General features: G+C 44.4%; 1 protein-coding gene across 1 annotated transcript; it reads right to left on the bottom strand.

The window, feature by feature from the left end:
* Positions 1 to 24,661: 24,661 nt before the first annotated feature.
* CSPG4 (chondroitin sulfate proteoglycan 4) lies at positions 24,662 to 121,727 on the bottom strand. Its single transcript, XM_031956561.1, has 10 exons — positions 121,468 to 121,727; positions 54,699 to 54,862; positions 50,057 to 53,596; positions 47,935 to 48,417; positions 46,108 to 46,284; positions 39,108 to 39,306; positions 37,879 to 38,013; positions 36,977 to 37,143; positions 28,344 to 28,527; positions 24,662 to 27,870 (listed from the first exon to the last, which is right to left on the bottom strand). Exons 1-10 carry the CDS (start codon positions 121,574 to 121,576, stop codon positions 25,946 to 25,948), a joined length of 7,083 nt encoding a protein of 2,360 aa, XP_031812421.1. The 5' UTR covers positions 121,577 to 121,727; the 3' UTR covers positions 24,662 to 25,945.
* Between the last annotated feature and the right edge of the window lie 22,452 nt (positions 121,728 to 144,179).

The raw sequence follows: 144,179 nt of genomic DNA, 5'->3' as shown, positions 1-144,179 counted from the left end.
TCCCTGGTCTGTCCACTTCCTTTTTTGATTACATCTTCTATTAACTTCTAAACTTCCCTAACATTCATGCTTAAAAGCATTAGTCGATCAATGAGCAAGCATTCATTTGTTTTTAATTTTTTTTAACTATAGCTTTTTATTTACAAAACATGTGCATGGGTAATTTTTCAACACTGACCATTGCAAAACCTTCTATTCCAACTTTTCTCCTCCTTCCTCCCCACCCCCTCCCCCAGATGGCACATAGTCCAATACATGTTAAATATGTTAAATACAATATATGTATGCATATTTATACAGTTATCTGAGCAAGCATTCACTAAGCATCTACTATGTGCTATAGCTTCTTTTCATCTTGGTCCTATGATCTATTTGTTCCTGGGGTACAGAGAACCAGGGTAAGCTCATCTCTGGGGAGGTAGACTAAGGAAAAGGCAGGATTCTTTTTATCTGAGTTCCTGTAGACTTTTCTGCCTTCTGCTGGCTCTGTAACCATGACTGGATGAATGTCCATGTCTGAACCTGTACTCTTTTCTTTCTCATTGCTCTGTTCACAGCTCACTCCAAACCACAAGAGGGTATTTTATTATTTTTTTTTTAGGATTACAAAGCCAATTTTATTGAAATAGTTGTCAAAATATTAAAAATCACAGTTCAAAACCCCCTGGGTTAGATAAATGCACTTTGAGGCTCCTTCTGGCTCTAAATCTGTGATACTATATATATTTTTTTTAATAAAAGCTTTTTATTTTCAAAACATATGCATGGATAATTTTTCAACATTGACCCCTGCAAAACCCCGAAAGAAAGTACTTTAAAAGATGTATTTACAAAGGAAAAGAAAATATAAAAACCCAGAAATAATATTTCAGGATAAGGGGAAAAGAAAGGCTAGAACAAGACTGGGTAGTCATTAAAACTTTGTAAGCTATTCTAGGGAAGGCTACCCCTGTGGCATAGACAGCTGTAACTAGGGTGGGGCTACTGGGGTTTTGTCCCAGGGACTACTAAAGCCAAGGGAGGGAGGGAGAGTTCTTTCCTAAGGAGGTTCCAAGACTCACAGGGTACCAACATCTCTCTCTCAAGGGAGATGGAGGAAGGAGAGTCTTAAGAAAGAACAAGTGAGCAGAGGCCATGGCCTCTCCCTTTCCTTGGTTGCAAATGCCTCCCCCTCTTTTTATCCCAAGTGGGGAATTCCTAATTATGACTCTGGATTTGAATTGTGGAAAAAGTTCAAGATTCAAAGTCAGGATATGTTTGCTACCTGTGTGACCATGGACCTGTCAATGGGACTCAGTTTCCTAATCTGTAAAATGAAAACGATATATCACACTCATCGTCCTGCTTGTCACGAGGATCTTCAGCTGAAGAATCATCTTTATTTTCTCAGAGGGGAAAGGAATAATTATTTAAAAAAAAAAAAAAAAAAAGCACATTAAAGCTTTCCCCCATTACTTCAAACTAGAATACGAGGCTCATTTGGACAATTAAGCCGAGAAGGAGAATCTCAGTTTCTTTCACCCAAGAATATTCGACGGATTTCCCCCTTCCTTCCTGATGGGGGCACTGAATGCTTTTGACCTCTGGACTCTACAACCTGAAACTTAATAGGAAACGGGAAATTTGAGGAAAGGAAAGAAGTAAACACTATTGTTTTGGATGGTTCCACCCCCATCAGGCTGTGAGCCAGACCCGGACTTGGTGAATGGGGTGGGGGGGGCCCCAGCAGTCAGGATCGCCAGTGCCATTACCCTGGCCTCCCTGCTGAGGCTGGCCGACCTGCCTAGAAATCAAAGGGAGCCGAGGTGCAGCCGGGGCTGCTCCCTCTCCTTGTCCTCCCCTTCTCTCCATCCAGAGCCTCCAGGGCTTTGGGAGGTGGAGGGGAGACACCTGAAGCCATCAGGTCACCATCTGTGCAGCTTAATTGGAGCATCACAGAATTTAGTGCTTGAAGTGACCTTGGAGATTATCTAGATAAACCTTGTCATTGACCTAGAGAGAAAACTGGGAGTAGCTAATGAGTAACTCTGACTCCAAATCCAGAAGTCTTTCTGACAAGTCTCTGAGGTAAGTATGCATAGAAAGTATTCGATCCATTTTATAGATGGAGTAACTGAGGTCCAAAGAAACTGAGCTCAGTAACATGCCGGAAGACCCACGAACAGAGTGCCTTATGAAGAACCCTTGCCTTCTGATTTCAGATCACGCACTCTCTCTCACAGCCCCCCTGCCATTTCCCCTCATTGTAGTCTGGGGGTCAATGTGGAGGGATGTGACAATTCTGGCTCCCTTGCTGCTTCTTTTTTTAAAGTTTGTTGCCATCTCTGCCCCAATTTAGCTGCCCACCAATATTGCCTACTTCCTTCCTTCCCTTGGGTATTCAGTTTAGCATTTATCAAGCACTTACTGTATACCAGGCACTGAGTATACAGTGTATCCCTGAGGAAACCAAAAAAGGCAAAAGTGGTCCCCCCACAACAGGGAAAAGAAATTTAGACAAGCTGAATTGGGGGGAATAGACCCTAGCAAAAGACCTAGCAAAAGGATATTGACCAGATTATCTTGTCCCTAATTGGGCCTTTGTGAATTTCTTATACTGACAGAATTATCTTGAATTGACTGCATACAATCAGGAGGCCATACAGATGTCAACTCCTGACATTATTTGGTCTTAATATTTCAGCATAATTTTCTTTGAGTTCTTTTCTGTAAAAGGTCCATTTCCCCCTTTCTAAATTGCAAATTATTCTAGGAAAACTTAGCCTGCCATTAGGTGTCATAATCAAACTTTGGCCTCTTGACTCAAAGATGGCCCGAGGCCCTGAATTTTTTCCAGACAACTCCCCATTTTAATGACTTTTTTTTATTAGTTTTTTATTTTCAAATCATATGCATGGATAATTTTTCAACACTGACTCTTGCAAAACCTTGTGTTCCAAAATTCCCCTCTTTCCCCCCTCCCCTAGATGCCAAGTAGTCCAATATATGTTAAACATGGTAGAAATATAGGTTAAATCCAATATATGGATACATATTTATACAATTATGTTGCCACACAAGGAAAATCAAATCAAACCACACAAAAAAGAAGCAAAATAAAATGCAGGCAAACAACAAAAAGTGAGAACGTTGTGTTGTGGTTCACACTCAGTTCCCACAGGGCGCAGATGGCTCTCTCCCTCACAAGACCATTGCAACTGGCCTGAATCACCTCATTGTTGTAGCGCATCAGTCCTAGAGGGAAGGAGCTAAGATGAAGGAGAACTAACTGATCAAGAACCACCTTCTTGTAGAAGGTGGGGACTTGAGTTGGGTCTTGAAGGAAGCCAGGAGAGGACAACAGGAGAGAGCCAGGGACCGGGACTCGTGGGAGGGAGGGACAACTAGGAGACCCCAGCCCTTGGCTCACTGTGTACATGAGGGAAGCAAGATGTTAGAAAGTTGGAAAAAGGAATTGGGAGGCCGGCTTAAAAAGGGCTTCGAATGCCGGGCCAGAAAACGGTCCCTTTCCTATGCCAGATGCTTGAAAAATCCCAGTTAAACGAGGGGTCCTCCGCCTAAATGATGACTACCTCGGTGGTCCGCCGGTCGAGCTTCCCTCCATGCCCCCAAAGGGCTGTCACTCTGGGGGTGGAATATGACGTATTTCCATCGAAGGCCCCTCGGGGAGCTTTTATTCCTGCGCTCTGCCCCAGAAGCCACACCTAAGAGATTATCCGGACAGCTCTGGCCGGTCCCCCACCCTCCCTTTTTTTTGCCCTTCGGGTGAGGGTGGGGGCCTGGATTTAGTATTGACTCAGAAGGAAGGAAGTCCTGGGACCTGAGTCCCATCGCGCCCCGCCCCCCTTCTAGAATCACCTGATTATTGCTCTTAGGAATTTTCTCCGCCTCCTCTTCCTCCCCGCTCACGCTGCCGATCTTTCTCCGTCCCTTCGGCCCCTGCTCCCTTATCTCTCTCCCCTTCTTCCTCTTTCCCCTTCTCTCCTCCCCCTCTTCTTGCTTTCTCCCTTCCCTCTTTATTTCCCCCTCCTCTCCTCTTTTCCTCCTTCCCGGCTGTTTCTGGGTTCCACCTTCCTATCTTTTCCCTCTCCCTCCCTCCCTCCCTGGTCTCTCCTCATCGTTGGCTCCACCTTCCTGACAAGACCCAACAGCCCTCCTCTCCGGTCCGGGGGCCGATCTCGGCTCGCTGACTCCCATGGAACCTCTGGCTCTAACCTGGCCCGGAGTTTCCAAGAGCCCCAGCCCGGCTTGGGGCTTTCCCAAGGATCCGTCCCCTGCCTCGCACCCTGAGAGCCGATTTATAGTCTACCGTCCCCCTCCCTGAGGAGCTGGGGCGCTTCCCTTCCCAGAGATGCCGGCTCTGTCACTGACTTCTGAGTCTGAGTCTCTCTGTGGAGATGAAAACATCCCTCGCAGAGCGAGCGAACACCTTTGGCCTCGAGTTACACGATTGTGCTCATTTACTAGTAGCAGTAATAATGGCTAGTTTTAGGATTTTTATAAAGTACTTTGCATGTTTTCTCATTTGATCCTTAAATCTTCCTTCCTTCCTCCCTCCCTTCTTTCCTCCCTCCTTTCTTTCTTTCTTTGTTTCTTTCTTTCTTTCTATTTCTTTTCTTTCCTTCCCTCCTTTCTTTTCTTCCTCTTTCCCTTCTTTCCTCCCTCCCTTTTTTCTTCCTTTATTCCTCCCTCCCTTCTTTCTCTTTTTTCTTCCTCCTCTCCTTTTTTCTTTTTCTTTTCTTTCTTCCTTCCTTCAATCCTCCTTTTTTTTCTCCTTTTCTTCTCTTCTCCTTCCTTCTTTTCTTTTTCTTCCTTTCTTTTCTTTCCTTTTTTCCTTCCATTTGTAATGCTGGAGAAACTGAGGTGAGATAGAGATTAGAGAGTTATAACTATTTAATTTATTGGAGACTAAGTCAGTTGACTGGATCCAGTATCGAATGTGTGGTATAGAGATTCTTTATAGGGAGTCAGAAACAATGAAATAATGCGGAGTGGGTAAGGAATGGGGAGGCAAGAGAGATTATCTGATATTCTGATGGGGATCTGATATTCTAATAGATTGGGATGGGGAGCAGCATCTGATATATATATATCTGATATATATATATATCAGATCTCTTTATATAAATATGACATCTTTTATCCTTATCAATTATTCTGATGATCAAGAGGGAAGGGTGGTATGTATGATAGCCTGAGGTTGGGGCAGAATGACTAAGATAGGGCAGTTCTAGGAGACTGTGGCATTACACATAGTTTTCTTCTTTTCCTGTCTCCCTCCCTCTTCCCTCTCTCCCCTTCCTTCCTTTCTCCTTCCTTCCTTCCTCTTTCCCTCCCTCCTTCCTTCCTTTCTCCCTACTTCCTTTTTTTCTTCCTTTCTTTCCCTTTCCTTTTTTCCTTCGTTTTTTTTCCTCTCTCCCTTCCTTTTCCCTCTTTCCCCTTATTCCTTTCTTCTGTTCTTTCATTCATTCTTTCTTTTCCTTCCTTTTTACAGATGAAAATATTTAGGCTAAGAGAGGTGAAATGGTTTTCCCAGGTTCATATATATTATTGTCTTAGGTGGAATTTGAACTCAGGGTTTTTGTGGAATCACCCTGATACTTAGCTGTCTCTACTACCATTATCAATTGACACTGGGTAACTCAAGGGAAGAATTGTTTCTAACAGGCTTCAATAAACCAAGAAGAAACAGTATATGTAATGCCTGAGAAACTGAGCAAGACAGAGATTAGAGACCAATTTAATAGTTTATTAAATGGAGAGATATACTGGGACCAAATGGATCCATGTGGTTCCAGGGCTGGACGAGACTATCATCTCAAAAAATCCAGCCCTGAGGTAACCTTATGGTGGGAGGCACTTAGGATGACACAATGGAGGGAGGTACTGGAGAGGTTACTGATATTCTAATAATGTCTAATATAAAACCTTTATCTCATCAAACATTAAGAAGGAAAGATCATAACCTGAGGCAGAATAACTAAATGCGACAATGGAGAAACTGGGTCAGGACATTAAAAGGGAACTATGGCATAGCATATAGGCCTCTAGTGTGATGAAAAAATTAGTGGGCAAAGACTGAGAGAATGAGTGACTCAGAGAACACTGATATTGGCTCAGAGAACACTGAACACTGATATTCTGGCTGTTAGCCAGAATTTATATAGTCCATTAAATAAAGGATGTCAGCCATATTTTCTCACTTGAATTTCTCCACAATCCTGAAAGGTAGATGCCATTATTAGCCCTGTTTTACAGGTAAGAAAACAGTCTGAGGCAAAGTGACTTGTTCAGGGTCACTTAGGAAGTTTGTGTCTCAATATTTGAAAGCTGGACCTGAGGATGATAAATGAATCAAGCATGAGAATCCAGACTTTCTGGGAACTAGGAATAATAATAATAATAGCTAGCATTTATATAAGGTTTTAAGGTCTACAAAACATTTTACAAATATCTCATTTCATCCTCTTAACCCTATGAGGGAGATGCTATTAAATTACCCATTTTTACAGATGAGGAAACTGATGTTGAGCAAGCTTCAGTGACTTACTCAGAATAAGTCACCTCACATCCCCATCTCCTCTTCTCTCCAGACACTGATCTCCTTGCTGTAATTCCTACAAGACATTCCTGTCTCTTGGGTGGGCAGGTCCTTAGTCAATAGTCATTTTGCTATCCTGAAAAGAACTGCCATAGACACTTTGTGTCTATATTGGTCCTTTTGTGTTTTAGCAAGACCAAGGGGCTCAGGGAGGGCTGGAAAAAGAAACAGGATCTCAGACATGGAAACATCAGCTCCTTCAGCCATGGAACCTCCAGGATCATTGGAAAACTTTGCTTCAGAGCAAACAAAGATCTAACTACCTCCCTCTCTTCCCTATCCCATTTTTTTCTGAGCTGGGAAGAGTCACTCCGGTGAGTCCCCTTAGCTCTGACTATGGAGCCATCCCATAGGGCCTCTTCCTCCTTTAGCTGCTCTAAGTTTGCTGAGAGTGGGGGGAGACAATGACGCACAGTGGTGTGACCTTGGCCTGCCACATCCCCCCTTCCCTTTTCTGGGCCCACTGCAGATGGGGAGGGGCCAGGAATAGACAAAGCAGGATCCCAAGTGTCTGAGGCTGCTTGGGGGCAGATCAGCTTTCCCAGGGGCCCCATTCCGGAGACTGGGTGGGGTGTGTCTGGTGAGATTTCCTGCTTGCTTTGGGGTAGGCAAGTCTCATTTTGACCTTTTTCCTCCTCCCTCTCTTCCAGGCCTCTAGTCTGAGGTCACTGCTGCTAGAATTCCTCGATTCAAGACCTTTCCCCTCATTTTTTTTCTCCTCTTGCATTTCTGCCTACTTCCCATTGTCTCTCGCTGAGCTAATGACTTTCTAGGCCCTCTTTTCGCCCAGGACCTCTAAGAAGTTCCTAAAGTCTTAGAAAAAAATTATTCGGGGTAGCCTTAGCATCATCCTTCATCCCAAACATATCACTTAGCGGTCTACATCTGACTGCACACTGCAGAGCTCCTGCAGAGGACCTGAGATTTAGGACCAAAAGGCTTCTTATAAGTTATTGAGTCTGATCCCTTCACTTTACAGATGAGAAAACAGATTAAGTGATTGACCCAAGATCTTGCAGGTAGTAGTGATGAGGTCTAGATATGGGCTACCTAAGTGAAGTTAGGTTTAATTGAGGTCTAGTGGTAGATTCGGGGTACAGGGAATCAAATACAGTTCCCTTGCAACTCCTTTGGATTTGGTGCAAGGATATGACTGTAAATAAATCTAATAGCGGCACGAGGGTTCCCAATAAAGGAAGTTATTAGCCCGAAAAGCTAGATTGAAAAAAGAGGTTTATTATGGGGTTTGGAAGTAAGGTTAAAGTATAGTAAAGGAACTAGGTGAAGGTAGAGATAAGAAGGGCATGGGAAATACGGTTCCAGAGGACAGAGGGTCCTGGCGTGCCAGGTGCAAGGCTGGCATGTTTGGGACCTCTGCAAAGAGGGGGTCCCAGTTTGGCTCTTTTATAATGGGAGATTTAGCTAGAGGGGCCTGTGGGTGGAGTCCCAACTTGGCTCAGGTCCGGATGGAGCTGGGACAGGCCCAGATCTTCTATTGGAATTCAAAGGGACCAGCATTTGTGAATCAAAAGGTCCTTGATTGATAATTATATTAACTAGGAGGGGTTGGGAATCAGAAAGAAAGGAATAAGTTCTTAAAGGGACCACACCCGCATCATTAGTCAGCAGAGACTGGATTTGAATCCATGTTTTACTGAGCACTATTCTGCTCTTTCTCTCCTCAATTCGAATTGCTCAGACCAGTCATATCTGCATTCACCCCAGGACACTTATCTTTTAACTGTGGGGTTCCCATTCCTTTGTGATTATTGCTGCTATTCAGTCACATCCAACTCTTTCTGTTCCCATGTGATGGTAATAGGACCCTGCCCCTTGATCTTTGGGCAAGGGGAGGGGGGTGGCGGGGGGGGGGGGGGGGGGGGAGGGGGGGAACTGGCCTGGGAAAATCCCTAAAAATGATCCCCATCTGAATCTCAGCCCTTCCCCACCCTCCTACCTGGTTTCCCACGGGAAACTCCCACTTCCAATTGATCTGGGAATCCCTTTGGTTTGGGAAACAGCCCCTTGGAAATTAGCCCCTAATTGTTCCCTAGCCCCAAACCATAGAAGGCTAAATAAAAATCAAGACTCTGTATCCCAAGTTTACCTATTTTCCTAATCAGGAAGTGGCTCACTGAGAGAGCTGCTCAGTGAAAATAAACCTATTTTCCCCAAACCTTGGCAAAACCTGTGACACCGGCCTGGGGACCCCTATTCCTGTTAGGCTATCTCACCCCTCGACATGTGGACACAGCCTATCCACCTCATCCTCTGCTGTGCCTTTCTCTTTTTGCCTTCAATCTTTCTAGACATCAGGGACATTCCCAGTGAATCCTGTCTTCTCATTATGTGGCCAAAGTATTTAGTATTCAGCTTCAGTATCCAACATTCCAGTGAACAATCTGAATTAAATTTTCTTTTTCTTTTCTTTTCTTTTTTTTTTTTTTGCTGAGGCAATTGGGGTGTAGTGATTTGCCCAAAGTCACAAAGCTAGGATGTGTTAAGTGTCGTAGGTCAAATTTGAACTCAGGTCCTTCTGACTTCAGGACTGGTGCTCTGTTATGGGCCAGAATTATGAAACAAGGTTTCTTACAAGGTGTTAAGTCAGTAGAATTGATGAGACTATGGTTATCTAGTTTAGCAGGGTACTTAATAGTTCAGTATGATTGATTTAATCTTACAACAAATAATGGTTTCCTAGTGATATAATGATTGGTTTATACTCAGTGTAGAGCATATAAACTGAGACAAACTCGGCCAAAGGAGGCAGAGACAGATTCATTCCATCATCTACCTGGAGATGGCTAGAGGCTGAAGCACAAGCCCTTGGACTCCGACTCAGTTCATCTCACACCACCATGGTGGCTGTCCTGTTCTCCTGCATTTTCTGCATTGAAACCAAGTCCCCTCTGAAGGCCACAGGAAAGCTAGCTGAGCACCAGGGGAAGGAGACAATAAGGACTTTTGGACTTTAACACCTGGCTATTTTTGTGATTACTGAACTGAAAAAAAAGCTGCTCCCAAAGACCTCAAGAAAACTAACAAAGTATATTACATTTTGTCACCTGAACGTAGGACTAAGAACCTATATCTGTGACCCAGATATTAGGGTAAGTACAAAAATAGACAAGAAGGAAATTTTGTAAAGGACTAAACTAGTGCTTCAGCTGAAATGGGACAAATGCCTGGAAAGGAGCCTTCTTTTCCACCTCAAGGAGAATGTGTGAAAAGCTTGGCTAGACTGATAAAAAAAAAACAAGGTTTGATTGTAACTTGGGTGCAGATCATTGTACTCTTTGAAAATTACAATACAAATCTCCTTGGTTCTCTAAGGAAAAAGAATCGGATCCAGACAAGTGGAAATTAGTAGGAGAGCAACTATGTGAATATTACAATGATAATGAACTGATTCAATTCCCAAAGAAACACTTTATGCATATAATTTAATACAACTGGCTTTAAGAAATTATATAAGTATTAGAATAAAGAAAAAGAACGTGCTGGAGGGGGAGGATACTGACAAATTAGGTGAAAAGAATGAAGAATTAGACAAGAATGGAGTTGAAGTACCATTTCTGATGAAATTAAGGAATGTGGTGCTTCACAGCAGAAGCCATTAGAGCATTCCCCAACCCCTGACCTACTCCCCTCAATTAACCCTTCATGGATGGAGGGAGAAGGGGGAGGGAGGGGCAGTGACACAATCAGCACCACCTATGAAGCAGCCTATGACAAGATTACAAAAAGGCACTAGTTAAAGCTAAAAAAGGACAGGATATATCTGATTTGATAAATACATACCCTGTGATTGAAGAATTTGATTCTTCAGGTCAAGCCAGGAGAAGATACACTCCTTTTGATCTGGAAATCATCAAAGATTTAAAAAAGGGTTGCACTCTTTATGGAAGCACAAAACTTGTTGTGGCTTTCAGAGTATAGTGAACTATGTAGGATACAAGCCCAATGAAACAGGCAAACTGGAGTCAATATACAAATCACCTTTGACCAACTAGCAGGTAAAGGTCAGTACACAGATACTTCAGTACAGATTAATTATCCTTTGATAGCATATGAGCAAATTGCTGCTGCTATCAAAGCATGGGGCTCCCTCCCAGGAAAGCAAGATTGAGGGGAAGCCTTCACGAAAACAGAGCAAGGTTCAAATGAACCCTTTGCTGATTTTGTGGGATGTCTGTAGACAGCTATCACAAGAACCATTGGCGAAAATTCAGCTACAGGAATAATGATCAAACAACTTGCTAGACAAAAAGCTAATGAGATTTGCCAGAAGAATTATTCTGGCACTATAGAAAGATGCTCCTTTAGAGGAGATCATATGATGCTGTGCCACAGTGGACACAAGTGCTTATTATACCCAGACTATGATGCAGAACATGGGAAGACAGGGTCCCTCTTGGCAAGGGACTTCTAGAGAGACTTGTTGATGCTTTCAGTGTGGTAAAGTAGGGCATCTGAAAGCTCAATGTAGGCACAGAGATAGAGTGAGAGGACAGGGTGGGAGAACAAGTGCTTAGGAGAGAGGGTTTATTTGTATTTCTACAGATGGAAAAGGAATCAGATGGGTGCCAATGAGCTGTATTTGCCTTGTCCATTGGTGAGAGACAGAAAAAGAGAAAAACCTCAAAACAAAGGAGAAGACCTAAAAAACATTTGACTGAACTAAAAAGAAGGCTGCCCAAAAAAACCCCCAGGGAAATGAGAGGCAGGGCCCAGCTCCAAAACCTCAAACAAAAAACAGGTGGAGCATGATGGCAGCTGAGTTTACACCCAGAGAGCCTTTAGAAGTTCAGGACTCTTGATATGATCAATCAGCAGAAAAGTAATCACATGGAAAAAGGGATTACATGGTCAATCGGCAGAGAAGCAATCAGATGGTAGAAAGGGATTACAATTGGGGAGAATACAGGCTTTTTAACCCAACAGAAGGGCAGTGACCAGTGTGAGCAGCTCCAATGTAATCTCCAGATGATAAGGAAAGATCTAGAAAATGGTGAATGGAAGGGACCAGATAGGTTAACTGCTTGGGAGAGAGGGTTTGTTTGATTTTCTACAGATGGAAAAGGAATCAGATGGGTGCCAATGACCCGTATTTGCCTTGTCCATCGGTGAGAGACAGAAAAAGAGAAAAACCTCAAAACAAAGGAGAAGACCTAAAAAACATCTGACACTGAAAGAGCATGACTGATAATGAGACTGTTACAGAACTTCAAAACCAGCAGGAATCATTGGATTCCCTGAGACATGATAAGACTGTTATAGAACTTCAAAACCAGCAGGAATCACTGGATTCTCTGAGATGAAAAATTGATGATAAACTGTTGTAGAATTTCAAAACCAGCAGGAATCACTGGGTTCCCTGAGACATGATAAGACTGATACAGAACTTCAAAACCCGCAGGAATCACTGGATTCCCTGAGATGAAAAATTTATGATAAAACTGTTGTAGAATTTCAAAACCAGCAGGAATCACTGGGTTCCCCGAGATATGATAAGACTGATATAGAAGTTCAAAACTAGCAGGAAACATTGCATTCCCTAACACAGGATGAAACTATTGCAGGACTTCAAAACTTGCAGGAGTCATTGGATTCTCTGACATAAACTAAAGGACAATAGATTGGTTTTGGACTATTTCTAGCACTTATGGATATGCATAATTCCTTATGTTGATTCATGTTATTTGTTAAATCACTACTAGCCTGTGCTATATTGCTATATGCTTATGTAATAACTCCCGGTTTCAGGGTGGTTTCAAGTGAGACCTGTTTTCAGGTGAGACCCTTCAGAAACCAGTTAATCTGGTTTGATTCCCCATTTTCCTTTGATTTTCATCTCCCTTCCTGAGACATCAGGGAGGGTGTGATCACCTCCTTTTTGGGGTTCTCACGTACTTGAGAAGTCAGGGAGGATGTGACCACCTTATGTTCTAAAACAAAAGAAAGCGGGAGATGTTATGGGCCTGAACTCTGAAACAATGATTCTTACAAGATGTTAAGTCAGTGGATTTGATAAATACAATGGTTATCTAGTTTAGCATAGTGGGTAATAGTTCTCTAAGTTCAATATGATTGATTTACTCTTACAATAAATGATGGTTTCCTGGTGATATAATGATTGGTTTATACTCAGTGTAGAGGACATAAGCTGAGACAAATTTAGCCAAGGGAGGCAGAGACAGATTCATTCCATTGTCCACCTTTGTGGTGGCTGGAGGCTGAAGCACAAGCCCTTGGACTCAGACTCAGTTTATCTCACACCATTGTGGTGGCTGGCCTATCCTCCTGCATTTTCTGCACTGAAACCAAGTCCCCTCTGAAGGCCATGAAAAAGCTAGCTGAGCACCAGGTGAAGGAGACAATAAAGACTTTTGGACTTTAACCCCTGGCTATACTTGTGGTGATTACTGAACTAAAAAGAAAGCTGCCCAAAGACATTCAGAAAACCAAACAAGAACATTACAGTGCTCTATTTAATTTCTTTAAGTATTGGCTGATGTGATCTCCTTGCTATCTAACAGCCTTTCTACAAACATTTTTGCACATGTGGTCCTTTTCCCTCCTTTAGGATTTCCTTGGGATACAGACCCAGTAATGGCACTGCTGGGTCAAAAGGTATGCACAATTTTGTGAAGAGATGAGACACCTAACAGTGTTTGAGATCCCCAGGCTGGTGTTGTAGGCGAAAGAATTCAGTACCAGTCTCCAAGTTGTCAAAAAAGGGTTTATTGTGACACTGAGAATTCTCAGAGGGCTAGGATCCTGATTAGGAAAATAGCAGGGAATTGAGAGACAGAATACAGCTTTATCCCATCTCCCATCCTTTAAGGCCAGGGAGTACATGCCAACCCTAGGACCTGCAGCCAAGGAGCAACCTTTGGATGAATCAAGGGCTGTGGGCTAGAGAGTAATCTTCAGATGTGTTATGGGCCAGAACTTGAAACAAGGTGTTAAGTCACTGGAATGGATAGAGACAATGTTTATGTACTTAGGTCACACCTTTAGAGTTCATACCTTTGAGAGAGTTCATACATTACAGCTCACACTTTAGAGTTCACACCTTTAGAGAGCTTATATAAGCTAGAAGTCTCCAGGAAGAGGAGAAGACTTCAGGACATTCACAAGTCAGGATTCAGTGGAGGAGATTCACAAGTCATAGCTCCCACAATCCCACTCTCAGAGGAGGAGTCAACCTTTGAGTTCACACCTCCAAAAGAGCATATAAAAGGACAAGCTCACTAGAAGCTCTTAGAGCCTCAGCCAGGAATCACTTTGAGGATTGAGAAGTCAGGATTCAGTTGGGCAGAATGAAGGATTCAGAGAGCTGAAGCTGGCAAAGGCAAAAGGTCTAGCAACAGGAGCTCTTGGAACCAAGGAGAGAGATAGGCCTCTAAGAAAACTAACCGGGCTATTTGGAAGAGACTACAAAGGATCTGAACTTTTAACTCCTGGCTGCATTTGAGGTGATTATTACTCAGAACTGAAATGAAGGTTGCTTCCAGAAGCCCCCCAAGAAACCTACTCCCAGAGAACGATTATATTTGAGAAAAGAGAACATTACACAGATGAATGAAGGATGGAGTATGATGAGCTAAAGAGTAATCTCCAGGTGAATTAAGGGTGGGGGGATGGTGAGCCAAAACCAGAAGATTCAATATTTATCTCCAATAATTTATCTCCACATCTCCAATATTTATATGATCGTTTCCTGTCATTTTAGCCCTTTGATAGTTGTAAGATCTAAGAGAGTTTAAAAAGCCTTCTCTACCACTGGAATTCCAAAGCTTCCATTCTGCCATGCTCAACTTTCTGAACTCTCAGTCATACATTGCTACCAAAAAGTCATAGCTTTGTCTGTATGGACTTTTGTCAGCAGGATAATGTTGCTTTTTAGTATGCTGTCCAGATTTGCCTCCATTTTCCTTCCAAGAAACAAGTGTCTTTTAAACTTTGCAGTGACCTTTAAGCCCAAGAATAGAGAATATGACACTACTTCCATTTCTACTCCTTCTATTTGCCAGAAAGTGATGGCACAAGTTGTTTGTTTGTTTTTAAATATTAAGCTTCAAGCTAGTTTTTACATTCTTTTCTTTTATCCTCATAATTCCTCTTCACTTCTCCCATCAGAATGGTATCATCTGCGTATTTGAGATTATAGATATTTCCCCTGGCAACTTTAATTGCAATTTTTGATTCACCCAGGCTGACATTTTGCATGATGTACTCTGGATATAAGTTAAATAAATAAAGCCACATTATATAGTTTTGTCATGTTCCTTTCCTAATCTTAAAGTAGTCAGTTGTTCCATGTTGGGTTCTAACTGTTGCTTCATGACCCACATACAAGTTTCTCAGAGGACAAACGAGATGATCTTTGAGGAGTTAATCACATTTTGATGTGATCCACACAGTCAAAGGTTTTAGTGTAGTAGATGAAGTAGAAGTAGATGTTTTTTCTGGAACTTCCTTACTTTCCCCATAGTCCAGCAAAAGTTGGTAATTTGGTCTTTAGTTCTTCTGCTTCTTTGAAACCAGCTTGCTCCTCTGGTAATTATTAGCTCACAAATTGCTGAAGCTTAGTTTACAGAATCATAAGTGTAACCTTGCTGGCATGTCAAATAAGTGCAATTGTTTGATAATTTGAATATTCTTTGGTGTTGCTCCTCTTTTAGGATTTGGACATAAACCTATCTTTTCCAATTCAATGGCCATTGTTGAGTTTTCCAAATTTGTGGGCATATTGAGTGCAGCACTTTAACAACATTATCTTCACCTTAACTTTCCTGAGCCTTAATTTCCCAACCTATAAAATTAGACATCTAGGCAATGGAGTGGCTAGCAATCACTGTCTGAAGGCAGGAAGACCTGAATTCAAATCCAGTTTCAGATAGTTATTATCTTTGTGACCTTGGGTAATTTAACTTCTATTTGCCTCAGTTTCCTTTATCTATAAAATCGGGATAGTAATAACACTTATTGTTATGCCCTGAATAAAATTATTATAGCCCCACTCCTTTTTTCCTTGCCATTGAAGATGGAGGGAATTGAGTCAGGAAAAACCTGGAAGCTCCAGCCACTTTATATTCCATTGTATCATAAATTCCAGGTGTATTATCTCAATCCTTGCTAGGATGAGTATTGTCCCTCCCCTAGATGTCTCCTGCCCTCAACCTTCTTATCTTGATCCTTATCCTGTCAGGATTAAGTTATGATCCTTTCCTGGAATTATGGCTTGTCAGCTCATCCAGTGTTTTCATCCCCCTCCCCCCCCATCTGCCTTTGTTTCCCCTATGGCTAAAACCCTATAAAAGTTCCCTGCTTCAGTTGCTCAGTGCTGAATGCTTTGGACAAGAGTCCCATTACAGCCAGATGATCCCAGACTTGGCTAGTCTAAACTCTCCACATTAAAAAGATTAAAAACCAATCTCTGTCTTGCCTCAGGTTCTCTGGCATTACATTATCTCTCAGGGTTGCTGTGAGGATCAAATGAGATAATTGTAAAGCATTTAGCTCAGTGAATATAAGTTTTTATCACTTTCTAAAGTTGTTATGAGACTCAAATGAGATAATATATGCTAAATGCTTTACTATAACCCAGCATATGAGACCCAAGGTGCTTACAAGGGATGCCAATTGAGCTCAGTCATTGCAAATATGTAGGAGTATTCTCCTTCTCCAGTATTTAAGTTTTTTATTTGTTTTCTTCTGGTTCTAAGGAGGTGACTCATGGAGACAAATACTCAGCAGGGTAATTTCTGAGCATCCTGGCAGAGGGGGCTGACCCTTCCATTCTCCTCCTCCTGCATATTAGAGATCTTCTCACATTTCCCCCCTGCCTTTTTTTTTGAAGGGACAGAACATTAGAAACCACATGACTGTAGATGGCACCCCTGTTTTTCTGTCCAAGAGCAAGATCAGAGCAGAAGTGTTTCTTAGTAAGAGAGGTGCAGTCAATTCTAATGGTATCTCACAACTTTTACACCATCAATCTCTATCTTCGAGTTATTTTCTGGATCTTGGGATCTCTAGGGAGATGAAAAATTTAAAACTGATGCAATGGCACCCCAGACAAGTCCCTCCAAATAGGACTCTTATTCCGGAGACTGTGTTGACAGATAACAAAATTCCCCATTCAGGTACCAAATTCTGGTGATAAATCCCACAACACTTAATTTGGCTGATGCCCAGATGACAGGCACATTGTCCATTGTTGGTGCCATTCTCCCAAATCTCTCTCGGTAGGCCTCCCTTCCACTGTTTGGGCATACCCTCTGGGTACTCTGGGTCAATACATACCACGATGAGGTGTTGAACTCTACTGGACAATACAGAAGATGATGAATGAGGCAGTTATTTGAGGAACCCTTGTTGAATTGAGTATTAATTGTGTGTGTGTGTGTGTGTGTGTGTGTGTCTGTGTGTCTGTGTACACACTGATGCTCTAATTATCTGTGATTTCCTAGGGTGAGCCCTCCCTTCCTCATGCAGCTGGATATCCCCTTGCAGATGAGCACATAAATGGTCTTTTTGAGAAGGGCCTGTCCTGAGCTGGCAAAAGCCTCTTAGTTGGTAAAACTTTTTCTAGGCACAAGTCATGAAGTCCACCCCAGGTCTGCTCTTGTGGCCTTTCCAGCTTGAACTGGCCAAAGCTTGTGGTCCACTGGGATAACCTTGAAAAACCCAGATTATTTCCCTGTCTCAATGAAACCTCAGAAGAGGATGTTAATGGAAGGCACCTTCTTAAATTTTTGGACTTAACTTGTGATATAATTTGTGTAGGGAATTTCCACAAAAGAAACTTCTGTCAATGCAGACCTGTTTCTCTAAAGCTACTTTCTCCACATCAGTTTGTGCATCTGTAAAATGGGGATAATTAGAACCCCTTCCTCCCAGATTTGTTATTTGGATCAAATGAGATAATATTTGCAAGGTACTTTGTAAACTTGACAGCATTAGCTATAGGTCAGCCACTACTACTCTTATAGTTGTTGGAATCTTGGAGTGTTGTCTGGGGCCCCGAGATGTCAAGTCCTATAATAATGAGTATATGGCAGAGGTGAGCCTTGAATGTAAATCTTCCTCTCAGAACAGTTCCTCCACACTTGGATGCTACCCTTATTTTACAGGGGAAGAAACTGCGTTTCAGAAAGGTTAAGTGACTTAGAATCACACATTAAGTAAGTATCTGAGGCAAGATTCGAATTCCCAAAGTCAGGTCCTATACTTCATATATGCATTTATCCATGCATGTCTATTAGCATGTGCACGTGTACGTATCTCTGGGTTTTATAGATTAGTTAATATATGACATATAATTAATTATTAATATACAATGTTATAATATGATATGCAGATATGATACTGATTATCATATTACACAATTAACATATTAATATAATATTTTTGGAATGTCAGTTCCAAGTTAGAAATCATTTCATGTTATCCTTGTGTTTGACAGAGTAGATAAATGAACTGCAGAGTGCCCTAAGAGTTTTGGGACATCCCCTACTTTCTACCTGTTGACTGACTGACTGCCATAGCTGATTGTGTTACAATATCCCTTTTGAAGTGTATTTGAAGGAATTCCACCATTAAACCAGCCCTTTCCTAACTGGACTCTGTAACTCTTCCCCTCCCTCATCACTTTATGTACTGGGTTTGCTCACACTGGGATTCCTGGCTCTGGCTTTTAGGGTGAGCAGGAGAGATCCCAAGGTGATCGTTCTACTCTTGGCCAGGGGAAGGCAGGTCATACAGCCTGGTACCTGTCCAGCTCAGGGCAGTAGGGCTTGAGGCCCCAGGACTGAACACAGCATCCTTAGAGAAGCTGGAGAAGACGCTACATCCTGTTTGGCGGGTCTGACTCCCTCTGCCGGTTCCATTTACTGTCTTCTACTACTACAGAACACTGGCTGTTCTCCCCAGGGGGCAGGGACTGACCCAGCTCTCACCCAAGGCTAGTGATTTCGGTGCCAGCAGGCATCTGGCCTCCCTCCTGCCAAGTCCCTGGTGCCCAAAGTTCTGGGCCGGGCCGGGCCGGGTGGCCACTGTGGGAGCAGTGCTGCTGCTGGGATTTGGGGAAAGGGGGATGGAAATGACAGGGGCTGGCAGGGGCAGCCAAGGTGGTTGAGACTCCTTCCAGGGAATGGGCTCCTGGGGAGGGGGGGGGTCTGAGCTCATGCCAGGGCATTCCATCGCCTGGGGGATTCTGGGCAGAGGAAACCAGAGGCTAGAGGTCAGGAACCAGAAGGGGTGGGGACTAGGCTGTGGGCAGGATGGAGCCAAGGAAAGAATGATAGGCAGGCAGGAGGAACTCATTTCTGTGAGAGGAAGGGATCAGGAGAGGGAGAAAGAAAGAGGAAGGAGATGGAAGAACGATTTCCTTTAGACTTGGGGGACACTCATTACCCCAGAGGGCATTTGAACTTGGGTCTGGCCCTGGCCTGGGTCTATTAATTGCCATCTTGACCTCCTTTCAAGGGCAAGGAAAGAAGTTTGAGGGCTGGAAGCTTGGCTGGACACTGATTGCCCTGAAAAGCTCTTCACCAAGGTCTCTGCCTCTTGCGTTTTCTTTTTGCTCTGAGGGAGACTGACTTATCTGGACCTCAAAAGCAGAGAACCCAAGGGAGTAAGGGAAGGAAAATCATTTCCCCAAAGTCAGATTGTGATTGATCCATTTGGAAGCTTAGAAATTCTCTCTGAAATATCTTAGAATCATATATCAATGTAGGGAAAGTTTCCCCAAATATATATTTGACTGAGGGAATTGGGGCTAAGTGACTCACCCAGGGGTCACACAGGTAGGAACTACTAAGTGTCTGAGACCAGATTTGAACTAAGATCCTCCTGACTTCAGGGCTGGTGCTCTATCCACTGCACCACCTCACTGCCCTCCCCCCCCCCCAAATATATTTTTAAAATGAGATTGGGGCTTCCTATTTCTCCCAGGCTGGAAGTATGGCAGCCGCTCATGGCCTTCTCCCACCCCTGAGCTGTGGGAAAGTTTTGAGCTGCTCTATTTCTGAGCAAGGCTGCCTGGTTCACATTTCCTTAGACAACCTGGCGGCCCCCATGTTCCCCATTACTCTCTGGAGCTTATTAAACGGTATCAGGTGTAAAATACGTGCTCAGCTTTAGGCCTCCTCTAGCACAGAACTCCCTGGAGGCTCAAACTATCCTCCTGCCTCAGCTACCCTGGGCAGAGATTATGAATAGTTGCCACTGTACCAGGCCCTTCTCCTGTGCATTTCCACTGCCCAATGCCTGGGATTCTCTCCTTGCTTATCTCCCCAGTCTCAGCTAAAATCTCACCTTTTGCAACATTCTCAATTCTCCTTAATTCTAGGGCCTTCTCTCTGCTGCTGAGCTCCAATTTTTGTCACATGTGTTTTGTTCCTTTGTAGTGGTTTGCATGGCATTTCTCCTATTGGACCACAAGCTCCTTGAAAGCAGGATCTGTTTTTGCCTTTCTTTGCGTCCATGGTGCAGTAGCAGGAACTTAATATACGCATGTTGACTGAACCTTGGAGTCCCTGAGTTTGAATTTCGACTTTGGGGTGTTCACCATTTTGTTGCCACACTTAAGGTGGACAGCTGATAGGTTTCACCCTCTTATACCTAAGGCACGAGTTCAGCCTCAGCTTCCTCAGTAGCAGGCCTGAAATTCTGTGTCCTCCAGGGCTCCAGGATGCCCCCGTATTCCTCAGGGGACAACTGCAAATCTGGAGGTCTGCCTGTACAAGGTAGGCTCTGCTCTTCAATTTCCTTCTGAGAAAGACACGGAGATTGGATCAGATGATTTCTGTGTCTAAGATTAACCCATGCTCCTCCATGTGCTAACTGGAAAGGGCGATCTCCCCCGGTAACAAATGTGATGTTTAAAGGGGGAGGGGGGGTGCTTCCTGGACATAAGGTCTCCTTCATCCTCCACAGAGTTGTAAGAGACCTCAGTGGTCTCGTCCAGTGAACTCCAAGTTAGATAGAAATGAGGGCCATGAATACACATGTGAGGATCCAGGCAGGCCACATTTTGATTTTGTTTCAAAATGTAATGATATCGAGGTTTTATTGTATTTTTTAAAATTTTGTTAACTATTTCCCAATTACTTTTTAATATGGCTTGGTCCCCACTTTCAGGACTTAGGCCTGACATCCCATCTAATCATACGCCTGAAAGAGCCCCCATTATAATGTCCCCAACAAAGATTCACAGAGTTCCTTCCCAACGGCCTCCCAAGACGTCCAATGCACAAACCCGCTGCATTCATGGACCGCTTTAATTGCTCACAGGTATTCTCGCTCATGTGCTTTATGTGGCCTGCTAAGCCTTCTAGAATGGAATTTGGGCCGGCGGGTGGACAAGAGGGGCCTGTCGAGGCCCAGAGGCCATTCAGAGCCCCTCAGATCATGCTGACTGCCTGATTTGCCCACAGGGAAGGTCACAGAAGTTCCCGCTTAGAAGTGTGACTTGTATGAGGAAGCCAGGGGACCAGGGATGGTTCTGGAGCAGAGGGAGAGCAGTTTGCAACTGAGCAGGAGCTTCTGGGAAGCAGGATGTTGGAGGGCTGAGCAGAGGGAACTGGGGGGCAGCTGGTTCCCATGACCTCCCCTTGGTTCCTTACGCCGCTGAGGGTACCTTTACTAGAAGTGACAGGGAGAAGAAGGAAGAGGAATGGATCTGGCAGTTTAACCCTCACCCTTGGATCTCTCACACTCACACTGGCCAATAGTTTTTAATTCCAAACGCTCTCAGACTAAAATCATAGAACATCAGACCTGGGATAAAAGGAGAGACTACTTGCTTCATCCATTTCTCAGAGGAGGAAACTGAGACCAACTCTATTGGTGATTTGCTATAGGATGTAAACTTCTGGAGGTGGGACTGCCTCACTTTCGCCCAGCACAGTGCTTGGCACAGTAGGCACTTGTTGCATAAGCTCCCACAGGTAACGGCTGACTGGGGCTGAAATCCAGATCTGTAATTCCATTGTTTTAGAGCTGAAAGAAACCTCAGAAGCTGCTTGGTTCAACTTATCACTTAACACTTGAAGAAACTGAGTCCCAAGGAGACCACATAAAAATAACTCATAACAGTAACAAAGCTACCTGTATATGTGCTTCCTATGTGCCAGACACTGTGCTAAGTATGAACTTTTCATTTATTATTTACTTTGATCCTCACAACCATCCTGGGAAGTAAATGTCATTATTACCCCCATTTTACAGATGAGGAAACTGAGGCAAACAGATTAAAAAACTTGCCCAGAGTCATACATCTAGCTTTTGTGGTTGACTTTGAACTCAGATCTTCGCGACTCCAGGCCCAGTGCTCTATCCAGCCTCATCACCGAGCTGCCACTAAGTCACTTGCTGTAGAACATGGGGTCTTATAGAATCAGAGGTAGTGTGAATTTGAACCCAGGTTTCTGACTCTAGGGTGAATGCTGTTTCTTCTGTACCTCACATTTCCTTGAAAGTGAATCCTAGGCTTATTCCCCCAACATCATATGAGCTTTAGCCCATCAGCAATGACCCTTGGAATCAACCCAGAGGATCCCACGAGTGCCAGGGGCAAGGTTGGTTGACCTTGGACGATGAAGCAATAAGCATTTATTAAGCACCTACTATATGTCAGGATTATTTGATTTTTCTAAGACAGGGATAGAATCTTGGCCCTGAACTTCTAGAGGAGGGACAGACACCAAACTGCTCTTGGCCCCCAGGGATAGAAAGGACAACCTATCACAATACAGCTCTATCAGATAGGAATCAGTCTTTGAACTCAGAGGCAGGTAGGTGGATGGAATAGACCTTTCTTTCATCTACATCATGATTTTCTTGCCATGGTTTTCTTTTTCTTTTAATTTAGTCAATCAGACACCAAGGAGGTCTGTTCATCTGCACAAATAACCAGCCCATATGGTAAGAGAACTAAAACTGACATGATTACTTCCTTTTTATCCTGTTCAAATCACAATCCATCCACATCTTTTCATTCCATGCCATTGTTGAGTCTCCTGTTATAAATTCTCCATAGTCAATCCAGTGCTCAGCACAATGTCTGGCACATAGTAAGTGTGTCCTTGATAGTAAGACCTTGAGTGTCAGGAAATTGGTATCCATTCACTGTTAGGACAACCTTAGGCAGGTTCTTTTTTTCCTGGGCCTCAGTTTCTCCTTCTGTCAAATGAGCAGTTTAAAGTAGCTTTGAAGGTCCTTCTAGCTCCTATTTGCCATGATTCTAACCTAAGGATTGTGGGGGGTCAAGGCCAATAGCAGTGTGTGTGCATATAAAACTGCTGGCCGGTTTCTTCCTTCTCCCTGTAGCCCATCTTTCCAATCCACAATGGGATTTGGATATAGAGAAGGATGGTGGGAAAAGGCTTTTCAGAACCTCAGCTCCTCCATCTATAAAATGGGCTGGATTAGACTCACTTCAGCCCTAACAGTAGATAATACTGTGACTTTCTGGGGTTGGTGAAGTGCTTGGTCTGGTCCTAATTCCTAACCCAGGTGGTCAGGGGGCGAGAGCACTCTTAAAACCCACAGACGAGCAAGACGATGCCCCAAGTTTTCCAAGAATTCATTTTGGGTCTCTGCTGTCTCTTCCCTGTAATAGACTGCGGTCACTGCAGCTAGGTGCTGTCCTATGACAGCATGCCTGGGTAAGCCATTCCATCACTGGGAGCCCGTGTCTCCTCATCTGTGAAATGGGGCTAATAACACTTCAGGGCCCGCCCCAGACCTATGGTGGGGGTCCAATGAGACCATGTAGAAAAAGTACTTTGTGAAGATGAAAGTGCTGCTGCTGAAAGGTCAGTTACTCTTTCAGCCTCATATAATATCCCTTTTGGGCAGAGAAGATTGAAGTCTCCTTCCATATCCCCTTTGGTGCTATATTGGAAGTTAGAATATTGAACATCAATACTTGTGGTTCCATCACTTATCCGCTGTGTGACTTGGGACAAGTCAATTTGCCTTAGTGGGTCTTAGTTTCCTTGTCTGTGAAATGGGGATGATGATGCCTGTGCCATTTGCCTCCCAGAATTATCATCTGAAACATTAAAACCTTGGAGTTAGGATCCAATGGATGTCTGGAGGCAAGGGCGGCTTTAGGGCTGTGTGGTGAAGTGGGAAGTGTCCTGGATCTGAGTTCCAATCCTCCATCTTAAGCAGGTTCCTTTTTACAGCTCATGTCCCGCTCTTTGAGCTGCCAAGTCCTGGCTGCTCCTCCAACATGGCGATCTGCCTTTGCCTCTGAGCATCCTCCCTGGTTGTCACCCCTGCCTGGATCACCCCACCTCCTTGCCTCTGCCTCCCAGCGGCTTCCCTGGTTTCCTTCACATCCCAAATAAACTTCCCTCCCTCCAGGCAGCCTTCCTTGGCCCCTCATCCTTCTAGCACCTCCCCTGTGCTGAACATCCTTTATAGAACTTGCTTGTACACAGACAGGGTGTCTTCCATTGGACTGTAAACTCCTCGAGGGTGGGCAATACCTTTTACCTTTCTTTGCACCTCTGGGGCTCACCCCCAGTGACAATGATTCCCCTGTGGAGGGCGTTCCTGTATGTTAGTGGTACAGCAGGTAGAGCTTGGAGTCAAGACCTTGGTTCAAATCCTGTGTCAGAAGGATGCTACTTATATCGCTTTGGGCAAGTCACCAAGCCAGTTTCTTCATCTTTAAAATGGGGATAATAGAACTGCCCTCAAAGGATGGTGAGGATCAAGGTGGGTAATACATGCAAAGTGCCAGTGATGTTTTTATTATTTCCTAGGCCAAGATAAGTAGGAAGAGCACTGGCTTCTGAGTCAGGGGACCTGACTTGCAATCCCAGCCTGCTCCCTCATGATTGGGCAGATGACTCTCCCTCTGTGGATGATGGATGCCATGGGGAAGTTGGCCCTTCTAGCACTAAGTCCATGATTTGTCTGGCACTTGTGCTGGGCCCGGTCGCCCCCCGGTCCAGCACTGAACGGGTCATCCTTGTTGCCTCCCCCTGCCCGCTTCCCGTCGCGGAAATAAAGGCAACGTGGACACCAAGATGTTGGGAACCAACCAAAGCACCATTTATACAGGCCCTGGAGATTTCCCACCCAGTTCCACTGCTTTCTCCACTAGGTAGGAGACCCAGGAGCCAGCGGGAGCTCTGCCCACGCTTGGAGACCCTGATTTCTCCATGGGCTTGGTCCCTGGTCCCCCACAGATGAGGTCTTTCTGGTGGCATGTTCTCAGGACCCCAATGCCAGAGGCGGCACCTGGTCTATTGTCTGGCTCGGCTGCTCTGTGAGCTGACAAGGCAAACCCCTGCTGTCACGTTGTGGGGCGCTCACTTCCAGACCTGGACCCCGGCTGGATCCTGGGGCTTTTGCTTCCCCAGGCTGTTTGCAAGCTCCTGACCTGGTCCGCTTTAGCAATGTGTTAAATAGATTTTTGTGCAACGTCCCTTAAATAAATGTGGAACCCCTCCCCCAGGGAACGCCCTCTCCTCCCACAAACCCTAAATATATTATCTTACTGACTGGGTGGCCCCTCCCGCAGAGGAGGAGTCATCTCTCCCTTCTCCCTGTCCTCACTAGCCCCACCATGAGAGGGAAGGCCCAGCATTCTTGGGCCCTGAGGGGAAGCCCCTTCCCAGTACCCCAAAGTGAGTCAGACTGAGAAGGTGTTTGCCCCCATTCCCGAGGAAGAGAGGGCCTGCAGGGAGGGTTATGGGAGGAGTGGAGCCTTGAGGTGAGGACCCCTGAAGTATAATCCATCTGTCCGATCTCCACCCTCGCCACAGCTCTTTAGGAGGAGAAAGCATTCTCTCTTTGCCCTTCCCTTCACAGGGGGACATGACTTACCCAACGTCATGCCAGGAACTGGAGATGGGACTTGATGGACCTAGAGCCCCTCTTCCCACTGGTCTCCCCATTAGGCCACCCTGCCTCCTACCCGGCCCAGCAGAGGGTCCAGCTTCATCTCCTTGGCACAAATTTCCATCCTGCCCCCAATGTCTCTTCTTCTTACTAGTCCTTTAGAGCTCCCAGGCAGGGGGTTGGGGAGGGGGAAGATCCCTGATGCTCACCCTGAGCCCTGAGGATCTGCATTCTGCCCCTAGGCCTTTCTTCTTCCTCCCACAACTGATCAGGTTTCTCTTTCTCCTCAGACTCCATTTATGGAGTGGGCGCGGAGGTCAGCCTGAGAAACCCATTGAGAAGAAGGAATGAGAAGAGCTAGAACGGATAAAAGGAAGTCAGGAGAATGGAAGTGGGAGGTAGAAGTGGGACCTCGGACCCCAGGGAGGGAAAAGAGTTGTCTGTCAGCTGTCCCGGGTGGGCAGGGATTCAGACCCAGTACTGGCCGTTCTTTAGGGCGGGGTTGGGTGTCCGGCAGAACTGCAGCAGCTCTGGGTCCTGCGGGCTCCTGGCCTCCGGGCCCTTGCCAGGCACCGAGGTCAGTGGGATGGTCTGGCCGGGGTCGGTCTTGCGGAAGGTCTCCGAGTCAGCGGCCAGGCCGTTGCGGGGCTTGGCCGACAGCCCCTGCACGTTGTGCTTTCCCGTCTTGTTGCGCTTGCGTAGGTAGAAGAGCAGCGGCAGGATGAGGGCCAGCAGGAGCAGGATGAGGCAGATGGGGATGATGATGCTGAACATGTTGGCTTCGATGAAGCCCAGGAAGGTGCCCCCTTCCGCGGGTGCGGCGCTTGTGGGTGCCGCCTGGCCCTGCCCGCTGGTGGGGGCCACTTCCGCCTCCCGGCTGTCGGGAGTGGGCCTCTCGGGCCCCTTGGGTCCCGTGACCGTCCGGGACGAGCTGTCTTCTCCCCGGGAGCCGCTGCTAGCTTCAGAGGAGCTAGGAGAGGTGAGCAGGGTCACACCGTAGGGCCGAGAAGCGTTGTAAGGCTCTGTCATGAAGTCCAGGGACGCCACGGCCGGAGGCACACCCCTGGCGGAGAGCTCGAAGGCCATGCCGTCGTGCTGCCTGGGTGGCTCCCGGCCCTCTGGCCTGCCCAGCTCCAGCCCGATCCGCCCTTCCCGCAGGTCCTGCAGCGTGAACAGCTCCACCGGCTGCGCCCGAGGCTCTTGGTCCCTCTCCCCAGGGATCCGCACCACGCGGCCTCTCCGCGGTCCCTGCAGGACCCGGAACTGGGGCACACTCTGCGTCCGGTTGGCCAGCTCTTTGGCATCCAGGATGCCCGTGTCCAGGCGAATGGTGGCGCCCTGTGGCCAGGGCTCGGCAGCCCGCGTCTGCACCAGAGCCCGGACGGTCACGTTCACCATGGCTGATGCGTTGGCGCCACGGGCAAGGGAGAGCAGGCGGAAGTGGTCAGAGGCCGAGGTGAAATTGGTGAAGGAAAAGGCAACTTCCCCTTGTTCCACCTGCTTCTGGCTGAAGCTCGTCTGGGGCCGCCCGCTGACCAGCAGATGCCCGTGCTGGGGCATTTGGGTGAGGGAATATGTGGCATCCGGCTCCTCCTGATCAGATATCACAAAAAGGTGCTGCTGGGTCAGCGCCGCCCAGTTGGAGCCCTGAGGTACCTCGAGTGGCGACCGAGTCCGGACCTCAATGGAGGACGGGAGGATGTCCACGGAAAGGGAGGTGTCTACAGGGGGACTGGCTCCATCCGAGACACTCAGCTGGAAGATACCCAGAGTACTGCTGCCGTTGGCCACGAAGATCAGCCTTCCGGCATCCACGTCTGCCTGGGTGAACCGAGCCACGGGGGGAGACTGGCTGCCCACCAGCAGGAGGTGGCCATTGTGGGGAGCCCTCCTCACTTGGTACTCGATTTCTTCAGGGGAAGAATCTGGATCCAGAGCACTCAGCTGAGCCCGGGAGAGTGCGGCCTGTGTACCCCGAACGATCTGTAGAGGTCTGGAAGCCTGGGGCTGAGGAGGTTTCTCATTGACATCTCGCACAGTGATTTGGAAAGTCTCCGAGATCACTGGCCCGTGCTCTGCGATGGGGGGCTGAGCCGAGTCTCGCTGTCCAGCCTGGATAGAGGCTTGGAAGTGGAAGCCATCTCTCTGGGTCCCCGAACCCCTGTGGATATAGGCCAGCTGCCCCCTGGCCAGGTCAGACTGCAGGAAATAAGGCTGGCTACCCCCCAGGTGATTGCTGCCCACCCACAGTTCTCCATGAGTAGGCAACTCCGTCACGATGAAGACTATGTTGTGGGAGGGCCGATCTGCCGCTGGGATGCTGGCCAGGAGGTTGGAGGCGTCCAGAGATGCCCGGGTGATCTCTGCCCTCTGGCCCTCCGGGACCCAGAGACCTAGGAAAAAGGGGAAAAGACAGAATAGATCAGTGCTGCTCAGGATCTCTGGAGGGGAGGGAGTAGTAGTGTTGGAGAGCAAGGAGAGCAAGGACTGAATGAAGATGGGAGTGTGTCCCAGATATGGAATGAATGAGTGAAAGAATTCATTCATTCAAGCAGGGCCTAGTAAATTGGAGATTTCCTGATTCCCTCAGCTGGTAGTGCTTTCCCTCTCTTTCCCATCTTAATTACCCAATTATCTCACATTTGCTTTGTATGTTTTCTATAGATGCTTATTGTATTGAGAAACTCAGTTCTCCCCCAAGACAGGGGCTTCAGTTTTGCTTTGGAATTGCCTTGGAATCCAAGCTAGCACAATGCTTGGATATTCTGGGACCTTTGACTTTCAAGGGCTCCCCATTAATTAATGTATCTTCCCCACTTTCCCCAACCTGGCAGTATTTTCCCCCAAACCTGCAAGTAGCTTTTACCTTCATTCTTCCAAAGGCGACTGGCACGCTGGGAACAGGGGATCTCAAAGGACACAGCAACAGAAAGGCTGATGGCAACATCTCGGGCTGGAGGTGAGGATACCCGGAGGCCCAGAGTGTCCTGGGCGAGCCAGAAGGGTTCCGAAGGCATCTCGTGTTCATAAAGAATCTCTCCTGCATCCACCTGGAAGAGGAGAATGATTTTGGATGTGTGATTGGCAGAGAGCAAGGGGTATCTCTCTCAAACTGGGAAATTAAGAAGTTAGGGTTGCTAAGTTTCCTCATCAGGCTTCCAGAGTTGGGACGGTTTTCCTCTCAGAATTGATCCTGAACTAAGGGAAAGAGCTATGACTCTTTTTGAAAATTTATTTTTTAAATTTTTATTTAATTTTATTTTTTTAATGGCTCTTTAATTAGAATGTTTCCCAGAGTAAGAGTGTCTTTCTGTTTTCCATTTGTTGTTTCCACTACCCAGGACAGAGATCTGTAACCAATACCAAGTACCAAGTAATAGTAACATGACTGAATCTTTAATGCAAATGGATTTATTAGATCCATCTTTAAAGGGTTGGTTGGAGAAGGGAAGCTCAGAACACCTGTTTCTGTACAGAGAAGGTTGGGTAAGGCTGGAGCATTTGAAGAGGCTGGGAGGGGCTAGGGAAGCCAACTAGTTGAGCAAATACCTATGTTAGCATTCTAATCTTATATCATCTCAGTGCCAAGGACAGAGTAAAGGCTTCTTGACTGATCCAATAACTCTTCAGCTCCAGGACTCCTGGCTAAAAGGAGCTTACACAATCTTTGATCACATTAGAAAAGGCAGCAGCATGCTAGGACTAGGTGGGTGATAAGGCTCACTTCCTGGTCAGATATCATCTGGAGTATTGTGGACACTACATCTGAGGAATGTGGGAGACCCAAAAAAAAAAGGCCCTGGGGAGGACACAACCAAAATGATGGGAGGACTAGAGACTCAGCAAGGTGCTGGGAGAGAGAGGCGAGATTGTGATAGGGAGACAACTGATCTAGAAGCACGTCACTCTTTGTTTATGAAAATATTATGAAGTAATTTTTTCTCTGGTCCAAAAAGTCATTCCTAGCCTTGGGGAATGAGGGAGAGGGAGCAGAAAACCTTTTGGAAAGAAGTCATAGGTTGAGAGTAGAAAGGTCTTGCTTAAGGAAATAGGTTAAAAAGGATAATTCAAATTTGGAACAAAGAATAACTCTGACAACATTGTCTTTTCCACCCCAGAAGGGATGGGCTATCAACCAAACACTATCTCTAGTTTTTTATTCCCAGAAAGAATTTCCCTAAGACCTCATAGGAAGGGCCTTCTCTTCCTTTAAAGGGAAGGGCCTTCTTCTATTCTAAAGATAATTGCCCTTTGGGAGGAATCCAATTGATTCTTTAAGGGGAGTGATCCAGAAGGAATAGCGTGGTGACTTGTTATTCAACTGGAATGTTAACTTTTGCTATTTTTTATACTTTGTGATTTTCTTCTTCAAGATTCTTATGTTACCTGACTATTGGGGAAATGTGTTTAATATTATTGTGTATGTGTGTGTGTGTGTGTGTGTGTGTGTGTGTAACCTATATCAGATTGTTTGCTATTTTGAAGAGGGGGTGGAAAAAATTGGAACTCAAAAATCATAAAAATGAATGTTGAAAGCTCTCCTTACATATAATTGGAAAACAACGAAATACTATTAGAGGGTTAAAAAAAGAATTCTTATGTTACCTAAAATTTTATTGGAACGGAGATATATTGGAGGATATGGGGGATGTATTCTGGACATCTAAGCAAGAAATGGTTTGAATATTAGACTAATATTAAATTTAGCAAAATTGTTTCTGGCAGACTTGTGCCCAAAATACAGAATAGAGTATGAATATTTTTATTCTTTGGTACTATGTCTTCAATATTTGAAAGTCTGTCATGTGAAAAAGGGATTAGATTTGTTCTACTGGGTCCTGATGAATATACTATGATGGGTAGAAAGCTGTTGTTGAAGGATGAATTTTGTTTCAATATAAAGGGAAAAACCATTATTTATTATAGCTCTCTGTTTCTGTGGGCATCCTCCATTACTATAGGGCTGGTTTTTCAACTGAGGTCAAGTTGATTACTTGTTGGAAGTATTGTAAAGAGCAGTCCTATTCAGGAAGGGGTAGATTATGTCACAAAAGTTCCTACTCCCCACACTCTGATGTTCTAGGGAGTGTCTTTCCTTTTAAAGAAATACCCTAGGCTCAGAACTCTAGGTGAGTTGAAGGGAAAGTAATTTGGGTGGCCTCTGGGGAAAGTGAGAGTTATGTTGTCAAAATTCTTTTTCCTCTCCCTCTTCTTATGATCCTAGGAACCCTCGGGGGAAATCTTCCATTTCTCTTGTGACAGAGTTGAAAACAATAGTTGCTAAGGCAGCTCTGTTGAAAATTTCATGAGGAGGAGAAGGGAGAGTGAAAAGGGGGAGAAGCCAGAGATGTGGTTGGTGACTCTGGAGGCTTGGAAAAGATTTAATAAAATAAATACCCCCCCCCCCCAAAAAAAATAACAAGAAGAGAAGCTGGGCTTGTTTAGCCTGGAGAAGAGAAGGGGTGGGTGGGGATGGTGGGGAAGGGATAATTGTCTTCAAGTATTAAAAGGACCAGTAAGTAGAAGAGGGAGCATTTATGGAGCATCTACTATGTGCTCTGGCTAAGCACTTTTTACAAATATCTCATTTAGAAGAGGGATGAGACTTTTCTATTTGTTAGCTCATATGGGGAGGGTCCTGGAATTACAATATATGTTTTGGGTTTAGCACTTCATCAAAATCAACCAGAGGAGGAAATGGAAAGCCAATCCATCCTCTGGTGAATTCTGAGGCCAGGGACTATCATTTTCCCTTCTTTGAGTTAGCACAGTGCTACACTATGGGCATTTTGGTGGGCATTTAGTAAAAGCTGACTGATTGGCTGGTGAGTTTGCCTTCCTTGGAGCTGAGGAGGTTGGATGATCATACGTCTGGCGTCTAACAATGGCTGAGACTGGATGGACTAGTCACTCCTAGATCTTAAAAATCTCTGAGCTAATAACAACTAGCCTGTACATAGGTGATAGAGTTTACAAATACTTGATAATTGTATTTTTGCTCATTATTCACAAGAACCTACAGGTTTAACCAATAAACAAAGGCTTAGATCAGTCAAATGACTTATGTGAGTCTATTTCATGTCCAACATCTATTCAGTGTCACTTCCAAAACATTTTCCACTCTACAAAAGCCATTCAGGATAGGCGTGTCACCCCCAATATTCAGGTTTCAGGGATGACTTTGGGTTAACTAGGAAGCTTAGATCAAGTCAATACATTGGGTAATCTGGAATAATATTAATTAGCTTTCAGGTTTGCAAAGCAGTTTACATCTTACTACTACTCATAGGAAGTTAACAGTAGTAATAGTAGTTAATGATAATAATATGTAGCATTAATGTAATAGCAATGTATCATGATAATAGTAATAATTCATTAATAAGTTACTAGATGTGTTGTGCCACTGTTCCCCTTAATTGTTCTGCCTCAATTTCCTTACATTGTTCTGCTTCAGTTTCCCTAATTGTCCTAGTTGCCACCCCCCCTTTCTGCTCATTAGAACTGAGATAATCAGGGCTGTGGAGATCTGGCATTCTAGAAGATAAGATTCCAGATGTCCTATCTCAGATACCTATTTGGCATTGGTTTCCTTTTAAGTCCAGACTTCCAGGCTCTAGTTAGACACCTCCTTAACTCCCAGTGAATAAGAATTTATGGTCCTACCCCCAACCTGTCAGAACTGGGATTGATGATCTCTGCCTGGAGATTCCTGATCATCAGAGTTTGGACTCCACCCCTGCCTTTATGTGTCTGTCCGAGCTTAGAGCCATATAAATATGTCATTGAGAATTCACATTTGCTGCTGGATGCTTTGGACATCAGCCCTGGGGGCAATATGCCTCCAGCACCACCTCTCCCTCTCAGAAATCCAAATAAAACATTAAAAACTCTCTAATCTCTATCTTGCCTCAGTTTCTCCAGCATGACAGGCGATAGGAGTAATAGTACTAGCAGCAGCAACAGTAGTTAATAATAATAGTAATATACGGTGATATAGTAATACATAGTAATAATAGTAAATAATAGTTACTAGGTAGCAGTAGTAGTAGCACTAGCAGCAGCAGTTATTAACAGTAGTAATACGTAATAAAATTAGTAGTTAATAGTTGATGGTAGTGATGGTAGCAGCAGGAGCTGCTGCAGCCCCAGTAGTACCAGTAGCAACAGTAGCAATAGTAGTAACAGTAGCAACAGTAGCAGCAGCAGCAGCAGTAGTAGTAATAGTAGCAACAGTAACAGTAGTAGTAACCATAGCAACAGTAGCAGTAGTAGTAACAGTAGCAACAGTAGTAGTAACCATAGCAACAGTAGCAGCAGCTAATATTTATACCACACTTACTATGTGTAGACACAGCGCTAAGTGCTTTACAATTATTATCTCATTTGATTCTTAAAACAAACCTGGAAGATAAATGTTAGATTTTACAGATGAGGAAACTGAGGCAAAGATTAAACCAGCTTCTTGAAGCTAGTTAGGGTCTGAGGCTAGATTTGAACTCAAGACTTCAGGTCTAAAACAATCCACTGTACCACCTGTGTCCACCTCTATAACAATTTGTGGTTTCATTTACCAGTATAGCTTCTCCATAAGAGATAATGAATTCGAATGTCACAAATATGTCTCCTGATTATCCTTCATCTGAGAACTAAAGGACAGAATCCTAATGAGTGAATTAACTAATAGCATTTCCCCATTTGAAAAGATACTAGCCTTTTCTGGAGTCCTCCATGGATTCTTAAACTTTTTCCATTTGTGACTTTTTCAACCAAGAAATTTTTATGTGACCCTGAGTATACAGGTATATAAAATATGTACGTAAATCAAACATTTTGCCATAATTTCATAATCCCCACATTCATATGGGGGTAGTGATCCACAGTTTAAAAAGCCTCATTCTACTGAGCAACATTTGAGACCTCTTCATAAGTGGTAAGGAGACTTTACAATAGGAAGAACTCTGCTTCTAGCAACATATAGAAACTCTATGACTATTTTCACATCTGTAAGATAGGGACAATCATTTCTTTCCTATTTAGCTCATAGCATTATTTATTAGGAAAACAATTTTCTCAATCTCAAAGTTCTAGAATTTCAGTTAAAATGAACTTGATGGACTTTCTAGTAATGCTGAGTGAGACTTTGCAACAAATCAGTGAGTTAGTAGTTTGGGATTATGCTGACCTTTAGTAGGTGTAGAGCAGTGGCTAGAACAGTGGACCAGAAGTCTGAAAAACCTGAGTTCAAACTCAGCCTCTAGCATAAACTGGGCAATCCCGGGCAGAAAATTTTGCTTGTCTGTTTCCCCAACTGTAAAATGGGAATAGTACCTACCTCCCAAGATTGTGATAAAGATCTACTGATATATATATATATATATATAATCTAAATGCTCATTGCATCCTCCATTGAAAAAATAAACAAACAAAAAGACAATGGTGTGTTTCATTAATGGATGACTGCTGGCCAGTTTGTATTCAGTAAACATTTATTAAGTGCTTACTATTAATTAGGGGTACTTTAGCTCAGTCTGAAGAGTGGTTATGAGCCTGGCAAAATAACAGATTGGGTTTACATTAACTCTCATTTCCAAGGGTAATTATGATTTTAAAAATACAAATAACCTCTGATGGGTCTGTAGCCATTGTAGGTAAATAAAGGAGTTACTGAAGGGGGAAGGAAAATGTTCCCTTTACTGAAGCTGTGTTCCCTTTAAGATTAACACTCTGAAACTGTGATCCCTTCCAGAGTCTCAGTCCCTCCTGGGGAAGGCATGTCCCGCCCCCAGATAAGTTATCTTTTGGGGATGCCAGAGCCTTTGATTCAGTTAGAAATCCTGGTCAAAAAGCATTCCTTTGAAGTGTTGTTAATTCTAATAGGAGATCTGGGCTGGAAACTGATAAGCATCTAAGCCTGGGAACTTTGGCTTCCTGAAGCCTCAAGACTCCTTTTAAAGGGCAGTTTCTAATCTTACTCTTGGCAGAGACCCAAGCAGCTTGCTAGGATCCTGCCCGCTGAGAAAGCATTCTCTTCTCAGTGCCAGATTCTATTTCCCTAATAGGACTTTGCCACTATAGAAATCAGTCTCTTAGCAAAACTGGCTTTCTGTCCAACAATAAGCTTTCATTTTTGCCAATTAATAATTCGAGGTTTTGTGAATTCTTTCATGAAAAACCTGTGCAGACCAAAAGGGGATTTTAACAACTCTCTGCCTGCCACTAACCTCATCATTACTAGCTTTCGAAGAGAAACCTGGGGGAAGGAATTGGTCAGAAGACTTCCCTGAATACCTGAAAGAGCAGTAGAGTCTTGGAGAGGGCCTGTTTGGGATTTTGGTTTCCAAAGGACAAGATGTAATAAGATGTGATGAAGTGTTGACATTTGTGCCTCAGAAAATATCCCCAAATCTTCTCAGACTATGAATGAGCATCCCCCAAGTGCAGGTCTGCCCACATCACTACCATGTAACAATATTTAGATTCTTGGGCCCCGGGCTCAGCCATGGAAAGGGACTGGCAGAGGCTCTCAGTGACATGGTCCAGGGAAACCACGTGGTTCAAGATGGGAGAGTAGGGTAAGTTCCTGAATCCCAGATTTTTGAGGAGTCAATCAGGCAATAAACGTTCCCTATGTTTTATACTATATGTATTTACTATGTGTTAGGCATGGTGCTAGTGCTGGGGATACAAGGAAAGAGTGCCAATTACTAGGGATATACAAGATATATGCGGGGAAATGGAAGGGAATCTTAGAAGAGAAAGCCATGAAGGTGGTTTGGGAGCAGGGGGGCCAGGAAAGCCCTCCTGGGGAAGATAGGGATTTAGGTTGAATCTTGAAGAAAGCTAAGAGGTAAAGAGGAGGCAGGAGAAAATATCAGGGGGGAGAAGGGGAGTAGGGAGGAGAAAGGGGACGAAGCAAAAAGGCCCAGAGTCTGGAAATGAAGAGTCAGTAAGAGGGCTGGATCACAGAGTAAATGTAAGAAGATGGGAAGGTGGGAAGGAGTTAAGCTAGGATAAGTTTTAGATGCCAAAAAGAGAACGCTATATGTCATCTTGGAAGTAACAGAAAGTCACTGGAATTCTGTGTGTGTGTGTGTGTGTGTGTGTGTGTGTGTGTGTGTGTGAGAGAGAGAGAGAGAGAGAGAGAGAGAAAGAGAGAGAGAGAGAGAGAGAGATTGAGACAGAGAGACAGAGAGAGAGACAGAAAGAGATGAGAAAGGAGGAGGGAGAGACAGAGAGGTCTTTCTTGGTCTTTTTCCAAGAGAGACAGAGAGGAGGAAGGAGGAGGAAGAGAAGAGGAGAAAGAGAGGGGAAAAGAAAGAGGAAGAGGAGGAGAAGGAGGAAGAAGAAGAGAAAGAGGAGGAGGAGGAGAAGGAGAAGAAAGAAAAAGAGCAAGAAAGGGAGACAGAATGAGGGACAGAGAGAGGGAAACAGAGAGGGAGGAAGGGAAAAAGAGAGAGAAGGGGAGATGGAGAGGAAAGGAAAGAGAGAGGGAAAGGAAAAGAGAACACAAGAAATAGGGGGAAAGAAGAGAGAAAAAAAGAAAGGGGGGAGGTAGAGAGCTGGTGGGGACTGGGGCAAGGGAGAGATACCAAGAAACCTGTGCTTTAGGACAATCCCTCTGATAGCTGAGTGGAAGATGAGTTAGAGTAGCAAGGGACCGAAAGCCCAGCCAGTATGCTATTACAGTAGTCTAAGAGTGAGGCAAGGAGGGTTTTCGTTGGGATGGAGAGTGAGTTTAACGACAAGACTCCACAAGAGCTTGGCTATGTAGGGTGAATGCGAATGAGGAGTCAAAGATGATACTGAGGTTGTGAGCCAGACTGGAAGGACGGGTATGCCGAGAATTCTGGGTAGAAGGCTGTGTGGTTGGCAGGGAGCTATTTCTCAAGGATCACCATCCCAGGATGCAGAGTTCTGTAGGAAGATGGGCAGTTCCTGGTCAGTGCCAGCTTCAGTGCTAGCTTTGTGAGCTTTATTTGAACTCTGCTATTATAACAAGTTATTTGGAAAGCTTCTATTTTGATTACACATGTTTCAGTTATATCCAAACTTTTTGTGATCTGTTGGGGGTTTTCTTGTCAGATCCTGAAGTGGTTTGCTTCTCCAGCTCATTTTACAGATGAGGAAACTGAGGCACTCAAGGTTAAGTGACTTGCCCAGGATCACACAGCTAGTAAGTGTTTGAAGCTAGATTTGAACTCACAAAGTTGAGTCTGACTCCAGGTCTGGCGCTCTATTCATTTAGTCACCCAGCTGTTCCATTTTGCACAATTAGGTATTTAACAAAAGGTTGTTGGGTGAAGGAGTGAATGTTCCACAGGCTGTGCAGAATTGCAGATACAGCCAGGGCTGTCTGTGTCAGTGTATACATATATGTCTGTGACTTGAGACTTGAGACTCTTTTCTATTGGATTTCTGGGCCTGAACAAAGACAGGAAATCTTTTAGTGTCAAGGCGGTGGTGGGTGGGACTGTGCCCAGGAATGGATTCTCCACTTACCTCTGCCTGTGTGAAGTTTTTCAGCGCATCTCCACTGCTCCCCAGCCGAGAATGGGCCAGTCGTCCCAGCCGAGGACCTCGCTCCACTAGGTAAAACACGTGCTGGGGATCTGTATCCTCATTGGTGGTCACTTTCAGGTTCCGACTGGTAATGGTCTGGAAGCTTCCTGTGAGAAGCAATTTGGAAGCCCATCAGCTTTCGGGTGGTTATGGGACCATAGATTTGGGGCTTGAAAGGAACCTGGAAGTCCTTATTTCACAGATGACAAAACTGAGGCACAGAGAGAAATATTCTGCCCAAGGTCACACATGTATTAAATAACAGAGTTGGGATTTTTGAACCAAAATGATCGGTGGTTTCCAGCAATGTCTTACTTTTCATGATTCCATTTGGGATTTTCTTGGCAAAGATCCTGGAAGAGGTTTGGTATTTCCCTCTCCAACTCATGTTACAGATGAGGAAACTGAGGCAAACAGGATTAAAGTGATTTGCCCAGGGTGACACAGCTAGTCAATGTCTGAAACCTAGATTTGAAGTCATTAAGATGAATCTTTCTGATTTCAAACCCAGTGCTTTATCCACTGTGCCATCTAGCTGCCCTCTGAACCTTGAACTTGAACCAAGATCCCTTGACTCCAAATTCAGGGAGATTCCAGCATTTCACAGTGACAAACCATCCAGGGACCTTTTGGTAGCTATAGGCAAAAGGGCAATGAGAGCTCTGAATCTGATTGGCTGAGGTCAAGGGGTTTCTTTGTTCTCAACTGGCAAGAGGAGTAAGCAGAAACCTAATCCATCACTTTGCCAGACTCAGCAGCACCATTCTGACAGGCTGATAGCCACAATAAAGACAACAGCCAGAGAGTAAATAAGCTAACTGTCGGTTTTAAATCAGACCCACCTGGACAGATGGTCAGAGCTTGGTTGCTTTCCACAGTGATTTGTCGCAACTTTTGAGCCTTCACAGAGAAGAAGTGTCCTGGGGAGACATTCTCTCCGTCGGAGAGGTTGAAATGGAATCCACCATCCAGGGGCCCTGGGGAATGACAGAAAGTGGCTCCATGAATACGGCTTGGATTTCTCATTATTCCCTAGACATGGACCCCTGGGGATGGGGGAGCCCTGTAGTTGTGAGGGGTAGAGATGTTTTATGGGAAGGGATGTGGTTCCCCAGTAGGTGTCAGATCCTTTTGGATGGAATGGTGGAGTTGCAGTGGGGCTGGAGGGAGGTGGGGAAGTTTAGAGGGTGGATGGAAGGAGTACCGAGAACACAGGTAGCCTGTGTTCTAGTTCTAACTTCGGGTTGTTGACATGCCATTTTATTTTTCTGACTTTCACTTCTGTATGTAGAACTGTTTTCTCCTCCTACCCTATGAGGATGGCAGGGAATGGGGGATGTGGTGGTGGGGTGGGAGATAGGGGTAGGGGGGAGAGCAGACAGGGTTGGGAGGGGCTAATCATTATACTACCATGTATGTAACTCTTCTCAACCCTTCAACTCTATGTGCCATTATTTGAATGTAGGCTCTTGTCTGGGGATGGTTGTGAACACTTGGAAGCCCTGCTCCTGGGGACGCTGGGGCTGGTTCATTGATTGAGCTCAGGAGTTCTGAGCTCAGTTGTATTAAAGGTGATCAGGTATCTCCTGAAACTAAGCCTGGCACCAGTATGGAGTCATCAGGAGTGAGGGTCATCAAGCTGTCTCAAGGGGACAAATCTGTTCCAGTCAGAAATAGAACAGGTCAAAGCTTCCATTATGGTCAGCAATGGGATTGGACCTGGGATGGCTATTGTATTTTCAGCCAGAACCAGACAGGGAGATCCAGTTTGAGAGTAAAGAAAGAACGAAAGAAAGGAAGGAAGGAAGGAAGGAAGGAAGGAAGGAAGGAAGAAAGGAAGAAAGGAAAGAAGATAGAAATAGAGAAAGGAAGGAAAAAAGAAAGAAGAAAAAGAATATAAGCTTCTTGAGGGCAGGGACTGTTTTGTTTACTATGCCATGTATCATCAGTGTATACACACAATGCCTGACACATAGTAAATACTTTTATATTTAAATGTATCTATATCCACTTCTGTCTATCTGTGTCTATCTGTCTGTCTGTTTTTCTGTTGGTTTATATGTCCACTAACCTTCATGGACAAACTGAACAAGCCCATTATTGATCTGGGCCTGAGTGAACTGCTGGATCTCCACCCTTGGTGACAACCTCAGCACCAGCTTCCCATTGGTTGGTGGTTCGATGGAGAAGACCAAATCTTCAGGTGGGGAGTCAGCATCTTCTCCTTTCAGGATATCAGGGGTGATCTGGGCTATGGCTCCTTCCCACATCTGTAAGCATATCCCAACAGTTAGCTCACCCAGTTAGCAGACCTAAGACCCTTGATAATAGGAGGCAGTAGCCATTGTTGGGGGCCTATCATTAGCTAAGATGGTGGTCTTCTTTGATGGGAGGAAGGGCACAGGCGATGCTGCTTACCATTCTCCTATTTATGTGGGAGTCAGGGCTGTCTCTTTTACACGGTCACCTCCTCTCCTCCTTCTGTCCCCTCCCAAACTCCAGGAACTCCCCACAGATAAAATAATTGAGTTTGGATGCTTCAGCTCATCATTCAAAACCTTTCATGACCTGGCCCATGGCCCCATGATGAGAATCATGAATTTGAAGAACTTAAGTCTGAATCTTGACTTTTCCACTTATTACCTATATGGTCTTCAATGAACCAGTTATTTCCTCCGAGCCTCAGTTTCCTTGCTTGTGAAATGATGGGGGAGGAAGAAGTGACCTCAAAGTACTGTCTGGCTTTGTTCCAGTAGTCATGCTACCTCTTCATTCTTAACCCTCTCAGCTCTCTAGCCAAGTCCAGCTCCTATTTATCTATTGTATACACCAGGCTCATTTCTGCCTCTGTGCCTTTGCTATTTCCTGTTTAGAATACCATACCTTCATCTCCTAAACTCCAAGGTTCAAGACCCACCTTTTCCAGGTAGCATTCCCTGAACACAACCCAGACTGACTTTCCCCTCCTTTGATAGATATTGTAGAGCTTACCATTGGCCACAATACTCAGGACTGGATCACATACTGTCTTGTATCATTCTTTTCTGCATATAGATTTGCCTTATTATCTTTGCAAAGTATCAGAATGGTAACTCCCCTCTTCAAAGCCCTTCAATGGCTCCCCATTGCCTATTAAAAAAAATCAAATCCCCATAGCCTAACAAATCTCTTCTCAAACCTTATCTCATGGTACCACTCTTCTCAGTCAACCAATAAACATTTTTAAAACTCCCACTATGTGAGAGAAATTGTGCAGATTTTGGGAATACAAAAAGGCAAAAGACAGTCCTGTCTCATATTTTGTGTGATACAAAGTAAAGAGTACTACATTTAACTGCAAAAGAACCAGTTCAAATGCTGTCTCTATTACTTATTGCTTATTACTTATTTGAACTCAGATCTTCCTTACTTCAGCTGCAATATCCTATCTACTGTGCTAATTAGCTGCCTCCCTTAGCATTTCCTCCCCTCCTCAAAGCTAGATTCTTTCCTCAAGAAATTATTTTGTATTACCTTTGAATATATTATGTATCTCCTGACATGTGCTGATGCTGATGTAAGCTCCTTGGGTGTACAGACTAGAGCCTCTGTATACCCATCCTTTTCCCCAATGTCCAAGCACACAGTAGGAGCTTAATAAATACCTTTTGATTGATTTCTGAAGAAATGACTAGCTGTGTGATGATATTAGAGGATCATAGAAACTAGAAGCTTAAGGACATCCTAGAAATTTTTTTTTTTTTTACATGACCAAACCGTTATTTTGCTGTAGAAAAAGAATCGGACTCTGAAATATTGTACAATTAGCCTGTGAAGGAAATCCAAAATGCAGGTGGGCAAAAATATAGGGATTGGGAATTCAATGTAATGGTTTTTAGTCATCTCCCAGAATTCTTTTGCTGGGAGTAGCTGGTTCAGTTTATTACTGCTCCACTGGAACTGATTTGGTTCATCTCATTGCTGGGGATGGCCAGGTTCCTGTCAGAATTCATCCTAGAAATTGTTAAATTTAATCTTCTCATTTTATAAATGAAGACTTTGAGGCTGATTGAGATTACAGAGCAAAACAAGACCCTGGTGATTTCTAAGTTACTTATATGTGAGCCTGGGTGTTGGAGGAGGTAGCTGTTAAAGCACATTCCAAGTCTGAAATTCTATGACTTAAAAAAAGACAAAGTTAATTTTTTTTTAAATAACCAAAATATTTGAGGCAGGTAACTGGATGACATATAGAATTACGGAGACACATATGGAGATAATCACATATAAATTAGAAGAGGCAGCTAGGTGATACAGTTGGCCCTGGAGTCAGGAGTTCCTGAGTTCTAATTCAATCTCAGAAACTTGAAGTGTGTGACCCTGGACAAGTCATTTAATCCTAATTGCTTGGCAATAACAAAATAAATGAACAGATAAATTAATTAATTAAAAGAAAAGAGAATGGGAACTGAGATCCAGAGAGATGAAACTAGGTCAACAGTGTAATAATAGTGGTAGTAGTGGTACCGATAGTAGTGTGTGTGTGTGTGTGTGTGTGTGTGTGTGTGTGAGAGAGAGAGAGAGAGAGAGAGAGAGAGAGACAGAGAGAGAAAGAGAGAGACACACAGAGAGAGACAGACAGAGAGAGACAGAGAGAGACACAAAGACACAGAGATGGAGAGAGAGACAGGGGTGGGGGAAGGGGGGGAGAGACAGAGAGAGAGAGAGAGAAAGAAGGAAGGAAGGAGGGGCAAAGACAGTGCATCCCTGACTGACTACCTCAGAGGACCTGGGACTCCAATATGCACATCTAGGTGAAAGCTAAAAGGGAGAGAGAGAGCTCACTACTCCTTGTCCCTTCCACCCTCCTCTCAGGCGCCAAGCTGGGGCCAGTCAGTCAGTGGAGCTTCCCTGGGGACCTGTGTGGCTGCCAGCTCCAGTTCCTTCATGTTACTGACACCTGTCCTCCAGCAACTTGGTTTATGTGCCTGCCCCCTTTCTCCTTGCCCTTCGGAGTCACTGTATCCCCGGCCTGACGGGGTGGTTCCCTAAAACCAGGGACGGTCTTACTCACAGGCAGAGTATACCTGAGGAAGACTATCCTAGGAAGCTCAGGAGGCCCCATTGTCTGTTTCCTCTCTTGCCCCCCATCTTTCCTCCCACTGCCTCACCCCCATCCCTCTTTTCCCTTCTGTCTGGGAGCTGAGAACTTCCCAGGAGCCAGAGCCTCTCACTCTCCAGGGAGGTCTCAGCCAGAACATATACAACTATTAGCTAGGGAACACAGGGATCGAGTCAGACCCAGGGCTCGGGCCCAGGCCCCAGGGAGAGTAGAGTGGAGGTACAGGGAAGAATAATGAGCACAGGCCTAGAGGCACCTGCTTGGGGGTAAAGGGCAGGGGAAGGAAGTAGAGAAAGTGCTCTGAAAGTGTGTATGTGAGAGTAGTCTAGGTGAGCTTTAAAGTCCTAGCTAGTTCTGAAACCTGATGGGACACCAGGAAATATCCCTAGGACCTTGATAATAATAATGATAATAACAATCACCATCACCGCAGCTAACATTTATACAGCACTTACTGTGTGCCTGGCTGTGCAAAGTGCTTTGTAAATATTGTCGCATTTGATCTTCACCTGGGAGGTGGGGCTAAATTAAATGGAGGCAAACAGATTCCAAGCCTAGCCCTCTATCTACTGCCTCTTCTCTAGTAGTGGTCATAATAATAGCGGTAGTGATAGTACTAGTAGTAGTAATAACAGTGGTAGTAGTGGTCATGGTAGTAGTAGTACTAGTAGTGGTAGTAATAGTAGTAGTAATAATAGTGGTGGTAATGGTGGCAGCAGTGGTGATAGTAATAGTGGTAGTACCAGTAGCAGTAATAATAGTGACAGTGGTAGTAGTATTACTAGTAGTAATAATAGTGGTAGTAGTAGTTGTGGTAGTAGTAGTAGTACTAGTACTGGTAGTACTAGCAGCAGCAATAACAGTGATAGTGGTAGTAGTGACAGTAGTAGTAGTACTAGTACTAGTAGCAGTAATAATAGTGGTAGTGGTGGTACTGATAGGGGTAGTAGTAATGGTAGTAACAACAATGTAGCAACGACAATAATGATGATGTAACATTCCTATGGCACTTTTAGATGTGCAAATCCCTTTACATATATTATCTCACTTGATGCTCACAACAACTCCATGAGGTATAGGGACTATTATTACTCCCATTTTGCAGATGAGAAAACTGAGGCACAGAAAGATTAAGTGACTTATCCTAGGTCACATAGAAGTGAAATTCAAACTTGAGCTTTCCTGACTCTATGCCCTCTACCCCCCAATTCCCAAGGGACCTTTTCTGGGCTCTCTGGGTCCTCATCTATTAAATGATTGGACTCGATGGCTTGGGGGGGGGGTCCCTTACAGATTGAGTGCAGGACCCTGGATTGGGTTGAATTTCCCTGATGTCGGTTATAACATGAGGGTATCGGAGCAGATGTCGTCCAGGACAGGTCTCAGGAAAGCCTGAGTGACAGATCTGGAGGACTAAGGGACTCCATGGCCGGGGTTCCCTGCCTCTGCCAGGGGGGCTGGTTACCCTTCCCCTTCTCCTCCATCCTGGGGGAGGTGAGAATGGGAGGGATTTCTCCCCTTAAGCGCTACTCTGACGTACGAGCTGAGCCTGCCACCTTGTGGCCACACTCAGGTATTAACCGTCCTCTGCTCTCCCAGAGAGGGCTGGCGCTGGGTCTATTTGGCCCTCAGCCTTCCTCCTTCCCCAGCTGGCACACCTGATTTCCTGCTCTTCTCTTGGGTTTAGGGATTAAAGGGAAACAAGTTTCTGCTGCAGAAACTCAAGCCCGCTCTTTCATCCTCTCCCTGTACCCCTAGCGCCCAGCACAGCGCTTGGCACTTAGTAGGTGTTTAATAAATGCTTTTTGGTGGATTTATGGGCTTCCTCCCTTCTGTGGGTGATCTTTCCTCCCTGCCCCTCAGGTATGTCCTACTTCAGGCATAGCCAAAAAAATCTTAGCCTAGACTTCCTGACTGAGTCTATTCCTAAGAGACCTTGGAAGAAATGCCTCATTTTACTTGGAAGCAGGCAGGGGGATTCACTGGGCAGGCTCTCCAGGGACCTGCTTCCAGTCCCAGTTTTGTCCCTGGCCTAGTCTGTGAATGCGAGCAGGTCTCATGGCTCCTAGACCTGTTTCTCAGCTGTAAAGTGATCAGGTGAATGACTGCCCTGAAGATCTCAGCGATGATTACTCCATGGAAGAGACAGGAAAAGAAGCAGGACACAGGACAGCGGGTTATTGCTGTTATCTACTTCTGCTCATCTTTTCAATGGAATTTGGATAGAAATAGTCTTGGGAGAAGCTAATCTTCTGTCATTTATGAATATATATATATATATATATATATATATATATATATATATATATATATATAACTAACTGGATGTTCTCTGGACTCTGGCACGAGGGATAAGATAACCACTTTTTGTAACTGAGCAAAGGTATTCTGGGATGAAAGGTTATCTTCAGCAGTTTCATGGGAGACATCTTTTGATCAAACACTTTTTTTTTAATTAAAGCTTTTTATTTTCAAAACATATGCATAGATAATTTTCAACATTCATTCTTGTAAAACTTTATGTTCCATTTTTTCCCCCTCCCTTTCCTCTACCCTTTCTCCTAGATGGCGAGTAAGTATATGTTAAATTTATCAAACCATCGTTCCTTATAATAATTCCACAAGGGAGGTGCTATTATTATCCTCATTTTATGAGCTCATTTTATGAATTAGTGACTTGTCCAGGGCATATAGTAAATCAACCTCAGAATTCACACTCAGAACTACTGACCCCAAGTCCTTTCCTCTGTCCACTGTACCACCTAGCTCTCGGCTACAACTGTAGTAGCAGACTAGATAACAGGGATGATATGTCCCTATCTCATCCTGTTCCTACATGACTTTAGTCCTATTATTTTGTCTCCCACAATCCTCCAGCATCCTATCTTTCCTTCTTTATCTCATAGTCATAGCCTCTATTTATTTTCCCTTCCGGGCAAACTAGATTACTCTCCACAATCTCAGAATACTGCCTGTACTTGTTCACCTTTACTGCTCTATTGCTCATACCTAGAATGCAGTTCTACCCATACTTAAACTTAATTCAAATGCCACTTCTTCCATGACATCATCTCTGATTCCCCAGCCCACCCCCCTCCCCCCGCCCCTATCCTTTACCCAATGAACTGACTCTTCGGATCTCATAGAAGGCTTTGCTTTGTGCCATTCTAATGGAATGGAAGGAAAAGGCACTCACTGTGCACCAAGCACTGAGCCCTGGGGTTATAATACAAACAGAAAACCTGGAACCAATCCTTGTTGTCAAGGAGGTCCGCATTCTAATTGGCAGAACTCACATAAAGGAGGGCTCAAGTTCATGTTCAGCTCATGGAAGATGGAAAGAATTCAGGGAAAACTGCAGGACCTATGGACCTTGGGGAGCAATAGCAACAGGAGAGTGGGTTCAAGGATCAGAGTGCAGAGGGCTACTAATCATGTAATATTGTCTATTACAACTGTCTGTATCATCACTCCCAGACTATGAGCCACAGGAGGGCAGGGATCATAATTTATCTAAGTTTTGTATCTCACCTGGAGCCTTGAATAGTATTCTGCTCACAGTAGGTGCTTAATAAATGCTTGGGGAATGAATAAATGAAAAAGGAGAGGAACCTGCTACTGAGTCTAGCCCAGTTGAACTGGGTGGAGGGAATCCTGCTTCAAGAGTCCTTTTAACAGATTCAGAAAGTCAGTCATGAGAATGGGAGTCTCAGGTGTCTATCAGAGTGCTTCAGGTTGGTGACATTGACTCTGTGAATGGCCGTTAGCTGCTTGGTTTAAGACAGCCCTTCACAGAGCTGCTGCTAGACTTCACGGTGTACCCGGGAGTGCTTGCTGCCTGAAAGCTACTCTTCTGTTCTTAGGATCTCTGAACTTTGGGTACGTGGGAGGGCAGCGGGGAAGGATTCTGGGAGAATCTTCTGACTCCCATAGCTTTCTCAGCCATTCTGGGACCACCTGGAGGACTTACCTGCACCCCATTGTTGACGGGGAGGGTTGGGACTTGGTCATTGAGGGGCAGAACAGTGATGCCGAAGGCCACGGGCTGGCTCTGTCTGTCAATCTCGGAGGCGTTGGCCACGAGGATGAAACTGTCCGCCAGGGTCTCGCTGCCGTCATGGACATAGTGGATCAGCTGCTGCTCCACCTTGAGAAGGACCCACAGACAAGGATCAGAGCCATTCTAACCTCCCTCCTCCTATGAGGGTCTCCCTCCTCAGGAGCCCTCTGGGAATCCCCTCCGACCTCATTTCTGGCTCCATCTGGCCCCACATCCAGCCGCCCCATTCTGTTGGGAGTAACTGCTCGTCACCTTCTCACCAACTATCCTCTTGCTCCTCACCACCATTTGTTTTCCCCTTTTTCTCAGCGGTGTCTCTTGCCAGCACAGTGGGCAAGTGAAATGTGTTACCTTGTCATTCAAGACCCTCTACAACCTGGCCTCCTTCTACCTCTCCAGCCTCATTTTCTTTTCCCTCCCACCATCAATGTTCTATTTCATCCAGGCTGGGCTGTTCACTATCCTTCACATATACCAGGCTCCTTCCACTGCTGACCTCCCTCCATCCTCCCTTTCCTCTCCTGTCCCTTCTTCCTGTCCCAACCCAAACCATCCTTCAAGGCCCAGCTCAGTTCTGCCTCCTCCAGGAAGCCTCCCCTGAGCACCCCAAACTAGTGACCTCTTCCTTCTCGGACCTTTACTATTCACTCCCTGTGCTGCTTAGCAAATCCTTTCCTGTCCTACTAGTAAGCCTTCCAGGTATGAGTCCTGTCTCCCCTATCAGATGGGAAGTAGTCCAGGAACAGAGACCATGCCTATGCCTCTTGTCTTATCACCAGAGTAACCTGATGTGGGGCAAAAGTCCAAACTCTTCTTCCTTGACATTTGAGGCCCCAGGGGGTCTGGTGACCGCCACCTTTCTCAACTTCTCTCTCATCAGCCTGCTTCAGTCAAGCTTGGTGACTCTTGGTTACCCAAATACACCCAGACTGGCTGCTCCCACATTTGAGCTCATTAGGTTTACACTGAACTCTCCCCACTTTAAAGCTCAGCTCAGATGCCCCTTCTAGGAAGTTGTCTCTGATGGTCCCATCAGTAGTGAGCTTTGCCCTTTCCTCCCCCAACTCCATTTTGTTTTTTACTTAAGGTATTTATCATGCAATTCTGTATTGTAGCTGTCAATATTGATGTTGTATTTATCATCTATCAATCAATTCATCTATCATCTATCCATCCATCCATCCATCCATCTACCTACCTATCATCTACTTATCATCTACCTAGCTAAATATACATATAGACATCTTTTTATATCTATTTATCCATCCATCCATCCATCCATCTACCTATCATCTACTTATCTATCCAAACATACATATAGACATCTTTTTTATGTCTATTTATATATCCATCATCTATCCATCCACCTATCTATCATCTATGCATTCATCCATCCATCTACTTATCTATTGTTTACTTATCATCCATCTATCTAAATATACATAGAGATATCTTTTTATATCTATTTATCCATGCATCCATCCATCTATCCATCTATCTATCTGAATGTAAGCTCTCTGAGGGAAAGGACCCCATCTTATCTAAACTTTTTTTTTCTCCTGCACACAGTAGGTTCCCAATACATATCTGCTGTTGCTGCTGCTCAGTATTGTTTTGCTGATTGGTTTGTTAGGAAACCTTTTAATATCTATTCTGGGGGCCAGCTGGTGTTGCCTCTGACCCCTGCCCTTTCCTGCTGGGAAAGGAGTCTCACTTCCTTGCTGGGGATGACGGTACCTCTCTCCAAGTGAAGGTGCTGAGGTTTTCATCCTGGGGTGTCTCTCCTTTCTTGATACTCCCGTGCTGAGGTGGCTCCAGGACCAGGAACTCCAGGCCAGTCAGTGTGGGGAAGTAAGGTCCAGTGACCCTCAGCACCGGAGGGGCCAGAGTATGGGCTCCACCCTCAGGCACACTGAAGTTCTGGGTCTCCAGGGGGATGGTGACGGGCAGCACCTGTAACTCAACCTGGATGCCTTCTAGTGTGGTCCCCACGCTGGAAGCCACATCTAAGGTGAAGTGGTCGGTCCAGCCATCTGCCTGTGAGTGGAGGTACAGGACACGGCCCTCATTCACATCCTCCTGAGTGAAGCTGTGCACAGGGTCCAGGCTGGGCGGCTCACTAGCTGAGGCTCCCTGAGAGACAGTCACTAGGTAGCCAGCTCTTGGAGAGTCAGTCACCTTGTAGACAATCTCTGCAGCAGGCACATCTTCCTGGGCCACCTGTGGGGAGAGGGAGGATTGATGATTGGGAAGGGTGCAGCAAAAAATGGAGTATCTAATGAGAGGGAGGAGGAACTGCCATCATTTCTCTTTCCCTTCCTTCCTCCCTCCTTCCCTCTCCCTTTCTCCCTCTCTCCCTTTCCCTTCCTCCCTCCCTTCTTCCCTTAACTTTCTCCCTCCTTCCCTCCTTTCTTTCCTCTCTTCCTTGTTCCATCTTTCCCTCCCTCCCTTTTTTGTTACCTCCCTCCCTTCTTTGTTATCTTTCTCCCTTCTTTGTTATCTTTCTCCCTTCTTTGGTACCTTCCTCCCTCCCTCCCCTTCCCTCTCTTTCTCCCTTCCCTCCATCCATTCTTTTCTTCCTTCCCTCCCTCCTTCCCCTCCCTTCTCTTCCCTTTCTCCCTCCTTCCCCTTCCCTCCCTTCCTTAGGCTAGTAAACACAACTGGGGGTTCCATCTCAAAACACAAGGGGGTGCCCTTCCTCTTCTCAGGCTGAGTCTGAAAATGAGGTTGTATTTTTTTTTTTTTTAACACAAAAGACAAAAAGAAAGATCTTGGGATAAGGAGGGTTGGAGGCGGGTGCAGGAGCCCATTCTCCTCACTACCACTACCAGGCCTGAAGGGAACTTGGACAGATTTGCTTATGAATCCTGGGCTCAGAAGGAGGGAGCTGCTTCCTCACTGGCTAGCGCCCAGCCTCTGATCACAGTCCCCCAGCCCCAGGTTGCAGCAATCCCCTCCTAGTCCCGACTTCTGCTCTCTGAGGGAGAAGATTGGACGGGATCTCTGAGTCCATCATGTCAAGCTCCTTATCTTACAGATCAGGAAACTGAAGCCCAGAAGTCATTTGCCCAAAGTCACACAGACAGCTGGTACCAAATTCAGGATCACCACATTTTCCTATCAGTGAGGAGCCTCCTCCACTGCTGCTCAAAATTTGGGGTCCTTGGATTCCCACAGGCATAAGTGCATGGTGTGTGTGTGTGTGTGTGTGTGTGTGTGTGTGTGTGTGAGAGAGAGAGAGAGAGAGAGAGAGAGAGAGAGAGAGAGAGAGAGAGGGGAGAGGGAGAGAGGGGGGGGGGAGAGAGAGAGAGAGAGAGAGAGAGAGAGAGAGAGAGAGAGAGAGGGAGAGAGAGAGAGAGAGAGAGAGAGAGAGAGAGAGAAGCAGAGAGACAAAGACTCAGAGAGACAGATATACACAGAGACAGAGTGACAAAGAGAGGCAGAGACACACACACACACAAAGAGACACAGACAGAGACAGAGATATATAGACAGAGACACACGCACAGAGACAGAGACAGAGAGACAAACACACAGAGACAGACAGCCACATACTCACAGAGACAGACAGAGAGACACAGAGAGAGACAGAGAGAAAGTGCAACCCTAAGAGTCAGTAAGATTGATGGGAAATTTGGAAGCCAAAGGAAACTCTCTTTCCTACTCAGCAAAGAACTTTTTCTTGAAACACCAGGACTGACCTTCTTTTCCCCTCCCTTCCTCCTCCTCTCCCTCCTCTCCCTCTCTCTCCCCTCTCCCTTCCTTCTTTCTAAAGTCTCCCACTCCTGGTCCCTGCACATACCCTGGGGATGTCCGTTTTGGGAGAAAAGTCCAGCCTCCCCCAGGACAAGAGCCTCACCTCTAGGAGATCCCTTTTAATTTCAGCAGCCTCCCCCTGGAAGACAAAGATCTTCTCCTGATGCACCATCTGCAGCGGGGCCAGGGGTCTGTCCAGGGTGACGGTCACCTTCAGTGTATCCTCTGCAGTGACCTGTCCGGCCTCCACCGAGAAGCCCAGGGCGTCTTGGGGGTTGCGGCTGCCGTTGTGCTGGTAGAGGACGGTCCCTTCCAGGAGATCCCTCTGGGAGAAGGAGGCAGTGGGCTTCCCTGCTCGGAGCAGCTGCCCCCAGCGGGGGGCTGTGGTGACGTGGTAGTGGACCTCCTCGCTGCTGCGGATGTCCACGTTGGTGTCCAGGCCCAGCACGGACGTGTCGATGGTGCCCTGGCCTCCCTGGGGGACGGCCAGCCCAGAGTTGTTGGTGATTCGGAGGTAAGGCTCAGAGGCCTGGACCTCGAGCAGCGCCGTGGACTGGTGCTGGCCGTCTGACACCTGCAGCTGGATCCAGCCCCGGTCGGCTCCCGAGTGCACGAACAAGACCCTCTTCTTCCTCAAGTCTTCCTGGGTGAAGCGGTAGACGGGCCGGCCAGGGTCGTCGGCGGCCACAATGCTGCCGAAGAGCAGGTCCTTCCGGGTCAGCACCAGTTGGGCGTCGGTGAAGCCGGAGTCGGCGTCGGCGAAGGCCACGTCCTCGGTGGTCAGCAGCCGCCGCCCGCCTCGGGCCACGTGGAAGACGCGGCTGACCGTCTGGACCGGGGCGTGGTCGTTCACGGGCTGGATGGCCACGCGGAAGACCCCACGCACCTCCTCCCAGGCCATGCCCCCGCTGCCCTCGCCTTGGCGCACGGCCACAAAGGGGATGTCGTCCTCCGTGGTCTCCGAGTTGTCGTGCTGGTAGAGCAGCCGGCCCAGGAGGAGGTCATCGTTGGTGAAGGTTGCCACAGGTGTGGCCACGGGGCCAGAGCCCTGCCACACCAGGCTGCCGTGGCGAGGCTGCTCGATGACCTCGTAGAGGTAGCTGGCGCTGTTGAGGCTCTTGACAAAGAGGTGGTCCCGGGAGATGGTGGCTTGGCCCCCCTCGGGCACCGAGAGGAGCACGTTGGTGAGCAGGGGGGCATCGGGGTCGCCGCCAATGCGGATGGGGAAGGTGTACAGCGGGGAGAAGTGGGGGGGTGCCGTGACGCGGAAGAGGAAGGAGTCTTGGGCCTCCTCAGAGGCCCGTGCCGTGGCGCGGTAGTTCACGTGGCCCTCCTGGAGGTCCTTCTGGGTGAAACCCTGCTTCTCGGTCAGCCGCAGGCTGCGCAGTCGCAGGTTGCCCTTCCTGGGGGCCTGCACGATCTCGTAGTGGAAGGAGGCAGGGCCGGGGCCCGGCTCGTCCTCCAGAGTGGCCTCCAGCTGCTCGGTGCTGAGCACCTCCTGCCGAGTGTGGTGGGCCAGCAGGGGCGCGAGCCTCAGCATGCGGATGGCCGCCTTTTGGATGGTGACTGGGAAGGTGGTGTTGGCCAGGACCTTCTGTCCCACCTGCACCTGCAGCACCACCTTCTCTGTGGGGTCCTGAGTGTGGTGCTGGGGGTCCGTGCTCAGGTAGCGCATCTGCCCCTGATCCACATCCCTCTGCGAGAAGGTGTCCACAGCTCTCCAGTCGCTGCTGCCGGCTCCGCTCGCCTTCTGGATCTCCCCATAGAGCAGACTCCCGGCCAGCCGGTACACGATGGCCACCTCCTGGTTCACGGCGTTGGTCTCTGCCGACAGGTTGGCCGCAGAGATGGTGGCCGAGGAGCCCTGAGGCACGAGCAGCCCGGTGCTGTTGAGGGTCTGGAGGGCGGGCTGGATGGCCACCACGCGCAGCACAGCCACAGGGCTCGTGTCCAGGCCGTCGGTGACTCGGAACAGCAGGTCCTGGGCAGGGCCCCCCCGGTGGATGTAGGACAGGGCACCCGCCTCCAGCTCCGGGCAGGAGAACTCGGCCACCCGCTCCCCTGGCTGGCCCCCCCGCTCCACAGTGCCGGCCTCTAGGTGCTGGCTCCCGATGAGCTGGAAGGTGAGGCTCTCACAGTCGGTGTCCGGGTCGTAGGCTTGGAAGATCTCGGGCCCCAGGGCCTTCTGGGTGTGCTCCAGGATCACCATCAGGTTCCCGTGAGGGAAGACTACCCGGGGAGGGTCATTCAAGGGGTTGACACGGATGGGCAGGATGTAGGTCTGGCCTTGACGCAGGCACTGGGGCACGGTGCTCTGGGTCATCACCGAGACCTCCAGGACCAGCTGGTCCTCAGGGTACTCAGAGCCGTCATGGATGAAGCGGATCTTCCGATTGACCACATCCAGAAGGGTGAACTTCTTCCGGGACTGAGCCCCGGGGATGCTGCTGAAGTCCAGCTCCCCATGTTGGGCTTCGCGAGTCAGGCCAAACAGGACCTGCGACTGCCGGATGCCCGCTTCGCTTAGGTCCAGGGTGGGCTGGACGTGCCTCCATTCTAGCCAGGCGGTGCCCCCCTCTGCCACCACCAAGGGGCTTAGGGTCAGCAGCTTAGTGAAGTTGGCAAAGACGGCCGGGAGCCCTGGCTCCAGGGCACAGGGCTCAGGCATCTCCAGCAGCGGCCAGCCGTCGGGCACCAAGGTGGATGGTACCTCATACACCTCGTAGGCGTCCTCGTACTCTTCCTCGGGGAGCCCGCAGCCTGCGGTCAGGTCCCGGGTAACCAGGGCCCCCTGCAGTCCCTGCCTCTCCCCATTGATGATCAGGTCCTCCAGGCAGCCCACCAGGGACCCGTTGGCCACGGCAGACGCCAGGCCCAGCCTGTGCTCGCGCAGACGCTGGGAGGCCTCTTCATCCAGACCGCCCAGGAGCAAGCTGCCTCGAGGCTCCAGGTAGCTGTGGACGCCGCGGTTGGAGGTGCGGGTGGGGTACTGGTCCACAGAGATCTCCAGCATGTGCACATCCACATGGACACTGACCTCGTGGGGCTGCCCGTCGCTCACTGAGACGCTGTTGTGCAGCATGACGGCCCCGTGGCCCTTCTCCACTATGGCTCGCAGGTGTCCGTCAAAGATCTCCAGGTAGATGAAGTCGCCCTGCGGACCGCCCGCTTGGTACGCCAGCGGCGCGCGCCTGACCCGGGTGGTCAGCGTGAATTCCAGTGTTCCCTCGTCTCGGGTGCTCCAGGTGGGGAAGGCGGCCAGGGCTCGGGGCCCCGTGAAGCCCAGGGCCTCGTCTTCCCCGGCTGAGAACTCGGCGGCGCAGCCACTCCTCACTCCTTCACTCAGCCGGGCCAGGAGGTCGAGGCCGTTGAGGGAGGCCTCCTGGAGGCAGCCTCGAAGGGGGTGGCTGGCCCCAGTGAGGTAGGACAGGTGCAGGTCCCCAGTGCCCCCCACAAAAATGCCATAGGAGGCCTCAAGGGGAGCCTGGGCGGCGGTACTGGAGGAGTTAAAGAGGTCATCGATGGTTAGGGAGACCTGGCCATCGGCCACGGTCACCACCACGTCGTGCGTCCCCAAGTCACCGAGCGGCATCTCCTCGGGGGACTGCAGAAGGGTCTCTTCGTTTCTCTGAACCAGGCGGACCTGCGGGGGAGGAGGCAGAGTGAGGAAGAGGGTTGGGACGCCCCCCCAAGGTGATTCCCAGGGCCAGACTCCCTACCCACATGGCAGCCTGGGCAAGGGGGCAAGCCTGGGAGTGAGCAGGCGATCGATCCTTTGAGGGCCCGGGCTCTCTTGGCTGGGACAGCCCCTTCTCTGATGCAGGTCACGGCACCTCTATGGACGGGCAATGGCTAAGAGCTTTTTGAAGGTTGAACCTGGGATTTCCAGTGGAGGGAATGCAGGTCAGCCCTCGCTCAGCAGCTTATGGGTCTTAGAGAGCGCTCTGGGGCAATGGGAGATGAACTGCCTGGGTCACACAGGGAGTGTGGGTCAGAGACAGGACTTGTGTCCAGGCCGTCTGGTCCCCGAGTCTATCCCATGCTGCTTCTTGGTCATAACCCTAATGAGCATCTACAGCAGTTTAAAGTTTGCAAAGTGCTTTGCTGACATCTCATTCAAACCTTACAACATCCCTGGGGGATGGGCTTATTGTTATCCCCCTTTTACAAGAGAGGAAATTGAGGCACATAAAGAATAAGTGTCTTTCCCAGCATGTGTCGGGGTGGGTGAACTCGGGTCGTCCTGGATCTCTGCTCCACATTGGCTCACCAAGGCCACTTCTGGTCTTTGGGGAGGCTTTGGGTCAAGCTCTAATCTCCCTACGGCAACCGGGGGAGGAGCCTCTGAAGTTTGAGGCAGGGCTGGTTCCAGGACCATACCAACAAAGTCTTGCTTGACCTGTGACCCCAGGATCAGATGAGGCCTCTGAGAAGGGCTGTGGGAGGGATGGGGATGAGAGAGGCTCAGGGAGAGGGCAGGGAAGCTTGTTTTCATTTTGTGGGAGGAATGGGCATCCCTGAGAAGTAAAGGCCCTTGTGGAACATCTTAGGGCTAACTGATGGCAGGGCCATGATTTTCAGACTCCCATTCCTGCTCTCTTCCACCAGGAGCTGGTTCTCCACCCTTTCCAGCACTGGGAATTAACTTTCTTAGGTCCTGAAGTTTGGGGCCTCTCTCACCCCTAATTGGCTACATCTCAGGGATGTTCCTGGGTATGTCTGGAACTGAGAGTGGGGATACTGACCTGCAGTCTGCCAGCACGCAGTTCCACCAGGAGGTGGTCGGTGGGTCCGGCTAACAGGAGGAAAAGGGCATCTGCCTGGGCTGTAAAGAACTGGAGCTTCACGTGAATCTCATTCAGGACTTCGTTGAGGGGTACCTCCAGGTGGTTCTCTCCAAAGAAGGAAGCTGCAGAAGGTGACAGATTAAATATGGATCAGGCTGGATGGGAATCTCGGGAGGTTTAGAACACCAGCTTCCTAGTTTATTGAACTGGCAGAGACCTTATTCAGAACCCCCCTTTGAACTAGGATGTGGATGTGGGAATATTTAGCTTGGAAAAGAGAACATAGTAGCAGGATGGCCATGTGGAAGGGATGCTACATTTGCTTTGCTTGCCCCCATGGGGTAATTGCTGAAAAGTTCAATCTAGGGAGCAAACAGCCCAACAACTTCCTAACAAGCCATGGTCTCCAAAAGCATAGAGTTTTGTTGCAACAGATAGTGAGTCCTCCATCACTGGTGGTCTTCAAGCAGTCTGGAAGACTCTTGTCAGGGATGATGTTAAGGGGATTCCTGTTCATACAGGCATCAAAGTTAATTAACTGATTCTCTCCAGTTTTGAGAGTCCGAATCGAATGAGCTTAGATAGGATTGCTCGTGAATGGGCAAACACTCATCTCCTTCCTCTCAAAGCTTGGGGGTCCCATGGCTAGGACCTGGCTTCTCTAAAACCTTTGCTGTTGGGTTAGAAAGTTGGCCTGAATTGGCTGAACAATAGACCCCAGAGAGAGTCTATTAGAAGGCAGTTAATGAGTCTGTTCAATGCCCGGTTCTGGAGAGAATTTCCTCCATTGTGGGAAATGATTTCCTGTTATTGAATGATTTAAGAATCCCCTGATGAGTAAGCAGACCCATGCAGAGTTTTTTTTCCTGATTACACCAAGGAGAATAACTGGGTCCCAACTGACTTCTGGACAGGAGAGAGAAGCCAGAATTTGGCATTTCACATATTGTGGTAGATTGGGTCCAGGTGGTCGTAGTCTTCCTTCTTTTCCCTCCAAGCAGCCTGTCCTTCTCCTTGACTTTAAGTCACCTCCTCTGATTAACTCCATTCTCTCCTAGCCCAGTAGTGCCCCCTGCTCATCTCTGCCATGAGCTATCACAAGCTCCCCACCTGGGCTGTTTCATGGGTTGCGTACCTACTTGAGGATATGATTTGTATGTTCTCTTCTCTCCCAAATTAACAATAATAGGTAGCATTTATATGGCATTTTATGGTTTACAAAGAGTTTTGTATGTATTTTGTTGCTATTCAGTTGTTTTCTGACTCTGTAACCCATTTGGGGTCTTCTTGGCAGAGATGCTGGCGTGGTTTGCCATTTCCTTCTCCAGCCCATCTTACAGATGGGGAAACTGAGGCAAACAGGGTAGTTACTTGGCCAGGGTCACACATTTAGTAAGTATCTGAACTCTAGTCTTCTTTATTCCAAATCTAGATTTGAACTCAAGTTTTTTCTGACTCCTGGTTCCACACTATCCACTGTACCATCTAACTGCATTTTATATATTTTACTTCAGCTAATATACACAACAGCTCTGTGTTAGTGCCATCACTATCATACCCATTTTATGGATGAAGAAACTGAACTTAAGAGAGTTAAATGACTTGACCAGAAACACCCAGCTAATAATCATCTGAATTCTAGTCTTCTTTACTTCAACTCCAGTGCTCTAATCGCTGAAGCTCTTGAACACCTACTAATCTGTCATTCAATCTGTACAGAAGTGTTACAGCATCTGGAACATTCTCTCCACTGACTTATTTCTCTCTTTTTTTGGTCTCTCTTTTCAGTTCTCCATCTAGGATCTGATATATTTTTAATCTACAATTCCAATGTTTTTCTAAATATTATTTTCCAAATATTCTAAACATTCAGTCTATTGCTTTAAAAAATATATTATCCGCTACCTCTGGGACACTGAGTGACTGACTGACACAATGGGGTTAAAAATGGAGATTTTCGTACTGAAGGAGGAAGTAAGCTATGGTGAGCATTTCTGATAATGAGGAGGATAAGAAGATGTTCTCGTAGCTAGGCTGGCTTCCTGTCCTGACATTTTTCCAAGGCGGGGCCACACGATCCTCACCTGCAGCCTTAGCTATGGGACCACTCTTATCTTTTGGGCAGAGAGAAATACTTGGGGTGGTCTCTTTGAAACTTTTGATCCTATGATCTTGTGATTGGATGACTGACTCTGAATTCAGTTCCTGGCTTATATCCTGTGGCTTTAGTGAGTTACTTAATCTTTCTGATTATTAGCTCTCCTTTATCTATAAAATAAGGAGGCTCAATTATATAACTTCTGAAGTTCCTTCCCTAATTTCTTTTTTTCCCCCTTTTTTTTGCTGAGGCAATTGGGGTTAAATGACTTGCCCAGGGTTATACATCAAGGAAGTGTTATATGTCTGAGATCACATTTGAACTCAGGTACTCCCGACTTCAGGACTGTTGCTCCATCCATGGTGCCACCTAGCTGCCCCTCCCCCCCCTATTTCTCTATAGTTTCTCCTTTGGCAACCTCTATTAATTTACTATTCTTGTCTATTATTAACTACAGGATGACCTATTAACTGTAGAAGATACCCAAATTCAGTCTGGCATCTCCCCAACCTGTATTTCTAGCTCCTTGGTGGCTATCTTCATCTGATGACATCCCATCAACATCTCAGTCAATATGTCCCAGGAAAAACTCATAACCCTCTCCCCCAATTCTTCTCTCTCTCTCTCTCTCTCTCTCTTCCTCCCTCTCTTTCTCTTCCTCTTTCTCTCTCTCTTCCTCCCTCTCTTCTCTCTCTCTCTTCCTCCCTCTCTCTTTCTCTCTTCCTCCCTCTCTTTCTCTTCCTCTTTCTCTCTCTCTTTCTCTTCCTCCCTCTCTTCTCTCTCTCTCTCTCTCTCTCTCTCTCCCCCCTCGTTCTCATTTTTGTTAATGGCACTGCTATTTTCCTAATCACTTTGACTGGGAACATTGGAGTCATTGAAGAACCTTTTCCCTCCCTAATAATACATAACCAATCATTTGTCAATTATTATTTGGTTTTATCTTCCTAATATCTCTTATCTCTGTCTCCTTTCCCTCCATTTATACACCCTAGTTCATTCACCTTTTTTCTTGTCCCTTAATTGGTTTTGGTCCCTTTAATCTCTGTAATCTCATCCACCTCATCCTTCACTGCACTGCTAAAATAACCTTTCCACTACAAAGTTCTATCTAAGTGAGGCTCCCTTGCTCAAAAATCTTTAGCAGCAATTCACTGTCTAGAGGATCAAATATAACTCTTTCCCTTGTTATTTAAGACTTTTCAGAATCTGAATTCAACATACTTTTTCTTTTTAAAAGCATTTAAAAATTAATATGATAGGTGTTTGACAAATGCCAGGATCATCTTAAATGGAGGCACCCATGTGGAAAACACTGGGGACTTACTCTGGAGAACTGGGTGTGCCCTTCTATTTGTCCCATCCCCACCCCCATCTTTAGGCCATGTAGTCCTGGGAAATAAATTTAGGGTTTTAAGTTTCTCTCATTTGTCATTTTATTTCTATATGTAGGGAGGACAGCCCCTGACTCTGGAGCTGGAGCAATGGGGATATTGTATCCCAGTATTCCAGGCCAAGTGTTACACCCAATCTTGCAGGGAAAGGCTAGTTCAGTAGGGTTTTGGACTTGAACTTGATGAGACTAATGCTATGTGGGAATTAAGTTAAGCCTTTAGTGTAATCCCTTTATTCTCCCCAGAGACAGGTGCTATTGGGAGGATTATGCCCCCAAGATGGAATTTTGTTCTTGTTATGCCCTGGTAGTAAATATTCCCTTGTAAAAGTTATGCATGTTAAGTAGTGAAATGGAACTAGGGTGCTAGTCACTGGCTCCTAAAAGAGGGAGGAACACAAGGAATGGGGGTTCGAGCCAGGAGGGAGAGACTCCTCAGCCCTCTCAGAGTCCCAGAGAAGGAGCAGGGGTGGTTACATACTTGGTCTCAGAAAGTGGAGCCTGAGCAAACTCATGTAATACTATGAATTTAGCAATCATTAACAAATAGACACATTTAAATAGACAAAACACACAAAAAAAGATTATATAGGAAAGAAAGAAGATTATATATGTGAGCTTCTGCTATACAGTTTATTGTAAAAATATACATTAAATTTAATAAGGTACCTACAAAATTGCCCTGTTTGTCTGAGTTCTTTTTCCCCCCCCAACCATATTTCCTATTCCTCTCCTACAGGCTACATTCCAGCTCAAGCCGGCCACTAGCTAGTCTCCGACCTTGACATTCAACATCTTGTCTCTCTTTCCAGAAGTTTTCCTTGTTATCCACAGTTCAAAGTCCTATCTCCTTCCTTATCTTAGAACTCTCTGTCTACATCTTTTCTTTATCTTTATTATTTATTCCACATGGTATCATATTTATTTGTGTATCTTTTATGTATCCCAGGTACTAGTTTATAAGCTTGATGAGGACAGACTTTCCACCTTGTTTTTGTTGCCTCCAAGTCCTGCACACAAAAAGGGTTTATCCTGTGGAGCTGATCAGAATGCGGCTCGAGGCAGTGAGGTGACCTGAGCTGGACTTGGTGACAGAAAGATCCAAATTCCAGTCTTGGATAGCTAGGTGATCCTAGGAAAGGCACTTAATCCTGCTGCGCTCAGTTTCCTCATCTATAAAATGAGTTGGAGAAGGAAATGGCAAACCACCCCAGTGTCTTTGCTAAGAAAACTCTAAATGGGGTTCAAGAATTGGAAATGATTACATAACAACAATCACCATGGAAGGGAAGGGAGTAGCCTCTTTGGAGGAGGTAGCCCTTGAATTGAATTTTAAAGAAAGTCAGGGATTTTATATGATAAAGATTTGGAATGGGAGGATATAGGATGATAGTTGGAGGAGGTGAAAAGTTCCAATGAAGTTTTTTTGAGGATGGGGTGGCTCTGATCATGTTTATAGACAGCAAAGAGGAGGCAATTGACTAAGAGAGGTGGGGGTGAGGGGGAAGTTGTGGAAGAAATAATCAAAGGAAAGAACTTCCAGAGAAAAGAGGATAGGATGGAATTGGGGCTGGAGTAGAGACCTTGACCATGACAAGAGAACTTTCTGCTCTTCCTTTGCTGCAGTTTCTGAGGAAAAAACTGAATCAAAAGAAGAGAAAATAGGGGATGATGATGTCAGGGGTCTTTGAGATGTAGAATAGGGGGCGAAAAGTTTGCTCATGACATATAGTCTCTTTTCTCAGTACCGTTGGGGGGCATTCCAAGCATGTAGGACTGCCCAAACAAAGGCATGGAGGTGGGAGATGGACCAGTGTGTTTGAGGAATAGGAAGTAGGCTAGTGTGGCTGGACCACAGAGTCCTTGGACGAGAGGAATGTGTTTGTTAGGCACAATGTCAGTTAGGTGAGACTTACATTGCAGAAAGCTTTACAAGTTAAACAGAGGGATTTGTATTTAGTCTTAGAGGTAATCCTGAGCCCACTGGAGTTTATTGAGTTGGAGGGTGGTATGGTCAGACCTAACCAATATGGTATCAGGATTCTTTGTCCTTGAGTACCAGTTTTGGCCATGTCTGTTGTGACTGTGGTCTCCTCTCTGTCTCTCTCTCTCCCTCTGCCTTATTCCTAAATCGATTCTTCCTCCTCATGTAACTTCTTTTCCTGTTTTCTAGTCCCTTGCCCTTATTCTGGCCTCTCTTCTCAGTCCTGACCTTTTAGTTACTCAGTCCAGTCCCAGACTTGTCCCAGTTTTCCATTCCTTCCTTGCCAAAGCCCTGGGTTATCCCTACTCTCCACCTTTACAGTTCCTGCTCAATAGTGTGTGGAAGATACAGGCGAGCTGAGAGTATCCACTAGAAATTCCTGGTCTCTAACCCCAGCTGGGCTCATACGGCTGCACAGAATTCCTTTTATTCCCCCCATAGCAGCTCTGCCGAATCTCTTATTTCCTCATGTGTCTTAGAGAACCTCCATTTCCTTCCCACTCGCTAAAGGCATGGCCCCCAACAGAACTGAGAAAAGAGACCAGATGTCATGAGCAAACTCTTCGCCCCCTATTTTACATCTCAAAGATCCTTGACATCATCAAACCCCATTTTCTCTTCCTTTGATCCAGTTTTTTCCTCAGAAACTGCAGCAAAGGAAGAGCGAAAAGTTCTCTGGTCAAGGTCAAGGTCTCTACTCCTGTCCCAATTCCATCCTATCCTATTTTCTCTGGAAGTTCTTTTCTTTGATTATTTCTTCCCCAATTTCCCCTCACCCCCACCTCTCTTTGTCAACTGCCTCCTCTTTGCTGTGTATAAACATGCCCAGGGCCACCCCATCCTTGAAAAAACTCCACTGGAACTTTTCACCTCCTCCACTTATCATCCTATGTCTCTCCTCTTTTTTTACTGACAGACTCTTGGAAAGACCATATACCCCATCTCACCTCTGTACCCCCTGTGATTGGTATTTAACTCCAATGCTACACCCGCCTACTGTGTCCAAGGTTACTAATGACCTAATTGCTAAATCAATTGGCCTTTTCTTGTTTCCTTTCTCAGTCCTTTTACTCTCAGGTTTCTTTGCAGAACTTAACACTATCTATCATCCCCTACTTGATACTTTTCTCACTCTGTGTTTTCATGACACAGGACCTATCTGACTGCTCCTTCTCGGTTGCTGGATTTTCATCCCTGCCCTCTCCACTCACTGCGAGTAGTTTCTAAGATTCTGTTCTATGCTTTCTTCTTTCTCTTTCTCCCTGTCCCTGTTCCCGTCTTTATTTCTTTCTCTTTGTCTCTGTCTTTCTGTTCCTGTTCTCTGTCTCTCTCTATCTCTTTCTTTCTCTTGTCTCTGTCCTCCATCTCTCTCTGTCTCTGTCTCTCTTTTTCTTTCTCTTTGTCTCTGTCTCTCTCTCTCATTTCATTTGGTAAGCTCCATAGCTATCATAGATTTAACTATCACCTCTATTTAGGTGACTCACAGATCTCTCTCTCTCTCTCTCTCTCTCTCTCTCTCTCTCTCTCTCTCTCTCTTTCTCTTGTCCTAATCTATCTCTAGACTCCACTCTCTCATTACTTGCCTTTTGGAAACTTCAGGCTTCATGTCCCACTGACAGCTTAAACTCAGCATGTTCAAAACCAAACTCACCTCTTTGCCTTACAAACTTTCCCCTCTTCCCAGTTTCCTTGTTACTGGCAGGCGCTGCCATTACCCCCTCAGGCTCGCAGCTTAATTACGCATTTGACCCCTTACACTTATTCCACACATCCATTTTATCGCCTGATTTTTACCTGCATCTCCCCTTCTCTCTCCTCACACAGCTACCGCTTGTGCTCAGGTCCTCATCACTTTTCTCTAACTAGTTTACTTGCCTTAAGTCTCACTTTATTCCAATCCATCCTCCGCTCAGTAGAGATCCTAAAGCAGAGATCTGTCCACTTCAACAATCTTCTTAATAAACTTCAGTGGCTCCCTATTATCTCCAGGATCCAAAATAAAATCCCCTATGTGGCATTTAAGGCTATCACTTGGCTTCTTCTTTCGTTTCCAATCTTTTTATACTTAATTCTTCTAATGACCTTGGCTTACTTACTGCTCCTCAAACATGATGCATCTTCCCTCTCCATTCATTTCCACTGGCAATGCCTCATTCCTGGAAAGCTCTGCCCTCTTATCTCCACCTTTTAGTTTCTCTGTCTTCCTTTGAGACTCAGCTCAAATCCCCCTTTTTCAGGGTGTCTTTCCTATCCCCCCCAGGTCTGAGTGTCTTCCTAAAAAAGCCTTTCTGCATATATATATATATATACACACACACACACATATTTGTAGATAGCTTATTATCTACATATGTCTCTTCACTGGATCATAAGCTCCTTGAGGGCAGGGACTTTTCTTTCCTTCCTTCCTTCCTCCCTCCCTCCCTCCCTTCCTTCCTTCCTTCCTTCCTTCTTTCCTTCCTTCCTTCCTTTCTTTCTTCCTTCCTTCCTTCCTTTCTTTCTTCCTTCCTTCCTTCCTCCTTTCCTTCCTCCCTCCCTTCCTTCAGTGTTGGCTGATTTTTCTCTCCTTCCTTCTCTCTCTCTCCCTCTCTCCCCCTTTCTTCCCCTCTCCTCTCTCCCCTTCCCCCCCCCTTTTTCTTTATCTCCAGTGCCTAGCGCTGTGCTTTGAGAAAGGTGGCTACTTAACAAATGGTCATCCAAGGAGTGAGAAAGAGAGGTTTGGCTTTTTGATAAAAGCCTCGCTCTGAGCCCCAAGCTGGCTTTAAATGTCCTCACGGAGGAGATAACAGAGTCGGGCACCTCCGGAGGCTCCAAACCAACCCTTATCAGAACTTCAGGAAGGGGATGGAGAGCCTCCTTTAGAGAGGTCAGTGCTGAATTATGTTTACTGTTGGGAGCACAGACTACACGGAACCTGTGTCTGGGCCAAGAAGCCGGCCTGTGGTCAGTGGTCAGTCTGAGGTTAAGTGGGGGTGACACCTTGAGGGGAAAGGCTGGCTAATATGGACACTCTGGTTGGAGGGGCCAGGACTCGGGGACCAGGAATAAACAAACCTGTCTCAGACTCCTGTCTGTCTTTAGCCCTACTCACAACCTGGCCTGGGTTGAACAATGAAGAAAGCTTCCAGGGCTGGGAAAAGCCCTTGTGACTCTGGCCCTGAGAAGGCCGTGAAGGCCAGAGCTTCGCTGCCCTTCCTTGCTGTCTGCCTTGGACCTTGGCTTCAGGGTTGCACAAACAGCCTCTATTGGACTGGGGCTCCTCGTTCTGTAATCCCCTGCGGGTCTTTGTCCTCCGCTGACTTCTCTGCCCACCTCTTTAAATCATTCTCCTCTGCTCCTGACTCAGCCAGTGGCATCTTTCCCTAGTGACTCATTCCAGCAGAGCCCAAGGTCACCCTTGCTCTGTCATTTCCCAACATGAATAGAGGGCCGGATTCGTGTCAGGAACTCCGGGTTCAAATCTGGGCTTTGAGGCTAGTTGTATGATCCTAGGCAAGTCACCGAGCTTTTCTGAGACCATTTCCTCCTCTGTAATTTGAGGGATTTGGATTATTTGTCCCCTAAGGCCCCTTTCCCCTCTAAATCCTATTATTTATTTAGCACCTACTATGTGCCAGTGCTGGCGATAAAGACATTTATGAAATATCGACTGCCTTCAAAGAGCTTATAGTCTACCATGTATGTATGTATATGTGTATATGTGTGTCTATAATGTATATGTATATGTGTGTGTACACGTATACAAGTAAATATGAAGTCCTCTGAAGAGAAAAAGAAGGATGAATGACTGGGTAGGACTGGGGAAGGCTTCCTGGAGGACAGAAAGACAAAATTCGAGGTGGAAGAGACCCCAGACTGTTCCCATAGATGACATGCTGTAGATGAAAAACCTGAACCTTGGAGGACAGAGGTTACTTGCTCTGGTCGCACGACAGTAAGGGTCAGAGGCAGGTCCAGATTTGGAGTCTCCTGCCTCAAAGACCAGTGACCTCCCCATGGTTCCATGTGATTTTTCTACCCTGGGAGTGGCCTGAAGGGTGGGACTCTCGGACTCCCCCCCCAGAGGAGGGGCTTCCTGAGGACACTGACCAGGGCTTTCTCCCTCAGTCCCTGACACTGATGGATTCTCTCCAGCTTCCCTAGGCCTCTGCTTTCTCTCCATGATTACCTTTAGAATTGGCATGTCTCCTGTTTCTTGATGACCCCCCTCACCTGGCAGGAGCAGTGCCAGCAGTCAAATAAGGGAAAGAGGGGTCAGCGGGGACAGGGGGGGACAGCTGGCCCCAGGAAGAAGCATTTGTTCAGCCCAAAGCAGATTTTTGAAGGCCCTTAAAGTGGACCTAGGCATACATGCAGCCTTCCCCTAGCACACATCCCTTCCTTGCTATCCCTTCCTTGGGCACACAAAGCAGATTTTCTAAACTGGTATCTCTTTCCATTTGGGAAAGATCATCTGAAATCAGGTACTATTAAAACCGGAGGGGACCCACCCCCCAACTTATTTTATTTTGGTTTTTTTGCTGAGGTAATTGGGGTTAAGTGACTTGCCCAGGATCACACAGCTAGGAAGTATTAAGTGTCTGAGGCCAGATTTGAACTTAGGGCCTCCTGATTTCAGGGCTAGCTGCCCCACCTCCAACTTGTTTGGGTAAGGAAAAAGTTAGGTGACTGGACCATCACATTGTGTAGTGGAGCTGTGAGAGCCAAGGGTTTGGGGGCAATGCTCCTAATCTTGCCAAAGCAGGGGTTCTTTCTTCTTTGTTATGGACCCTGTCAGCAACCCCCTTTTCAGAATGATGTCTTAAATATATAAAATGAGATAATAATCCATTCTATTAAGATACAGTTATCAAAGTATTTAAATCCACCGAGTCACAGGTTAAGAGCTCCTGGTTTAGGGGGATACCTTAGCTGGTTTCAAGGTGAGAATCAAAGCCTGGGGTTGTCAAAGTTGGAAAAATTTCCTTCGCTGCTTCTTACAGACTGATCAGGAGGCACTTGCTGAGCTCTTGCTCCATGCCCCATCCTGAGGAAGCAACTGGGGGGGGGAGGAGTGGGAAAAGAGAGGAGCTCACGTTCCAGCCGGGGAGATAAGATTCCTCATACAAAATCTCGGCTGTGTCGTCGGGGAGTCCGAATACTTGCTTTGATATTTACTACCCGAGCTGTCCTGGGAAAGACATGACCTCCCCGGATCTTAGTTTCCTTATCTGTAAAATGAAGGGGTTGGGTTAGATCCTCTCCTTCCAGCTTCACATCTCCGCTCTAGGCTCTTGTGAGGTCCTTGGCGACAGATGCTCCCATTTTCTGTCCCCCTGTGGACATCACCAAAGGCGGATTACTACAGACACTTTGATTTTTTTTTTCCTCGATGGTCTCTGCTTTGAAAGGTTAAGGACAGGGACCGATCACTTTTGCCTTAAAACTTTGAACCTTACAGGTCCAGGGACATGCTAAGGATATATAGGGAAGGCCAGTCATGGAGGCAGAAAAAGATTACCCCCCCCCATTGGTGTGCATCAAATATTGACAGACCAAGAGGAAGGAAGACTTCTGGCATCTTGGGAGAGTGACCAGTGGTTATTGGAAAGACATGGATAAGCATTTACTAGAATAAGAAAGTGTGATTGCTTGGGATCTGTATAGCAGAGAAGAACCACCCTGATGATGAGGAGAACATTGATCTGGACCTAGGAGGGACCTTGAAGGTTTTTGAAACCTAGCCCCTTATTGTCTGGAACTCTCATCCCAGAGAGTCACACAGCTAGTGTCATCGGGATCTGCACCTGAACTTGGACTCCAGACCAAACCTTCCTTCCACCAAATGCTGCCTGATGAAAGCACAGACTCACATCAAAATATTCTCTAGAACCCGCCACAGTGCCTTGCCTAGAGTAGGAGATTCAGGAAATGCTGAATTGAGGCTTTGCCATTGGGCTGGCGGGCTGCTATGGTTCTCTGAGGAGGGGGAAGGCTGTCCGCTGTGTGGGAGGAAGAGAATTGGTTCTTATTCTAGGTAGAAATGGTCCCTTCTTGTCTCCTTTTTTTCTTTCTGTCCTTCAGGGATCCTTCATCTTGGGGTATGAGGGGAGGGACAGATGGCTGAGTTTGGAGGAGTTCTGGTGCTGGGATAGCAGGAGAGACATAGAAGGAAAGAGAATAAGAGGGGTCTAAACACACAGAGACAGATGCAAAGGGATTTAAAGGAGAGATATATACAGAGATAGAACAAGAGAATGAATGGGGGAGGGAAAGAGGGAAAGAGAAAGGAGGAAGAGAGAAAAAGGGAGAAAGAGGAAAAGAGAAAAGCTGAGAGGAAGAAAGAAGTAGGGGAAAGAAATAGGAGAAAGGGAGGGAGGAAGAGAAAGTGGGGGACAGACAGACAGAAAGAGACACACATACACAGAGACAGAGAAGGAGGGAAAGGGGAGAGAGGGAGAGAGAGAAGGGGAGACAGAAAGAAAACAGAGGGGTGGGGAAGAAAGAAAGTGAGTGAGAGAAATAGAAGAAAGGGCCAGAGGAAGAAAGAGAGAGAGTGGGGGAGACATACACACAAAGACAGAAAGAGACAGACACACAGAGATACACACAGAGATAGAGACAGAGTGACAGAGAAAGACAGAGACAGAGACAGAGATCACTTCAGTGAGAGACAAGAGACAGTGGGCTTGGCAGAGAAGAGGAGTCGGAAGGTGAGCGCAGGCCAGGCAGCAGGCTCTTAGGTCGTCACAGTTTCCAGACTCCAGGCCAAAGTCCAGGTCTCCTCAGCTGCTGTTTTTCAGAAAAAAGGGGTGGGGTGGGTGGAGCCCCCGATTCCCCTCTCCTGCTCCCATCTCCCCCTAATTCTCCCATCTCCCTGCCCCACCCTTGGGGGCACAGTACAACCTGGTCCTCTGTAAGCACCCCTCTGCCCCCACCCACAGGAAAGAGGCAGGCCACAAGCTCTCAATGGACCAATTCAGATTCCAGGAGGCTCTGGAAAGTGTCTTCTCTCACCCTTGCTCCAGCCCCCTTCTCCTTGGCCCCGCTTTTGCTCGCTTGTCTCGTGGCCAATGATCCCCTGCTTCCCCTTCCAAAAGGGTTCCTCTCTTTACATCTTTCCTCTGGAGCTCATTCATAGCAAAAGCCTCCTGACTGTTCTGCCCAGTAGTTGGAGCCCGGAGCTAATGGGGTCAACCTTCCAGCTTCAGTCCTGAGCTTAGAGTGAGAGAATCTCAGAGAAGGAAGAGGACAGATGCTACCTAAAGCATTCTGGACCTGAAGAAAGAATTCCCAGCCTTCCCAACCTGACAAATGAGGATCTTCCATTGTGGGGGGTCCCTTCTCCCAGCTGCCTCCGCTTTCGGGGCATGGCTTTCACTGTTAGGATATTTATCCTTAGAGCAAACTAGCATCCTTGAACACTGCAATCTGATGGCACCGACGTCTAGCCCAAGACCCACCATCTCTGTGCATTTCTTTTGACTGTCTCCCATGCCTGGAATGCTCCCCACCTCATCTGTTTCCCGGCTTCTTCCTTCAACCTCAGCTAACATCCCACTCCCTCCAAGAAGCCTTGCCCCATTTCCCTTAATTCTAGATCCTTCCCTCTATTAATTATCTCCAGTGTATCCTGTCTGTATCTCGCTAGCACCTAACCCTTTGCATGTTGTCCCCATCCCTCCATTTAAATTTTGAGCCCCTTCAGAGCTGGAGATTTTGCTTTTCTTTGTATTTTCTGCACTTAGCACAATGCCTGGCACATGGTATTCACTTAATATTTGTTGATTTGAAACTCTTACTCCCGGTTTTGGTTTGATCTCTTGGGCCAAATAGAATGAATCAGAACTCATGTTCTGTGACTAGATTTGAACTCAGGTCCTCCTGACTTCAGGGCTGGTGCTCTATCCACTGCGCCATCTAGCTGCCCTGTATAATTGATTTTTTAAAAAAATTATTTATTTTTGTTTTTTATTATGGCTTTTTATTTACCATATAATTGACTTTTTAATGGAAAAAAAGCCACTAATAGTAGTTAGCATTGACACAACACTTTGTAAAGTATTGAAAAATACTTTACATATTATTTTGTTTATTCCTCAAAACAACCCTATGAAGTGCCAATATTATTCCATTTTACAGATGAGGAAACTGAGGCACAGAGTGGTTAAATGACTTGTCTCATACTGTTAGTAAGTATCTGAGGCAGGATTTGCACTTAACTCTCCTTGAGTCCATTATTTGAAACAAAGTTCTATTTACCAAAATTTCTCATTAGTCAGTGAATCAATCAATCTTATGTGTTAATAGATAGCAAGGGGCTGTGGATGGAGAGCTGTGCTTCTGTCACACACTGACTTGTAAGCCTGGGCAATCCTTTGAGATTCCTGACCCATTGGGCTTCTCTGGTGATGAAACAAGCTATGTCCTTCCTTTCAGATCCTCGTTTTCACTGAGAGGGATTTGCTGATTTTCAAACCTGTTTACTGGACAATGTGGACTTGTCTAGTCATACCTAGGAAGTCCTGGTTTGTGCATTTGCTCCTGACGTAGGCTGAGCATCCTTGGGGTAAGGTGTGGTTAGGTTAGTTCTAGACCTGCGGCTCTGTTCTGCAACTGACTTTCTACCCAAATTGCTGTGGATAGCTGCTGATGATTGTGGATCCCTCACTTCTGTCCCTTAAGGAGAAATTCCCAAAGACACTCATGTTTTCTCAGAGACTCTCATCCATATGATTCCAGCTCTCCTGAGACTAGGAAGTCACAATAATAATTGACTTTTAGATAGTGCTTTAAACTTTGCGATGAAACGTCTCTACGTGACCACATTTGTCACCTTGGCCATACGTGGCGGGAATAACTGGGGTAAGGTAGGAGAGTTAGTCTTTTCATTTACGGATGTGGAAATGGAGGTTGGGAGAGCTTAAGAAATTTGTCCAGGGATGAGTGTCCACACTGCAGGCTTCCAGAATAGAGGGCTAGCTTTCTATCTCCAGGGGCCTGGGGCTTTGTTGGTTTTGAAAGGTAAGACAGGAAATCAGGGAATGGTACCTTCTAGATTAGGCATCAAGAGATGGGAGTCCCAATGAACCCTGCCACTAGTTCACTGTGTAAACTTGAGCAACTTGCTTCTTACTTCAGTTTCTTTTCCCTCTAAAATAAGGTTGGACAATGAGATGGTTCAGGCCAGTCCCAATGGTTTTGTAATGAAGAGAGCCATCTACACCCAGAGAGAGGCTGTGGGAACTAAGTGTGGATCACAACATCGCATTTTCACTTTTTATTGTTATTTGCTTGCATTTTGTTTTCTTTCTCATATTTTTCTGGTTTAATTTAATTTTTCTTATGCAGCATGATAATTGTATAATTATATATATGTATATTGGATTTAACATTTATTTTAACATGTTTAAGATATATTGGATTACTGGCCATCTAGGGGAGAGGGTTGGGGGAGTGGAGGAAGTTGGAACACAAGATTTTGCAAGGCTTAATATTGAAGAATTATCCATGCATATGTTTTGAAAAATAAAAAAATCTTTAATAAAGAAAAAAAGAAGTTAAAAATAAATCATCAAAACATTAAAAAAAATAAAATAAGGTTGACTATTCCAACTTCTAGCTTTTCTCCAATCTAAAATTCTCTAAAATAATCAAACTAGGAATTGGAAGGATTTCAGATATCTTTTATCTAATCCAACTTTGAAACTAGTATAAAAGTCCCCCATTACAATATGTTTGTTAGGTGCCCGAACATTCCCGTATTGAGGAGCTCACTATCTTACAAGGTAGTGAAATCTCATCTTTATTCTTCACAACAGGGATATGGCTCTTATAGATGTTCCTCTCTAATTCTACTTTCCATTTACTCTGTTATTCATCTTGTATTTATGGATCTATATATAGGTTGCCTCCCTCATTAGAATGTGAGGTCCTTGAAGGCAGGGTCAGTATTCAGCCTGGTGTCCGGCACAGGGTAAGTGCTTGACAAATGCTAGTTCATAGATTGCTTGACGCTGGCAACCAGAGGGTTAATGGCGCAGACTTTCTGGGGAGACGGCCACGGGTTAGTGAGCTGACTTGCTTGGGGACTTTGGGGAGCAGTTTTGTCTGGGAGGGCTAAGAGACAGGAGGCTTAGGAATAGGGAAGGTGGAGATTCTGAAGAAAGAGAGAAAGGGTGTACGTGTGTCTCTCTCTATATATATGTGAATGTACGACCTTGAGCTTGTGTGCTCACTCTTATGTGAGTGCTGGTGTGAGGACTGTGTGTGTGTGTGTGTGTGTGTGTGTGTGTGTGTGTGTGTGTGCGATTGTCATGAGCACTGGGTGTGTTTCACCCACATATAGGGCTGACATCTGTAAAAATCTCTGCATATGAGCACGTGCAAGGATGGGTGTGTTTGTGAATGTCAGGGTGACTGTACAAGGGGACGTGTGTTGGGGGTGTCTATGTGAGTGTGATACACAGGGACTGTGATCGCCAGGTTGGGGTTCCAGTGTGTGTGTGTATGAGAAGGGAGGCTATGGGCGTTGGCGAGTGTGTGAGAAGAGCCAAAGTGCAGGTGTTTGTGGGAGTCAGTGTGTGTTTGTACAGGGGGCTGTGTGTTTATGGGGGTGTCTCCCAGGGTGTGTGTGTGAGGATGAGTAAGGAGGAGATCTGGGTACCAGGAGGATGGCTAGTTAATTACAGTTGAACTGGATTCAGGAAAATCTGGCCCCAGTGCTGGGCTGTCACTTCCCCTCTGTCCCCCCCTCCTCACGTTGAGTTTCATGAAAGGGGCTGTATGTTGCAGGCTGGTCCCCACCTCTTTCACAGCTGGGGTTTGTTTAAGGTGGAAAAAAGCCCCGGTGGGCTGAGGGGCAGCCCTGGCTTCAGCTCCCGGCTCCACACAAGACCTGCTTGTCTGGGGCCTGGCCGCCCACCTCTGAGGGTTAGAGGTGGAGTCCTTCCTGTCCCCCACCCCCTTCCTGAACGACACAGACCCCGCTGTACAGAGGGAGTCTATGTTCACTGGGCTGGGGTTCTGGCCCCTCTCCCAAGAGAGGAGAGCTGGAGTGGCCAGAGGCTGGCCTGGGGGCCGTGAGACCAGAGAAGTCAGCTCAGAGGGCTGGGGGCCGGGGTCACAGCACAGACCACCAGCTGCAGATAATCCTAGAGAGTAAACTGATGTTAGAGAAAATGCCAAAGGTTTTCTACTGCAGTCACCCCAACTTTCCATATCCCTCCTCTCAAGCCCCACCTCCACCAAGGTGCCAACTCCAGACCTTGGAAGGTAGGGACCATCTCTGATGACAGCTAGGAGGATCTGGGAGGTCAGCTAGCCCAAGCCATTAATTTTACAGATGAGGAAACTGAGGCTGAGAGAGACTAAGTGGTTTTCCTAATGTCCCACATCAGGTAAGCAGCAGAGAGAAGTCTTTCACGACAAAACTCAGAGCTCTTTTTCACTAAGCCAGACTGATCTACAGCAAAGAAACTTAGAAATGATCCTTAAGGAACTTGAGGAATAAAATATCCCTAGGAGAAAGAAGGATGAAAAACTTTTAGAGTAATATAGAGGAGATTTAAGTCCATTCTCATATGGACAAAAGACTCCATATAATCAATGTCTTTTCGCATACATTATTTAATATTTTTAATGTTTTAATTACTAATTAATTAATAAAATTAATATTTTAAAGAGGAAGATATCATGTACAACAGTATTTTCTTACCTAGACCCTCATCATATGGCAAGGCGCACCAGACTCCCTCCCTTGGGAGATGAATAGAATGTCAGTTCCTTGAACTGGCCTGACATGTGGCAAATGTTTGAATGAGGGGACAGCTAGGTAGCATGGTGGAGGGAGCACTGACTCTGCAATCGGGAGGACCCGAATTCAAATTCAACTTCAGGCACTTGCCATTAACTGTGTGACTCTGGGCAAATCATTGAACACACATTACTTGCTTCCCCCTCTCCTTCCCGCCCCCCCTCCCCCCACTCCCGCCCCCAATGAATTGAATGAGGAAAAGGAGATTCAGAACAAAACAGTGACTCCCAGAAGGCCATAGAAGTCAGTGTTAGAGCCGGAGAGGAACCCTCTTGTTCTGTCATCTCTGATTTTCATGGTTAGCCTAACTCTCCCTCGGCTCTCCCTGGCCGTGCTTGTGGATGGGTGAAGAACTCCTACACCCTATCTCCAAGAAGCCCGGAGGCTCCCTCCACCAGGTGCCTAACCCTTTGCCACAGCGCTCTCCGCCCATCCCAGAAAATCCATCAGGTTGGTCCTAGGAAGTCTAGGCTGGGAGCTGTGTCCAATTTGGGCCCCAGCTGTTCCCTGCTTCCAGAGAAGGGGGCCTGCAGCACTGCCCTGCCCTTGACCCATCCCTCCTCCTGGCCAGGGATGTCCCTGTCAGACAGACAGACACTTGATGCCTTTGCAGCCAGAGTGTCTCCAACTCTGTCCTCCACCTGCCAAAGTACAGTAAGCCTGCCCATCTCTGGCCGGGGGCAATCTGGCACACCCTGCTCCTGTTTGCAAGAACCTGGAAGCTGCTCACACTTCTTGGCCTTTTTCCATGTACGGCTGTCTCTGTCTCTTGGTTTCACTCTCCATCTCTCAGTCTCTATCTCTCCATGTCTTTTCCCTCTTTCCTCTGGCTCCCGTTATCTTTGTTTGTGTCTATTTGTACTTTCTCATTTTTTTTCTCCTTCTCTTTCTATGTCTTCCTCTATCAAGTTATATTTTTCTCTTCTCTCCCTCTAGGTCTCTTTCTTGTAAACATCTCTTGCCTTCTATTTCCCTTGTTGACTCCATTCCTCAGAGCTCAAGTCAGGAGGTGGCGCAGGGAGGTAAAGGTTTGAAGTGCCCCCAAGATAAATTTAGAATTCACACTTTGCTTCCAGTCATAGATTTGGAAGCATTTAATAACCAATTTAGGTAGAAAGGAGTCTCTGTGCCTATTTTTTGATTGGGCAGGTACTTCTGTCCATTTTTTGACTGGGCAAACTGAGGTATCCATGTCCATTTTTTCTTCTTCTAATATACATGCTTTTTAAAAATTAAACCTTTTTATTTTCAAAACATATTCATAAATAATTTTCAAAATTCACCCTTGCAAAACCTTGTGTTCCAAATTTTTTCCCTTTCTACTCTCCATTCCCTTCCCTAGATGGCAAGTAATCCAAAATATGTTAAACATGTGCAATTCTTCTATACATATTTCCACAATCATGATGCTGCACAAGAAAAATAATTTCAAAAAAGAGAAAAAAATGAGAAAGAAAACAAAATGCAAACAAACAACAAAAAGAGTGAAAATATTATATTGTAACCACACTCAGTTCCCACAGTCCTTTCTCTGAGTGTAGATGGCTTTCTTTATCTTAAGATTATTGGAACTTATGTCCATTTTTTTGCTTGGAAAAATTGACATACTTCTGCTTACTTTTTGGTTGGACAAACTGAGATGTACATTTTTTGACAGGGCAAACAAGTTTCTATGCCCATATTTTGGCTGGACAAACTGAGATATCTATGCCCATTTTTTGTGCTTGAAAAACTGATGTACTTCTGCTCGTTTTTTTTTTTTTTTTTTTTTTTGGCTGGACAAACTGAGATGCACATTTTTTGATAGGACAAACAAGTTTTTATGTCCATTTTTAGCTGAACAAACTGAGGTACCTATGCCCAATTTTTTTTTGTTTGAAAAAACTTGACATACTTCTGCTCATTTTTTGGTTGGACAAACTGAATGCACATTTTTTGAGAGCACAAACAAGTTTATATGCCCATTTTTGGCTGGACAAACATGTCTATACCCATATTTTGGCTGGACAAAGGGAGGTATCTGTGTCCATTTTTTTGATTGAACAAACTGAGGTATCTAAAGGGGAAGTTACTTGTCAAAAACCACTGTGGAATCCACAAGTTTGTCACCCATGTGACTTCTCTGACCCCCTGTCCCAGGAGCCTTTTTGCTGTTTCTCAGGTCTCTCCTGCAGCTTCCCAGGCCCCTTTCTCTCCAGGCCGGTCCACTCCCTGCCACATTTTTTGCACCACTGCAGCCAGGCTGGCCCCTGGCAGCCCAATGGGAGCATTCCTGGGCACTGGTGGCCTTGTTACTTTATAAGGGAGAAAGCTCTGGAGAGCGAGAGCCGGGCGCGGCTCGGGCATGACTGGAAGCTAAGCTTTCCGGCAGCCTGGGAGGTTCGTGCACATGGGTTAGGAAGAGAAAGAGATCCGTATAGATAACCATCCCCACAGAGAGATGAAAACTCCCAACACGTATGTAGAAAGACGAAAGACGGAGAGCCACACACAGAAGCAGACGTTTAGGCGTAGATCCAAGAGCACAGAGGCACAAATAAGGGAAGAGAGTCCGAAATTTAGATAAGGAAAGGACCACTCAGCAAGAAACACCAGACCTGAGATATTCAGGGAGTTATCAAAAAAGACTCAGAAAAGCTCTATCAGACAAAAAACCCAGAGTTATCAAGAACAAGGAACAGGAAGGCATTGGGAGGGAGGGAAATTAGGCTCAGGGATCCAATGGGGTCGACTGTAAAATAAAAATGAGGAGACAAAGAAGAAAAAAATTTGGAGATAAAGTGGTTCAAAAGATAAAAGTGAGAGAGACATAAAAGGTGAACAATGAGAGAGAGAGAGGAGAAATGCCCCCTTACCCTCACCCTTGTGCTTGGCACAGTAGGATGGAAAGGTCGGAAATAGGAATGGTAATTAGTTCATAAAACCTCCCGCATTTTTCCACTCCCATTCCCAGCCTGGGCTCTCAGATCTCACTGGGTATATATACCCAGTCCTCGACTAAAGAAATATCCCAAGGCAGGGAGACAGTAGGCACAGCCCCGATGCCTGGAAAATTGAGTCAGTTGATTGGTCAGTCAACAAGCATTTATTAAGCCAGGCACAGTGCTAAACAAAGGCAAAATAGTTCTTGCCTCAACATTCCAATGGCAGAGACAATATGTAAATGATTAAATATATAGGAGATCTATGCAGGATAAATAGAAGGTAACCCCAGAGAGAGGACCGATCTGCCAGGGAGGGGCAGTTAGTCAAGAGACCTTGCAGGAAAGACATCTGGAGTTGGCTGTGCCTGCTCCCCCATCCCCTGCCCTCCACTTGGCTCCTAGAAAAAGCCACAAAAAAGCATTGTCCCAGGTCCTCTTCTGGCCCAGGTTCCCATTGTCCAAGCCCTGAGGCATCAGATGAAATCTGCTCCTGTTAACGAGTTAGCTTGGCTCCCACCTACCTTTCCAGATTTATTTAACACCGTTCCCCTTTCGTATGCTCTTATGTTCTGGGCCAAAATGGAATCCTAGCCATTCCCTGATTCATGTCCTGGCCTTCTTAGCTCTGTGATTTTGCTCTGGCCTGCATGGCTGGAATGCATCCTTTCCTCACCTCCTTCAGCCTGGGATTCTTTGTTTTCTCCAAGACCCAGCCCATATGCCACTCTTCCATAAAGCCTTCCCAGATTTGGCCCTCATGAAAGCAAATGCTCCTTCCTCCATTTCCCAAGTATTTGGATCTCTGCTGTCCCCATCTGATTCCCCCTTGTACTAGGCCTATGCTGATGAGTGTACTTTTAAAAATTCTCTTCCCAGGAAAGGGACCTGTATGTGCAAGAATGTTTATGGCAGCCCTTTTTGTAGTGGCCAGAAATTGGAAATTGAATGGATGCCCATCAGTTGGGGAATGGCTGAATAAATTGTGGTATATGAATATTAAGAAATATTATTGTTCTGTAAGAAATGATCAGCAGGATGAATACAGAGAGTCCTGGAGAAACTTACAGGAACTGATGCTGAGTGAAATGAGCAGAACCAGGAGATCATTGTACATGGCAACAACAAGACTATATGAGGATCAATTCTGATGGATGTAGCCCTCCTCAACAATGAGAGGATCCAATTTAGTTCCAATTGATCAGTGCTGAACAGAACCAGCTACACCCAGAGAAAGAACACTGGGAATGAGTGTGGACCACAACATAGCATTTGTACTTTTTCTGTTGTTGTTTACTTGCTTTTTGTTTTTCTTCCCAGGTTATTTTTACCTTTCTAATTCCGATTTTTCTTGTGCAACAAGAGAACTATATAAATATGTATACATGTATTTAAGATATACTTTAACATGTTTAACATGTATGAGACTGCCTGCCATCTAGGCGAGGGAGTGGATGAAAGGAAGGGGAAAGTTGGACTAGAAGTGTTGTTCTTGAAAATAGTTGTTTTCAAGGGTCAGTGTTGAAAAATTACCCATACATATGTTCTGTCAATAAAAAGCTATAATAAATAAATAAATTCCTTTCTCATTAAATCATAATCTTCTTGAGGTCAAGATTGTGTTATCAGTCTCTCTTTCTAGTCCCTAGCACAGTGCCTCATTCATGGCTTAATTTCCCAGTAGATCTGGGATCCCATCACTTTGCATCTATTTAATAAAATACATTACAATGAGAAGCATAGATGATGATGGCCCCTTGAAAGAAGCCTGTTCTGCAATTTTTCTTTCTAGCATATTAGAACCTTTTCTAATAGATCAGAAGGGACTTCAGAGGTCATTTAGTCAGACCCCCCCCCCCTTTCATAAATGGGGTAAATAAAGGAGAAATGACTTGCTTAAGCAAGTAACTTTAAAGTCACATAAGTGGCAAAACCAAGGACTGAAAAGTCCTCTGCCTCCCAATCTAGAGCCCTTTCCACCATACAACATTCATTCTGCTCACCTTTCACAGAGATTTCCAAGTCTCTGTCTTCAGTTGTCTCTTCTCTTTCTCCCTCTCTTTTATCCCTTCCTACGGCCCTGCTTATCCTCCCTGCTTTTTAGGTCACTATCTCTAGCCCCACTGAGCTCCAGGCTTGCCTCTCCTATAGCCATTGGACATCTCTACCTGGATGTTCCTGTTTTTCTCTATTTCTCAATAATGGCCAACAGTGAACTCATAGTCTTTCCAGGAACACTTGTCGCTTTTCCCAAGCCATAGTATCATTGTATTGGAAGGGATTTTGGAGGCCTGCTCCCCTCATTTTGTAGATCAACATCCCCATTTCTGTAAATCCTCCTATTCAGGCTCCAAATCTGAATTATTTTGGGGGCCCTTCCCTCTTCTGTCCCCATATTCAATCACTTGTTAAGCCATGTCCACAATATTTCTCCATTTGCCCCTTTCTTGTTTGCCTAATGATAACATAAACTCAAGGGCAAGGATTGTCTTTACTTTTGTATTTAGATCCCTAGTGCTTAGCACAGTGCTTAGGTACATAGTAAATGCTCAAGAAATACTTTTGTATTCATCCATCTATCCACCTATCTATCTATTCATTCATTCATCCATTCATCCATTTATTCATCCATCCATCCATTTATCCATTTATCCACTCATCCATTCTTCCCTGTGCTTGCCATCCTAGTTTAGGTCTTGCCTCTCTTCTGGGTTACTATAATAATCAACAACTGCCTACAAATATTCCATTCTTCAATTCGTTCTTCACACAATAATCTGCCAGAGTGATTTTCCTAAAGTGCCACTTTGCCTTCTTCCTTAAGGGTACTCTCTTGTTCAAAAAGCTTCATTACTTTCTAGTGACCCACAGGATCAAACACTATGTCTCCGGCCATGTTCCATTTAACCCCATCCCATCTTTCCACTATTTTATCTCACATTAACTCCATGTTCTATGCCCAGGGAGACAAGTGTTCCAGGAACTGTGTCTTCTCTCCACTCCTGGGCACCAGGATTGTTTGATCAGGCCTAGGATATAGGCTAGGGTGACCAGAAAGCAGCGTTCTCAGGGCAGCTTGGTATAGTGACTAGATCACTGAATTTGAGTCAGAAAGACTTGACTTTCTCCTCAGACAATTACTAGTTATGTGACCTCAGACAAGTCTCTTAACTACATTCAACCTCAGTTTCCTTAAGGTATAGAGTAAAAGTACCTAGCTTATATAGAGTTGTGAAGATATGTGAATATATGGGTATTTTGCAGACCTTAGAACAGAACTCTATAAAAATGTAAGATACTACTACTTAAGATACTACTATTAACAAACTCCAGACTCGATTGGGTTTAAAGCTGGGGGTAGGATTTGCCTCTGCAGCCTCCATCCCAATTGCTGAGACAGCAAGTTCTGATCCCTGTCTCTGAGGAGGTGGAACCTCTGAGGTGCCAGAGGAACCTTTCACTTCCCATTTCCTCATCCCCTTGCTCCTACGGCTCTAGTCTTCTAGACTCTTCTGTCCTGGGCCCCCCTACGGTAATATCATTCACAGCAGAACCAGCAGGGGAGGCAAGTGGTCTCTTGGAGAAATCCCTGCTTAGGTTCTGTCCCCTTCCTGCGTGATTTCCAGTATTTCTATGGTTTCCTCATCTTTAAAATGGGACACTGATACTTTGTGACCCACCTCATAAGCAGACTGGGAAAAGACACTTTGTTGATTGTGCTTTAAAGCACAATGTAAATGTGAATTAATATGTTGCCATTATTTTCTCAGTCTCAGTTTCCTCCTTATAAAAAGTGTAAATTAGGCCAGATTATCCTGGAGGTGCTTCCAGTTCTTACATTATATAGTTCTTTTTGACACTTGCAGCATATTCAGGGAGTCTGCTTGTAGCTTGACTGTAGATGTTGGGTCTGGGTATATCCTTTTAGAAAATTAAACTAGGGGGCAAGTGGGGTACACGGAAAACTCAAGTGATGTCCAAGGACTCTGCTCAAATGGTAGAAATTCCACCCTGTGTGGAGCTCATCTTTGGAGGCCAGGAGCACTGACTCTCACCAAATCAAGTGACCTAATATTCTAAAGATGTCATCTGCTCCAGCCCCCTGTCTCTGGGCAGGACTGCTTCCCAAGAAGAGATGGAAAACTGTCCTAATTGTGAAATTCAGTTTGGCCACTTCCCGCCAGGCCAGGAACAAAGCCTCCTTCCCAGGGTGAGGACCGAGTTCAGTTCAGAGTGACTTCACAGGGTCAGAAGAGGTTGTCAGAGACCAGCTGTCTCTAACTCAGAAGATGCATTTCTAGAGACCTCTCAGCTCTGGTGGCCTTTGTCCAGCGTAGAGTCTGTACTCTGGGCCAAGGAGCTTCTCTCATGGCCCTTCAAAAAAGCCTGCATTTTCTATCTGGTTGCCCTTCCTTTCTTGCCTCTGATCTCTCTAGGTCAGGACTTCTTCCTTTCTTAACATGGACTCTCGAAGGTTCTTGGAGAGATTTCAGGAGATCTGTGAACTTGGATGGAAAAAAAGATGTAAATCTTTACATTTGCTAACCATTGATTTCTTCTGTAAGCTTATGCATCTTCACCAGCCCACCAAGGGGTCCAAGCCGTGCCCCAGAGAAGCTTAAGAAGCTCTGCTCTCGGCTGACTTTCCTGCTCCTAGTTCTTTCATCTTTCTGATTTTCACCCCTGTCTCTGCCCCCAATCCCTATTGAAAAGGAATGGAACCAGAAGGTCTGGGTTCAGTTCCTGAGCGTGGGTGAGTGCTTCCTTCTATCTGGAGCGTCCTTTCTTCATCTATAAAAAAGGGCCTTAGATGACATGACCTCCAACTTCCTTTCATCTCCAGATCTGTGATATGAGGAGCCTTCAAACTGTTTTTCTCCAACTGTCCTTGGCTCTGCAGCAGGAAGCTGGGGTTTGCCTTTTCACTGGGGCATTGAAGGGAGCTTCTCATTCCCCTTCTCCCAGTGAATAGCTGTAGTTGCTAACGTAGATAAACACAGGCAGGGTGGGTGGGTGAATACACACAGTCACCCCACACAGGACCATACATGGCCACACTATGTGATGTGTGTGCGCGCACGGACAGCAGCTGGTGTAAGGAAAGATCACAGTACAAGGAGTCCCCGGCCCTGGGCTGAGGGCCAAGTTTGGAGTCGGGGGCTCTGGGCTGCGGTCCAAATTCTGCCACTGATCTCTGCTCGAGCCTTTGCCACTCTCCGGGCCTCCTCGTCTCCAACGTTAAAATAAGAGGGGTCAGGCTGGGCCATTCCTAAGGGCCTTTCCCTTGTATCCAGGCCTGGAATCTTAAACAGGGGAGGAAAGGCGGATCCCCTGTGTTAGCTTCCAGATGGGGATTATATGAGTTGATTTTATTTTATCAACCAGCCAATTCCTGAATGGCTTTCTGACACTTGATGTTTCCACGATCCAAGTGAACATGGACTTCTCCATTTCCTTACTCCTGGAGGACTTGACTACCCCTGCATTTCCAACACCCCCATCACCAGACATGCACTGTCCGGGGCCAGGGTGTGGGGTGAGGAGCACATAGGGAAGGAAGTCTGATATTGTGGAAAGACTTTTCGGTTTAGAGGAGTGAGGTTCGAGTCCCACTGCTGAGATTAGCTGTGTGATCCTGGGCAGGTCACTTTTTATTTCTGAGCCTCAGTTTTCTCATCTGTGAAATAGTAATAGCAACATCTGCAGCCACTTGCTTGAGAGGACTCCTGGGAGGTCCTTCTGTGATAATGAATGTTAAGTAGTGAATCATTTTGTAAACATTAAAGAGTTTATGGATGTCAGCCATTATTAAGAGGATGCATGATCAGAAATCCCATTCCCTGAAGTTTGGCAAATTTGTTTTTCTCCCTTTTGAGAAGTAGCAGGGTGTAGTGAATAGCAGTCAGATCTGGAGTCAGGAAGAGGTGATTTTCAGCCCTGCCTCAGACACCTCCTCCTCCTCCTCCCACTCCCACTACTACCACTCCTATTCCCACTATTGCTACTAGCACTACTACCACTTCCACTGTTAATACTATTATCACCAATACCAGCACGACTACTACTACTTAGCAAGCTAGCTACCATTTATGGGGTGATTTAGGATTTGCAAAGCCCTTTTGCAATTATTGTCTACTTTGATCATCACAACAACCCAGGAGGTAGGTGCTATCACCACCCCCAATTTACAGATGAGGAAACTGAGGCCCAGAGAGGTTAAATAAATTGCTTAGTGTCACCCAGCTCCTAAGTTTCAGAACTTGTATCTTCCTCACTCCATATTTAACTCTGTAGCCATTGCACCCTACCAGTCGCCTCCAGCACAGATGACTAGCTCTGTAACATTAACAAAATCACCAAACCTTTCTCTTGGTCTTAGTTTCTCCAAATCTTTTTTTCATATGATCTCTCTTTTCTATTGTTTCCTTATTTTCAGTATTTTTCTTTTTTCTTTCTCCTAATCAAACCTGAAGGTCTTAGTAGCTGGCATTCTGATAAGACTGATAAACTATGTATGGTGAGGTGGCTGAGAACAGCTACTTGTCCTTTGATTCCTAGGGGTGTTTATTTTAATAGGGGAGGAAGGATCCTTACCTAAAAGAAATAGAGTTTTGATAGTATCTGTATCCACCCCCCAGAATCATAGTATCCTGACTATGTGGATGTGAATGTGAGGAATATTTGGGAGTGGGGGCCCCTCTGGAGCCTCTTACATCACACAAGCCCCATGTATAATCTGGTGGAGTGGAAGGAGCCCAGAAGTTAGTTAGGACACCTGAGCTCACGTCCCAACTTTGCCACTAATTTTGGTATGTGACCTTTCCAGGCTTCAGTTTCCAGATTAAACAAATGAAGTTGGACTAGAGAAGAGGGAGTCTCCACTTTCACTGTGCTATGCTCCCCTTGAACAGTCTGGTAGAGCTGATGGTCTGCTCCTCAGAATCATGATTTGAAGCAATTGAAGGAAACACTCAATTTCAGCTGGAGGTGAGTGAACAGAATGATGTCAATCTTCCCTTCATTTAAATTTCCAGACCCCCTGACATCAGGTTAGTAACTCTTAGAATAGATGAGGTCCTTCTGACTCTGTCATAATCCTTTCTGTCCCTACAGAAAAAGCAGGTCCTGATCATGGCTCCCTACAGACACCAGTCCTACCAATAGGACTAAAGTCTTCCTTCCTTCCTTCCTTCCTTCCTTCCTTCCTTCCTTCCTTCCTTCCTTCCTTCCTTCCTTTCTTCCTTCCTTCCTCCTTTCCTTCCTTCCTTCCTCCCTTCCTTCCTTCCAAAATCTTGAGACACAATGCCTTTACCTGCTGACCTAGAGATACCCTGTTAGCTCCCATCTATGGCCTAGTACAAAGGGGTTAGAGCCCAGTACAAACAAAGTTGGAAAATGTTGGATCCCTCTCTGGGATGATCACCTTTGCAGGGAAGGCTGTTTCCCGGATGCCAGGAAGTGTCACTGTTTTTGAGTTCTGAGTTCCTGAGACCTGTCCTTGGTCACAGACAGCCCAAAAGGGTAACTTCTAATCCTGGTCACTTATACCTGTAAACTCAATCTACCTATTGAGCCCATTCAACCATTTCACAGATTAATATATGCCTGTCTTTTTTCACAAGTGGGGCTAAGGTCTGGGAGTACGGATGGTTTATGGCTGGAGACATTTCAAAGTGAGCCAGGTAAAGATCACTGCCAAACATTTCCCTGAATCACTGTGAATCTTGGCTGATCTTCTTGGCCAAGATTGGAATTTGCTGGACCTGAGATTATGGCAGTTCTCCAGTCCTGGACATTTGTCAGTAAGCTTTTTATTAAGTACCTACTATGTGCCAGTCCCTAGAGATACAAAGCAAAAAGCAAAACCAGTCCTTACCCTCAAGGAGCAACTGGTCTGGGGGAAGCCAGCATGCAAACCGTGCATATATAAAGCTATCCAGCAGGTACTTATGGTGGTTATTCAGAGGGAAGGCACTTGTGAGAAAGAAGCTATTCTTTGAGATGCTCCTACTCAGGATGGCTAAGGAGACTTCAGCCTGGGAGAGGGGCCTGGGGGAGTCCTATCCTGTGGCCCTTCTCAGAACTGGGGGTAGGGATAGGGCAGAAGCAGGGAACCCAGATTTCCTTTCCTGCAGAATTCCTTGACCAATTGATGACAGATTACTTTCCTTCTTTCCCTCTATTTCACAGCTACTGCCATTTTATAATGATGTGTTCCAGTCTCTGTCTCTCAGTCTCTGTCACTGTCTGACTTTATCTCTGTCTCTGTTGTGTCTGTCTCTCTATGAAGCAAGTGAGATTAAGGGATTTTCCCAGCATTACACAGTAAGTGTCAAGTATCTGAGGCTGAATTTGAACTCAGATGCTCCTGACATCAGGGCTGGTGCTCTATCTGCTGCACCACCCAGCTGCCCTAGTGCTCCAGTCTCTGGGGGGTGGTCTGGCTCCTGACCTGGGATATCTCTTTTGGGTTCAGCCAAGGCCTGAGCCTGCGAACCCTTAGCTTTGAGGCCTGGTGTCCTAGATAGGGGAAAAGAAGGGGAATCCCCCATGTCGGCCTCCAGATGGGGATTGGGTGAGGTCATGTGTGTCTGGCTCATCACCCCCAGTGCTGACTTTGTTATCTCTTGGGGGCTTGGTCTTCACATCCAGCTACTGTGCTGGGAATTCACCCAAGAGGAGAGAAGCAGGGATCTTCTGCTTCCAAGGGAGGGGCCCTGCGAGCAGAGAGCCCTGCCGATTTTCAGGAAGGATGGGTTTCCACGCGCTGTGCACAGAACAGAGAAACCATAGCCAGACATACGTGCTGGGATGTTTACCTGGGCGAGGGGCTTGGCTGTCTTGGAGGGTATACTAGGGGGTGATGGACTGATGAGACCAGGGAAGGATCCCAGCCTTCTCGGTGGGCATGAGGTCTGGACGAGGAAAAGGAGTGAGGGCAAATAAGTGGGTTGGGGAGGAAATCCTGGAGTCTGCAGGGTGTACCCGCTTAGGGTTTGGGGAAGGAAGAAAGGGAATGTGGAGAGAAGAAGGAGGCGGGAGGCAGGCAGAGGGAGGGAGGGTTGTGGGGGACAGGAGGGAGCTAAATAGAGCCTTTGTAAAATCCCCCTCTGCTTCCCCAGGGCAGGAAGAGGCTGGGCCTGCTGCTGTGGTTGGGGATGATGCCAGTGTATGTTTTCTTCCCTTCTAATTTTTCTCTCTGTCCTGGGAGTCAGGCGGATTTCCGGGCCCGCCTTGGGGCTCTGTCCCCTCTCCCTGCATCTATCCCTTTTCTTTCCCTATTTTCCTCATCAGAGCAGAATAAGGCAAAAGGGGAAGTTCTCTCACCCAGACTGGAAGAGGCCAAGATCTGGGAGGGGACAATGGCGGGGGTCAGTCCGCAGGATCCCTAGAACAGAGTTGGAAGGGACAAGAGCCATTGAAGAACAGAGATGGAAAGCAGTATGTCTATTTGCAGGCCTTGTCAAATTATAGCAACCAGCCTGTGCGGGGCGGTCCCCCCTGCTGGATTTGGGCAGTCTCTGGTCCTAGAGCCTGGGGACGCATGCTGCTCAACCCAGGGAAAGGACCCCCAAGGCCGGGCCCCTCTGGAAACACTCCACTCCTGCTTGGGGCAGAGATCTCCTCCCCAGCAGGGTTTCCTCTGGTCAGCATCAGTGTACACTTGGTGACAAGTGTTCCTGAGCTCTGCCTCAGCCTCCCTACCTATAAAATGGGCAAGTATAAAATGGGACAAAACAGACAGTCAGGAAGAGCTCTTTAGGTATGGTGCTTGGAGTGAAGAAGGGTGGATTTCTACATGGATCTGGCAGTGGAGTCCTGAGCTCCATAGGTCTGCTGGGAAGCCCTCCCTGATCTCTCTGGGTAGGAGAGAAGGTACCCAATTCCTTCCAATATACTCCATTGTAATATTCTCTTTAAAATGTAATGTTCTCTGTTGAGGTCTCCTTGGGGTCTGGGAGCAGCCTTCGTTTCAGTCCAGTAATCACCACATGAGCCACCAGGGGTTAAGGTCCAAATCCTTTATTGTCTCCTTCAAAGTCCTGTCTCCTTCTCTTGGGGTTCGGCTAGTTTTCTGGAGGCCTTCGGGATCTTGGTTTCAGTGGAGAAGTGAAGGAGGAGAGCCTGCCACAGCTTCTCTGTCTTCCCTCATTCTCCTTCATAGATGTGAATCTGGTGGAACTCTACTAAGTACTAAGTACATGTACTGAACTAGAGAGTTATTAAGCACCCTGCTGAACAATCATCGTCTTTATCAATTCCACTGACTTAGCATCTTGTAAGAATCCTTGTTTCACATTCAGAGTTCTGGCCCCTGATACTCCATATTGACTGACATATATACCAGAGGGAAATTGGACAGGGTGACAAGGGGACTGTTGGGGCTCAAATCTAGCCTCTGATGCACGTTTGCTGTATGACCTGGGAAAATCGTCTCACCCCTTAGCACCCCTAGGAGACTCTCTAAGAAAACAAATCACAGAAGTTGCCCATCAGCTTGCAACGGGTGGAAGAGTTTCCATGAGAAATTACAACACAAATGGATCTGGGCTAGGTGTCAGGAACTCACATTTTCATAGCTCTTTGCTTTCCTCATAGTTAGCCTCTCCAAAACATAGATATTATATGTCTACTTGTTCTGCTACTCAATAGAATATAAATCTCATGAAGGCTCCCTCCTTCCTTCCTTCCTTCCTTCCTTCCTTCCTTCCTTCCTTCCTTTCCTTCCTCTCTCCCTTCCTTCTTCTCTCCCTTCCTCCCTTCTCTTTCTTTCCTACCCTCCCTCCTTTCTTTTCTTCCCCTTCCTTCCTTCCTTCCTTCCTTCCTTCCTTCCTTCCTTCCTTCCTTCCTTCCTTCCTCCCTCCCTTAAGTGTCTGGCACACAGTAGGTATTTAAATGCTTGTTGAATTGAATTCAATGTTGCTCTGTGAACACATGTGGCAGTGACTATGTATGTGCCTAAATGTGTGTGGGTCATTGGTATATGAATGAGAACATATGTATGTCTACACATGTGTAGATAGTTCTGTTACTAGTGTGTGAATGGGGAAAAAATGACTGGTTCTGACCCACTCTGGGAGAGAAGAGGAGAGGAGGCTGTCAGAATTGGAATAGGGCCTGGAGGAAGGAGAGGAAAACATTTCCCCCTCTAATCCCCAGGGCTGGCCGCCGGGAGAGGGGGCTGTTCAAGGGAAGGAAGAGAGAGACATCTGTTTTAGCTGGGGGCTCATTGAGCAGCTCCTGCCTTTCCTCTGGGTTGGAAGCTCTTCAGGAGGCCTGAGTCAGCCGGAAGGAGGAGCTGCTTGGAGAAGAGAAGTAGCTCCTTCTACCTGGGCACCTTCCCTGAGCTACTGGGATGGGGGGGGGGGGCACTGGAGGCCCCTGACCTAATTCAACCTCCAACTGAGCATGAGATCTTGGGTCAGTCATTTCTCTCTGACCTTCACTTTTGTTCTTCTCTCAAACAAGGGCTTACAGACAAGATGTCTGAGGATCCTTGCAATTCTAAGAAACAGTGTATTTGTGAGTGCCTTCACCTAGGTTGGGCTCTCCAGCACAGAAATAGAGACAGAGGAAGGAGTGGGCAGGAAGCTTTTTCTATTTGGCAGGTGCTGTAGTCCTGGGACGGGCCAGGTCCTGAATTTCAGATCTGGGGGGGGGGGTTGGGGGTAGAGAGGCAGCTGGGGTCTTTCCACAGATCTCCAAAGGACTCAGAGGAAAAGGTTTTGCCCATTCCACCAATGGGCACCTCCCTATTGTTCCCCCCCCATCACCAGGGCACCCACCCTATTGCTCATACAGTAGTCTGACGCCTAAAGCAATGAAAAGCAGCTGAGGGGAAGGGCTCCCAAGTCTCTGCCAGGCCTGGGGGGTATTGGGTGGGGTGTAGTTAATCTCACCCTCAGTCCAGCCTCCTCAGAGAGCACGTGTGCCCAGTGTCAGCCTGAGGGGCCATGGAGCCAGCGAGATGGTTATAAAGGTCTCATTTTTGTTCTCATCATGGATGAGGAGCCCCCCAGGGAGACCTCCCCTACCCCCTAACTTCTGCATCGGGACCTGCCCCGACCTGATCCACACTAGAACCAGCAGGAGCTGGGGCAGAACTACATGTCAGAACTGGACAAGACTTCAGAATTTGCCTAGTCTGCTCTTCTCATTTAAGGGCCATTTAAAATATAGGGCCACAAGGCGAAACCAAGGCACATCACCTGTCGTAAAAGGGGAACTCAAATACATGTCTTTGCACTTCGTCTAATGCTCTTTCTGCACCTTAGGCATTATCTCCTCCCTGGGAATGAGCAAATAGGAAGTTGTTCTTGGCTGCTGATCCCCTTAAGTTTATCAGAATAAGTTATAATAGTTGGATAAATTTATCAGGACCTTTGGCAGATGAATTTATTCACTTTCTCCAGGAGCAGCTGGAGATTTAGATTGGATCAGACTGGAAGATAAGGACTATTGATAGAGGGGGGGAGGGAGAGGACATGTTTGATAGTCTCACAGTTTTTTTTTGGAGGGGGCCTTGATCATCCCCTTAGAGAGTTCGAACCCTCCCCTGTGCTCCCATTCCATGTTCCAGACAGCCCCTACTTGGGGACTTATCAGTCATTAATAACTAAATATGAATTGGAAGATGAAATCTTTTCCAATAGAGGTGGAAGTGGGGTGGGGTGGGGTGGGGTGAAGGGAAGGTGTATCCCCGGGGAAAGGTATGTCATGCTTATGACAGAAGAAAGATATATTACTCTGGGTGGAATTCTTAGCACAGTGTCCTACACACAGTAGCTGCTTAATGTTCATTGCTTAATTGGAAAGCTTCAGTATCTTCTGTGAAAAGAGCCCAGGTTTTTTGGGGGGGTCCTATCTCTCTGAGACTTTAGGCTAATCTTAGTTTCATTCTTATAGAATGAGGAGGTTGGGCTGGCTGGTCTATAGCTGCTTCTATTTTTGTTTTAATTTTTTTCTTTCTTTTTTTTTTCCTGAGGCAATTGGGATTAAGTGACTTGCCCAGGGTCACACAGGGGTTGTGAGTAAGGCTAGATTTGAACTCAGGTCCTCCCCACTTCAGGGCTGGTGCTCTATCCACCGTACCATCTAGCTGCCTCCCTCCTTCCTTTTAAATTTTCAATAGTATTTTACTTTCCAAATATAAGCAAAGATAATTTTCAACATTCATTTTTGTAAGATTTTGTGTTCCTGATTGTTTTCTCTCCCTCCCTTATCTGTCCCCTCCCCAAGACTGCAAGTAATCTGATATAGGTTAAATATATGCAATTAAAAAAAAACTTATTTCCATATCTATCATGTTGTACAAGAAAAATCAGACCAAAGATAAAAAACACAAGAAAGAAAAACAACCAACAACCAACCAAATGAAAAATAAAAAATACTATATTTTGATCCACATTCAGTCTCAAAACTTCTTAAACTGTGGGTCAGCATCCCATATAGGGTCATGTAACTGAATATAGGGATCATGAAATTATGATTTATTATCAGCAAATGTTTGATTTGTGCACCTATTTTATATCCCTATATATCTGGGGTGGAGTCAAAATTTCTTAGGTATAAAGGGGTGGCAAGTGGAAAAACTTTAAGAAATCCTGGTCTAAGATATAGGTCCCTAGCTTTTTTTTTTTGCCTCATGTAGTCTTTTGGCAGTCCACTAAAGCCTGTAGTTCTTAAATTCATAAAATAAAATATGTGAGTTACAAAGAAAGCCAATGGTATTAAAATGAACTTAGAAGGTCCACTTTTTCTATTCGATGGATGGGAGGAGGAAGGTGGCTGTCTATAGGTTGGCCATTTTAATAGTGTTTGTTAAATTCTCAGGAGCCTGGTCAATGGGATTTCCACGTGTCTGTGTAAGAGGCACAGAGCAGTGGAGATGAGTTGGTCAATGATTAGGATTGAGTTAAAGAGACTCAGAGAGATTCTGGGTGGAGGTTTGGGGGGGGTGAGTGTGAAATCGAGTACTCTTGGCCATTGAGTACTCATAGCCATTCTTAAAAAGTTCTCATGGAAAATGTCTTGTAGAAAGACCCAAATCAGGCTGCCCTTCTCACTTGTCTTCCATACAACTATCTGATATTCCTAAGGTTCAGATCAGACCCTCTGACATCAGATCTCTATCTGAGAATCTTTCTCAAATGGCTCTCAGTTGTTTCTCCTGCTAAGGATCAAAGTCAAACTTCTCCCTTGGACATTTCAAGCTTTTCCCAGCCTGATGCCAGCCCACCTTTCCAGGTGGAAGGAGAGAGTAAGGCTGATGACTTCGCACAATTCTGCCTCACTTGAATCTAACTCTCTTACAAGTCATGATGTCCCTGGTCCTCTTCAAAAACAATGGACCCCGCCTTCCTAGGCTTACGGCATATTGTTTTTCTTCATAAACTCTTGGTTCCAGACAAACTGGGCTATGCGCTACTCCCCTCACATGACATCACATCTTCTAGGACCATCTCCCTTCAAAGGTTTTTCTCTATACCAGGGATGCTCTCTTCTTAACCTCTCCACAGAATCCCTTGCTTCCTTCAAGTGCTATCTCCTCCTGAAGACCTAATCCTGCACTGTTCAGTGGCTGATGCCATTCCCTCCTCTCCAAATTACTTTGGGAGGCAGCTAAGTGGTCCATACTTGGAGTCAGGAAGATTGAGGTTCAAAGTTGAATTCAGATATTTTCTAGCTATGTGACCTAGGCAGGTCACAACAGCCACTGTCTCAGTTTTCCCATCTGTAAAATGGTTGTTCCTATCTCCAGGGGTTGTTGGGAGGATTGGATGAGATAACCAAAGCACTTGGCTCCAAAAAGCCTTTGCAAATGCTGACTAGTATTATTTACTCCACAAATTTATTAATATTTATCCTCAGTTGAATAAACACCTTGAGGTCAGGGACTGCTTTGAGTTTCCTTGTCTTTATATTCCTTGTTATTTGTCCTTTGTTTTTTGAAGTGGACCGTGACATCAGGGAGGTGATGCTGTGACATGCAAATGAATTGGGTTTAAGTGAGGGAGAGCTGTGTAAGGTTAACCTGCCTTACTTTCCCCTCCAGAGCTATTTGTCTAGTGGTCAGATATAGATCAAGAAGTCTGGATGCATTGGGAGAACATGGCCTTTAGCACAGTAGCTGGCACACAATGGTGTTCTTTTATTAATTAATTTTTTTTTTAAATTGAGGCAATGGGGTTAAGTGACTTATATAGGGGTCATACTGTAATACCAGAGAAAATGAGGCAAGATAGAGATTGATTTTTAATCTTTTAATGTAGAGAGTTTTAGGCTAGCTGACCGCATAGGACTCATGTTTGAATCATTTTGGCCTGAGGAACTGAAGCAGGGAACTTATAGGGTTTTAGCTATTAGGGTTTGCAAACAGAATACATAACCTATGTAAACAATCTTATGGGGGAAACAAAGGCAGATAAGGAAGGCAAGGATAAGCCATAATTCCGGGAAAAGATCATAACTTCATCTTGACAGTCAAGACAAGAAGGCTGAGGGCAAGAGACAGCCTGGCGAGAGGCAATACTCAAACAGAGGTGGAATTGTCCTAGAAAGGATGGAGAAAATGCACCTGGATTTTATGACACAATGGTATGTAAAGGTAATCAGAGCTCCAGGGTTTTTCCTGACTCAATTCTCCCAATCCTAATGGCAAGGAAGAGGGGATGGCCATAATAATTTTATTCAGGGCATAACAATACAACTATGTTAGTATCTGAGCTAGATTTGAATTCCGGTACTCCTGATTCCAGGACCAGTGCTCTATCCACTATGTCATCCAGCTGTCCCAGGTGTTCTTAATACATAATTGTTAAAGTGGCTGAATGAATGGATGGACCCAGCTCTCTAATTCCCAATCCAAGGTAGTTCTGTAACCCCACACTGCTGTTTTTCTTATCACCCTAAATCCTTTACTCTCCAGTTTGGTCTGTAGGTAAAAGAATCCTGCTTTAACACCCTGGGGATATTTCTGAACCCACAAGTCCCCTTATACTAATTTCACTTTCTTGATCCAGAATCTGTGGCTTCTCAGTTGTGGGAAGTCTCTCCAAAGACAGATTGAATCCCTTCTCTAATGTAGCAGATGTCTTACAGTTTTGTGTGAGGTTCATGGACATTAGCTGACTTTTCCTGGGCCTCACAGCTAGTAAGTGTCAGGGGGGAGATGGAAACCTCCATTTTCTTGATTCCAGGTTAAGTAACACTCTGACCACTGCCACACCCCAGCCTTTCTTTGTTGACATGGATACCACAAATGCTGCTGGGATGAGAAAACCCGGTATAATAATGGCTTTCACAAGCCCATGTCCACTTGGCAGACGTTTTATTAATGCAGCTGTTTTCCTCTGGGGAAGGTGTTTCTGTCCAGTAACTGGGTGGGAACACCTGCCTAAGTGAAACATTCTAAGTGAAATCTGACATGTTTTCAAAATAGTACATTGGTGATATTTTGGGGAATGACTTTCTTTTTTGGGTAATGTGGCTTTGCTGGGGCTGATGGGGACTGTCAAAAGGAGGTAAGACAACATGTCATAACTGAAAGAGCTCTGCCCTGGAAGGCTGAGACTCCCTTCTGTGTTTTCCTCATCAAGTGACCTTGCGCTAGTTATTTCTTCTTCACAGCTCGTGATTCTCTCTCTAAAATGAGGAGATTGTACTGGATGAGCTCTAAGCTCCCAAGAGAGGGAGACTTACTATGGAGTGCTCTGCTCATCTCTATGGAGAGTGCTTAATTGTCCCCAAAGTTGATTTACTTTAATCCGTAACTCTCCAGCAGTCCTGTTCTCTCTACCTAAGCTTGGAGGGACCTTGTAGAGGTGATGTTATAAAGAGTAAGAAGCTCCAGGAAAATGAATGTTATGAATTGGGGAAAGGGAATGAAGGGAATAAGTATTTATTAAGCACCTATTGTGTACAAGGCACTTTACAAATATTATCTCAACGAGAGGTCTACTGTAGGGGGACAAGTTGACCAGGACTATTCTGGAAAATCAGATTTTGGAAAAAGATAAAGTAAGCAAAATTGTCCTAAATAGGCTTCCCCCTCTCTATTTTCTATGGCCAGTTCTCCCTGTCAGCACTCTCATTTGTTACCCTCAAGAAACAGAGTATTTCTTTGTGAAGGTTTCCCTTCCCTTTCTGTCCCATCAACACTTGCTCACTACATACTCTGGTTTCTTAAGAACTCTCTGATAGCTAATGAAAACAATTGATCCTATTATCCCTCTATAGATATACATTTTAACAGTATATTCAGTATATAGTAGCCATTTGCCAAAGTGGTGAATTTCTAATGGAAGAGTTGTCTACAGTTCCTAAGTAAATCCTTTTAGCAATTTACTTTAAAAAGTTTAAACTCTATTTAATTTCCCCCATTTATGTTTAAAGATAACCTTTTTCATCATTTCTATGGCACTTTCTTTTATTCTATAGTATTATAATACTCCTGTGTAGGAGGTAGTATAGATACTATCTCCTATTTCATTGACTTGAGAAGTCCCGTGATGCGTTCGTGATAACACAACTAGAAAATGTCAGTCATAGAATCTGGGTCTTATGACTCTCATCCAGGCTTGACAGTTACGCTCTGATTTTGGGTTAGTGTTTTACTCTTCCTTGGCTCCAACTGCGTACTCTGTGAAATGAGGGGATTGGATTAACCTACTCCTTCGGTTACCTTTCAGTTTCTCAGTTTCATGGCTCTTTGAAGTCCTTCTTTCACATCACATTATATGGGAAGGAACTAGAATCAGGTAGGGAACTGAACCAGACAAAGGCAAATTAAGGATGGAAGCACCTTTAAGGAGCTTGACCCCTGGCATCAGAGAAGAAAGCTGACCATGGATTTAAGGAAGAATTAATCCTGGTAATCTAGAGTTGAGCTTCAGAAAGTACTTCATGATGAGAAAAAGTACCCTGAGGCCCTGAAGTTTTAAGCTCTATGTTGCCTAGACTACATGTTTTCTCTACCTGTGTACCTTACTAAGCTGAGTCAATCTTCCCATGAAAGAGTGAGTCCTATGTTTATTATGGTGCTCTAGTAACAAGAGAAATTACTTTGTGGCTTAATAAATGTTATTGCTTTGGGGTAATTGTATCTACTGGCTGACTATTAAGGGAGAAGTCACAGATGGGAGTTCTTACTTAGCTTTAGGAGTGCATACATACTTCAGGGGACTCTAGAAACTTGAGTAGAACCTCCTTAATATGAATAAGGAGTTAAAATGGAAAGCTGTCAGATTCCTGAGCTTCCTCCAGGCATCTCATAGATAATGGAGCAAGGCACAGTCTTGTATCTTCACTACAGTCTTTGGAAAGAGGGATAGACAATGTACACAAATGATTATGCTGCAGGTTAGAGTGTGATGAAGGAAAGGATGAACTGAAACGGGGTGGGGAATGCAAGAAATCACGAAGGACAGAGATAAAGAAGGTAGGTAACAGAGACCCAGTTTTCAGATTGCTGGGGGTATTGTCATGGGCACAGGGGATGATCTGTATATAACTGCATGGAGGCTGGTAAAAGTAGGATGAGATTAGGAAAGAGTGAGTAGTCCACTTTCGCTGCAAGGCTGTGAAATAAATCTGAAAAATGAATTTAGAGCCAGGTTGTGGAGGGCCCTGAATTCTAGACTAAAGAACCAGTGCTTTATGCTAGAGGCAAAAGGGAATCATTGAAGGTCTTTAAGAAAGGAAATAATACAATCACTTTCCCGGTAGGAAGGTTAGGCTTTGTCTATGGTGTGAAGGATGGATTGCTGAAGCAAGTGAATGGGGCTGGGAGAGCAATTAGGAGGCTATTGAAATAATTTAGGCCAGAAGTGATGAGGGTTTGAATTTGGGGGATGCCATGAGAGAGCCATGTAGGAAAGGACCAACATATTCAGCTGGGCAGAAATCTTACCCTCCCGGTTTCCCTTCTTTACTTATTTTTACCCGAAGCTTCTGCCTTCTCAACTCCCAGGATCATAGAACGACAAATTGAGAGCTGGAAAGAATCTCTTCTAACCCACTCATTTTTAAAGATAAGGAAACTGAGGTCCAAGGTCACCTGGCTAGTGGATACCTGTAGCGGGCTGTGAACTCAGGTCTTCCTGGTTTCAGAATGGAACTTGTGGTCTTCCCTCCCCTTTCTCAAAACCAGATCCTCAGGGTTCCTTTGCTTTTTCTCTGCCCTAGGTTCCAATAGATCTTTCCCTTCTTATTTCCAAGGAGATCAGTTTGGGCTTTTTCCAAGGAGAACTTTTACGACAAAGCCAAGGGAAAAGAAAATATTTACAAAGACCTAGAAATGGATGAGTATACAGACCATTTTTCTGATCTCAATGTCTAGCTATAGTCAGGCTGAGTTAGCTTGCCTCCCTTGTTTCTCCTGCTCTGTTTCTGGCTCCCCACCCTCTCATTTCAGCCCCCAATACCTTCCTGGCGTTCCCAGGCCCCTATGCCTTTGACCCTTTTTAGCTTTCTCTATCATGGTGTAGCGAGAAGCCTGCTTTTGAGTCCATAGCCTAAGTTGGAGGCACAAGTCTGCTGCTATGGCTGTGTGACTTTGTGCCAAGTACTTCCCAGGTTCAGGCTCCCCTTCTATAAAATGCCGGGGAAGGACCAGATAATCTTTAAGGTCGTTCCCAAGTCTAACCATCTTTAGATTCGTAGAATATTATGGTGTACCCCTTTAGATTTCCTTTGTTTTTCCCTCTCATTCTACAGGAAAGGAAGGAAATGGGAAGGAATAAGTATTTGTATAACACCTACTATATGCCAGACATTTTATATCTCATTTGATGCTCACAACTACCCTGGTAGGAAGGTGCTTTTATTATTCTCATTTGCAATTGAGGAAACTCAGCTAAACAGAGGCTCAACAGAGGCTCAAATTTGAACTTAGGTCTCCATGATCTATCCATTGTACAATCTCCACTGCTTTCTTAGCTGAGGTAGAGAGGGTCCTGTTCCAGGATTCTGACACTCATGGAAGCATTAGATCTCACCCCATCAGGCTCAGCACAGACTAGCACCAAAGTGCGAGAGAGAACCTAATCTAAGGTCCAATCCTTTCTTTAACATTCTTTTCAGGGCCTTGCTCACTCTACCTGGCCAAATGAAAGTCACAAAAATTCTGGAAATTTGTGTGTGTGGGGGGGGAGTCAGAGGCAAGGCCAAGAGCACAGGACTCAGTCCAGATCCTTCCCTTACTGACCCAAATAATCACAGCTCTCTAAGGGGTAGATAAGGGTCAGACTCTAGTGGAGGGTGGAGGCAGGATACCATCATTTTGAGTCAGGGAAGAGCCTGGGGGAAGGAGATACCCTTTTAAAACATGGCTCCATTGGGCTATTTCTATAAAGGAATGTAGGGCCTCTTATTTCTGTTTGGTCTACAAACACCTCTGCTCCATCTGCAGGGATCCTTCAGGGGAGGGGGGAGCACATTTTTCAGGTCCCTTCTCCCTCCCTCCTTTCTCTTGCCCCATAAATTGCCCTGAGAGCCGTGGGACAGGATGTGTAACTTGCTTTCTAGGGAGCGACTGGGGGTGGAACTGGGGGAGTGAGGAAGAAGTGATGGGAAACTTCTCTCTGGGTTTCTCAGTCCTGTGAACAATTTTCCCTCCCTCCCCCTATCCTGCCTTCTCAGGCTTGGGAGAATGTTTGAGGATGTAAAGGTTGGGGCAGAGTCCATACTATGAATCTTTCCCTTCCTATTCCCTAGAGAGGCTCTGGCTAGTTCTGAATGAAGGCTTTGGGCGGAGAGAAAGGGAGAGGAAGAGAGAGGGCGGCAGCCAGAGAGAAAGAGGCAAGATTTAGGAAGACAAAGAAAATAGGAGATTAAAAAAATGAATGAGAAACAGACAAAAGGAAAGACAGATGAAACAGAAATGAAGGATCCATAAATTGTTATATAAAGTGAGTGATTATATTGTTTTTAGCATATAGGGGAGAGGAAGAGAAAGGGGAGAGAGAGGAAGGAAGAAGGGAGCCAGGAAAAAGTAGGGAAGGACAAGGAAAGGAGGTCTATAGGACAAGAGATATGCAAAGGAGTTCTAGCTTCAGTCATTCAACAGGTATTATTTGCAATTTTGGGAGGAGGTTAAAGTTAGCAAATTGGAATAGGAGAAGCAGCGGGGCAGAGGGGAAGAGTGCCAGTTATCCCTCAGCTCAGCTGCTTACTGCCCATCAGACTTGGGACAGACCATTCTCCCTCTCTGGGTCTCAGGTTTTTCCATATAGAAGAGGGAGATTGAGGTAGATTATTTCTTAAGTCCCTTTCAGCCCTTCTTTAAACTAGGACTCTCTATTCTAGGGGTGAGTGGATCCTGGTACTGCCTAAGTATAATCTAGCTGGCCCTTTCCCCGAACTTCCTTTTGGGAGCCCTGCTTCACCCCGGGGCTCTGTGAGGTGTCCAGGCTACTTCTTCCCCTTCTAGGACAACGCCACAGAGCCTAAGCAGCAGAGAGATTGGAGCGAGGGAGTCCCCAGAAATCTTAGCGGCAGGCCATCAATCACAAAAGAGTCCATGAATTTTGTCTCCTTTGCCTTAACCCCTTCAGCCTCCCAAGATCCTGCTGTTCTCTCCCCTTTATTGTGGAGGAGTGAAAAGAAACCAATGTTGGAGTCAAGAGACCTGGCTCTGATACTAGCTGTGTGACCCCAGCTGAGGCAATGAGCCTGAGTTTTGTCATCTGTAAAATGGGACTACTACTTGTATTCCCCCCACCCCCAGTTCTCTGGTGAGAAAAATGCTTTGTAAATTCTTAAACATAAATGAGAATTATTTGTATGAATTTGTTCTCAAGTTCTCAATATCAATGATGTCAGAGTACCAATTTCAGGTCAGCTCAGCCCTCTCCCATTGGGTCTGTATTCTACATCTCTCCCCTAACTAGGGGACTCCAGAGCTCTCAGTTTCCTTATGAGTCATCCTAACTTAAAACCCATCCCCAAAACTAATGAAATTGAGGGCTTGGAAGGCAGGAAGTGATAATTCCTTCGTGTCTTGCTCTGGTCCAGCCGCATATGGAGTACCACTGCGTCCAGTTCTGGACACCACATTTTGAAAGGATGTTAACAAGCTGGACCGGGTGCAGAGGAAGGAAACTATTGTCATATGAGGCTAGAGGAGAAGACCTGGCAGCGCGGTCGGGATAGCTGTGTCCAAACAGCAGAGGCACTGTCAGGCGGAAGAGGGGCCAAATGCCTTACACATGGTCCCGGGGGGAAGAGCTAGGAACAATGAGAGTAAGCGATCGCAAGCCAGAAGGTTAGGATGTCTTGTTAGAGGGTTCCTTGTCCCTGGAAGGATTTGATGGAGACCAGACGACGCTTTATCAATGATCTAGAGGGAAGATGCCTACAGTAGGCAGGAGGCGGCAATAGATGATCTCTAAGGTCTTTTTCAACTCTGAAATCCAATGATTCTATGAATTTTAGGCATTAGTTGGCAGCTGGGAGAAGTGGGAGAAGGCTATTATTTTAAGGGACCCCTGAATTCCTTCCATACTACATTTATGCGAAAAGAACCAAAAAATATGGGAAAGATGGCCTCTCTTTTTGTTCCAGAGCAGGGTGGTGATTTTGAAACTGTTTTTCCCTTCCCAACATTCCACCCCAAAATTGGCTACACCCCAGATACAGGGGGAATGATGGGGGATTTTTAAAAAATTAAGCCAATTGGGGTTAAGTGATTTGCCCAGAGTCACACAGCCAGGAATTGTTAAGTGTCTGAGACCAGATTTGCACTCAGGTCCTCCTGACTTCAGGGCTGGTGCTCTATCCACTACACCACCTAACTGCCCCAGTGATGGGGTCTTAAAAGGAGGAAAGAGGAAAGAATGATGGGCCAAAGGCAAAGGGAGACAATTTTCATCATTCTCTGGCCTCAGAGTTAGAAAGGATCTCAAAGCACCTTATAGACATCTAACCACCAAAATCTGGGTCCAAATGGTAATAGCTATAACATTTATGTATCTCCTGGGTCTGTCTATTCACCCTGTTCTAGGTCCCAGGACTCTATGGATTTCCTTGGGGCCCCCTTTTCTTAGGGAAAGCAAGTATCTACTATACTCATTCCCCTTAGGATGGGAGAGGTTAAACATATTCTCTCTATAAGGGGAGTTGGGCATTCCATTTTGAGTTTCCAGGAGAGGGCAATATAGAACCCAAGGAGACAAATATTTGATGGGTGAGTTTTAGGCAGAGGGGGAGATTTCTGGGAAGGGGTAGGGGCCAAGAAGCTATACTTTAATTTGGAGAACAGATCCTGTAAAGAATGAAACTCATGCAGAAACCTACAACCTCGAGGCACCTTTACATGTGGTAGTCAGAGTGGGACGTTTCTAACCTAGCAGGAACACTGCCTGCCTAGCTCCCTCAGCCCTTTTAGGGTGCTCTGAGATATTTCCTGGGTCATCTGAGGAGAGGAGAAAACATTTCCTTTTGGCATAGTGGGAGGCTGGACTGAAGTGGAGAGAGACTCTTGGAGAGAGAGAAATGGCATATTACTATGTCACTGGGTTGAATCCTAAATGTAATCCAGAAACCCTTGCTCCTAGTCTACCCAAGGAGGCCTCTGCAGTAGCGTGTGCTTGACATGTAGAACCTATAAGAAATTCCTTGCCATAGCAGGGAGTGGGGAGGGAAGGAGAGAATTTGAAATTCAAAAATTAAAAAAAATGAATGTTAAAAATTGTTTTGTGTAATTGGAAAAACAACACATTTTTAAAATATATAAAAAAAGGAATAAAGAGTATGTACTTGAGAAACCCCTAGTCTTATGCCATCCATCTGGTACCCAGCTGACACCTCTAGGCAAGGAAGGGTGGGGTTCTTTACCTCCAGTGATCACTGAGAAGGGCAGTCAGGGCATCTTATTGTCAGGCATCTGTTAGAGTGAGGGGGAAAGGAACGGCCTTGGCCTTAGTACCCTGACTTTGCCTCGGCCCCGGGTCCAAGAAGCTACAAGTCTTGATGTAACGGAATAGCAATGTAGGGCTGGGAGGATAGGGTGAGGTGGCAAGGGAGGGCACCCAAGATGATAACTCTGACTCGGAGCACAGAATGTCTCATTTTCTCTTTCCTTTTCTCTTCCAGACTCATTTCAAAGTTAAGGCTGAGTGGGTGGCCATAATAAAATCTATACTTTATATTTAAAGTTTGTAAAGCACTTTATGTATATCTTATTTCAGCTTCACAACCATCCTGTAAAGTAGGTACTGGGACTTGGCAGTTAGGTGGCCCAATGGATTGAGCCATGGGCTCCAAGTCCCAAGTCCCAAGACTGGGCTTGGGAAAAACCTTTGCTAGAATTTGGCGGTAGACACTTACCAGCTGTGTGACTCTGGGAAAAACACTTTCTGGCCTTCAGATTGCTATAAAATGGTTATACTAGCACTTACTTCCCAGGGTGTTGTGAGCCTCAAATGAAACATCATGTGCAAATCACTTTCCAAACCTTAAAGCATTATCTATAAGTAAAACACTAGCATTGTCTGTGAGTAAAACACTAGCTGTTACTATTACTTGGGAAGATCACTGAGGTAAGGAGTACCATCTAGTAGGGCAGGTTGCCTCTTGTTCTGAGTTTTAGAGATGTCTACGGCACAGGGTTGTCTAGGGAATAAGTGGCTTGTGCAACGTCACACAGCATGTGATAGAGACTACTGTTTTCCTGACTTGGAGGTGGAATGAATGGGAAGAAGATAGATATCAAAACTCCCATTTTATAGATTAGAAAAATAGAGGCTCAGAGAGGTTGTGACTTAGGATCACAAATTCAGAACTGGGAGAGACCTTAGTAAGCCAATGAGTCTGACCCATTTCAAAGGCGAGGAAACTGAGACTTGGAGAGGCTGTGACTTAGCTAGAACTTCCTTGTCACAGAGCCACTGGGTCTTCCTGATGCCAGGTCTGGTGCTTTCTTTTTGCTACCTCTCAGGGAATAAGCTGGGCAAATGCTGAAGATCCTCGAGCCACAATGTGGATCAATCTCCCTCCCAGATGCCCAGGGAGGTCTGGCAACATGGACGGAGGCAGAGTTGGACCTAGAACTTGGAGCGACAGCCTCTTGTTCTCTTGAATGGCCGCCACTGCGCTATAGTCTTATGGTGGGAGGCTGTTATTTAGCTCTTAAAGATCGGCAGAGTGCTTTAAACAAATTAACTCACAACAACTGTGAGAGGCGTTATCCCCATTTTACAGATGAAGAAATCAAGGGAGATCAAGGTTAAGTGACTTGGGTCACACTGCTATTAAGTGCTGAGGCGAGTCTTTCTCATTCATAGTCCAGGGCTTTTCCTCCTCTGCCTTGAGGCTGCTCTTAGCTGTCCTAAACTGTCATGAACTTGAGTTCAGGTCTCTGTCTTCTCACTTACTCCCTGCCCAGCTGTCCCTTCACTTGAGAGTCACCTTCCCTCTCCTGGTCTCCCTTTCAAATGAGAGCTCTCATCTAGATGATCTCACAGCTTCCATGATCCCAAGTTCTTTGTACAGAACCTGGTAGATTACAAGGTGCTTCCATAGGCATGAGATCATCTATTAAGTGATCCTGGGCTCTGTAGTGGATCCATAAACGATTCCCCCGAAGCTGAGTCCTGGCACGTGGAGCTGTCCCAGGGCTGAGTGCCCTTGGCTTGGCTCCACATACCGCCAAAAATAAAGTTCAAACTGCAACATTTAGGGCCCAGCCCCAACCCCTAGACTCCCCGCCCCCCTTCTCCAGATGACTCATGGAACATAAACGATCCCTTTTTAAGCATCTGAGTCACTGGTGGTGGCTGTGGGATCTGAGGGAATGTGTCATGGAGCCATTACCCCTCTCCTCTCCCTCCTCAGCTACCCCACACCCCACCCTGACGGGGCCTCTCCCTGCTCTGTGGTTGCCCCACATGCCCACAGACCAGCCCTTCCAAGATGCCGGACCACAGACCAGCGGCTGGTGGCTGCTGTTTAATGGAGTCGTTTGATGCAGTTGACTAGTTTTGGAGACTGGTCTGCAGCAGATACCCTTCGCTCATCTCTTTGAGATCCCATCTAGGTCTGGGGTCCAAGGCTCCCATTTCTGCTCTCGCTATTCCTTCCCTTCTGGCAAAGAAAGAGCTGTCAGCCAGGGACCCGCCCCTGACCAGACACATGCTTGGGGACTTCTAAAATGAGGTTTTCCCTCCTTGAAGGGAAAGTTATATGACAGAGATGTAAGTGTCCATATGTTTAAATTGGGACAATAATGTCTTCGATTATCTACCCCCAACGACCTCTGGAGCCACGTATTCCAGTCTGCAGCTGAAATGATGTAGTGCAAAGAGCCTCAAACTTGGAATGATTGGATCTGTTCTAGCTCTGCTACTTACTGCCTTTCTACTCCTGGGACCTCAATTTCCTCATCTATTAATCAAATGGGTTGGGCTACGTGAGCTTTAAGTGTCTTCTAGTTCTTCAGCCATGAGTCTATGAAGGAAGGGGTTGTTGGGAGGATCACAGGGTTACAAAGTGTTAAGTGTCTGAGGTCAGACTTGAACTCAGGTCCTCCTGACTTCAGGGCTGGTGGTCTATCCACTGCACCACCTGGCTGCCCCTCAACTAGGAATTTTTAAATAAATCTGGAGGAGTTGGTAGGCTTCATCAGGCTGACAAGGGTTAAGTTCTTCCTTAGAGAATGATCTAGGGCACTGAGGGATTAAGGAATTGTCACAGGCAGCACTTGAATTCACATCTTCCTTCTGGCTTTGAGGTCAGTCCTCCAACTCCCCTATTATATTGCCACAAGTTTTATAAATACCAATTCTTCTCCTTTTACCCGCTACAGAGGTGGGCACATGGTAGGGGGATCAATAATGACCAAAGGATTGAAATTCAAAGTCAGAAACATAACAGTCAGCCATATGGAAGAATTAACTCCCCGACTCTCAGGAAAGGTCAGTTATTGGGACAGAAGATCAGAGAGCTTTGGACTAGCCATTCAGAGACTAAATTCTGTCCCGGAGGGCTTGACCAGTCACCAGCCTAAAGGCCAAATGACCTCACCAGGCTAGGAGGGATGGGGAAGGGGCCACAGATGCAATCTGGGCCTCCATTCTGGCCTCTTCCTGCTGGAGGCAGGGGCTGCAAAATCCTCTGGGTCCCAGCCCAGGGAGACTTCCTTTGAACTCCCACCAAGCATCCTGGGTCCTGTTTGCTTACATCCCCTGGGCAGATGTTTGGAGTCATCCAGCCAGATCTCTCCCTGCTGGGCGACAGGGAGTCTTTCTGTGGGGTTAAAGAAATCCATGACTGCCCTAAAAATAGACTAACATCCCTGGAACAAGTGGATTCTAAGTCTGAGCTGACCCTGCCCACGTCAAAGGGTAGGCAGTGCAAAGAGAGACAAGCTCTCTCCCTGTGTTGGGGAACTTCAGGGCTAGAGCTGTTGCTGCCTTGTATGGGGAAACGGTTTTGGATGGGAACCTCCCCAATGGGGAGAAGAAATGTTCTTTTGTGATGGGAATGGGTGGGGACTGGTTACTCACCTGTTGGACCCAGGGAGTTGGGGAGGGCTGAGGGAAGATACAGGGGCTTAAGTCCCGATACAATCAGCCCAGTCAAGAAGTCTGCCTTCCTGGAGTCAAGCCCAGCTCACTCCGAGGGGAGACATCCCATCTCCGAGTCTAGTCTGGACCCCACCCACCTACCCGCCAAAACCCATTCCAAAGAAACCTCCTCACTTTCCCTCAGGCCCCAAACCTAGCAACGGGGCCTAGACCGGCTTCCTGGTGGGCTGAATGAACAAATAGCAGCATGCTGGAGTTGGAAAGCATCTTGGGGCTCAGTGAGTGCAACCCTCTCCCTTGATCGAAGGAGACTGAGTTAATAGCAGAGCCCCGGCTAACGGCTGTCTCTGGGATTTGAGTCTGCCACACCTCCCTGCTGCTTCCGGGCTAGTCCCCGGGGAGCCGTTTGACAGAAGAGGGGTCAGAGGCATTTGTCTGGGGTCTGCCTGTCCCTTTGGGAAGGCTGTCAGAATGGAAGGGAGGTAAGGCAGGAGCTGAATAAAGGAGAACAATTTCCGTTCCCATCAGGCGTGGAGACCCTAAGAAAACAGACCCTGTTGGGATGAAATCCCAGATGCTGGCAGAGGAAGAGACGGTTCTGCCCTGGTTCCCCTATTTAGGAATGTCATCAGGACCCCAAGGCCCAGGCTCAGCCAGGAAGAGGGGGGTGGGAGCTATAAATACCGACTTGGGCTAGCCTGGGCCTTGCGTGATTCCCACGGCTCAAGGCTTCCTTTTCTCTCCTTCTTTGCTCACATGGAGCTGCTCATCAGCTGGAAACTCTTAAAGCAGCTCAGAATTTTGGCCAGGACACATGGGGTGTATTTTCCAACCAGGGGCGGGAGAGAAGGAGGAAGAATAGAATCACTAACCATCCAACAGATAAATCCATTAGGACTTTCCAAAGTAGCCTGGAAGAAAGAACTCTCCATCTCGCACTCAATTTAGGCCTGATTCTGCCAAGGGGAACCTCCAGGCTCTCCACAGGAGGTTATAGCCCCACAGAATAGGAGAATCTCAGAATATCAGAACTGGAAGGGTCATTAGAGCTAATTTAGCCCAATAAATGACTTGACTGAGTCCCATAGCTAGAAGTGTCAGAAGTAGGATATGAACCAGGTCCTCTGACCAAAGCTTTTTGCAGGGTACCACAGGGAGACATTTAAAGCATTTTGCAAACCATAAGGCCTTAAAGACATGTGATGAAGGAATTCTAGTTGAGTTAAATGGATCAGAATTTGGGGTTATTATACCCTTAGTGGGCCAAGTCACCTCCTCTCTTCTTTTACTTCCTCTTCTGATGGGAGGAAATTGGTCGTCTGGGCGTGGAGTCTTTCTCCTTGGTGAACACTGCCCCCCAGAAAGGAAGAGGAGGGAGATGGGGCACTTGAAACACCCCACACACTGAAACGGTTAAACCATGGATAAAGGCAGGAAATCTGATGAAGAACAGACCTCGGTGAGAACAGGGCCCAGACTGCTCTCATCTGGGAGCCGGCCAAGGGAGTGGGGGTGGGGAGAGGGGAGTGCGAGCCATTCACAAATCTCCCATCCCAGAGGAGGCCAGGCCCATCCTTTGTTGGGATGTGATGGAAGGCTCTGCTAACAATGATTATCCCCCAAACCCAACCCATCCCGACCCATCCCTTTTCTCCCACCACCTGCACGCAAACCCAGCCTTTTAGATAAGGCAATGTGTTTTTGCTTGTTGGCCTTAAGGGACTGAAGTAGTCTTAGGATAAGAGCCAGGCCTTGAGAGGTGGTGAGATTTAGGGAGACCTGATTGAAGAGAGTATATTCTAGATCAAGGGATCAGCAGGAGGGAAGATGGGGAAATGGAAACAGGGAGGGGGAAGCTGACAAACTTGATCTTGGATGGTAGTAAAGCACAATTGGTCCTGAGGTCCTTTTTAGCTCTAAGTCCATAATCATCTGGTCTCATTTATAGGTGGAATAGGAGATTGCCTGCAGAGTTTGATCTGAGGGGCTCCCAAATGCCCCCACATCTCTTCCTCATCTAGCTACTATGGAGTCGCTCTCTATTCTAGCTTGCCTGAAGTTCCCCACTTGAGAATCAATGAAGATGTTCAAATAAAAGGCAAGAAGACATTCATCATTTCTGGAAGATCCCTTTGAAACTAGGCATTTATTCCTGGTCAATTAAAGGGAGAAATGAGAGAAGATACATCATAACTGGAGGAAGGGAACGGAAACCCACACATGAAACATTATAGAGAAAAGTACAAGACAACATATGATTAAGTAGATGGGATGTGGTATAGGCAGATTTTTTTGGGACTAGACTAAAGAGGAGATTCTTTGCCTCAATTGCTACCCAATTTTAATCAGTAATGGGTGCAGCCTCAGTCAAACTGAGACCTGATGAAGGGCTGAGCCTGAAAAGGCCAAGTTCTCTCCTCCCACTGCATTCAGGACCATCTCCAGTCATCCTGATCTAGATCTGGTTACTTGGCTCAGAAGGGTCTGGAGGGGAAAGTGAGACAGGTGACCTTGCTCAGCCCTCCCTCACTGAAATCCAATTTATTAGCATGTCATGGCATCTCCTCCCTGAAGTTATGGTCCACTTTGAGAACGAAGGACGAACAACGTGATGTAGACAGAGAAGGGTTGGAAGAAACTCTAGAAGGCAGAGATAATATGGGCCGGGTTGATTGGGGAAGTCTTTTTGGAAGAAGGGGACTTTGAGCTGGTTCCTGAACAATGTGGGAATGCAACTGTAGGGGACCACATCATAGAACTGTGTGCTGGAGGAAACCTTATGGGTCTATGGCTTCCCGATTATTAGGAGGAGGAATGGAGAATAGGAGAGTGAAAAGTGTCTTGTCTGAGGCCACATGATCATAGATTTAGACCTCAGAAGTTATGGAGCCCAACTTTTAATGTTACAGATGAAGAAACTGAGGATGAAAGAGCTCAGGGTCACAGATGATTGAGGCAGCTCTTCAGTTGCATATCTTCCTATCTCCAGGGCCAGCATTCTATCCCCCATATTGCATTGCTTTTCACAGAGGCTATTCATTTCAGCATACATTCACTCAATGCCTACTGTGTGGAAAGGCCCTGTGAGGTGGTAAAAGACTTTCTTGGTCCCTGGACTGTCCCCATCCCCGGTCTCCCAAAGCCTTTCCAGGCTCCCATCCAAGAGATCTCAGCCAGAGGGTAGCCTTGACTCTGGGTGGCAGAGAGTGATTCCTCTCTTGTATTCACAACATTGGGTAAAAAATCTTTCACAACCCCATTTTCCCCACCTCTGGAGCCAAGGTTTCTAAGTCTCTCTCTGTGTATACATGTCTATTTCCAGTTTTTCCTTCCCTCCCTCCCTCTCCCTTTCCCTCCTACCACTCCCCCGACCCGGTGGCAGCACGCCCAGTTCTCCAAGCATATATACTTCCTCTGTGATCTCAGCACAAGCCATGCTCCTTGTCTGTCCTCAACTCCTGCATTGAGCCAGCCTGCCTGCCCCACCTGATGCTGCCCCTCCCCCCCATGAAAAGCCCCTCCTTTTCAACCCTTGGCAGGCTAGAGGGCCAAGGGGCCAGGGTAGAGGGTGAGGAGTTGGGAGTGCAGTTATTTTAGCCATTGAACTTCTTAGAACTAGGGTGAAAACTAAATTCTATGGTATCTCAGCCCATACTTAGCACTCTCCCCTAGGTAGGACAGGGTGACTGGATCATCTTGCTGGTAAGGGCCAACTCATTTGTCCCCTTACTTCCAGCCATTTCCTTTCTCAAATACCAAGGATGGAGATCACAGTAGTTCTGACCTCCTACTGCCCTAGATAATCAGAATCTCACTTTGCTACTTGTATTATACTACCTTGGGCTGTTGCCTAACTGTACAACATGAGTAAATTCTACAATAGTAGTTAGACTGGGACCTTCTTAAGAGAAAGAATAGTGTTTTCTTTTCCTGATTTTCCCATTATGTAGATGGGAACACAAGACATTTTGAAAAAACACTGGACTGGCAGTCAGGGGCCCAAGATTCTAATCCTAGTTTGGACACTAACTAATTGGGCTTGGGGAAGTAATTTTCTTGTCTCACATGGAAAATGAGGAGGTTGGACTGACTTAAGATGATTAAGATGCTTACTTCCAGATCTAGCATTTGATGCTTCTTTGTCTCAGAATAATTGATGTTTAAAGCTAGAAGGGTTCTTCCAAATGCCAAGGTGGTAGAGTGAGGAAGGGGCCTTTTAAATCCTCCAAAATTCCCCTTCAAACAACTAGAAAATTGCCTCAGAATTGATCTAGGAGCAGGGAAACTAAAAGGTTTGTCTCTCTGGGAAGGGAATAAGGTCCAAGAGCAGCATAAAGAGCAGCCAGCTTTACAGCAAGGATCTGGCAGCAAGGTTCCAAGCCTGGGGAAATTTACCAGTAGTATTCCTGCCCCCTAAGGGGCAGAAACCCTCTAAGCAAGTGAACAGTCTATGCAGCTCAGCAAGACCCCATCTCTAGTGCAAGCCACCTATAAGGCCTTGACCCCACTGTTGAACAGCAATGAAGTCCTGTCCTGGAGCTGGCCAACAATGAGACTTCAGGCCTGCCAATAGAGAGCCATTGTTTCTAAAGCAACCAACAGCAAGGCTCACCCCTGGGTAGATAAACTCCAAACTTGGGGAAGCCAACAAGGTGGGAGGGGCCCTACCTCCAGGGAAAATTAGAAGGAAAGCCTCCCTTCTGGAGAAAACAATCAGCTAAGCCCCGAAGCCCAGTGAAAGTTAGCAGTAAGACCCTGAGCCCCAGCACAAAAACTTGAGATAGTGTAGGACTAGAGCCCAACTTTCTCACATAAAAACACAGAAAAGATGAGCAAAAAGGAACATAAAAGATCTTGACTATAGAAAGTTACTATGTTGATAGGGAGGATCAATACATGCATTTAGAAAAGGACAATAATGTCAAAAAGACTACCTGTGAAACCTCAAAGAAAAATGTAATTTGGTCTCAGACCAAAAAAGAATTCCTGAAAGAACATAAAAGGGATTTGAAAAAGCAAATTAGAGAAGTAGAAGAAAAACTGAGAAAAGAAATGAGAATAATGGAAGAGAATAATTAAAAAATGAGTCAATAGTGAGGGAAAAAAAAATAAAATTTACTGAGAAAAATAATACTCTAAAAAATAGAATTGGCCAAATAGAATAGAAAGCATTTAGTTCACTGAAGAAAATAATTCCTTAAATTTTAGAATTAAACAAGTGGAAACTAAGGATTTTATGAGGCATCAGGATACAAAACAACAAAATAATTTTTTTTAAAAGAAAAGAAAATTTCTAATTGGAAAAACAAATGACCCAGAAAATAGATTCAAGAGAGATAATATAAGAATGATTGAACTACCGGAGAGGCATTATAACAAAAAAAAGGCTGAACAAAACCTCTGAGAAATTATTCAAGAAAATCCTGTCCTGAAATATTAGAACCAGAGATCAAAACAGAAATGGAAAAAACCCACCAATTCCCTTCTAAAAGAAATCCCCAAATCAAAACTACTAAGAACATCATAGCCAAATTCCAAAGTTATAGGTCAAGGAGAAAGTAATGCAAGCAGCCAAAAGGAAACAATTCAAATATTGTGAAGCTACAGTCAGATTAGATAGGATTTGGCAGCTTCCACATTAAGGAACTGGAGGACTTGGAATATAATATGCTGGAAGGAAAAACAGGACTACAACTAAAAATCAGCTACTAGCAAAACTGAATTTAATCTTTCAGGGGGAAAATGGATATTTTATGAAATAGAAAACTTTCAAGCATTTCTAATTAAAAGACCAAGCTGAATAAAAAATTTGATCTCCAAATCCAAGACTTAAGAAAAACATAAAAAAAATAAAAAGGAGAGAAAGCATAAGTAATTCAGTAAGACTAGATTGTTTACATTTCTATATGGCAATATAATATTTGTAACTCTTAATAACTTTTATTATTATAAGAGTAATTAGGAGTATATGTAGATGGAAGGTGGATACAAGGTGACTTTGATGGGATGATACTCCTCCCCCCAAGCACATTCCCCCCCCTCCCCAACCAAACAAAGAAGTGAGAAAGAAAATTACACTGGAAGGAGGAAGGAGATTGAATGAGATAAATTATTTCACATAAAAGGGCCAGAAAAGAGTTATTATAATGGAGAAGAAGATGGGCAGGAGGGAGTAGGGATTGTGACAGGCAAAGCTTAATCCTTACTCTCATCAAATTGGCTCATAGAGGAAATAACATACAAATTTAGTTGCATATAGAAATCTATCTCACCCTATAAGGAAGTAAAAAGGGACTGGGGTAATAAAAGGAAGAGGGGGGACTAATAAAAGGAAGAGTACATTGGAAAAGGCAGTGATCAGAAGTAAAACACTTGTGAAGAGTGAAAGAGTTGAGGGTAAGGGAGAGATGAACAAATGAAAAATAGCATGGACAGAAATACATTGGTAGATATAACTATAAATGTGAATGGCCCAAATTTACCCATAAAAAGGAAGCAGGTAGCAGAATGAATTAAAAAAACAGAATCCCACAATATGTTGTTTACGAGAAAGACATTTGAACCAGAAAGATACACATAAGGTAAAGGTAAGAGGCTGGAGAAGAATTTATTATACTTCAGCTAAAGCAAAGAAAGCAGGGGTAGTGATGACCTAATGGTCTCAGGTGCAAAAATAGATCTAATTAAGGAAGAAAACTATATCTTGCTAAAAGGTACTATAAACAATGAAGTAATATTAAATAATAAGCATATATGCACCAAATAGTATAGCTTCTAAATTTTTGAAGAAGTGGATTGAGTTATAGGAGGAAATAGGTGATGAAACTATTTTAGTGGGGGGACCTCAATGTTCCCCTCTCAGATCTAGAAAAATCTAACCAAAAAAATAAACAAGAAAGACATTAAAAAAGTAAATAAAATTCTGGAAAAGTGAGATATGATAGATTCTGAAGAAAACTAATTGGGAATGGAAAAGGATATACTTTTTTCTCAGTAGTTACATGACACCTACAAAAATATTGACCATTTATTAGGACACAAAAACCTAGCAACCAAATGTAGAAAAAGCAAAAGTAAAAGTAAACACATTCTTTTCAAATCATAATTCAATAAGCATTACATTCAATAATGAGCAATAGAGATCAAAAATTGATTGGAAGTTAAATAATCTAATCCTAAAAATCATGCAAATAATTGATAATTTCATTAAAGAAATGGTAATGAGACAACATATCAAAATTTATTGGATGTTGTCAAAGCACTACCATAAGGGAAATTTTATATGTCTAATTGATCGAATCAATAAAATAGAAAAAAGTAGATCAATGATTTGTATAGGCAATTAAAAAAAACTAGGAAAAAAAACTACAAATCCCCAGTTAAATGCCAAATCAGAAATCCTGAAAATCAAAAGAATAATTAACAAAATCGACAACAAGAAAACCATTAAACCAATAAAGAAAAACAGAAGTTGGTTTTATGAAAAAAAAAAAACCTTCACAAAACAGACAAACTATTGGTCAATTTGATTTAAAAAAGGAAAGAAGAAAAAAAAAACCAAATTACTATTACCAAAAATTAAAGAGATGAATTCACCACCAATGAAGAGAAAAATAAGACAATTATTAGGAGCTATTTTGCCCATTTATATGCCAATAAATTTGACACTCTAAAATAGATGAATGTCTACAAAAATATAAATTACCTAGATTAACATAAGAAGAAAAAAAGTACTTAAATAATTCAATCTTTAAAAAAAAGAAACTGAACAAGCCATCAGTAAGCTTTCTTTAAAAAATTTCCTAGGACCAGATAGATTCATTAGTAAATTCTACCAAAATTCTATCAAAGAACAATCAGTCCCAATACTATATAAATTATTTGGAAAAATAGATAAAGAAGGAGTCCTACCAAATTCCCTTTATTACACATATATTATCCTGATATCCAAATTAGGAAGAGTCATTTTATCCAATGAATACTGATGCAAATTTTAAAATAGAATACCAACAGAGATTACAGCAATGTATCTCAAGGATTACACACTATGACCACATAGGATTCATATCAGGAATGCAGAGCTGGTTTGATATTAGGAAAACTATTAGCATAATTGACCATACATAAAAAAGTCAAGAGAAATCATATTGTTATCTCAATAGGTACAGAATAAGTCTTTGACAAAAGACAGTATTCATTTTATTAAAAACAATAGAGACCATAGGAATAAGAGATAATAGGACTTAAAATGAGAAGTAATATAATGATCAATTCTTATGGATGTGAGTCTTTCCAACTGAGATGATTGAGGCTAGTTCCAATGATCTTGTGATGAAGAGAGCCATCTACACTCAGAGAAAGGACTGTGGGAACTGTGTGTGGAGCACAAGCATTTTCATTCTTTTTGTTGTTGTTTGCCTTTTGTTTTCTTTCTCATTTTTTTTCCTTTTGATCTGATTTTTCTTATGCAGCAAGATAATTGTGTAAATATATATGTGTGTATATATATATAATATATATATATATATATATATAATGTGTATATATATATAATATATATATATATATATAATGTGTATATATATATATCTTGGATTTAACATATATTTTAACATGTTGAACATATATTGGATTACTTGCCATCTAGGGGAGGGGGTGGGAAGAAGCAGGGGAAGATTTGGAATGCAGGGTTTTGCAAGGGTCAATGATGAAAAATTATCCATGCATATGTTTTGAAAATAAAAAAAAACTTTAATAAAAATAAAAAATAATTTAAAAAATTAAAAAATAGTAATATTTATCTAAAATCACCAGCAAGAATTATCTGTATTGGGGATAAGCTAGAAGTCTTTGCAATACAATGAAGGTGAAGGAAAGATGCCTATTATCATCTCTATTATTTAATATTGTACTAGAAATGTTAACTATTGCAATAAGAGAAGAAAAAAAAAACTATCACTTTGCAGATATGATGTCATATTTGGAAAATACTATAAAATAAACTAAAAAGTATTTGGAATTATTAGCAAAATTGCAGGATACAAAATATACCCATATAAATCATCAACATCTCTATATATTATCAACAAAGTCCAACAGCAAGAGATAGAAAGAGAAATTCCATTAAAAAAAACTATAAACTATATAAAATATTTGGAAGTGTACTGCCAAAAGAAACCCAGGACTATATGAACACAATTATAAAAGTACTTTTCACCAAACAAAATCAGATATAAAAATTATAAAAATATTAATTTCTCATGGATAGGACAAGCAAAGATAATAAAAAATGATAATTCTATCTAACTTAATCTTTTTATTCAGTGCTATATCAAACTATCAAAATTATTTTATAGATCTAAAAAAAGTAATAACAAAATTCATCTGAAGGAACAAAAGCTCCAAAATATAAAGGGAATCAATGAAAAAAATGTGAAAGAAGATGTTCTAGCTATATCAAATCTCAAGCTGTACTATAAAGTGGTAATTGTCCTAAAAATCAGGTAATGGCTAGAAATAGAGTATCAGTGGAATAAATTAGGTATAAATTACATTATAATAAATGATCATAGTAATCTAGTATATCATAAACCCCCAAATCTAAGCTTTTGAAACAGAAACTCATTATTTGATAAAAACTTCTAGGAAAGTTGGAAAATAGTATGGAAGAAACTAGGTAACAGAGCCAAATCTCACATTGTATACCAAAATAAAGTCAAAACGGTTATATGATTTATACCTAAAAGGTGAAACCATAAACAAATTAAGAAAGCATGGAATAGTTTATATGTCAGATTTATGGGTAAGGGAAGAATTTAGGACCAAAGAAGATATAGAGAGCATTATAAAATGTAAAATCTATAATTTTGATTATATAAAATTAATTTTTTTGCACAAACAAAACCAATGCAACAAAAATTAGAAGGAAAGCAGAAAACTGGATTTTTTTTTTTTGCAGATAAATGCCTCCTTTCTCAGATATGTACAGAATTGAGTCAAATTTATAAAAATACAAGTTGTTCCCCAAATGATACATGGTCAAAGGATATGAAAAGGTAGTTTTCAGACAAAGAAGTCAAAGCTATTATAGTCATATGAAAAAATGTTCTAAATCAGAGAAATGTCACTTAAAACAATTCCAAAGCATCACCTCACACTTATCAGAGGGCCTAATATGACAAAAAAAGGAATATTGAATGTTGGAAGGGATATGGGAAAACTAGGACCCTAATGTACTGTTAGTGGGGGTGTGAATTGTTTCAACCTTTTTGGAGGCAACTTGGAACATGCTCAAAGGACAACCAAACTTTGCAAATACTTTGATCCAGCAATACCACTGCTAGGCCTATATCCCAAAGACATCCAAAATGAGGGAAAAGGACCTACTTGTATGAAAATATTTATAGCAGCCCTTTTTGTGCTGGCTAAGAACTAGAAATCAAAGGGATGCCCCTCAATTGGGAAATGGCTAAACAAGCTGTGGTATATGATTTTAATGGAATATTGTTATGCTATAAGAAATGACATGCAGATGTTGAAAACTATCTTTACATATAATTGGGAAAATACAATTAAGTGGAAAAATAAAAAAGAAATGACAAGCAGGATGATTTCGGAAAAACCTGGAATACTTACATGAACTCACAGATAACAAAGTGAATAGAACCAGGAGAACTAGCTCCTTGTTAATCCATTCAAGCCCCTCAGGCTCATGCCCTTGAGTTTAGAAATATGGGAAAATTTATAAGGAATATCCAAACTACTAGAGAGCATGGTGTAATGGAAACATAGTAACAGCAATATCATTCAATGAAGAAATGTGAATGACTTAGCTATTTTCAGCAATATAATGATCTAAAATAATCCCAAGGGACTAATGATGGAGGATATTATCTGCTTCCAGAGAAAAAACTGATGCATGCTATTTTAAAATTTTCTTTCTTTTTTTCCTTCTGTTTGAGTCTTCTTGTACAAAATGGCTAATATGAAAATGTTTTACATAAGTACACATATATAACCTATACCTGATTGTTTATCATCTCAGGGAAGAGAGAAGGGAGGAAAAGAGGGATAGAAGTTGGAACTCAAAACTTCAAATAAAAATGTTAAAAAAATTGGGAGGGAAAAGCTGAAAGGTATCCTAGATCACTTAGTCCAATTTCTCTCATTTCACAGATAGGCAAACTGAGGCTAAGAAGTGGCAGACTTGGGACTCAGATTTAGGTTTTCTTACTCAGAATCTCATGTTCTTTCCATTACACCATGTTCTCTAGTAATTTGGATATTCCTTATAAATTTTCCCATATTTCTAAACTCAAGGGCATGAGCCTAAGGGGCTTGAATGGATTAACAAGGAGCTAGTTCTATAAGGCTAAGAAGAGCTGAAGGAGAACTTTTAGTGGGTTCTTTCTGATCCCTAACAACCCTAAAATTCTGTGAAAACAAAATGGAGTGAAGGAACAGTGGGATGATAGTTCTGGGAATGGTTTCATTGGGGCTTCAGAGGTAGGGGATTTGACTGTAAATGGACGGTCATTTAGAGGCAGCTAGTTGATGTACTAGATAAAGCTCTAGACTTGGAGTCAGGAATACTCAGACATAGCTAGTGCTATTTAACTCTAGAAAAGTTACTTAACTTCTGCCTACCTTAGTTTCCCCCCTATAAAATGGAGATAATAACACTGACCTCAGAGTTGTTCGGAGAATAAGATGAGATAATATTTGTGTTTTGCCAACCGTTAAGTCTTATATAATACATAAAGTGTTAGTTATTATTATTATTAGTGTAGACTTTTTTGGGGAGAGGGGAGCTTATAATCTGGTGCTTTAGAGAGCTCCTTATAAGTCTGGCTTTTCTCAACCTCAGAAGGAGACCTTGTTCTGACCCCTAGGACACAGATAGGGTAGGGTGGGGAGAAGAGGGGAGAGGGAGGACAACAGCTGCAGAGGGTCTGTGCTGGTTGGGGAGAAGGAGAGGTCAGGAGGTGGAACCACAGGCTGACAGATCCAGGGGGAAAGGGTTAACCCTAAAGTCCTCTAAAAAGTCCAAGCTAACTTGTCCAGCTCTGCTGACAGCTGTGTGATCTTGGGCAAATCCCTAAGCTTCTCTAGGACTCCCTGTCCTCCTTTGTGAGAAGAAATAGTTGGGCTAGGACATGTCTAAGTTCCCTCCCAGTTACAAATCCCAAGATTCTATTCTTTCTGCCATCTCCTTCAGTTCTTAGTCTCTGAATTCTCTCCCAATATATCTTGCATGCTGATGCCAGATTAGTTTTCCTCACATCACTTCCTTGCTCCGGACTCTTCATTTACAGGGTTAGGGGGTGCATGAAGATGGTCCAAGAAAACTGACTTCCAATTCCTTAGCTTGGCATTCAGAGCCTTCCACAGTCTGATGCCAGCCTACCTTTCCAGGCTGATAGCCAACTACACCCCTCCACACACCCTCTTTTCCAGCCAGGCTGTTCCCCTTATTATCATCCGCCCAAGCCATGTTCATTCCTGCCTCAGCATCATTGCTGCCTGACGTGATCTGCTTTTTCTTCCTGCTGCTTCAGATCCTTGCCATCCTTCAAGGTCCAGGAAGTTTTCTTCATTTTTTTCCCTTCAATCATGGTAGACTAATGGATTTTAAAGCTAGAAGAAAAACTCTGTATTCATCTCGTCCAAACCACGCATTTTATGGGTGAGAAACTGAGGCTCAGAGAGATTGAATAATTTAACAAAGACTACATGGTTAGCAAGGAGCAAAGCTTAAATCTCAACCAGGCAACTAAGTGGTACAGTAGATGGAGCACCAGAAAAACTCATCTTTGTGAGTTCGAATCTGGCTTCAGATATTTCTTAGCTGTGTGATCTTGGCCAAGTCACTTCACCCTTATTTGTCTCAGTCTCCTCATCTATAAAATGAGCTGGAGAAGGAAATGTCAAATTACTTCGGTATCTTTGCCCAGAAAACCTCAAATGGGGTCATAAGGGGTTGGTCATGATTGAAACACAAAGGTTATTTGGAAGATTTCTCTTTAGACTCCCCTCTAGTGCTTCTGGGATTTCTCCCTCCCCTAATCTCCAGCAGTCCTCACTGTTTGTACTCCTGGCTGTCCAGCACTAGTTTCTTTAAATAATAAGAATCACTTACATTTTCAGAGACTTTTCCAGTTTCTAAAGCATGTTCTTTCTTTTGGTCTTTATATCTCAACAGCCCTGTGAGGTCAGCATGAGAAACATTATTTTCATTTTCCAGATTAGGAAATTTAGCTTTAGAGAAGTGAAATGACTTGCTGAATGGTATATGACTCTAAGTGATAGATGTGGGGTCTGAATCCGAGTTTCCTGATTCCTCCACTGGTGCTGGCTCCAAACCAATAAGTTGCAGGCCTTATCTCTTAGGTCTTCATAGACTGACTGTAAAAACCTTAGGGGTAGGGACTGGATCATCATAAAACTTTGATGGTCCAATCTCCTATCTGATCCAAAAATCCCTACAAGAGAATTAGTCTTCCATCCTATACCTCAGACCAGTTTTTGACAGATTTTTTTAATATTTAAAAACAAACCCAAAATAAAACAAAAAAACCCTCAAACAATCATCCCAAACAAACAAAAACCCTAGATTACATAAAATTTATAGTGAACACACCCAGCAAACATCTGTATGTGCAATTAAATACTGTGTCTGTGGCAGGAACCTCAAACAAACAATAAACACATATCCTAGGGGCAGGAGTTGGGTAGCTAGAGGCCGGGTAGACACAGCTTTTAACTCATGGGATAGGCGAGACAACCCCCATAACAGTTTTGAAAACTTTTATCTTTCTAACCATCCTTTTACTTTTCCTCTCTGAATCTCCTCAAACCTTCTTAATCCCCTTCTGAAAATGATTAACTTTGGGCTTGTCAATTAACCCTTTTAGGTCTGTGCTGTCCCTAGCACCTAGCAAAGTGGTTGGTACATGGGGGGCATTTCAGGAATACTCGATTGATGGATTGTTACTAAAGTCAATCTCTGAGGGACTGAGCAGGTCAGGAAGTAGAAAGGAGAACACCTCGGAGCAGAGTCAACAAGTCAAGGCAGTCACTATGTGGTTCTAGTTGTTTCTATCTCCTGAAACACTCCAAATTCTGATACCCTGGGCCAAAGCTTTGGCCACCTGGCCCTAGTTACAGTGCTGAGGCTGAGGACAGACTTTGTTACTGACTTGAAGTTTATACAATGATGGTATCTGGTAAAGGCAGGGTACATTTTGTTAACTCTGTGTGTGTGTGTGTGTGTGTGTGTGTGTGTGTCTAAATAAGGTCCTCTTTTTTCTTTCTTTTCTTTTCTTTTTTTAGCAAGCTGTTCCTGACTACCCTGAGCCCACAATGATCTCTTCCTCCTAACTCCTATACTTGGAAATGTTTGGCCCTTTCAGTTTTTCATCCACACGGCCTCGGGCTTTCCACATTTGAGTTTTGTCTTCCAGTGAGGCTATAAATTCGATCGTCAAGAATAGATTTTATAATAATGGCCCACCATGGTGCATGGACCTTGGTAAGCACTTAATTCCTTGTTGATTGAAGAATTAGGCAAATATTTATTAAAAACAAAAATGCCTACTATGTACAAGAGGATGGGAAGACAAGAACTCTGTGACTCCCATCAGGACTTTACATGGGTCTGCACACATAGAGAAGTATACTACACACTAGCAGAGTGGGATGACCCCAGGAGTAAAGGAGAAACCAGAAAAAGTACTGTAACCAAAGTGGAGAGGACTAAACTTCAGTTGGGGGAAGAACTGGGAAAGCTTTATAAAAGGGATAAGGCCTGAACTAAGCCAGAAGGAGAAGGATTTTGATTCTAAGCAGAGGAGGAAGTGAATTGCAGGAAAGGAAGAATGCACTGAACCAGGAGCAGATTGGGGGATCGGCTACATGGGCCATGTCAATAATATTAGTCAATAAACGTGCATTAAGTACTTATGACGTGCCAGGCATTGTGCTAAGTGCTGTGAGTACTAGTACAAAACAAGAAAGACAATTCTTATCCTCAAAGAACTTATAATTGAATCGGGAAGACCAAGTACAAAAGGATGCTGAAAAGGAGGGTGAGGGAAGGGACCAGGGGGCTGGTGGAGAAACCGGAGGAGTTCCAGAGCAGGGCATCCAGGTGAGAGAGGAGCAATTCTGAGCTGAGCTCTAGAGTTCATGGCTCTACCCTTCAATGAGAGAGGCAGAAGGTAGAAATGAAATGGAAAACTAAGCTGATAGGATCCTGCAGGACAGGATAATGGAGTTTTCCCAATTTCATCATGGAATGGATGGAAAGGAAAGAGAGCTGTAGAACCAGACTGGATGGTTTGAAATCCTTCTGGGATCCCAGCAGGTAGGGTTTTGGGTTATGTCGGAAGAGACAGAGAAGGAGAATACAGACAGAGCTGGGCAAAGACAGATACAGAGACAGTGACAGCAACAGTGGAGGAAAAGAGGGACAGAAAGAGAGAAGGACCAGACAGAAACTCAATAAACTATCGATTGAAAATGAGCCGAAAAGATGTGTGTGTGTGTGTGTGTGTGTGTGTGTGTGTGTGTATACAGAAGTGAGGGACTATGGATATGGAAAACTACAAATACTGTTACACTTCTTCCAACTGCTGATTAGTTTTGCTGAACTGGTTCATTCCTTCCTTCCTTCTGTTTTTCCCTCCTTTCTTTCCTTTTTATTTTTTCTTTCTCCCTCTCTTCTTCCTTCCTTTTTATTTTTCTTCCTCCTCTTCTTTCTTCCTTCTTTTCTCCCTTCCTTCTTTTCTTTCTTTCTTTCTCTTATTTCTTCCTTCTGTCTTTTCTCTTTCTTTTTTCCTTTCCTCCCTTCCTTCTTTTCTTTCTTTTTTCTTTTAATGGATTGTTCTTTGGCATGGGATGGAGGGAAGAATATAGGTGATGTAAAAACAAAAATAAACTTGTATTTTGATAAAAGCAAATGAGTCTAAATCAAAGCAGGAGGCATGATGGTCAGATCCCTTCATCAAATACCAGAACTGAAAGGAGGGAGATTGTAAAGTTCTAGCGTCTCCCTTGTTTATTCTAATACCCTTACTTTTTCTATCAAACTAGAAGCAGGGGTCTGGATAAAATAATCGTTTGAAACTACTCCCAATTCATAGCTAATAATTTCAGGACCCTACATCTTCTTTCATCTTGTTCCTGTCTGATTTTCTGAGACAAGCAGGGGGCTCCTTAAGAGGACCAAACCTCTGGGCTGGGAGTCCAAGGCTCTCCTACCCCTGACTCATGGGGTATCCTACCCTGACTCATTTCCCCTGGAGGAAACTCATGATTCTTCTCCCTTTCCCCTCCAGCACTCAGGGTACTGAGGCTTCCCCATCTGATTAGTGGTCAAAAGGGTGTGGTTCTCCTTCCCCCCAGGCCTGGTGGGAGGGATGTTTTTTAACGCTCCTTCACTGCCCAGGGCTGGTACCCTCTCATCTGTCTAAAGTCCGCCATCCAATTCTGCCCCCAATTCCACCCACTAGATCTAGCCTGGAGAGAAAATGTATTGCTACTCAGGTATCTGATATATTAGAGTTGGTAGTGCTGGTGTGGACCACTGTTTTATTTGAATGAACCAAAGCCATACAAGAAATGAAAATGAAAGGGGAGTGAGGAAAGAGTTGGGGGATCAGAGGAGTCTTCCCAGAACCTCCTGCATCGCACTATATGTAGGAGCTCTCAGAGGTCATCCAGAGCTCTGAGAGTGAAGCTGGCAAGGTCACTGGCACCCTAGGCATTGCACGGTCTGAGATGGATGTAGTCCCAACTCTCTGCAGCAGGGATGGAGAATTACAAAAAGCACTGCCAGAGGTGGGGGCGGGAGTAGATCTCTGAGTAGGGTTGTTGGCCAGCACCCTCCAAGGTGAGTCTTCGATGGTATGTGGGTTTGCGTGTGGGAGTCCAGGGTCCTGCCTAAGGGCATTAGGAAGCTGGAGCCACCCAGTACGTTGCTGGATGGGTGGTCTCCTAGGTCACTAAGGCTTCTTCCTGCTTTGGAGAGGCTTTCCTAAGGAGAGCATGTAAGGGGAGGGAGTCAGGAGGCCAGTAAAGAGGGACATGAGGGTAGCAACAGGCAGAGGCAGTAGGAAACACAGATGCGGATAGATATACAAAGAGCAAGGGGCTGTATTAGAGCCAAAGAAAGGAGAATCCAGACAGAGGGATAAAGACTGTAGCAGAAAGAGATAGAAGGAGACAAGACAGTGAAGGAAAGGAAAGTAGAGAGAGAGTGAGTGAGAGGCAGCCAGCCATAGACACAGAGTGATGGGGATGAGACTGGGGAGATGGAATAGAGCAGAAGGTTCAGGGAGGAGAGAGATGGGGAGGGGGCTAAGAGACCCGCTCAGTAGCAGAGGAGGCTACCTTTCCAGGATCACATTATCCAGACCAGTAAACTCAGAGGAAGGCTGGTGAAAGCTCCCATAGACCCTTCCATTGGTCCAGTCTCTGGACACCACCCGGGGCATTGGACCCAATGGACTGCACAGCCCTTCACCAGCCCCAAATCCGTGCTCCTTGGGGAGAGGGAGCAGCCATTCCCCATTATCTGGGGCCAGGGAGGGAATCTTCTTGGTACTCAGCACTGCAACATCCCTTCCCTCCCAATTTTTCCAATAAATTCACCATTTCCTCAGACTGGCAGGGGTTCTTAACCCGGGGTCCTTGAATTTATTTTTGAAAAATATTTTAATAACCATAATTGATTTCCTTTGTAATCCCCTGTCTTTCATTTTATGCATTTAAAACTGGCTTCACCAGAGTGTCAAAAAGGCCCATGACACAAAAGAGGTCAAGAAGCTGGATTTAGAGTCTGCTTCCTCAGTTCTCCCCCACCCAGACCTCTCTGGTAGAGCCCACAGGACAGGTTGGGGAGGTGGGGAGAGGGGGATTGGGGAGGGGGGGAAAGTGAAATTGCCCCAAAGCACAGCCTAGCTAAATCACAGGCTGAATGGACTCTCTGCTCGCTGACCTCAGGCACTTCAATTCTACCTGCCTCAGTTTCCACTCCTGTGACTGGACCAGATAGTCTCCAAAGTCTGGTCCGGTTTTAATCCCGACCACGCTATGATTCACTCTAAACCCCAATAAACCTCAGGCTGGACAATCCTCCGCCCGGATAAGCCACAGGCTGGACAAACCACACCCTGAACAAACTACAATCCGGATAATCCAGCGCCAAGTCCCACTGTCCTAAGAACAGGCGGAGACTCTCATTTCATCTCATCTCCCACAGTGCGTTACTCGCCCCCAGAGAGACCGCCATTCAGACCCTTATGTTAGGGATCAAGTAGGATCATTCATAAACCAGCTGACCTCAGTGCGGGCTGGGACCCAGCTTGTCAGTACGAGAGAGCAAAGAGCGACATCTGTTTGGTTCTGGGGCTTGGCAGTCCCGTTTCTAAACTCCACATGGCTGGGGGTGGGGTAGGGCTCGGCTTGGGTGGGGTGGAGGCGGGGGGTAGGGGTAGTGGCCGATGCCCCGACAGGAGCAAAAGTGAGTAGACAGCAATTCCTGCCTGGTGGTCCTGGCCCAGAGCCCTGGGGCTGCTCCTGCCCAGCCCACCCTCCATGGATTTCAGCACCTGATGATGAGCCCCAGCTAGCTCCCTCCCCGTGCCCCACCCCTCAAGGTGGGCCTCTACAGTTGCCCTCCAACTTCAGCTTTTCCAGGATATAACGCTGGGGTAATCACCCACCTGAGGTAACCACGCCTCTGGGGTACTCACCTATACCCATCACGGGAGAAGGCCTGGGTCCCATCTGCCCACTTTGGCTCGGGACCCGGGTCCGGGGAGCAAGGTGTTTGGAAATCTGGGGAGACGGCCCCCAATATGGACTCTTTCCTCCGCCTTGTCCCCTGGCCCTGGCTCAGTCCCCCTCTCCGTCCCCGTCCGTAGCTTCGACATTCCCCCTGCCCTGTCCCCGCAATAACGGCGCTAGCGTTAGTGGGACCAGGGGAGGAGAGAGCCAGCCTCTAAGGCACTCACCTCCAGAAACAGGGCTGGCCAGTAGCGCCCAGAGGAGCAGAGCGACGGGAAGCTGGGGCCGCGGCCCCCTCGGCGGCCGCCGCTCGGGTGGTCTCGGGACTGGAAGCATCTTCGCTGGGTGCCTCAGATCGATGCCCGGAGCATTCCCAGGGAGAGCTCGGGAGGCGAGAAGTGGAGTGGGCTCCTTCGGACTACTACTATATTTAATAGCGCTCAGAGCAAGGGGGAGGGGCCAGCAGCCCGCTAGTCAGACTGGGTTCAAACAAGCACCTCTCAGATTTCAGGCTGGATCTCCCCCTCCCTCACCAACTCCTCTTAAAGGGCCAGTGGAGAGCTCGAATCTAGAATTGGGTTTCTTTTCCCCTGGGAGGTGAGGGCTTGCCAGTTGGAACTGAGAAAGGCTTTCCCCCTTTTCCTGGCTGCAGCTAGACGTGGGGAGGGTGTGGGGGGGATTAATGGGGAGAGGAGGACCCTTGGAACCCCCTCCCTCGGCGACATCACTGGTCCCATCCAGTTTGTCTTGATGGTATTTGGGGCTTGAGAGCTGACTTTCCCCTTAACCTTAACCGTGGATGAGAGCTAGGAGTCTTTCTGTCAGGGATACTCCGAGTCATCACTCTTGCCCACCCACCCAAGAGGGATCTAAAGATCTTCTCCTAGTTCGGATCTGGAATGGGATCAAGGGGGCTAGGATGGTCCGAGACTCTATCTGTAATTCAGGTCCAGGGTCTATGCTTGCCCATGCCCCGATTTACACAGCAGTGTGTGTGAGTGCACAGATATGTTCTGGGCAATGGTCTGGTTAGACACCAAGAACTAAAACCTTCACACGTCTGTGTGTCTGCTCATGAACTTGGCTTTGAATGTGTACGTGTGTTCCTAATTGGGTGTGCTGGCCAATGAATGGGCCCCTTAGTGTGTGTGTGTGTGTGTGTGTGTGTGTGTACAGTGCACACCTCTCCCAACCTGGCCACAACCCTTCTTTCCAGTCTTATTACACACTGACTCTCTTCATGGACACCGCGATCCAGCCAGCTTGGCTTTCTTAGTGTTCCTCATAAATCGCATTCCAGCTTTCACCTTGGCCCTGCCTGTCCCCATACCTGGAATGCATTTGTTCCTTATCACCCTGGGTCTGTGACCCCAAAGTTCCCTTCAGGAATTTGTTCAATCCCCCCTTTTTTACACAAAGCCTTTTCCGATCCCCCATTTGCTTGTGTCTCCCCTTAAGCGATAGCGTATCTATCTTGGGTATGTGTAAGGATGCTCATGGCACCCCTATCCCAAAGCCCACTGGTATGGGACTCTTGGCTGGTAGAGGTGAAGGCCGGGCCCTGTGTGAAGGGTGGGGTGGAGATGGTGGGAGGGAGAGCCGTAGTTCTTAGCCAGTTCCTTGTTGGGGGGAACCCAAGTCTCTCCTTATTCTCTACTTTGACTCAGCTGCCAAATTGATTTTCTTTTCTTTTCTTTTTGCTATTTGGAGTTCTTTATTTTTTTATTAAAGGTTTTTAATTTTCAAAAAAAAATGCATGGATAATTTTTCAACATTAACCCTTGCAAAACCTTGTGTTCAGATTTTTTCTCCCCTTTCCCCTCACCTCCTTTCCTAATTAACAAATAATCCAATATATGTGAAATATAGTAAAAATATATATTAGATCCAATATACGCATACATATTTATACAATTATCTTGCTGTACTAGAAAACTCCAAATTGATTTTCTTAAAGTAGAGGTCTGCCTGTGTCACCCCTAAAGACTCAATAAACACTCAATAGTTCTCCATTCCTTCCAAAGTCCAATATAAAACTCTGTGCTTGGCATTTATGATTTTTAATAACTTGTCCCCTTCCTACCTCTTAGTTTTCTTTTTTACACTTTTCCTGGTCTACATACATATCCGGCTCTTACTGGATTCCTTGCTACATGATACTTTGTGCCTTTGTACTGATCCCTACATGTGGAATAGCAGCAGCAACAATAATGATACAGCCATTTTAGTTGTGTCCAACCTTTGTGACCCCATTTGGGATTTTCTTAGAAAGATACTGGAATGGTTTGCCATTTTCCATTTTCTTCTATATACATTTTATAGCTGAGGAAACTGAAGCAAATAGGGTTAAATGACTTGCCCAGAGTCACAAAGCTTGTAAGTGTCTGAGGCTGGATTTGAACTCAGGTTTTCCTGACTTCAGATCGGGCATTCTTTCAGTTTCACCAACTACTCTGCCCAGTAATAATAATAATAGCTAACATTTATGTAGCATCTACCCTGTGCCAGACACTGTGCTAAGCACTTTAATCTCATTTGATTCTCACAGCCTTGAAAGGTAGGAGCTGTTATTATTATTCTCATTTTACAGATTGAGGTAAATGACAATTAAGTGACTTGTCTAGGGTCACACAGCTGGTATCGGAGGACAGATTTGAACTCAGTCCTTCATGCTCCACACTCTTATCTAATGGTCCACATCTTCCTTACCTCTGCCTCTTAAAATTCCTGGCTTCCTTCAAAACTCAGCTGGAATCCTGCTTTCTTCAGGGGACCTTTCCTGTGCCTGTTAACTACTAGTACCTTAAGATCAGATTTTTTTCTCTCCTTTCTCCTCACGTCCTTTCCTAGATAGCAAGTAATCTGATATATGTGAAATGTAGTAAAAATATATTAAATCCAATATACGCATACATATTTATACAATTATCTTGTTGTACTAGAAAACTCCAAATTGATTTTCTTAAAGTAGAGGTCTGCCTGTGTCACCCCTAAAGACTCAATAAACACTCAGTAGTTCTCCATTCCTTCCAAAGTCGAATATAAAACTCTGTGTTTGGCATTTATGTTTTTTAATAACTTGTCCCCTTCTTACCTCTTGTGGTATTTCTGGATATTGTGTATATATCTTGGATGCACTTCATTATTTTTGTGATTTTTTTTCATGTCTCATTAAAATGCGAGCTCCTTGAGAGCAGATATTATTTCTGCTCTTCTTGTATAGTCCAGTGTCTTGCCTTTGGTCAGCACTTCATGAATAAGTCCTGGGTGAAGACCCCTTGTTACTCACCTCCACATCAAGAGATGGTGGACTCAGGATGCAGAATGAGACATACATTTATGAGAATTTGTTTAGCTTGACTGTTTATTTGTTATAAAGTCTTTTCCCCCCTTTTCCCATCGGAAAGGAGAAGATGTGGGAAGGAAAAAATAAATGCAGAACTGAAAAAAAAATTAAGACAATTAATATTTGCTGATGATTGATTCTTTAGGACTCTGAGAGGAGGGAAGGAGAGCTAATGAATGGATTCTTACAAGTCAGCCATTCTTCAGGAAAAGCAGTGGGGAAAAAGTGCTGGGTTGAAATCAGAAGCTCTGGCACCGACTTGCTGTAAAACTTTTAGCAAACCTTTCCTCTCTCTGGGTCTTGATTTCCTCTTCTGTAAAATGAGGATCTCAGGCCACGTGATCTCTAATGTTCTGTGGAGCTTTTATGTTCTCACCTGTAGAATGGGGATAAGAGAACCAGATCAGAGGACTTGGCTTCAAGTCCTGACAGCTGTTTGTTATCTGTGACCGGGTATGTCATTTTACTTTTTCATATCTTAGTCTCTTTATTTATAAAATGAGGAGCTTGGATATCATGATCTTTAAGGTTCCTCCCAGTTCTAGACCCATGATCTTTGGACAGTTGGTCCTTTTGCAGGTAATAATGAGGTTTCCTCTTTGAGTCTGTTTCCATCTTTTTCTGGTCTTTCTCTCCACATTGGGCCTTAGGTAATATGATCAGATGCCTGAAATATGGATCATTCTATCTCCCCCTGCTCCTTCAGCCCTTGTCCATCCTTCTTCCCATTGGGGAAGGAAGAAATAGAAATCTTGGGAAGAATGGATGTATGATAAGCGAGGGCTTTCCTCTGTGGGGTATTTAATGGGGGACAATAGGAGGAACTGGAATTCTGAGCCCAGTGGTCCTTGACCCTCAAGACTTACCTGGGAATTTTGTGGATCATATCTTGGAGCATTAATGATCAGGGTTGAGACACAATGAAGCCTTAATGGTGGAATGTTAGACACTGTGACAATAGAGGGGTGTTCCATCTAGACTGAAGGGGAGCCTTCTCGGTGCCCCTCTCACGTCATGGTCAAGGCTAACTTGGGGCCAGTTAGCCAAACAAGCTAACTCATGTTTCAGCAAATCCCAAGTAATTATTTTTCCAGGTTGGTTCAGTTTGTCTAACCAGACAAAAGGAGACAAGGTTAGGACTCCTGGGCACTGAAGGACAAGTGAATGAAAATGTAAATCAAGAAGCAAATGAAGGAAAACATGCAAATGAGGCTTTAAAGAAACCCGGAATGTATGACAGAGGGAGAGGCTCAGGTGCTCGGGTCAGACTTAGAGTCCCAGCTCAGTGGGTCTGGACATTTGCCTGATTGCTTGATTAACATTCACTGAATATTTTCAAGTGCCCCTTGGTGCTGAATGAAGCAGCTGAGCAGAGATTCAGATTCAGGAGGCGCCTTAGAGATCTGCCAGTTTGTCAGTAGAGGCGATGTGGAATAGGGGATAGTGGGTGGATTCGGAAGGATATTCGGTGGATTCACATCCCACTTACACACTTTCTGTGTGACCTCAGGTAAGTCATTTAATTTTTTCTCAGCCTCAGTATATCCATCTGTAAAAGAGGGATAATAATAGCACTTAGCTCCCAGGATTGTTATGAGGATCAAAAGAAATAAACTTGTAAAATACTATCCTAACCTGAAAGCACTATATAAATGCTAGTCCTCTTCTTCTTCCTCTCCCTCTTCCTCGATCTCTTCCTTTTTTCTTCCTCCTCTTCTCCTCTTTTTCCTTATCTTCCTCCTCTTTCTCCTCTTCCTCTTCTTCTTTTTCCCCATCTTCCTCCTCCTTCTTCCTCTTCCTCTTCCTCCTCCTTCTTTCACTAATTGTATGGAATCATGGAATTAGAGGGTTGGGGTCATCTATTCCAACTCAGGCTCAAAAAGGATCCCTGATCTACCGTTCCACACAATTATTCCAGTCATGTCACATGTTTTGCCTCTGCCATTGTGTGCCACAGTTCCTCATCAGTTCTGGCACTTTACTTTGCCTTTTTTTCCTTTTTAAAGTAAATTTATTGATATCTTCTGTTTTCACATCACCATTTCGATATATATATCCCTTCTTCCCCACCCCCTTCACTCAGATAGCTTGTTCTTCTCACAAAGCATAGAAAAGAGGAGAAAAAAAAATCAGTTCAGCAAAACTAGCACAACAATCAAATCTGACAATCAATCAATCATTCTGTAAGCATTTATTAAACACCTTCTTTGTTCCAGGCACTGCTAGGTGTTGAGAAAACGAAGACATAAAATGAAAATCCTTGCCTTCAAGAACTTTGCATTCTTTCAGGGAATTAATATGTATTAATAAATATCTACAAAATATACTCAAGGTAAATTTTTTTGGAAAAAAATTATTTTGGAAAAATAAAAATTGGAAAAATATGTAAGCATGTAAATATATATGCTTGGTAATGATAATATATATATACAATATTCTACAGCCCTAGCCACCATCTTTGCAAAGAAGGGATAGAGGTAAATTTTCTCCTTTAGGACAGGAATGATTTTGGTTTTGCCTTTGTATACCCAGCACTTAGCACAACTCTTGTAATATGTACTTAATATTAATTGTAGCATTTCTTTTCCCGGTGAAGACATATGAAAGCCAAGAACCAGATCAGATCAGAATATAAAGTCATTGAAAGAAATTTTATAGAGAAAGATGGTGGAAGATTATAAGCAGTGTTATTTTTGAAAAGTAATGGAGGGAAAATACTTGGTGAGAGACATTCCTAAGTCACATTGCCCCATGCCTGATTTTGATATCTACTTTTTTCCTGCTAAAGGAAGTCGCTTCTATGTTCCAAGTTTCTATTTCATTTAGGATTAGAGAGTCCTTGTCACTCCTGTGTAATTTCATCAAGAGGGTCCTGTTTCCCCAAACCTAGTCTGAGAAAGTCTGCTAATAAAACCCCATATAATTGCATCTGTGGAGCCACACTCTCTCTCTCTCCTCTTCTCTATCCCTGACAGCTTATTTACCTGGACAAATAAAAATGCTAAGAAGATAAGGTTATTATTTTCTTTTTATCTGGACTACATTCTTATCTGTTCTGATCTGATCCATATGTATATGCAGCTAGAAAAAGACCTTTTTTTGTTGTTTATCCTTCTTTTTTGAAAAGGGCCAATCACAACCAATCACGAGGGTCATGTCTTGACTTTTGAGTGAATTAGATTAGATTGAGACAGAATGGTACAAAGTCATCACCTCACTCTCTCCTCCAGATTCATCCTAGTTCAATGGCAAGACATAAGTTAAGACAATAGGCAATGGCCCAAGATGCAGTGGATGACCTTGGTCTTTCTAAATTAAAGTCTTTTCCAGGTCTCACGTGTCTTAATTTGGTATATTAAGACATCCAGAAATCTACATGATCTACTTTACAAGCAACAGAACAATCTTCATTTTACAGTGAGTGTCAACTACTTTATATAATATTGTTATATAATAATATGTTATATAACCATTCACAGTTAAGTTATAATTATTATATAATGATATAATTATGTGACCATTATATAAAGTAGTTGACACTCACTGTAAAGTGAAAATTGTTCTGTTGCACGCAAAATGGCTCATGTAGATTTTTGTTTGTTTTAATGTGCCTCATTAGATAATAAAGCCTTTTATGAACAAGGAAAATAAATAAATGCTTACTGACAGTGAGAATGCTGGGACTAATGCAACTCAATTACTCAGTCCCTAGACAAGGAACTCACATACCCAAAAACCATGTGATCCTTCATATTTTCTGCCTCCCTTCTCTATCACTCCGCCATCATGGCAGAGTCAGAAGAGAGGCACACAGGACCAACAGCCCCTTGTGTGTTTTTGTTGTTGCTTTAAGGGTTGCCATGGCTAAAGAATCAATCCACTAATGGGTTGGCCTATTGATGATGAGCCTTATTTTACTCAGCTAGGCAGGCTCTTGGCAAAGGAGCTCTGCCTATTGCCAGCCCTCTATGGCATTAGATATCATTCCAGCATGGCACAATCTGTCAGAGCTTGCCCTCTGCTGGGCACAGCCTTTGAGAGTGCAGTCTCCAGAAGACAGGTGGCTTAGGTTAGGAGTTGTCCAGGTTTTATCAACTTGGTGGGCAACATCATTTTATTTCAAGTTGATCCAGGCAGTGTCCACTCTAAGCAAGGGACCATATTAGGCATTTGAAATTCAAAGACAAAAATGAGATAGTCACTTCCTTAAAGAGTTTTTGTGGAGTGGATGCAATCTGTACAGATAAGGAAAAACAAGGTAATTTGGAGGAAAAGGATGGGGATCAGGGAATGCTCTGTAAAGTCAAAGGCACTGAAATCATCCTTAAAGAAACAGAGGAATTCTGAAAGACAGAGATACTGAGGCTGTCTATCCTTGGGAAGGGGGAGGTTTTGGAAGGTATGGTGGTGAAAGCTGAAATATTGAATTTGGGAAACACCTCCGGTTTGGCCAGAATGCAATGTGTAAGGAAGGGAATGATATGAAATGATACTTGAAAAGTAGGTTGAAGACAGATGGTGAAGAATCTTAAATAGCAGGGTAAAAATCAGAAAATAGGTTTAAGGGGGCAAATATAAGGGGGTAGATATGTATAAAGACTTCAATATTATAAAAGGTTAACATGGCTATTGTTCTCAGTTTTTTTTTTTTGGTTATCTTTGAGAAGTAAAATTATTACTCTCATGTTTATAATCTTTGGACATTTTTCTAGGACTGGTTTAGTACTTATTACTGTTTTTGAAATAGGGAAATGGGCACTCAGATCTGATAGAATCATTATAGTTGAAGAAAATGCAATTTTTGTTGTTTAGTCATTTTCAGATGTGTCTAGCTTTTCATCATTCCAGTTGGAGTTTTCTTGGCAAAGACATTGGTGTGGTTGGCTATTTCTTTTTCTTCTTCTTCTTCTTCTTCTTTTTTTTTTTTTAGCTCATTTTACAGATGAAGAAACAGAGGCCAACAGTATTAAGTGATCTTGTCCAGGAGAAAGTACAATGGTGAAATATTTTGTCAATAATGGAATGTTTTGATGGACTGTACTCAAAAAAATTATAATAGCATCATCTATTTTTTCAAACACTCATATCCTCTGAAGAAATGCTTTGGGCACATTTTTTAAAACCACTTGAAATGTAGAATTGAGAATCATTTTACAGATTTGTTCTCACCTTCCTCACTGAATAACTTTTGTTTCTTTACTTACTTTGAATAAGTTATATATTTTTTCTCTTCAATTTCCTTTGCATCAATCTTTCCCATTTCTGAAAAAGAGAACCTGAAACAATGGGGTAGAAATTGCATATAGGCAGATTTTTGTCTTGATGAGAAAGAAAAACTCCGACAACTTCCTAATAATCAGAACTATTTAAAAATTGGATAGATTTCTTTGATGGGCAGTGAATTATCCCCTTATGGAATAGAAAAGGCTTAGAGATCAGTTGGTGAGTACATAATAAAGAATATTCTTATTTGGGGAATATTGCACGGGTCACCACTGAGGCATTTTGAAACTCTGAGGTTCCAGGAAACCTATGGTGAATATTGTTATCAGGGCAGCTATCCAGTGGATAGAGCACCAGTGTTGGAGTCAGGAGGACCTGAGTTCCAATTTAGCCTCAGATACTTACTAGTTGGGCAAGTCATTTAACTCTGTTTGCTTCAAAAAAGAAAGGAAGGAAGAAAGTATTACTATCAAAGAAGATTTATACAGAATCCCTAATAAATCTCTAAAAAGTGCTATGGGGGGGGGAATCAGTAGTTTAAATATACTAACAAATCCACTCAGAATAGATCATATTTGTACTTTTGCTTTAATATTGACACCTCAAAAGAAAGAACTGAATTTGGTGGGATGGCATTCCTTGCTATTTAGAGAAGCTGAGGCTGGATCCCATGAGTTCCAAACTTCTGAGTTGTACCCTGGGCTAAAGCCAACTTGGTATCCTCATTGTCTAGCACTACAGTCTGGCATCCCTAGAACAGAGAACCAAGAAGTTGCCCAAGGAGGAGTGAACCAGCTTTAGTTGGAAGAATGGCAATTAGCAGTGAGATTAGTCTATGAACGACTTCTAGTCCAAGTGAGATGGGGAGACCCAGTGTCCCCTCACCCCCCCAAAAGAGTTGCATTTCTTGGATTTTATAGTCACTTACTTCAGTTCAGTTTTAAAAATCTATGAAAAACTTGGTATGCTGTGGAGAGGATTCTTCCTTAGGTATAAATTGGCCTAGATCTTTCAACTCTAAGATTCAGAGATTTCATAAGATGAAACTTAATGGGGATAAATATTAAAAAAGACCTTGTTAGAGAAAAGATCATCTGAAAATGACCCAGCAGTTTTAGAGGACTGTGTATGATAACAAGACCGGGAGGAAGTAATGGTCCCTTATGGGCTTGCTTGGCCAGACCAGGTGTATTTCATTCTGGTGTTTCATTCAACCTGGTGTGTGTTTGATTCAGTTCTAGGTGCCATTTTTTTAGGAACAGCATTAGTAAACTAGAGAGCACAAAAAGGAAGGTGGCCAGAATGATTAAAAAGCCATAGGCTTGTAGAATAAAAGCTCCTGGGTTCTATTTGTGAGGGAAGAACTTAGTCTAGCCCTTTCATTTTACAGGTATAAGACCTGATTTGGGGGAGGTGCAGTTGAGTGAGGAGGCTCTTCCCACCAAAGAAACGTATATCCGGGCTCAAATGGATTAGATTCATATCCTTGTTAGAGGAGGTGGGGGGAGCTTGACCTCTTCAAAAGGGGAAGTTAAACTTTTTCTTCTATTTTTGGGATTATTATGCCCTCACCCCAAAATAGAACTGTAGGAAAAATTTCTTAAACAAAATTTAGGAAAGATTCATGTCTAGGATCATCCCAAAATGAATCAACAGAGTGTCATCTAGAAAGGTATTTAATATACAATGTAGATAAGTTAAAGGACAATCATTTACTTTTTCTACCACAAAAGAACCTGCAGGACACAAAGATTCATAAGCATTCATTGACAAAAAATAAATGTAAAATGTACTCTCTTAGGTACTTAATGAAAACAGTAAAACATGAAACATTTTGTTAGATTGTCTGCCTCCAAGGCTAAGTACATCCATCTCAGGACTGCTGTGGAGTCCTCCATACTTAGTGGAAGAAAAACTGAAGAGATACTCAGACCCTGAGATCCAGTGTTAGACTCATCTGCATATATATTATATATATAAATATATATATATAGAGAGAGACAGAGAGAGACAGAGAGACAGAGACACAGAAAGAGGGAGAGAAACAGACAGAAATATCCAAAGATAGAGGCACAGAGACAGAGGCAGACCCACAGAGAGACACACAGAGAGACAGATATTCAGACTCCGACAGAAACACACAAACACACAGAGAGATACAGAAAGATAGAGATAGACAGACACAGAGATAGAGAGACACACAGAGACACAGGGAGATAGAGACATGGACACAGATAGGCATACAGAGATACAGAGAGTCAGAGAGATAGAGACAGACACAGAGATAGACACACAGAGAGATACCAAGACAGAGAAATAAATAGAGATACAGATGCAGATGAGAGACAGAGATACAGATACAAATAGAGAAAGAGAATAAGAGAAGATGGAATCACTCCTCTCAAAATGTCCTGAGTGGGAAGCTCCTCTTGGCTCAGGGGCTAATTCCCTTTGGCTCAGTCTCTCCTCTCTGTCATGGGAGCCAAGGTACCATTTAGGCATTTCTGAGTCATCCCCAAAACACAATTTCACTGGGAACAATACAGGGTCTGATCCGTCTTCCCAAGGTCCATTTCCTCCAGCACTGAGCCAGGGCACATTCTTCTTCAAAGTGGTCCTGGCACAAACAGCAACAACTCTCCGCATTCTCCATGGGATGGTCTTCACAGATGCAATCCCAGAACACTGAGAGGTTGGCAGGGGGAGCTCCCCTCCTTATCCCTGTTATTTAGATGAGGAAATCAAAGCCCAGAGAATCTAAGTGAGCAGGCTGTAGTCACACTAATAGGAGATAATAGAGACAGAATTTGAATCCAGTTCCCTGGACTCTAAATTCAATGTTCTTTCCACTGCAGTCCATAAAAGGATCAAATTGGGAAGCTAGAGCTGTTTAGTATGGAGAAAAGACTTCTTTTGGTGGACATGGTAGCTGTCTTTGAGTACTAAAAGATGGTTAGATGATAAAAGGCTTAGAATTGATATCCTTGGCTAAAGTTGAATTAGGGACAATGAGTAGAAGTTTCAGAGGCAGTGATTTAGACTTGGTGGAAGGAGAAAAACTTTGATAGTTAGAACTAGTCCAAAGAAGAATTGACTATTTTGGAAGATGACAGGTTTTAGGAAGTAGAAGTTTTTAAGAAAAAATTAAATGACCCCCTGTTGAGTGACATTGTAGAAGGTGTTCGTATGTGGGGGTGAATTACTGTACATTCTAAATCTGGAGCTGGGGGATACCTTAGAGTTCATCAAGTATAGCTCTCCTTTTACAGAAAAAGAAACTGAGACCTGGAGATTAGTTGACTTGTTCAAGATCACACAGCCATTAAGTGTCAGAAATGGGATTGATGCCCATTTCTCCTTGATTCCAAGTTCAGTCTGTTTTCCATTCACTCCTCCACATTGGCTCTTTAGACTAGATAGTTTCTGAAATCCCCTTCACTTCTGAGATTCTATGATTCTGAAAGCTTTTTTGTCATGCCTGTTAGGAATGAAATTGAAGAAACCCTGGAGGGATGAAAAAAATGAAATTAATGAGAAACAATTCTCCTCATCATCCATGATGTGCAGAGATGGCATTAGTTGGGGGCATTGGAGGAGAGGGAAGGGTTGTCATTAGTTGCTGGGGAGTCATTAACTGGCCATAACCTTGCTCTGGAGATGCAGGTAGGCTCTAGAAGATTATGGTTCCATTGCATTGATATCCTGGGAAATTTCTGCAGCCTGGGTGTGTCTGTCTCTGTATCTTTCCGATTGTCCTGGGATGGCAGCTGGAGAGCAGTGTCCTGTGTCAGCTTTTTCCTTCCCCACGTCATGCTTTCTTGGTATCTTCCCCAACAATTTGGAGATGTCAGTAATTAATTTTGAGTAGGGCTCTTGCTAGTTCCATGAGGAGACAGGCTCCAAGTAAATCTGGGGGGTCCCCCGAGAGGGATTCCAGGTCACTCAGCTTCCCCATCTGGATACCACGTGTAACTGGAACTTCCCCTAGCCCAGCAGCACATGGCAGGCCAGTGCATCAATAACTTCATTAATTCCACAATTCTCTAGTTGTTTTTCCCTCTTTCCATGTCAGCAGGCACATGGTCTTTATTAAACGCTAATTACCAGCCAAGTTTGGGCTCAGGGGAGTGGAGTTGGAGGCAGGGGCTAGTGGGATGAGATGTTTAAGCCAAAATAACTTTCTTTTTAGGAATCAAAAAAAAAACACAAGTGGAAAACTTAGGGTTGTGCTCCTTGGAACTTGAAAACTTCTGTAGTATATATTTCATTCTCCCTAAACCATTATTCCTACCTTCAAGACACAGATTCAGCCTCCAAAAAGCAGAGATTACCCTGATGATTTTTTTGTGCTCCACAGAAGGCTTTCCAAAATATACAATCAACTACAACCTGAGTATGGTTCAGGCTTGGTGAACAGATCACCAGCTGCCACAAAGATCAGAACCCTGGAATATCTGCCCCAAGGTTTATCATCAGGAAGAGAGAAAACCAAGTGCAGAGATAAACAGAAAGAAGGAAGGAAGGAAGAAAGGAAAGAAGGAAGGACAGAAGGAAGGAGGGAAAGAAGGAAGGAGGGAAGAAAGAGAGAAAGAAAAAAAAGAAGGAAGGAAAGAAGGAAGGAAGAAAGGAAAGAAGGAAAAAAGCAAGCAAGCAAGGAAGGAAAAAAAGCATTTAAGTGTTTACTATGTGGCAGGCACTGTGCCAAATGTTACACAGATACTATTTTATTTAATCCTCACACCAACTCTGGGAGGTAGGCACTATTATTATCATTTTCACTTTATAGCTGAGGAAATTGAAATAGAGGTTAAGTGAATTGCTCAGGATCACACAGCTAGCAAATATTTGAATCTGGATTTGAACTCAGATCCACTTGTCTCTAAACTCAGCACTCTTTCCCCTGAACCACTTAACTGAGAAAAACAAATCATGATGGGAGAGAGGAAACAACGTATTAGGGGAGGGATGTAATAAAGTACAAAGAGAAATAGAGGTCAACAATACAAGATCACCCAAGTAGTAAATGACTGGAATTTGAACCGACATTCTCTGTAAATTGTACTCTGCTGTCTCTCAATAACAGTCTAAGTGACTAGACTTGTATCACTGTGTAGGGATGTGTGTCCATTCATGGACCCAATATTCCCACAAGGCTGGTGGCCAAGAAATTCTCACTAATTAAAGGACATTCTCTTTGTACTACGTGTCCCAGAAACTTGTTCGTGGGCTCCCCAGTGTGGTGACGTTACTTAGTACATCCTGTGATTAGATAGGAATGCTTCCAGTGGGTGTCATTTAGAAATGCTGAAGTCTTATCAAGTAAGTTAGAGTAGGGAAGTGTGGAAAAAATGTCACCTCCAGACACCTGTGCTAGTGCCTTGTGGGACAAGGTGCGTTGGTCAAGAGGTAGTGAGGTATGGATTTAGGCTTCACCTCCAGTTCTCCAGGGAGACCAGCTCTGCTGCTCTCTTCCTGGGTGACTTTGGTTGTCTTATTGTCTCTAGCCCTCAACATTTTCCTCGCTCAAATGGAGTTGGTGGGTTATCTAGCTTAAAATCTAGACTTCAGGGTCCTGAAAACTAAGGCTCTAGGACACTTTTCTGTTGGGTCCCACCCAAGACTGCTGCTTGTGGAGAGTTAGAAAGGCAAGTAACTAGTTCAACCTGCTTCAATGACTGCTTTCCCCCAGTGAACCGGTGTTGCCTTTTCTTACCATGTTGGGGTTACAGTAGGATTGAAAGAATAGATTAGCAAGTCCAGGAGACATGCTGGGGATGGTAACGTGGAAATGGACACCAAGAGTATTGGATGTTTGACATTACCTTATTGGTCTGTGTTAATTCTTTGCTTTGAAATCATCTTTATCTTCCGTCTAGACCTGTATTGATTATATAATCAATGAGATATGAATTTGAACAACGATCATAGTGGAACTGAGTAGCTGAGAGGAGGCTATACCAAGAGTAGCCCTTGGCTACATGGAGAGGTGACTAGCTGTGGATGGAGCATTGAGTCTGGAGTCTGGCCTGAGATGCTGAGCAAGTCAATCTGTAAAAGGAAGGGTAATGACTTCACAATTATATCCATATGGTGAGCATAATAACTTGAAGATTTGTTGTAAGGACCAAATGAGATATTTGCAAAGCGCTTAGCACAGTGTCTGGCACATAGAAGACACCATATAATGCTTCTTCATCTAGAATCATAGAGTTTAGGAACTAGTGATTCAAGTCAAAAATCATTTATTAAGTGCTTACTATGTGCTAAGCAAGTTCCAGCTACTGAAGATACATAATATAAAAAAATTAGTCCCTGCTATCAAGGAGTTGACAATCTAACAGGGTCACACAGCTGGTAAGTATCTGAATTGACTTGAACTCAGATCTACTTGTCTCTTGGCACTCTCTCTAATGCACCACTTAACTGAGGAGAAGAAAGAAAATCTATCTTGTACAAACAAGACAAATTGGAGGTAATCTCAAAGCGAAGGCATCCAGCATTAAAAGGGATGGGGAGAGGCTTCTTGACAAAGGAGACTTGAAGGAAGCTCTAGAAGCCAAGAGGAGGAAAAGCATTTCAGGCATTGAGTTAGGCTATAAAAATGCTGGCAGCCAAGAGATGGAGTGTTATGTTGCAGGAACAATGAGACCAGTGAAGGGGGATCATGGAGGGAAATTTAAGTATAAGAGGTCTGGAAAGGTAGAGAGGTAGAGACAGTGAAAGGCTTTAAAAGCCAAAAATTCAACTCAATTCAATTAATATTAAGTGCTTACTATGTGCCAGGAGCCATGCTGAGTGTTAGGGGTACAAAAAGGAACAAAATATGGTCTCTACTTTCAAGGGGCTTACAATGGAATAGAGGGAGAGAACTTGCAAACATCTATACAAAGCAAGCTGGATATAGGATAAATAGGAAATCATTATGAGGGGGAAAGCTCTGGAATTAAGAGGCATTAGGGAAGGCTTCCTGAGAGAATAAGGAGCCATTGGATTTTATTGAATAGCCCAGTGAGGTGTTCAGATGTTCTTTGGGAAGATGGGATCAATGAGCCCTGCCCTTCTGCAAGCCTCTGTATTATCCTCCAGAAGGGGGTCAGTGACATTCAAGGACTAGATCAAGCCCTGTCTCCTTCTGGGAGACTTCCCTCACCTTCAGAGCCTTCAATTATCTGTCCCCTTTCCATTCTCCCACAACCTTCAGTATTTCTACTCTCTTGGCTGGTGATGTGAGTTATATTTTGATGCTGTTTCTCCGACCGCACTTTGGATTCTTTGAGGGCAGAGATGGAAGCTTATTGTTTTTTTTTATCTTCTTCAGAACTAGTTCAGAGCTCAGAAAAGACTTGCTGAACCACCAAATAAGTGACTGGTGCCTTCTTCTAGTGAGGTGCAAGAAGGCTGAGTTATCCACTGTTCATTTGGTTGACCTTTAGAGCAAAGGATTGGGGCTGGATGTATGAAGAGTTATGGATAGAGGTTGGAAGAGCTTGGTTTGGAAGAGTTGGTTGGTGGTCAAGGGTAGGTGGCGAGGGAAGGTTGTGATTGGGAGCTAAAGGACTGGGGATCGATTATAGAAAGGTCTGGGAGCTTTGTGGAGAGCTGAGATTGGGATGGTTGAGGGTTGGGACTGTGGTACAGTGAAAGGCTGAAGTTGGATGCTTTAAAAGCTGGGTGGGACTGAAGTCTTGGAGCATGAAGGCCCGGAGAGATGAAGAGTGGGGGTCTGGGATGGCTTACGTCTGAGTCCATTTTCTGGACCCCTTTAGCTGGGAATTCTCTGAAGCAGGGCCAGGAGACTCCCTGGAGGCCAGCAAGGCTTCTGTATTCAGTTTCCCCACACCCTACTCTCAGATGGAAACTACCACAGGAGGCTCTCTCCAAGTTTGACACAAATCCCTCACTCAGTCAGCCTGGAGAAGGGGGGTGATGGTGGGGGACTAAGACTTCAACAGGGTTATTTATTCCCAACAATTACACAATTCAGGAGCAAACGGGTTCTGTTTGCTGCACTCCGGGGGCCCAGGCTGGGGCAAGGAAGCCAATGAGGTTAGGGGGGTAGGGGGAGGAGAGATGGATGTCCCAACCAGAAAGCGTTCCAAGTTACTCCGAATCTGGGAGTAATGGAGACAGAAATCCAAACTCTGTAGGCCTGTCCCCTATAACATCTGCTCCTCCCTGTCCCCCCAGTGAGCAAGAAATTAGTGTGCATGTGTGTGTACATGTGTAATACATGTAAAGACGGCCTCTGGACACCATGACATGGTTAGACATGGCTGTACTCACTCTGTGTCTTTTCATTGCTTTTTTTTCTTCTTTTTTATGGGATGAAGGGGAGGGGGAAGAGAGGATTTCTAAATATTATTTCAAGCTGTTAACCCTCACTCTGCTATTCCTGGCAGCCTACCAGGGATGATTGAAGCTGGGAAGACTGAGAGAAAGAAAGCCATGTATTTCCACTAGCAGAATTAAATGAAATTCAACAAGTATTTATAGAGTGCGTGCTTTATGTGCCTAGCATGGCGCTAGGTACAGTGAGAGGTCTGAGCCTAAAAATTAGTAATGGAAAGAAGCCAGAGCAGCACTCCTGGGCAGGACCTAGTTCTGGCTCTGCCACCAAGTCGCAATAGGATTTGAACAAATCATGTCACTGCTACAGGTTTTAGTTTCTTTATCTGGGGAATGGGGCAATGAGGATCAAATGAGTTAATAATGTTTGTTAAAGGACTACGCAAATAGAAAAGTATGTTTGTATGATGTGGCCCCTGCCTGTCTTTGAGGAGTTGGGTCTTGGGGGAAAGACTAGGGTAGGAGTTTTGCTTCCAATGCTGCCTATTTGCATGACCCCAACTAAGTCATCAAGCACATCAAGCAACTAAGTCATCAAGGAGATGGGATTTTATAAGAGTTTTGTTTCTCCTTTCCTCCCCTACCTTTTCTCTCTCCAAAACAGAAAGCAATCTGATATAGGTTAAATATGTCCAATCCTTTAAAACATATTTTTCCTTATTTGTCATGCCATGTAAGAAAAGTCAGTCCAAAAAGAAAAAAAAAACATGAGAAGGAAAAAATAAATGAACAACAGAAAAAGTGAAAATACTATGCTTTAAATCCACATTCAATCTTCCTAGTTCTTTCTTTGGATACAGATGGTATTTTCCATCCCAAGTCTATTGGAATTGCCTCGAATCACCTCATTGTTGAGAAAAGCCAAGTCCATCCCAAGTTGATCATCATCATGATCTTGCTGTTGCTGTGTACAATGTTCTCTTGGTTCTGCTCGCTTCATTCAGCATCAATTCATGCAAGTCTCTTCAGGTCTTTCTGAAATCTGTCTGCTCATGATTTTTTATAAGACAATAATATTCCATTACTCTCATTTACCATAACTTAAATCCCCCAACCACTGGGTATCCATTCAAAAAAGCTTTTTTTGCTCTTTTTTGCACATGTAGGATTTTAGCTGTCATTATTAAGGGTCACTATTGAGCTTTGGTTTCCAAATCTGTAAAATGAGTTCAACAGTTAGGCTACCTACCTTAAAGGCTTGTCGTGAGGTTTTTATTTTATTGGTTTTTTTTTCATTTTTCAGTCGTATCCTACTCTGTGACCCCATTTGAAGTTTTCTTGGCAAAGATACTGGAGTGTTTTGTCATTTCTTTCTGTAGCTTATTTTACAGATGAGGAAACTGAAGTGACTTCCCCAATATTAAGTGACTTCCCCAGGGTCACACAGCTTAATCAATGTCTGAAGCCAGTAGGACTCAGGAATGAGTTTTGTTGATTCCAAGCTTGGGACTCGATGAACTATGGCACCACCTAGTGCCTCTTGTGACTTTGTAAGGCTATATAAATATGCATTATGATTTTTGGTAAACTTAAGCATCCTAGAGATGAATGAGCTTATTAGTAAGCCCCTTGAAAACCAGAACTGTTTGTTTTTGTCTTTGCATCCCCAGTGCCTAGGATAGTGCCTGGTCCATAGTGCTTGTTGACCGACTCATGATCATTTTTATTAGTTGTTGTAGTCTAGCTGGGGGCATAAGGTTATAAATGCATATTACATATACAACAGGTACTCAATATTTGCTTATTGAATGAATGAACAATTTGAAAGAAGCTATGATCCTGATAAAATAATGCCTACTTTCTATAGATGATTATAAGACTGAGTTGTTTGCCTAGGAGCAGAGAAAATTAGGTGATGGGCAGGCTCCAGAAGACAGGAAGGTATACAAATAAGTGTATGGAGTTGTTCAAATTGGATACAATTCCACTTACCAAAAGTCACTTTGCCCTTCTGGGCTTGTTCCATAAAATGAAGGGATTAGACTTGATGGCCCCAAATCCCTTCCAGTTGTATGGGATTCTGTGACTCAGGGAAGTAAAGGATCCATTAGAATTCAATGGATTAGTCAGAGAAGATTACTTTGAGTGTTTCTGGCCCAGTCATTTAATTGGTGGAGGTGACAGCACAAGCAGCCATAGTCTTTTGCTGGAATATTGGGAACCCAAGGCTCCATTTCTCAGCTCCTTCAGCTTACCATGCTAGAATCTCCCTAATTAAGGCTGGGCTTTTGGTGCCAGATTGTCCAGCTTCTCTGTACGTGGTTATTAATTCCTTGAATCAGAAGTCCCAGCTTCACCTCCTCCTTAGTCTTGGTTCCATGCCCTGTGGAATCAGGGAAAAGGTTCTTGGCTCTCTGTCTTTCTTCCCTTCCCTTCTTCCTGGGGTGAGAATTGCCAGCTGGGAATAAATGGGAGATCGGACAAAGGTTAGGTATGAATGCTCCAGCTAGGGGTTAAAACCCTTTATATATATTACCTTTCCTTCTGTTCTACAGGCGAGGATCTTTCTCCCCCTGTTAGGTCTCTCGCATCTTCAGTTCAATTTAGCAAGAATTTTCCTACTCCTCTCTCTCTCTTACAGGTTTGGGGAAATGGGGATTTATTTGATCTTGGATATGTATTGATCGTGTACTGGGTCTGGCACCAGGAAGACTCATCTCCCTGATCAAGATTCAGACTCTTTTTTTAGCTGTGTGACCCTGGGCAAGTCACTTAGCCCTGTGTGCTTCAGTTTCCTCATTGGTAAAATGAGCTGGAGAAGGAAATGGCCAGTATTTTTGCCAAGAAAATCCCCAAATGGAGTCATGAAGAGACAGACAAGACTGAAACAACTGAATAACAATAATGACAGAAAAGATTGTTCCAGAATGAGGTTGTTCAAGGCTCATTCATTCCTGAGGGTAGAGGGAGATGCTACTTTAAAATGTTACTTAAATCCTTATGTAGAAATATAGATTTATCACTGGAGTGTGACATTTGCTTGCGAAGCTGAAGGAAGCTGAAGCTTATAGGATGCTTATGTGAGTTTGGGAATGTTCAGGAGTGCAAGAGGACATTCTGGCCTGGGGTCCACAAGGGAGTAAGTCAGTTCACATAAGTCAGTTCACAAGGGATGCTTGTGACTATCATCACTCAGAGTCAGCTTGGAGACAATCATGCTTCTGGTGTTTATAGGGAGCTGTCCACTTGCAAGAAATTTAAGGGAAACTGGAGGATGACGTTGATCTCAAGCCAGAAATATGATGCCTCAAGTTGATCTGGTCCAAGATGAACTTCAGAGGAGAGAAGTAGAGGAGAGAACAGAAGAAGGAGAAGTCTTCATGAAATTATTCTTCCTGAGTCATTTGAGGAACAGATGATACATAGTTCTCATGTGACATCTGGGGGTTATATTTGCCACTTTGTGAGTATACCATGAGACAACTTGGGGCATTGTAGTAGTGATAGTCATATGTTGGCTTTATTTAGTGCACAGGATGATGCTTTGTCATTATATCACTTATCCAATGAGGGAATGTAATATCTAATTTGTCTGTTAGAGGGTGTTCTATTCTAGCCACCAGCTAAGTGGACTCATCAGAGTCTCTCTGGCACATGTGTAGGAAAACCTCTCTCACTGATGCATTGTGCAATTCTGAGCAGCAGCACTGAGCAAGTTAATTGCTCACTGAATTCACATTTAGCTGGAAGATGATAGGAAATGCTGCATAAATATTAAAAATAAGAAATCTATGGCTCTTCCCATCCTATATCCAGAATTTCCTCTAATTGTCAAAAAACTCCCCATATTAGCAAGATCTTGCTATTCAGCATATATTGACCAGATAGAATATTAAATCTAGTTAAAACAAAAATTTTAAAAAAAAAGCATTCCCTAAATGCAACTTTCCTCCTTCCACCATCTCCTGAAAGTCTTCCCACTTATCTTCCTAGATCTGTAGTGATATGGGGGAATAGTTCCAAACTATCTGAAAATTGTGGAAAGGATTAAGGAAACTGGTTAGGACCCCTTTAGAAGATTAGGGATCATACTAAAGAGAAACAGAGGAAATGTGAGGTGATGATGGGAATAAGTCATCAATCCCCTCAATCTCTTCAGCTCATGGAATTTTTTCCAATATCAGAAAGTAGAAATATCATTAAAGATGCATTATCATTTATTTTGCTGTTACTCTCTAAGGACCAAGGAGCCTTATTTATTTAAATTTAAAAATTTAAAAAAAATATTTCATTCAACATTTTCCAATTACATGTAAAATTTGAAAACAATTTAAATTTTTTATTAAAACTTTTTATTTTCAAAACACATGCATATATAATTTTCATCATTCACATTTTCAAAATCTTGTTTCAATTTTTTCCCTCCCTTTCCAACCCCTCCCCTAGATGGAAAGTAATTCAATATATATTAAACATGTACAATTCTTCTATACATATTTCCACATTTATCATGCTGCACAAGAAAAATCAGATCAAAAAGGAAAAAATGAGAAAGATACAATGCAAGCAAACAATAACAAAAAGAGTGAAAATACTATGTTGTAATACACACTCAGTTCTCTCTCTGAATACAGGTGACTCTCCTCATCACAAGACTATTGGAACTGGCCTGAATCATCTTGCTTTTGAGAAGAGACATATCTGTCAGAATTGATCATTGCATTAACTTGCTGTTGCTGTGTATAATGATCTCTTGGTTCTGCTCACTTCACTTAGCATCACTTTATGTAAGGCTCTGGAGACTTCTCTGAAATCATCCTGCTGATTGTTTCTTATGGAACAATAATATTTATTCATATACCATAACTTATTCAACCGTTCTCCAACTGATGGGCATGCCCTCAATTTGCAGTTCCCTGACACTATAAAAAGGTCAGCCATAAACATTTTTGCACATGTGGGTCCCTTTCCTTCCTTTATGATCTCTGTGGGATATAAACCCAGTAGAGGCACTGCTAGATTAAAGGGTATGCTCATTTTGGTAGACCTTTGGGCATAATTCCAAATTGCTCTCCAGAAAGGTTGAATCAGTTCACAACTCCATCAACAATGTATCAGTGTCCCAGTTTTCCCACATGCCTTCTAACATTCATCATTATCTTTTCCAGTCATTTTAGCTAATCTGAGAGGGGTGTAGTGGTACCTCAGAGTTGTCTTAATTTGCGTTTATCTGATCAATAGTGATTTAGCACACCTTTTCACATGGTTTTCAATTTCTTCTCTGAAAATTGTTCATATTTTGATCATTTATCAATTGGAGAATGGCTTGAATTCTTATAAATTTGAGTGAATTCTCTGTATATTTTAGAAATGAAGCCTTTATCAGAACCTTTGAATATATTCTCCAACCCCCCCCCAGTTTATGGCTTCCTTTTTAATCTTGTCTTCATTGGTTTTGTTTGTACAAAAGCTTTTAAGCTCAATATAATCAAAATTATCCATTTTGTAATCAATAAAGTACTCCAGTTTTTCTTTGGCCACAAATTCCTTCCTTCTCCACAGATCTGAGGGGTAAACTATCCTTTGTTTTTCTAATTTGCTTATAACATCACTCTTTTTGTTTAAATTATAAACCCATTTTGACCTTCTTTTGGTATAGGATGTTAGATGTGGATCAATGCCTAACTTCTGCCATACTAATTTTCAGTTTTCCCAGTTATTTTTGCCAAATAGTGAGCTCTTATCCCAAAAGCTGAAATCTTTGGGTTTGTCAAACACTAGATTACTAAACAATCACTTAAAAATATTTTCAATTCCTAATTCTTTCCCTTCCTCCTGCCCCTTCCTCTCTTTGAGAAGGCAAACAATTTGGTATAAATTATACATGTAGAATCATATAAAACATATTTCGACATAAGCCACAGTTCAAAGGAAAATACAAACAAAATAAAACACAAACATAAGAAGAAAATAAAAATATGCTTTAATCTGCACTCAGAGTTCATCAGTTCTCTCTCTGGAAGTAGATAATATTTTTCATTATGGGATCTTTGGAATTGCCTTGATTTCTTATTTTAATTAGAA

Source organism: Sarcophilus harrisii, chromosome 2 (assembly GCF_902635505.1).
Source record: "Sarcophilus harrisii chromosome 2, mSarHar1.11, whole genome shotgun sequence".
Lineage (NCBI taxonomy): Eukaryota > Metazoa > Chordata > Mammalia > Dasyuromorphia > Dasyuridae > Sarcophilus > Sarcophilus harrisii.
The sequence above is the reverse complement of the archived record's forward strand: the minus strand, read 5'-3'. Positions and strand labels throughout refer to the sequence as shown.

What these genes read in the sequence shown, in the direction of transcription:
- CSPG4 (XM_031956561.1), bottom strand. Translation starts at nt 121,576, where the DNA reads ATGCTTCCAGTCCCGAGACCACCCGAGCGGCGGCCGCCGAGGGGGCCG. An exon ending in GCACCTTCACTTGGAGAGAG is followed by an intron (nt 46,285 to 47,934) that starts GTACCGTCATCC and finishes GTCCTTCTCAAG; the next exon opens with GTGGAGCAGCAGCTGATCCA. An exon ending in TGTTCAGTTTGTCCATGAAG is followed by an intron (nt 38,014 to 39,107) that starts GTTAGTGGACAT and finishes GTCATTCCCCAG; the next exon opens with GGCCCCTGGATGGTGGATTC.